This window comes from Suncus etruscus, chromosome X (genome assembly GCF_024139225.1).
Source record: "Suncus etruscus isolate mSunEtr1 chromosome X, mSunEtr1.pri.cur, whole genome shotgun sequence".
NCBI lineage: Eukaryota > Metazoa > Chordata > Mammalia > Eulipotyphla > Soricidae > Suncus > Suncus etruscus.
In genome coordinates this window covers 10,845,120-10,976,101 of record NC_064868.1, presented here as the reverse complement: position 1 = coordinate 10,976,101, position 130,982 = coordinate 10,845,120, and the positions used below count along the sequence as shown (strand labels likewise).

At 40.8% G+C, this 130,982-nt stretch overlaps 2 protein-coding genes, 1 non-coding gene and 1 pseudogene across 5 annotated transcripts; 3 read left to right on the top strand and 1 right to left on the bottom strand.

Annotated features, from left to right (window-relative positions):
• Positions 1 to 29,000: 29,000 nt before the first annotated feature.
• CLTRN (collectrin, amino acid transport regulator) lies at positions 29,001 to 57,110 on the bottom strand. The gene is made up of 6 exons (XM_049766823.1): positions 57,017 to 57,110; positions 56,689 to 56,747; positions 52,469 to 52,554; positions 40,461 to 40,574; positions 36,788 to 36,982; positions 29,001 to 29,157 (listed from the first exon to the last, which is right to left on the bottom strand). The coding sequence occupies exons 1-6, from the start codon at positions 57,072 to 57,074 to the stop codon at positions 29,001 to 29,003; spliced, it is 669 nt and encodes a 222-aa protein (XP_049622780.1). The 5' UTR covers positions 57,075 to 57,110.
• Positions 57,111 to 64,151: 7,041 nt separating this feature from the next.
• LOC126000112 (U6 spliceosomal RNA) lies at positions 64,152 to 64,258 on the top strand. The gene has a single exon (XR_007492477.1). It is a non-coding gene; the product is annotated as a U6 spliceosomal RNA (small nuclear RNA).
• Positions 64,259 to 72,518: 8,260 nt separating this feature from the next.
• LOC125998742 (uncharacterized) lies at positions 72,519 to 113,485 on the top strand. 3 transcript variants are annotated; one of them, XM_049766813.1, is made up of 5 exons: positions 72,519 to 72,566; positions 74,441 to 74,635; positions 107,957 to 108,017; positions 108,883 to 108,994; positions 112,447 to 113,485. In XM_049766813.1, the coding sequence occupies exon 5, from the start codon at positions 112,471 to 112,473 to the stop codon at positions 113,134 to 113,136; it is 666 nt and encodes a 221-aa protein (XP_049622770.1). In that variant the 5' UTR covers positions 72,519 to 72,566; positions 74,441 to 74,635; positions 107,957 to 108,017; positions 108,883 to 108,994; positions 112,447 to 112,470; the 3' UTR covers positions 113,137 to 113,485. The 3 variants fall into 3 exon arrangements, with proteins under 3 accessions (XP_049622770.1, XP_049622768.1, XP_049622769.1); XM_049766811.1 differs by having other exon boundaries at positions 72,554 to 72,599; XM_049766812.1 differs by lacking the exon at positions 72,519 to 72,566 and adding an exon at positions 72,743 to 72,813.
• Positions 95,037 to 96,563, top strand: LOC125999405 (RNA polymerase II subunit A C-terminal domain phosphatase SSU72-like; annotated as a pseudogene).
• Positions 113,486 to 130,982: the final 17,497 nt, after the last annotated feature.

Genomic DNA, 130,982 nt, shown 5'->3' with positions numbered 1-130,982 from the left:
TTTCAGTCATAACAAGAACATCCTCCCTTCACCATGCAACCTTCTCATTCAATTAATTCTGAACAGTAAGAGTGTCCAGAACAATCACCAGGTCCTCTGGAGGATCTGTAGCTGTTACATAGGCTCCTAGCAGCAGAGATCATTATTTCAAAGCTTTTACCAGAAGCAAACCAACATAAAACTACTGAAACTAGCCAGCCAGCTTCATAATTCGATACCTCCTTACTATCAGTTATTCCACTATATTTTTTCCCAAACCTCAACCTGGCAGTATAAGTTTTGAATGAGACAAGTCCACCATCTTTTCAAGTTGTCAGTCTTAAATTTGTTTTTAATGTGTGTGCACTTGTAGCTACATCCTATGTGCTACATCCTGCCCCCAAACCTGTTGGTTGAAGGGTAACACCTGGCGGTTCTCAAGGGCTTACTCCTTGTTCTGTGCTCACAGATCATTCCTAGTGGTGCTCAAGGTCATAGGTGGTGCCGGGGATTGAACAGAGGTCAGTCAAATGCAAGCCAAGCCTTTTAATCTCTGTACTATCTCTTCCGCTCTAAACCTGTTTTTTCCCCTTGTTCTGTCATCAACTCACCTCTCAAGTATTGACCTTTCCAGGAGTGTGCACCTGGACCTTGGATCCTATAACAATATGAGTTATAAAGCTAACCTGATTGTTTGACAAAACATAAATCCATCTTGACCTATCTGAGATTTTATTAATACAAGCATTTGATACAGAATCACTTACAGAAGTGTGCACATTTCTGAAGACCAGTTCCAGAGAGACTCGGGAGAACAGCTGGAGTAAAATGTAGAAGAGAGTATATGTGTTAACTGAACACAATTTAAAGAACAGTTAAGACATGGAATGGAGGGTCAGAGAGATAGATACAGGGGGCAAATACAGAGGGCAAGACACTGGCCTTAAATACAGCTCACTTGGTTTCTATCAATGGTACCATTAATTATTCCCTGAGCCCCACCAGTAGTGAACACTGAGTTTGGAGCCAGGGTTAAGTCCTGAGCATCACCAGGATTAACCCAAAAACAAACAACCAAAAATACCCAAAAGTACAAGGAAAGAAAGGATGGACTCTTTTCAACCATGATTATTATTTTGAAGAATTGGAGCCCCCATAGATTTTTCTCTGCCACCAACTTCATGTGTAATTTTATCCATGAACACATCTCATTTACTTATCTCAGGCTTATGATAAAGTTATGCCCTTATTACAAAATTATAGGGATTTTGTGAATATTACTTGAGTGAGAACATGAGAACAATGTTGGACCCAGTAATGAAGACTATCCCAAATACAGAAAACCATGTAATAACTGTGAAGCTTAGAGAAATGAGAAAAAGGGAGACTTAGTCCACATTCATATTCCAGCAATAAGCAGGTCCATGAAGAAAAATAAAATGTACTGCTTCGACCATACATTTTGTATACGTTTTGTAGTTGTAGACAATATAAGGTGGAACTATTTCCAAGATTATTCCACCTAATCAGGTTGCTACCTGAACATTATTTTATGTGTCTCCTTTACTCTGATGACTCAAAATTATCATCTTGAAAATTGCTTACAGATTAGGCAATAATGTACTATGTCTTTGAGACTTAAATGTTTGTAAACCACTTTATTGCTACTAACTCTGCTGGCTCTGCAGGTTTTGAATTGGCTGCCACTTGAAGAATCTACTTCCAGTAGCCTCATCCCCACCCGTCCCCTCCTTGTTTCTGATCAGCTGTGTGCTAAAACCTTAATAGGAACCAGATAAACTTGAAGTTAAATCCAAAAGCTACTCTTTTCATAGGCTCCAGACCTAAGGGTGGGTCTTGATTCTGTGGAGCAAAGTTCATAGACTTTGAGATCTGTTTCTCTTACTGCTCAACTTTTTATATACCTCCAACTGACTCATAAGTGATGAGGCGTCCAAATAGCTATAGTAAAGCTTCCTCTCACCCTCAAGCTGAGAGAATGACTTTGGTAAACTTCAGAGGGGTAAAAAAAAGGATGTTTTCTGTACAGTTTCTCTTTCTGAAATTTATAAAAGAAAAGTATTTTTATAGTGGAGTTTTGGTTTTATTTTTGCAGATCAAACCTGGGGACTTACATATATGAAGCATTGCTCTACCACTGAACACATCTCTAGTCTTAGGTTAATGCTTCTGACTAAAATAAGGAAGGTTAGGGGAGAAATGGATGGTACCAAGACCAGACAGTTGTACAAACTTTTAGTGAGAAAAAAAAAGATCAGACTTGATCTCCAAACCCAAAGTTAATGACAACAGAATTGATATCCAATCTGCAACATGCTGTACAAGTGGGGACCAGTTACACTAGCATTCTGGGGGGTGAAGGAGGTAGATATAAGATACATGCTGGGAACAGGAGTGGAGGTAGGACAACACTGGTGGTGGGATTACCCCTCTTTATTGTCACTATGTACTTTAGATATCACTGTGAAAGATTTGTAATTTACTCTGGCCAGAATAAAAATTAAAAATATAAGGAAGGTTATTAGAAAAATAAAACAGATTTAAAATGTTTTTACATGTCAGGTATCCTTTTCACATTTATTGTAACTGGTTTTAAGCACATATTTATCACACAAAGTGAATTTACAAGTACTTCATAGAAAATAAATAATAAGCTGATTTTTTAGCCAAAGAAAAAGTTAAAACTCTTTCCTGTTTACATTCTATTTACATAGCAGTCCAGTTTTCTTGCTGTTAGAGCAAAGATCATCTTCATTAACCAACTTGACAAATATTTTAACAGAGTTCACACTTGTAAGGACAAACGGTGGATTCCAGGGAGAGTTATTACTGGCCTGAATTTATGAAAATGGATTATTTGCCATGTGGCCATTTCTTATTTCTACACCCAAGAAGTATGAAATATCATACTAGAAAAACAGGTAAAATGTTAACAATGCACTAATCTGGGTAGAAAAGTGGTCGATTTTTGTTTGTTTGTTTGTTTGTTTTGGAAGTGCCAGGCAGTGCTCAAGGCTTACTCATGGTGGGGCTCAGGGGTCCAAAGAAAGAATCCAGGTCAGCTGTGTGCAAGGCAAGTTTCTGAACTGCTTCTCTACCACTCTGGCCTCAAAACAGTAGTCTCTTAAATTAATAGATGTGTGTTCAAGGACAGGGTAAGAAGATGAGGGAAAGAAGATCTTTAGAAACAAAATTTGAACCAACCTTTTTTGGCCACATCTTGAAGTTTATCTCAGAGTTTACATCTGGCTCTTTGATCAGGGATCACTCCCAGTGGCACTCAGATTACAAAAATGGGGTAGCAGGAATCAAACCTGGGTCCACTTCAATCAAGGTGAGTGCCCTACCAGCAATATATTATTTCTTTAACCCCTAAAGCTTGAACTACCTTTTCTAAGTGGAACTGGAATTCATGAAAGAATTTTAACTGAGGAGTAACATGATCTAATTTATCCTTGAAAAAAATTATTAGTGTATGGATAACAGATTAAATGAAAGCATACTGAAACAAGTGAATCAGTGAGGAAGAAATTGTACTAATTTATGTGGGGGGGGAGGAGAAACCATACCTGAGGGGTCTCACAGCAATAGTAGGACTTTGGTTTTTCCTCTTAGTAGAGTAGAAGGATATTGGATTTCTTCAAGCAGAGAAAAAATATGTAAAATGTTTTAAGATCAGTATCACCACTTATTAGAAACTCTACATTTTAGGTTTAAATTATAACAATTTTCAGTAGAACTTGTGATTGTGCCTATAAACTAGAACATAACTTCCAGGCCAGCATGGCATCTTTTCTGGGGGTAGTCAGATTGTGACAGATAATGCAATTCATTCAGAAAGAAGTCAAGGGCACTTGACCTTAGATTTTGGATAATGTTATAATGCTAAAAGTAAATTTGGGTCTCAGTGATTCTTTTTGTTTGTTTGTTTGTTTTTGTTTTTGTTTTGGGGCCACACCCGGCGGTGCTCAGGGGTTTCTCTTGGCTGTCTGCTCAGAAATAGCTCCTGGCAGGCACGGGGGACCATATGGGACACCGGGATTCGAACCAACCACCTTTGGTCCTGGATTGGCTGCTTGCAAGGCAAACGCCACTGTGCTATCTCTCCGGGTCCCTCAGTGATTCTTAATGTTTTTAAATTGGTTTATAAAAATTGAGAAAGCTGCAGCAATTTCTGTAAGGATTGTGACTACTTAGAGACTAAAAACTTGAGAATGCACTTAGAAAATTTTTCATGTCTCTCTAGTCATCCTTTATTTTTTAATTAATATTTTTATTTAAACACCTTGATTACAAATATGATTGTAGTTGGATTTCAGTCATGTAGAGAACACCCCCCCTTCACCAGTGCAACATTCCTACCACCAATCTCCCAAATTTCCCTCCTTCCCACCCCCACCCCCAGCCTGTACTCGAGACAGGCTTTCTACTTCCCTCATTCATTCACATTTTTATGATAGTTCTCAGCATAGTTATTTCTCTAACTGCATTCATCACTCTTTGTGGTGAGCTTCATGTCGTGAGCTGGACCTTCCAGCCCCCCTCTCTTTTGTCTCTGAGAATTATTGCAAAAATGTCTTTCATTTTTTTTAAAACCCATAGATGAGTGAGACTATTCTGTGTCTATCTCTCTCCCTCTGACTTATTTCACTCAGCATGATAGATTTCATGTACATCATGTCTAGTCATCCTTTATACCACATCTTCCATTAATACTGTAGTTTTGCCTCTCCCACTGCAATACTGAAATCTCCCTTATTAGCTGGGAGCAGAAGTCAATTACAGCTCACTAGAAGTATGATTATCTTTCAGAGCTGACTGAGCTCTGATTCAGAGCTCTTTGATTTTGCTTGGTCAAGTTCCTAAGGTCGTCAAGTTCTTGGTCCAAGTTTCTGATAAATGCAATATGAAACTAACATTTTTGGATTTTTCACACGCTTCCTTCTGAAAGCTCTATGATGCTTTTGAGTATGGAATAGTATAGATCCATGCCTACAGGTAAACTCTTTTTTTTTTTTTTTTTGGAAAACTAGAGCAACAGAGCAAGGGGGAAGTTTCCCATAAACTTCAATTGATTATTTAATCAGTTGGAATTTTAACCCTGGAACTTATATAAGGTGAAATGTGCTGATAAACAAAAGCCAGAGGTGACAAGGTCCAGGAAAAGATAAGGCTAGGATTAGGTCTAAGAAACCCATGAGAGAACACAAGTAGTTTGTGATTCAGCACCCTGGAGAGCTCTGCTGGTGGGGGGGGGGCACAGAACCGAGAAAGGTATACTGGGGTGGAGCTGTTGACTAAAATAGTAATGGGGTGAAGGGCAGTGATAGAACAACTAAGAAAATTACTTAAATTTTGTTGAAAAACTAGAGGTGAGGAAGAAAGTGAGGGAAAAGAGAGGGAGACATAATTAACTGGAGAGTAGTGCTCTATGTTTAAAATAAAGATTCAAAATAGGTAATATTCTGTTGAACACTTTCAATTGTCTTTTTACAGTGGCAGAGGCTTAACAGAGTCTTACGTATGTAAGACAATTTCTCTACTATTGAACTCCGTTCTTAACCCTACATTCTATCTTCCTGACATTCACATTTAAACTGAGTAAAGAACTACAATTTTATCGAATACATATGCAAATGAAGACAATAAAGTAAACTAAAGAATCAGGTTCAATTTAAACATTAAGGTGTCCACATTTTAACATATATATATATATATACACCTTGATGTTCAACTAATTAGGGAAACGGGCTTTGTAAATGTTACTTTAAGATGTTTGCAGTGGGTCCGGAGAGATAGCACAGCGGCGTTTGCCTTGCAAGCAGCCGATCCAGCACCAAAGGTGGTTGGTTCGAATCCCGGTGTCCCATATGGTCCCCCGTGCCTGCCAGGAGCTATTTCTGAGCACACAGCCAGGAGTAACCCCTGAGCACCGCCGGGTGTAGCCCAAAAACCAAAAAAAAAAAAAAAAAGATGTTTGCAGTGGATTTTAAAACTACTTTTTATCCTTTCTGGAATCAACTTTACAACATGTCTTTGCAGTTTTTCCCATAAAGAGATATAGCTCATTTTCCTTCTATTTGATTCTCCTTCAGCTGATAAAAATGTGAGAAAAGTTACAGTGGACCAATTCTGGGTCTAGACTGTAAGAGTCAATGATCTCTCTCTCTCTCCCTCCCTCCCTCCCTGCTCTCCCTACCTTCCTCCCTTCTTCCCTCCCCCCCCCCCTCTCTCTCTCTCTCTCTCTCTCTGACTTCTCTCCTTCCCCGTCAAGCCTGTGTTGTCACCAAGTGAATAACTCAGACCTAAACTTCTGGTAAACGAGATCCTAACAAGTTGTGTCTTGATTATTGAGGTGAGAACCAAAATAAAGCCATCCTAGTCTTTAGCCGCAGCCTTTGTGACAATGCCTGCAGATGCACGAGTCAGAGCTTCTGATATATGAAGAAATTCTAATGTGAATCTAGGCTGATCATCGACCCACATAATTATGAACTGTAAAAAGCACCATTTACTCCCCAAACTGGAGTTCTGGGGTGCTTTTTATTCATTTCTAAAAACATTTTGTTTTTGGGTCATACTCATCAGTGCTAAGGAGTTTCTCCTGGCTCTTCTCTCAGGAACCACTCCTGGCAGGATCAGGGTACCATATTGGATGTTTAAGATCAAATGTGGGTTGGTGCTTGCAAAGCAAGTGGCCTCCCCATAGTACTATTTCTCTATCCCATGGTGTGGCTTTTTTATATAGCAAAAGCTAATTAACTCATTATATAAATAACTTCACCAAGGACTCCCAAATTTCTATTAGAGCTTCAAGTAAAAAATCATCTTAGGTTTAAACAATAAGGAAAATATATTAATTCATGCAAATAAAATAACCTGAAAGGTTAAATCCATTGTTATTTTATTAGCACGCCAATATCATCCAATACTATTTTCTTCCATTTTTACATTATGCTACCCTCAATATGTTGATTTTTGCTCTGATAAAAAGTCTTGTTAAGGTCCCCAAATAGCTACATTCATTAAAATCTAGAAATGACAGCATGAAGAAGGGATCTATTTCTGCCTCTCTCTATTTCTCTCTCATACACAGACTCTGTTTATCTGTTTTATAAAAAAATTAAGAATATGGAATGATTACCCAGGATAATAGGCTCATTCATTCAGAATTATCATGATTTACATCTGATTTATGATCTATGGTGGTAGACATTCATTTCTGCCTTAAGGAAATGAAATAATTTTTATATAATTAATATAAATAGTACATATTCCATCCATGGTCCAAAAAGCTAATCTTGGAGAAATTTTCTGTAATATTTTATTCCAATCATAGCATGAGAATTCTTATAATTTCAGATCGATAATACAGAACCTGTACAGTCTTCCTGGGTTGTGCTTTGGTGTGAGCTATTATACCATCTTAATATCAAGATCATGCTGAGACCTCTACCCTTAAACTGTAAATAACAAGATAATATTGGGCAAGAGAAGAAGTAGTTCCGATAATAGGATAGGAAAAATGCTTCCCTAAACCATTATCTATTTTCTCCAGGTATAGAGAATCTTCCAAATAAAGTTATCAGCTACTTACCCAACAAGTGAGATGAATCTGATAAGGTGATTTACACAGAACATATAATTTCTACATCGCATTTTATTCAGGTGACATAATTGAAAGTTGATGTAAATAAGCTCGATTTTTTTTTTTTTGCCACATCCATCAGTTCTCCGGAAAGTTTCCAGGCTCTGTGATCAGAACTGGCCCTTGGGAGTGCTGACAGGGACGTGCTGCTTGAGATGCAAATGAGGGTTGCTGCGGGATGCACTGCAGTACCTTAATTAATTCCTGTACTATTCCCATGGCCCAAAGTTTTCCTTTTTTAATTGAATTTTCCTTTGCCTTTCCCTTTTAGTTTTGCTTTGCTGTTACTATGGCCAAGGAATTGCAAATTTGGTGATGGTGGTTTCACACACAAATGCATTAAAAATTATACACTTTGATGTAGTGTTAGGAACACCAATAGGATCACACTCAGCCTATGAGAGAGTACTGGGAATTGAGCACGTGATTCTTGCCTACAAGGAAATTACTCTACTTCTGAGTTACTCTAGATAATAATATTTTTTTCTGATCCAGAATCTGCATTAGTACTAGAGTACAAGTTTCATATATATGTGATCGAGGGTTCATTTCCCATTAATGCAGAAAAGAACTAACAAAACATCTTTTTATGATTTTAGAGAAAAAAGAGATTAGAGTAAATCTATAAAATCAGAAAAGCTTACTGAAAGACATGAAACTGAGTCATAGAAACTAATACTACTCACAGTAATAAAACTGATGCCTAAGTTCTATAAAATATGAGTCAGTTTAAGTGATTTACATGTGCCCCTTCCTTAGTTATTACTTACTATTGCATGGGTTCCTTCCATTTATTCATTCCTGTAATCCAATGAGGTAACAGAACCACACCCACTTCTTCTAGGTGAGAAAATTGAGGTATGAAATCAAGATCAGATGGAAAGTAAAAGATCTATGATAGACACATCTTAACAGCCAAGCTTAAATCACAGAAGTCCTGGCTATCAGTGCTTTTTTTGAAATATTTTATGGGAATAATGAAAAAGAGGGAAAGTCAAAGTAGGAGGACGAAAAAAAAAAAGGTATGGTTTCTCAAATGAGAAAATGGTCCCAGTAAGATATAATTTTTGTGCGAGTTAACCATTTTCTCCCTTTGTAAATTTTATTTTAGGGATTCTGGTTTATAAAACTGTTAATGGGGGCCAGAGAGGTAGCATGGAGGTGGGGTGTTTGCCTTGCATGCAGAAGGACAGTGGTTTGAGCCCAGCATCCTATATGGTCCCCTGAGCCTGTCAGGAGCGATTTCTGAGTGTAGAGCCAGGAGTAACTCCTGAGTGCTGCTGGGTGGGACCCAAAAACCAAACCAACCAAACAAACAAACAAACAAAAAACAGTTAATAGTAGAGTTTCATGCATAAAACATTCTGACACCACATGCTTCACACTTTTTTTTTTTTGGTTTTTGAGCCACACCCGGCGGTGCTCAGGGGTTACTCCTGGCTGTCTGCTCAGAAATAGCTCCTGGCAGGCACGGGGGACCATATGGGACACCGGGATTCGAACCAACCACCTTAGGTCCTGGATCGGCTGCTTGCAAGGCACTACTGCTGTCTAAGAGCCCTAACATGTCCTCCAGTGGTCAGCTTCCTACTCAAGACCAGTTCTCAGTTCCTGTTGCCTCTGAGTATGTCCCTACTATGTTTCTTTATATCCTGCATATGAGATATCATTATGTATCTTTCCTTCTCATTCTAACTAACTTTTCTTTGCATAAGACTCTCAAGATTCATCCACATAGCAACAAAATGCAGGATTTCATCTTTTTTTAAGTTGAAGAGTATATGTGCCACAGTTTTTTATACATCCATCCTTTCTTGGAAAATTAGGTTGTTTCCAGGGTTTTTCTGTTGTGAAGAGTGTTGCAATAAATATAAAAGTGCAAATGTCTTTTCTAAATAGTCTTTGGAATGCCAAGGAATGGAATTACTGGCTAATATGGAAGCTTAATTTCTAGCTGTTATTTTTTTTTTAGAAGAATCCATGTAGTTTTCATAAAAGGTTAGACTAGTTGAATTCCCACCAGCAGCAAATTAGGGGTCCTTTTCCCATATATCACAATCGCAAACTATACTATAAAACCATAGTAATCAAAACAGTGTGGTACTAGAATAAGGATTGACCCTAAGACCAATGGAATAGAATTGAGAGAACAGAGACAGATCATTGGGTATATGCTAATCTTTGAAAAAAGAGCAAAAAGTTTGAATTGGAGCAAGCTTCATTAACAAATGGATTAGGAAAACTGGTAAGTCAAATGCAAAATTTTAATTCAGATCCCTTTGAATGAATTAACGACCTAAATCTCAGACATCAATCCATAAATTATATTAAGTAAAACATATGTAGATTACTTAATAACATTCAACTTAGATATCTTTAATAAATTAATGACATTGGCCTAGCAAATGGAAGCAAGGAAAAATAAATGGGAGTGCATCAAACTAAGGAGGTCCTGTGTTGCAAAGTAAATGGTAACCAGAATAAAGACACCCCACATACTGGGAGAGAATATTTGTCCACCACTCATATGAAAAGGGTTGATATCTTTGTACTTCTTCCACTTCATGTATCTTTGCTGATTTTCACTGAAGGCTGACTTTGTGTTTTACCTGTATTTCAGTAGGGTGAGAAGATTCAGTAATAGAGACTAATTTAGTTCATATACTTATGGAAGACAATTTCAGATGGCATAATCGTGTTCTTTTCAAAACATATCTTCAAGAGCCAGTAATGTGGCTCATCAGAAATGTGTAAGACCACCCTTGAATATTCCAGTTTCTGAGTGGGGATGAAAGCAATGATGTGCTCTGCACTACCCACAAATCAAGCATAAGCAGTCAATGACCTAAGTATGTACAGAAATGACAGAAAACAACTATTAACAGTGCTAAACAAGTGCTGAAGCTAAAACTTTCACTTGTAGAATACATCTAAACTGTTTCTTTTATTTCCTTCCATTAGATCTGGAAGTTACATCTGTGATGCACAGTACTATTCCTTACTCTGTACCCAGGTGTGACTCCTGGCAGTACTTGAGGAAGCATATATGGAATCCAGGATCAAACTATGGTACCTGGGATCAAACTATAGTTGGCCACATGCAAGGTAAGCACCTTACCTTTATTCCCTTTCTAACCACCTTATTCCCTTTTTCCTCTTCTGACCACGTCCAAGGCTCTGATTTCTCTCTATTACACTGCTCATGCAACAGTAATTTCTTTGGGTCCAAAATAATCTCAGTGACCACACTGTACATCATTCAATTGAGGTACTTCAGACCTTCCAGTCCCAGTTCATGCCATCCACCGAATATAAATCTGGCATGACCAAGATAACAAATTCAAGTTATTCCAGGAAGAAAAGATATTTAAAGAGTAGTAAACAAAATAGAATCACATTTAAAACATTGGAGTTTTTAGTCACTATGAGCCCCCTAACAAAATAATTAAACTTTTGTTAAATGCTATTTATTGGGGCAGCATTTCATATTTTTACTAAGTTGTATTAGTAAGCCTAATATAGTAAAAGAAAAAGTAGTGACTAAAATAAATCCTGTAAATAGAACTTTTATATTTTTTATAAAAACAATATAAATGATTCAATCTCATTTAAGGAAAGTATTTTACTCTATGGATAAATGTATCTACAATAACTAAATATTAAGAGATAAATTACATATTTAAAATAAATATAGACCTTCCTTGGAAGTGTTTAAATGGAATATAGTGCTTAACATGTAATTCCGAATAAACTGTTTTCTAGTTCTTACAACACCCTCAATTACCCCCATAAGGTTCTGATATGCTCCTTGGGGAATGGCACCATATTTGCTGGTCTATTGGAATGTGCTGGGTCAAAGCACTATAAACGAAACTGTAACCTCGAGTTTTCTGCAATCATTGTATTACTAAAATGAACCTTGTATTACCATTTATAGCTAAGCAGATGACAATATAGCAAGCTAATACGAGAATATATGATATATATGATAGCAATTTAATGAGCCAAAACCACCCTTGGATGATGGTAAAGATAAAGATATTTGGCAAACCTGTCACCTTGAGCAAGCTGATTTTAGACCATAGATACATGGATTCAAATTTCTTTGAGTTCTTCAAAGAGTGCCTGGAATTGTGCAAAATAAAAATCGAAAGGCTTTATCACAAGAACGAATTATCCCTTTGCTGGCTTGTAGCCCTGTCCTGTCAGGGACCTTTGAGTCCTTGCTTCGAAAAGCCCCAGGCAATGAAGAAATAGAACCAATGACTCATGGAACATACCTACATACCTGGCCAACAACTCTCACACACCAACCCTCAATCAAAGAGAATCTAAATATCTTTAGAATTTGACCAAATGCACAAAGTTTTACCATACGAACTAGTTAATTCAACAAAATATCTTGTCCAAATATGAATCAGTTAAAACATGATCATTACTAGATCAAATGAGTTCTGCTGCAATTATTAGCTAAGTTATCATAAGCTTCTCTCTGCCTCTGTCTCTAAAAATTGTCTTCAACAATTACAGAGTAGTGAATCTTTTGGTGAGGTAGGGTGGAGAAAAATGGAGATAGAGGATAAGGGTATTGTTGGAATTAGAAGTGTCTTTGAAGGTTTCTTCTTTAAATTATAGTACCACAGTTTTGTACAATATATGTTACTCATATATCATAAAATATTTCCTTTTTAACCTTTTGATCTAAACTGGAGAGATAGGACAACAGGCTGTGCATATGCTTTGCATGCAGGAGAATGGCTACAATCCCTAGCACTGCATGGTTCCCCAAAGCACTGCTAAGCACAGAGCCTGGAACAACACCCAGAACTATTAGGTGTGATCAAAAACAAAACAAAAACTTCTCACCCTTTTAATCTTTCTTTAAGGACATAAAGAGAGAAACATCAATAAAAATTTTAACAAAAATCAATTCACAGAGCACAGCTTCTTTACAACTTGGTTTTTGTTATTTCATTCTGTTCCTTAAGCAAATAGCCAAACATTAGTTCTTTTTTATTTTATTTTTGTATGTTAAGTAAGATATTGTTTATTGGATAAAATTTACTTAAAAAGGCACAAGAAGAAAGAAAGAAGAATATGTGTTCAAGAGAGAGAGAGAATGGGCTTCTCCAGAGTGGGAAAAATGCAGAGATACATATTCAAGGGAGAGCACAAGAGTACTTGTGAGAAGGCAAGTCTTTTTTTAGCCCCCAACCAAAATTTCATTGGGATGTATCTTCTCCAACTTTTTGAATTAACATAGACTTATAACACTATATATGTTTCAGTTTCAAAGTATTATGCTTGACATATGTATATACATTATATTAACTACTGGAAGTCTAGTTTCCATCCATCACAATATGTTTGACCACTTTTACTCCCCTACCCACTTAGTCCTTTTCCTCTGGTCATCACCATTCTGTCCTCACCATGAAAGAGGATGTATTTGTTTTGTTGAGCCCTTTCCTTTGTTCTTTTAGATTCTATATATGAGTTAAATCACATATTTGTCTTTCTCCTTCTGACTTATTTTCCTTAGTCTAATCCCTCCCTTCCAGTGTTATCCCTGTTGTACCAAATTGCAGAACATCACATCTTTACAAAGCTAATAGTATTCGTGTTTATGCCACATTTTTTTGTTTTTTGTTTTGTTTTGTTTTTGGACCACATATGGCAGCACTCAGGAATTATTCCTGGCTCTGAGCTCAGAAATTACTCCTGGCAGGCTCAGGGGATCATATGGGATGCTGGGGATCAAACCTGGGTTCATCCTGGTTTGGCTGCTTGCAAGGCAAACACCCTACTGCTATGCTATCTCTCTGGCCATTGTGTCTATGCCACATCTTTACCCAGCCCTCCATCAATGGGCACTTTGGTTGTTATCATCTCTAGGTTATTGTAAATAACTCTGCCATGAATATAGCAGTGCATATATCTTTCAAAATAATGTTTTCATATTTTTCATGTAAACCCCCAGAAATGCAATAGCTTCTCATATGGTAACTTTTCTTAATTTTTGAGAAAGTCAACCCTCTAAACTTGATTAATTCCTGCTCACTTGAGGCTACCCAGTCAGTAAATTGTGTTGCTAGGACCAGAACTCAGGCATTTATACATCATATTGTATATTTACTATACATCAATCTACTCCCAGTGGGATCTGGGTAGTATCTCATATATCGCCAAACATGTTAATATTTCTATATTCAACAATATCATTAAATTCTACTAGGTATTAACAAAAAACATAAAGTACATTATATATATATTCATGTTTGGTATCACTAACCAGTGTTTCTTAGAGGTTTATTAATTTTAGCAATAGCACCTTCTGCCACTAAAAAGTAACCAATTATTAATATACCCCAGTGACTACTTGCAAACAATTTCATTCTGACTATGTTTTCCTATGTAACAATCAACTATTGATAGTAGAGGGAGCAATATTTTTAATCACCTACATTATGCACAAGACACAATTCTTTCTTCCACTACTAAATTCTCAAATGCAAAATCACTAAATTTTCACTCATTTCTTTCTTTCTCTTCCAACATTGATCTTCCAACATCTTTAATCAATCTTATAGGTATTGTGTATGAGAGAGAGAGAGAGACAAAGAGAGAGAGACAGAGACAGACAGACAGAGACAGACAGAGACAGACAGACACCACACAAAAAGTCAAAGAGGAAAAGTTTGTCAAAGGCAATCAGGGTCCTTACACTGTAAATTGAATCAGAAGATTCAACGTTTGTAATGTATGCTGGTTTCAGTGGTGTAAGATACTTCACATTGTTGTTTTGATTTGCATGTCCCTGATGATTAGTGATGCGGAGCATTTTTCATGTGTCTTTGAGGAAATGTCTGTTTATTTCTTCTCCCCATTTCTGGATGGGATTAGATGTTAGTTTTGTTCTTGCTAAGTTCTATCAGTACCTCGTATATCTTAGATATTAACCCCTTATCAGATGAGTATTGGGTGAATAATTTCTACCATTCTGTGGGTAGCCTTTGTATTCTACTCACTATTTCCTTTGAGGTGCAGAAGCTTCTCAATTTAATGCAGTCTTATTATTTATCTTTGCTTCCTCTTTCTTGGACAGTATTGTTTCCAAGGTACCTTTAGTTTCTATGTCATGGAGTATTTTGCCTATGTTTTCCTCTATGTACCTTAATGATTTCTGGTCTGATAACAGGGTTTTTAATTCATTTTGATTTGACCTTTGTGTGTGGTTTTAAAGAGAGGTTTCAGTTACTGTTTTTGCATGTAGTTGACAATTATCCCAACACCACTTGTTGAAGAGGCTTTGTATTTCTTGACCCTTTATCAAATATTAATTGATTGTAATACCTAGGGGTGAAGTTTTAGAATACTCAAGTCTATTCATTGATCTTAGAGTCTGTCTTTATTCCAGTACCATGATGTTTTAATGACAACTGCTTTATAGCATAGTTTAAGGTTGGGAAAGTGATGTCTCCCATCTTTTCCCCAAGTAATGCTTTAGCTATTTGTGAATGTTTATTGTTACAAATTAATTTTAGGAGTGACCGTCTTTGAAAAGTGCCATGGGTATTCTTAGAAGAATTGTATTAAATCTGTACAATGCTTTGGGGAGTATTGCATTTTAATGATGTTAATCCTCCCAATCCATGAGCAGGATATATCTTTCCATTTCAGTGCTTCCTCGTTTATTTCCTGAAGCAGTGTTTTGTAGTTTTTTGAATAGATCTTTCACCTCTTTAGTTAACTTGACTCCAAGGTATCTGGTTTTCTGAAGCACAATTGTAAATGGGATTTTAAAAAAGTCTCTTTCTTTCCTTTCATCATTTATGTATAGAAAAGTCATGGATTCACTGTCACTGAGTGATGGATTTCTCGAATACAGGTGAGTTGAACGGGGGGCGGGGGACAGAGGGAGCATTGGTGGTGGGAATGTGGCACGGGTGAAGGGGGGTGTTCTTTTTTATGACTGAAACCCAACTACAATCATGTTTGTAACCACTGTGTTTAAATAAAGATATTATTATTTAAAAAGAAAAGTCATGGATTGGTGCATGTTAATTATGTAGCATGCCATTTACCTATACAAATATATTGTTTCTAGAAGCCTTTTGGTAGAATCTTTAGGATTTTCTAAATATAGTATCATGTCATCTTCAAACAATGAGAGCATGATTTTTTCATTTTCTTTTTTATGTTTGTGTGCTTTTTGTTTTTTGGGGATCACACCAGGCAGTGCTTAGGGGTTACTCCTGGCTCTATGCTCAGAAATCGCTCCTGGCAGGCTCAGGGGACCATATGGGATTCTGAGATTCGAACTAACACCCTTCTGCATACAAGGCAAACGCCTTACCTCCATGCTATCTCTCTGGCCCTGATTTCTTCATTTTCTGTCTGGATTCCCTTAATATATTTTCTTTCCTAATTGCTATGGAAAGTTCTTCCAATACTATAGTGAATAGAAGTGGTGAGAGGGGGCAACTTTGTCTTTTGTAAGATTTTAGAGGAAAGTATAATATTTGCCATGGTCTTGTGGTAAGTGGCCTTGACTATTGTGAGAAAAGTTTCTTCAATTCCCATCTTGTTGAGTTTTTTATTATGAGTAGGGAGCAACCAGTGCTGGCATGGATGTGGGGAGAAAGAAAATCTTTATTCACTGTTGGTGGTAATACTAACTAGTACAGCCTTTTTTGGAAAACAACATAGATATTCCACACAAAAAACTAGAACTTGAGCTCCCATATGATCCAGCAATGCCACTCCTAGGGATACACCCTGGGAACTCAAAAACACCCTGAACTTCTTCATTTCTATGTTCCTTCTTCTTTTCTATGCTCTTCCTTCTTCATTTGCTATGTTCTTCCTTCTTCATTTCTATGTTCATTGCAGTATTATTTACAATAGCCAGAATCTGGAAACAAGTCAGTTACCCAACAACAGATGAATGGCTAGAGAAACTGTGGTATATCTATATGGAATACTATGCAGCTGTTAGGAAAAATGAAGTCATAAATTTTGCTTGTATATTCTGGGATATGCAGATTATTATGCTGAGTGAAATGAGTCAAAGAAAGGCAAATAAACATCTAATAATCTCACTCATTTGTGGGATATAAGAAAATAAAATACAGCCTGCTAATAATATTCAGAGACAAGGATAGTTGGATTTGACATTCTGGACAAGAATTGCGTGCTGAAAGAGGAGAAAGCAAAATACATAGTAAAGCAAAATACATAATACCCCTTCATTAACAATAGTGCAGAACACAGTGTCTTTTGACACTTTTCCTTTTTAGGAAAGAGAGAGAAGCAAAAATGCCTGCCCCAGGGACAGGAGGAGATAAATAAATGGTGTGTGTGTGTGGGGGGGGGAATTGGGGATATTGGTGGTGGGAAATGTGTACTGGTGAAGGGTGGTGAACCTTCTATGACTGAAACTCAATTATAAACAATTTTAAACAGTTCTTAAATAAAGTAATTATTAAAAAAAGAGCAATTCTCTAATTAAAAAAACAAGAGTCATCCTGCTCATGTTTTCTACAAGGGCTTTTCAGATGCTTTTGTCTTTCTACTCTCACTGTAGTATTTACTAGGGAATTAGAGATTGGCATGATAGTTATATTTCCATTTCTACAACATCTTATTTCCAGTACATATTACCTCACAATGTGTGGCACATTACTGGATCATTAAATTAAAAAAATAGAGTTATAGTTGATGATTGACTACTAATTACCCAAGACATTTGTCAAAAGCAGTAGATAGAGACATCAGCTCCATTTTTCTTTTTTTTTCTTTTTATAATTTTTATTGTGACTGAAGTTCATTACACAAAATTATTTATGGTACATAGTGACAATGAATGAAGGGCATTCCCACCACCAACGTTGTCCTCCCTCCACTCCTGTTCCCAGCATGTCTCCCATATCTTCCTCCTTTACCCCCCCCCCCCCCAATACTAGTGTAAATGGTCTCCACTTTACAGCTTGTTGTAGCTTAGGTATCTATTCTGTTTGGTGTTCCATTCTGGTCAGTTTTTATTTACACTACATTCATATGACTAGTCCTGGTATCATCCTTTTCCCCCCTCAATTTATGAGGCTGACTGATTCAAGTTATGCTATTCTGTGGGAGATAAAAAGGTTAAGGAAAAGAGAAGAAAAAATTTGGTGTCAACTACTAAAAAAAAAGAAATAAAAATCACCGAATAGTATCCACAAGAGTGAAAAAAAAAGAAAAAAGTGGAAGAAAAAAGAGAAGGAAAATAATATCAAAAAACAAACAAAAAAAAACCAGAAAAAGTGCTGGAGTGGCAGGGTTTGGTGTTACCCCACCTTCTTTTTTTATTTTTTATTTTTGTATAGGCACAGTAAGTATAGGGGAAGGAAGGAAATTGTCATGGGAACAACAACTGGCTCCATACCTTCTCATTGCCATATCCCGGGTTATTTTTTTTTTTGGTCTAAAATTTTTTTTATTTTTTATATTAATATCTTTATTTAAACACCTTGATTACAAATATGATTGTAGTTGGGTTTCAGTCATGTAAAAAACACCCCCTTTCACTGGTGCAACATTCTCATCACCAATGTCCCAAATCTCCCTCCTCCCCAACCCCCCCACCTGTACTCTAGACAGGCTTTCCACTTCCCTCATTCATTCACATTGTTATGATAGTTCTCAGTGCAGTCATTTCTCTAACTGCACTCACCACTCTTTGTGGTGAGCTTCATGTCATGAGCTGGACCTTCCAGCCTTCCTCTCTTTGTCTCTGAGGATTATTGCAAAAATGTCTTTTATTTTTCTTAAAACCCATAGATGAGTGAGACTATTCTGTATCTATTTCTCTCCCTCTGACTTATTTCACTCAGTACAATAGATTCCATGTACATCCATGTATAGGAAAATTTCATGACTTCATCTCTTCTGATGACTGCATAATATTCCATGTGTATATGGACCAGTTTCTTTAGCCATTCATCTGCTGAAGGGCATCTTGATTGTTTCCAGAGTCTGGCTATTGTAAATAGTGCAGCAATGAATATAGGTGTGAGGATATTTGTATTGTATTTTTGTGTTCCTAGGGTATATCCCTAGGAGTGGTATAGCTGGATCGTATGGGAACTCATTTTCTAATTTTTGGAGGAATCTCCATATTACTTTCCATAAAGGTTGGACTAGATGGCATTCCCACCAGCAGTGAATAAGAGTTCCTTTCTCTCCACATCTCCGCCAGTACTGCTTGTTCTCATTCTTTGTGATGCGTGCCAATCTCTGTGGCATGAGATGGTACCTCATCGTTGTTTTGATTTGCATCTCCCTGATGATTAGTGATGTGGAGCATTTTTATGTGCCTTTTGGCCATTTGTATTTCTTCTTTATCAAAGTGTTCATTTCTTCTTCCTATTTTTGATGGTAATAGATGTTTTTTCTTTCATTTATCTATTATATGATTGTCAAGTTTATATCACATTTCTGCTAGCACAGTAAACTTCCCCAATAAAGATATTGAATGAATAGACCAAACAAAGTTGAACGAACCACTTCTGTCTTCATATTAACCCAAAAGTAAATAAAATGTAGTAGTGACCAAATGGGTTCATCTAATGCCTTCAATATAAGAAACATATGCAAGATATCAGCTTTAGTTTTCCATTATTGAGACTTTAAAAATACATCTTTTCATAATAGCTCATCATGAAATTTAAATACCATAAATAAACAGACTGATTATCTGCTTATCTGGTGTAAACCTTTGGAAGACTAGACCATTATGATATCTAAAATTCCTTATCCCCACCAAGATAATTTCCACTTTGCTGAGAGTATATGTCAGGAAACATGCTTGCTAGTGCACATTGATTTAATTCAGATGGATTTTTCATCAGAGAATACCATTTGCTAAAATACCCTATACTATAGCATATAACTCAGGCTGTTGGATAGGAAATGATTTTAGTAAATTATGTATTGCCACCAAAAGGTCAAATTTCATGCCTCTTCTTAAAAATAAGGTAACACCTGTTGCACCCAGAAGACTTCACATGCCAGTTCTTCTGTTTCTCTTCAGGTGGTATGTTGGGGGCTCTGGGCAGGACAGCTAGCCATAGGCCCCTTGGGACTTAGTCCAGGGGACTGAGATCTCCCCCACGCCAGACTGGTCTTCAGGGCCATGCCTGGTAAAACGGGCCCTGAGGTGAGGGTGAGGGAGAGAAATTCCTCCCCTATGAATACACAAACTACAGAGGCAGGGGCTGCACCCAGAAGACTACATGCCAGTTCTTCTGTTTCTCTTCAGCTGGTATGTTGGGGGCTCTGGGCAGGATAACTAGCCATAGGGCCCCTGGGCTGACCACTTAGTCCAGGGGACTGAGATTCCCCCATGCCAGACTGGTCTTCAGGGCCATGCCTGGTAAATTGGGCCCTGGGGGGAGGGTGGGGGAGAGAAATTCCTCCCCTATGCATACTGAACCCCATTCAGGAGTTCTTTTCTTACTATTCTATACTAGATTTGGAGGATAATATTCAAATAGGTCTCTAAAATCACTGTATATGTAGACGTGGTCTATACAGTGGTCCTCTCTGACTGCCAAGCCTAATCCATAAACAATTTCACCTCCCCCACACCAGAGCCCCTTCTACTCCCTCATCTCCCAATCAGGATTCATTATCTTCCCTTTAATTAACCCTCTTTACCCTCAGTTCTTTAATTTGTTAGGCACCAAGACCGACGACCTCCTGCCCCAACAGATTCTGCCCTTTCGCACACCCCTACAAAGCTCATTATTACTCCATAACTCTCTCACCCCCAACCATCAGTACCCCACATTTACCCTTTTTAACTTCAGTACTACACAGTCCTAATCACAGACCAAAGTCGTGCATTGGATTTAACAATTTCCAAGTATTTCAAAAGACAAAAAATGGACACATATGTCTTTTGAATATTTTATGTGTATTTTCTTTAACAGCTATAACTCTTTCTAAATATTCTTTTACCATAAAGATTCTATCCACTTTTTATCTTGTCTTCTCTTTGTGAACTGTTCAATAAGGAATTTTGGTGGAAGAGTCCCTCAGTTTAATGCTTATGATTGAACCATGTCATGGGGATTGTTGGACTTGGTTTTATGGCCCCCATATGCGCCGATAACGCAACGTGGCATTGTTCCTTGTTTGTATAGGCACATTAAAATGTGAAAATACTATACATACAAATAAGTTCTTATCTAATAGAGATTAGAACACACAAATATTGTAGTGCAATGGGACCTTACAACCTGAACATTGATATAATGACCTGGCACAGATCTCAGAAGAATGAACATCCTCCATTCACCCCTGAACCAGGGAAGCTATCTACAAAACATCCAAGGTTTTTTATAACACCTGGAAGCAATCCTCTACCAGGGAAGACCCTACCACTGCTCTGACATTGACCTGCTCAAAAGAGACTTCCCTTAACATTAAGAAGACTTGAACACATGATTGAGAGACGATCCCCCGTACCTCACTGTTGAAATTTTCCAAATCCTCGTATCCTAGTGGGAGAGTAAAGGCATTGTTTGAAGGAAAGCTGGAGAAAAGACTTGCTTAGAACAAATGAGGGGTCTCTTTTTAGACTTTACCAAGACCACTGGTGGAAATTCAGCTACAATCCAAAGAAGGAATGATCCATCCTTTTTAATTGCCTTTAATCGATACCTTTCTTCTTCACTGGCAGATCTCAGAAGCCAGCTGTGGGCTATACGAGAGAAAGTTTTCCTTTTAATTCCTTGAGAATTTTATGGCTTATATCTAATTTCAAATAACATTCTTGGGTGCTTACATCAAACAAACAATGAGGAAAATATTTTGACTTTTTCTTTAAAAGCAAATATATACATACACACATGCCTTATAGAGTTGGAAAAGCTATTCTGGTTTCTAGATTGCTAGTGTAAGTGATTGATCTTATATGAGTTTTATATGTAGAGAGAGTGAAAAAGTGAGCCTTAAATAAGTATGCCCAGTTTGAGTCATGAAGAAGAAAAGAAAATTGAAGCAGCAAATTAAAAATCCGAGTACAGCATTTCTTTTCACAACAGTTATGGTGAAACTGAATTAAAAATCCCATAATCTAGCATTGGCAAGTTAATGTTTTCCAAAATATTATAAATGTGAAGATAAATCTTATAGTATCTAAGCATTTTAAGTAAACTTGGTGCCCTTTTATTTATATATATACATATAATTATTATTATTATTATTTTGTTTGGCCTCCCAATAGTGCTTAGGATTCTTGGCCAACCTGGTAGTGCTCAGGGGTTTCTAGGACTGTACTTGTCTATTTTCAGAGGACCATGTGATGGCCAGGTATTGAACTAGGGTGAACTTCATGCAAGACATTCATTTTAATCCCTTTATTCTATCTCAACCCCTCACAGACCTTTTAAGAAGTTAGCTGGAGTGGTTTATGCTTAGAGCTATGGTGATTAAACCAAACACCCAGTGGAAAACTATAAAAAGAAGAAAGGTAATGCTGCTAGGTGGTACCTAGACTTAGACTAACTACTGGAGTATTTTTGTTTCTAGAAGCAAGCAAATCTTAAAGAAGGAGCTGCTGCTTTGTAGGATGGACATGAAATAAGCTCTGCTTCTGATTCAGTTGAGAGGATTTAGATTGCTAATTGTTTTAGAAAAGCTCTAAAAATGGTTATGACTTTTATTTTTGGTGGTGCCAGGAATTTTGAACCCAGGCCTCACAAAAGTAGGCAAAGTACCACTGATATCACATCCCTGACCCCATGACTTTTAATGAAAAAGTCATTTTGCAGGGGATGGGAAGATAGTCTTGTTTGTTTTAAGAAATAGAGTTGTTTGGTGCACGATTCACAGGGAAACCTTGAGAGATGGAGATAGATGAATGGATGCTAGAGAATATCAAGGAATAGTAATCATTCTGTCCAGGTGAAATTCAGGGTTGGTTTTAAAACACTAAGGAGAGTCGAACAAAGGGTAATTTTCTGGCCTCAAGAAAATTAGTCTATGCTTCCGAGTATACTGGCCACACTATTGGTCTTATATGATCTTGACAGCCAAGGTATTAGAACTTTATCCTGAACAACAAGTTGTGTTCAGTATTTTAGTATGACTGATCTAGTATTTTACAAAAATTGATTGCACATCAGCTTTGCTATGACACTTTTATGAAGATGTAAAGTACATCCTAAAGACTTTTTTGGGGGGAGAAGAGAAAACCTATACGTACACATAAAAATGTAAGGCCATTGTAAGTTGGTGCCAAATTTATATCGTAGATGCAAAAGGGTTCTGAGAATCAGGGCACTTCAAAAAGTTCTATGGAGAAAGGGAACAAGGTAGTATATCTCGAAGGATCTCACTTCAGAGAATTCTTAAATAGACGAGAATCAAATATGTACATCATCAGGTTAAGTAGCTGTTGAAAACAGTAATAAAAGAAACACTACTTTTTAGAACACATTGTATCAATAAGGATGTGCTGACAGCCATCACTTGTTTGGAATTTTTTAGGATGATAGAAAAGGGAATTTGTCAGATAATGACATTAGGTCAGTGAAGAGGAGGGGAATAATTTAAAAATAATTTAAAAGAAGCAACATGAATTGAAAATAATTGGCTGCATCCCTGCTTTGCACGTGGTGATTCCCAGGTTCATTCCTGGTCATCTGTGTTACCCTGAGCACTGCAAGGAGTAATCTCCAAGCACAGAACTGGGAGTAACTTCTGAGAGCCTTCAGATAGCTAAGTTAACCAATTAATAAACAACGAATGGACTTAGTTGAGACCTTGCATGTAGGTGAACTATTGGTAGATGGGGAAACATTTTAAACATTTCACATAAGACTTGTGCCCTTAGACCTGCACTATCAGACCCTTTGGGATTTATTTAGACAACTGCACTTAGAGTCCTTCAAGAAACATTGATAGTATTCCAGCTGTCACTTCAACTGGCCCCTCTGCAAGGCACAAGCTTTGGTGCCCTTTCTGACTGAAGGCCTGGGCAGCAGCTTCTACAGTGGGCCTGTTACCTCACAGGATTCACCTCAGGATCGGAACATTGCCTTCTGAGAGAACCTTGATACTAACAATGAAGCAAATGGCAACCAGGAAGGAAAGTTATTCAGTTTTTGGTTTGTTGTTATTTGTAAATAAAAAGAGCACCCATCATTGGTAAAAAAAAAAAAAAAAACAAAACCAAAAAACATTAAGAAGACTTGACAACAACAACGACCTGCTTACAGGACAGGGTTCTCTGCATTGCCCTTTAATGGTGAGGTGAAATGAGAGGACGCTCTGCACCATCCTGACTGCAATGTAGGATATGCAGATTCCAGGATCTTTAATACAGAAACATGATACCAACAACAGAGACTGTGTGAAAAATAAAAGTGTATTGGCACTACAGACAATGACTTGAATTGGACAAACTAGTTTGCCTGGAGCCTAGAGTTGGTCTTATGCCAGGAAACTTCAGGTGTAGGGTCTCCTTGTATTTAGGCCAAGGCTTTTCCTTTCCATGCCCCTCATATTTTGGTGGGCCTATGCAAACAATAATTGCCACTCTAACACCGTTTTTACTGTGCTGCTTTGACTCTAATCCTTAAAAAAAACAACCCACTTAAACTTTTGAGGTTAACTTAAACTTATATGCATGTGCATGGAAAATCAAAAAAGTACTTTGCCTTCAGTGTTTAAGGAGTTACATAAGTTTTATATCTTTAGATTGCTTTGTGTGCTTCTAAGAAATATTATATACACAATCTGGGGACTTGAGGGACAAAGTAATTGTACATGAGCTCTGTTTTATTTTTCTTAATGTTCTTTGGCTGAAAGTTCAAAGTTAAGATATCAGCAATGGGACTACTGAGAATTCTGTTTATGGGTGATTGTCCTTCCACTGTAACTTTACCTTGTCCTCTTTCTTTGCATCTTTGTTCTCATAATTAAAAATAAAAAATTAATAAAAAATAAGGTAGCACTTGTGACACAAGGCACATTAACGACAAGTCTACAATTTTGGAACCAGGAAGTCCAATTCCATCAGGGGAAGGCTGACTTTGCTCTCAGATGGAATAACACCATGAGTCTGACACATCAATATTGTCTTCATGTTTACTAGCATACCTGTAATAAGCTCTGACTAGGTGTACTCTCAGATATATAAGATGATTAGTTTTAATTTTATTTACCATTATAACATGAAGGAAATACAGAAGAGAGAAAATTGGGGAAGAAAGAGAAAAATAAGATACTATGAGAAGTGGGGTTGAAGTAATAATACAGTAGATAGGGTGCTTGGTTTGCATGCAGCAAACTGGGTTCATTCCCTGGCACCCTGTATGGTTTTTCAAGTACAAACAAGAGTGATTCTGGAGTGAACAGCTAGGAATAAGCCCTGAGCACCATGAGATGAGAGCCAAAAACAAAACAAAAAAGACACTATGAGAAATGAAATGAACATTGCCTACAAGAATATTTATAACATATTGTGTAAAGATACAGATATATAAGCAGATTGGTAAAATATTATAATTATTAAACCTCAAAGGATATATAGATATGGTTTAGTTACAAAGCAGCAGCTAATTCTGTCAGATTGAAGATGGAAATAAAATGAAGTTCATTATAAAAAAAAAAAGCTTATGTTAATTTAAAAAGAAAATACTTTTGGTAACAAAGGCTGTATTAGAACTTTGGGGGGGGTCACACCCAGTGACAGTCAGGGGTTACTCCTGGCTATGCATTAAGAAATCGCTCCTGGCTTGGGGGACCATATGAGGCACTGGAGGATGGAAGCATGGTCCATCTTAGGCTAGCACCAGCAAGGCTCATAGATGCCTTATCGCTCCGTGCCACCCCTCTGGCTTCTGTATTAGAACTTTTACAAGTCCTTTTTTTTTTTTTTTTTTTTTTTTTTGGTTTTTGGGCTACACCCGGCGGTGCTCAGGGGTTACTCCTGGCTGTCTGCTCAGAAATAGCTCCTGGCAGGCACGGGGGACCATATGGGACACCGGGATTCGAACCAACCACCTCTGGTCCTGGATCGGCTGCTTGCAAGGCAAACGCCGCTGTGCTATCTCTCGGGGGCAAAAGTTCTAATATATGTCCCTTAACACATTTCCCTGTGTTTTCTCCTCCATCAATAATAACAAATGTAAATATAATTAGATGAACATTATTATTTAGATATTCTAGGAACACATAGCTGCCAGGTTTAACAAAGAATCCCAGCAGAAAAGAAGCTTGAGAAAGACCATAGGACAAACAGCTAGAGTGTTGAGAGACAGGAAAAGTGTTCCATGTAGAGGGAAGAGATTGGAGAGACAGAAAAAGTGTTTCATGAAGTGGGAAGAGATTGGTCAAGGTTTGCAAGTGAGAGAACTATTATGATTAGACTAAGAGATAGAGAAGAAGGAAGACAGAGAGGGAGAAACTTGAGAGAAATTAGAGTCAGGGTCAACCCACAGCATGCTCCATGTTAAAGAGTCTAACTTTATCCTGACAAAATGAAGGTATTTATAAACAACTTTGTGAGAAACTAAGAAGATCCAAGTTGGGGCCGGAGAGATAGCATGGAGGTAAGTAAGGCATTTGCCTTTCATGCAGGAGGTCATCGGTTCAAATCCCGGCATCCCATATAGTCCCCCGGTGCCTGCCAGGAGCAATTTCTGAGCCTGGAGCCAGGAATAACCCCTGAGCACTGCCGGGTGTGACCCAAAAACCACACACACACAAAAAAGAAGATCCAAGTTGCATTTTAGAAATTCAGTGAAGCTATAGTATGACAAATGGGTCTGACAGACCTCCCTTTCAGGAATTCATATATGCAACCTCAGTTTTGAGGTATATTTGTTTTGAAGGTTCACAGCTGAATTCTTTAATGAAAAATTTTGCCAAAGTTCAAAGGTAACTTCCTTGAAAAACAGTACACCCTCTGGCCCATAGAGTACGCAAGGACATGAGTGACTAATGTGCAAAAACAAAAGCCTGAATGCCTATTTTTTTTTTGAGGCACAAGCTTAGCATATAAGCTCCAGAAGGATGGGCTTAAGATCTCTGCTGGAACCATTTCAGGTCACTTCTCCCACTGCCCAATATTACGTACCAGTTTATATAATCACATCTTTAATAATTTCAATAACACACATTTATTTTCTCACAATGTTCATTGATCTTTAGTCTGTGCACAATTTATTTGGGTTTTCTGTTCAGGCCATAATCAGTTATTGAAGGAATTTATTCCTATGTGAGTGTAGTTTATTGCTGGCTATTGGCTGGAGTCTATCTTTGTTGCCCAGTAGCCACCAGCAATTCCTAAAGGCTCCACATTGTTTCTTCCGACTATAGGAAGGGGGAAAGTCTAAGAATGGCTACTTTATTAAGCAGCAGGGAGAGTAATCATTAGGACAAATCTGCTAGCAAAAAGATACCAATATAATATAAAGTAATTGCAGAACCTTTACTATATCTTATTCATTAGCACAAGTTATGTGTATTCAATGTATACTCAAGAAATGATCATAGGAGACAGGTATATCTCCTGGGAATATTTCTCAATAAAACTGCATCCAACTATGCCACGTCATGACATAAGACACCTCTAGATGTATCTGCCGATTTTCCTGGAGCAGTGACCTGATAAATCTCCAAGAAATATTTTAGCCAGCAGGCCCATTGGTGAACGTTAATTATACCCCCCTACATGGATTACTGGCAATATTTTTGAAATTCATAACATGATAGTGACATTACAATTTTTTTCTTGTTATCTGACACATACTTTCCCTTGCAAAATTACAGGCCTCAGTCAATGACTCAGGGAAATTTTCAGCACCAAATCTACAAAGAGTTTCCCTATTGGCCAAATAAATCTGCATCCCAAAAGCCTAGGGCCAGCTAAGATGAAAACCCCCTTTCTGGTTTCAACTCCTAAGTGGTAAACAAACAGCTTCTATCTTCCTGACATCTGGCCAGCTCCCAAATTGTAGCAAAACAAGTTTTTCATCTTTTGTCATAAGATCCTCTTTTCTAAACTAGCTACAACCCCTTTACCTTATGTTACTTCCTCCCTTCCAAGCTCAGGATTCTTTTCACCTGTATCAGCTAGTTTATGATATGTATATTTTAGGGCCTGCTGTCATTGTGTCTCTTCTTCTATGACTCCCTGCCTTTTGTCAATGCGGAAATTCCTTTCATACCAGAGACTGGGTATATATATCTTAGCAACATGGAAGAGTAAAATTGTCTCATGTCTATTGAAGATGCGGGTCCCCATACAATTTATTTTGTGTGATTTTATTAATTCATATTTCATATTCGGCCACTCATGTTACCCGTTTTTCTCTCATTAAGGACTTTTCCCCCACTAGAGATGCTGAGACGCAAGACACCTGCAGCATAACTACCCATGTTAGAGTCTGTACTCAGGGAAGAGTAGAGGTTAAGAGTGTGGGCCAGAGACTACTGCTGTAATTTGAACTAAGGGTGATAGCCATGTGTGCTTGTGTCCTTTAGATTAATTAATGTGTAATAATTATTAGTACTTTGAATGATGCATTACCTATCTAGTAGCAAAATAAAATCTACAATCTCTGTTATCTTTAAGCGAGAATGCATAAAACAAAAATCTTCATTTCTAGGGTTACAGATCAGATTAAATATATCTATTAGAAATTAAATTTTCTATGCTGCAGAGAAAATAGATCTCAGACCACAATCAGTTACACAAACAATCAAAAGGAGATGAATGCACTTTATTGACTTTAACAAATCACAGACAGTTCAAGAATAGAAAAACTGATAGTGATAAAATACATATGCAACTGCTGGCATGATAACCAGATCAAATTCCACTTTGCATATCCATTTTTTATCCATCTCAATTATAATCGCTTTTTATTCTTTTTTGCTTAGTCAGATACAAATAATATTAAGAAGGAATCTATTTTCAATTATAGAAATTTTCTGCTGAAAAATTTTCTTAGATCCTTATATATACATTTACATGCATATATAACATTTTAGTGACCAAACTTTATTTCTAGAAATGCCTAAATACTAGGACATTTCTAAGTAAATAACTATAAACATTATATGACAATATTTATAAACTCTTATCAAAAATATTTTAGAATATTCTTAACCAACAATATATAATTTTTGTGGGTATAACTGATTTGTCCTTTCACTTTTATGCACATTCAAGATTTCTTACAGAAGATTGGTGAAACAAACCTATATAATCTTCCCTATACAATTTGTTATACATAGCAGTTGCATAGGAAAAAAGTGTTGATTTTCTTGCTACAGCAAAATCAGTAGCCTTTTAGAGAGGGGTGAGACGCTCATCCTCTACCATGAAGGCCTCATTAATATTCCCTCCCTTCATGTCGAGGGAGTCGCAGGAGATGCCATTTTCAACTCTGGGTGTGTTTTCACACTTATCTTCAGTGTCATCCTCTTCAGATGCTGCATTATTCTCCCTAAAAGCACATAAAAAGAATGACTGGGACCTAAGAGGATAATGTATAGTCTTCTGTACATATATGAAGAGAGGAAAGGGAAGAGGAACCTTAGAATGATGAAATAATTGATGACACTATATTTTCAAAACTACTTTGAAGAATGTAAAGCACTTATGAGGTGAAAAGATGCTCTCAAGATAGGAAGTCAGATGATAAAGTACATAGATCAGAGGAAGATGTTTAATTTGGAACACTAATAATATATAGCAATATAATATAATTACTAAATTTATATTATTTTATTATATTATATAGTTATTTGTTATAATTTATAGTATTTATATTATAAATATAATTATATAAATATATTATATAATATTTAAATTCTGTGTTCTTTCCCAACCACCCACCCAATCAAAATTTTTTATCTGAATCTCTTAGGAGGAAGCTATGATAAAATCCAAACTCAAAGATATTTTTTGAAATAGCTAACCTTGGCTCAACAAAGTAAGCAATAGTTTTCTTAGAATTGGAGTGACTGGTTAGCTAATTAGGTAGACAAATGGACTGATCAATGAACATATATCAATGGGTGGGTGGTTGGGTGAGAAGTTAATGGGATAAATTTGTAGATGAATGGATAGATTAATAAACTAATGTAGACAAAGTTACTCAATAGCCCAAAATAGGGACTTGAATAGGATCTACTAAAGGAAGGAAGGAAGGAAGGAAGGAAGGAAGGAAGGAAGGAAGGAAGGAAGGAAGGAAGGAAGGAAGGAAGGAAGGAAGGAAGGAAGGAAGGAAGGAAGGAAGGAGAAGGCAATGTTTTGTTTTTTAATTCTAGTATTGTGATTTTCTCAAATGAATGGAGAAAATATTTATTTTAATACCTTAATAATTAAAACTTAGCATAGATTTTACAGAATTTGCTGATCATACATTAATAATTTCAAATAGCTGAAGTTTATAAGGAAATATCAAGCAACATTTCAATAATAGAGATCTCACTGTCATCACCTAAATGTATTTTGCCACTATATATATAAAACATTGTCAAATGGTATATGTATTGCTATAGGTATAATGCTAGATTGAAAGTCAAGTACTGTAGCTCCAGTGACCTAGGAAAAGATGAAATGCTGTGTTTTTCATTCTCAGGGTAAAGAAACTGCACCTAGTCATTCCAAGCCTGAGGGATCAGTAGGAAGCACAGGTTATAGTAAGCATAGAATTTCATGTGATGAGAATGTTCTCCAAACAAGTGAAATCATCCACTAGAGGACAAGAAACACATTGTCTTTTCCTGTAGACAGGAGCCCATCACTTTTTATGCTTCCCAGAAAGAAAAAGTAATTGACATTCTATAGCCATCAATAAAATCACTTTAATTCATAGTATATAACATTCTTTCATTAACTATCTTTCAAAGTGCTTATTATTAGTTGAAAGATGCATAGCACTTGTACAAAAGCAAAAAGGTTTCAAATAAACAGGGAAAATTCAAATTTTACACATCCTTCCTCCTTTCATAATTTGAATAGGTCATGGACGAGAGAAGCAATATTTTAGTAGAAAAACACCCTAGTAGTAAGTGTATATTTACAAATTATCATCCAAAATATATAATACATATTACTTAATAGTTCCTCGTTGGGCTGTGAGTGAATAATAATTATCCATAACAAACTGATTTCAAATAGTTAAGTGTTTATATTATTTATATCAATGGGTGATTGGTTAGATGATAAATTGGGCAAGTGGGGGTTGGCAGCCTCCATCACCCCTTACTTCCAGAAGTCCTGGCAGCTACACCTACATCATAGACTTGCTGCCATGCCAACTCATCATCCCAGCTCCAATGATCCTGCAATTCCTGGAGTATATGGCAGTATCCATGGGTGCATAACAAGTCCAAATTTTTCTATACAAACATCCCAATAAATCTGTGTATGTAAGTATGGAGCCCATATTACAAAAGTCTCTATGGGTAGAACATTCTGAAGTAGATGGCAATGCAATAATAGTTATCTTAAAAATAATGATACCAAGTATTTATTTGTCATTGTCTTTAGTGAAATTTTTATGGGATTAAAAGTAAAACCACAGAGAGCTGGGATACACAGATCACTGCAGTGATTCTTGCCTATACATTTCTATCCCCAGACACAAAGGAAAAATGGTCTATCAGTCATCAGAAAGGGATGGGGAACAGCTAAAAAGAAAAGATTTTTTCAGTCAAAAATATCCCATGGGAAGTCTCTATGGAGATTTATTAAACAAAACTGTGTGAGTGGCAAATTAGGTACATATTGTTCTGTTGTAACCATAGATCCAGTTGTTCAAAGAATTGGGATTGCCAAGTTTCACAAACTGCAGTGTCAGTTACTTGTGGGCTAGTGGACATGATAAAGGGTTCAAAGTTTGTCTAACAGTAAGACAGCCCTTTGTCACATTTCATGTATGTACTGTAATAAAATGATTCACTACATCTTCATTACTTTAAGAACAATAAAACTTAACTAGATTTCTGGATCATTCTGTTTGGTGTACTGCTTAAAACATAAATTTGTTTTTCTGAAAAAGAAAACGGAGTGTTATAAACTTCTGCTTTACCTGCAATGTCAAATGGTTCATGAAGATGATGGGGATAAACGGCTAAAGTATATAAAGTTGCTTTATGGGAGCATAGGACATGAATAGCTCTCTTAAATCCAGAGAGAAGGACAAAAGAGGTGAAAAGGTAGTAGGTGGCAATTGAAGTTCGGTCTGTTAAGAAATGGGATTTGCTAAGATCAAGAAGTGGCCCCTGAAACTAAAAAGATATTTCTACCTCCATTCAAAGATACAGAGCTTAAGACCAAGGGCTGAGAATAGCCAGAAAAACAATGGATAAACAAATAGGATTTTTAAAGTGTCAATTTGGGGACTAAAAATTCTGGGGTCTTCTCAGAATGGGGGTAGTTAGCCTCCATCACCCCTCCTGCCCTCCAGAAGCCCTGACAGCTACATCCACATCCCAGAGTTTTTGCCATGCCTCCTCATCAGCCCAGCTCCACAGATCCTGGAATTCCTAGAGTGTACGGCAGCATAGGTGACTGCATAACAACTCCAAATTTTTTATACAAACATCACAATAAGAATATACCAAATTAAATGTGAAAGTAGCATTGAAGCCACCTCAGCTCAACAAACCAAACTAATAACACAAAATGCCCAAGTAGTAACAACCAGCTTAGTAAACTTTCAGGCAATGACTTAAAGGCATTGTTGTGAGATAGAACAGTTTTTAGAAATTTTCTTTTAGTGAAATGATTGCATTACTATTTAGATATAATAAGCAGAAGTAAATTATTTTGTACCTGCCAATGGGGAAGGATGAGGGTTGAGTGGAAAACTGGGGACAATATTACACTGGTAGCGGGAGTAGTATTGAAACATTGAAGGCCAGAAACAATTGCATTTTGAAAAATGCAAATAAAATAATAATAATAAATAATAATAAATAATAATAAAAAAATAAACCAGAATGTTTAAATAAAGTAATAAAAAAGAACAAATAAGTTACTGGGGAATTGGGACTAATTCTTATAATTATTATGTATAATTCTTGGATAAAATAACTGTGATGGGAGCTATTCCAGTGGACATTATAATAGTGAGACAGGCGGGCTTTTAAAACCAAACCCATCTGGTTTCAATACTAGTACCATTTCTTTCTAACTATGGGTAGGGCAATTTATTTCTTCCATATGATAGCAACAATACAATAAACATATTACAGGAATAAACAAAACTAGGTGCCTTGCATAAATCATTTTATTCCCAAATGTTACTAAGATTTTATTTACCCTGGTTCTCAGGCTCAAATGTGTTGCATGACTTTTCTTTCAAAAAAGTGTAAGAGATGAAAGGAGGCAATCTAGAATATTTTTTCTCCCCAGGCATCACTCGAAATACACATCAAGTATGCACATTTAATAGCAGTAAAGAAAAACAATTATTAGTTACAACAATTCTGATTTGTTTACACTTACATTTTTGAGACTGTATTAAATTAAGATTTTATAAGAGTGTGATGTCACCATATAGTAAATGTTGGTTGAGTGTGTGAAAAGAAAGAGAAGGATTTCTAGAGGTATATATCTGGTTATTTATAGAAATGTAAATACAGCTAGAAATAAACCAAATTGGTTTACTAGTGACTGCTTAACTATGTCTATTGACTAGGATTCTATGTCTTGATATTTGTCATGGTTTTGTACAAACTTTTTTGTAAGGATCATCCACATAATCTGTTTGTCTCTTCCAAGATTTGTATGCTAGTTCTTAATGACAGAAAATGTTGATTATAAAGGAATTAGTTCTGTTTTACCTCCTTAGGCCTTGACTTCAAGAGTGATGACTTCAGAACAACTTTAAGGTGCCACGCTAAGGCCCTAACATTAAAACATACTATCTAAATACCATATTTATAAAGCAATATACTATGCACATCTAAGTCTGAAAACTGTGCTATATCTGTGAATCTCCTTTTATATCACTTTTAAATGACCATGTTATATAGAATTATTCATCTATAGCTACGTTTTGATAGTGATACTAGTAACTTACATTAAGATAGCATTTATAGTGCATATATTTGTATATATATATTACTTGTGAGTATTCCAATAGTTTTGTCTTCTCGTCACTAAAACTATTTCAGAAAATATTGTTATTCTCATTTTCCACATGTATCTTGCTCAAACCACTCATTAGTGAACACCAGAAACTGTAGACAGATCTCCAGACCAAGGGGATTGATTTGTAATTTTTAAACTAAAACACACATAATCAACTTCACATCATTGCCATTGTTACATCAAAGCAACAACATAGTCTTCATTGCCAGCATCCACCATCACCATCACCATCAAGACTACCATCATCATTATCACTATTATCATGATACTGACCAGAGAATTGAATCTTCTGGGCTGGGGACTAGCTAATGTGATATAGACACCACTGTGGAGTATAGGCTGTTCATCTGAGTTGCTATCCATCTACCCAGCTCCTAATTGCTGCCTCAAAGTTTAAAAAAATACTTTCAAAGTTTTTTTCTTCATTTTTCTTTCATTTACACAAATTGTGATTCTCGGCAATATGAGTAAATATGAATAAACAATATTATTGAATTATTTTATAAGGAGGTAGCAGTTGTAATGGTAGGCTTGCAAGAGTTGATTTAAAGGGACTGAAGTGATAATACAGTGGCAGGGGTGATTGCCTGGCACATGGTCATCCTAGGTTCATTTCCTCAGAATCCCACATGGCTCCCCGAATCTTCTGGGAGTCATTCCTGAGCTCAGAGTCAGGAGTAACCTTATCAGGTGTGGCCTCAAAATTCAAAACTAAAAATCAAAAGAGTTGACTTAAAATATTCAGAAATACTCATACTTAATATAAATGCTATAAATAAAATATTAGAACTAACTAGCTAGCTAGTTCACAGTTAGAATAACCAATGGACCTAATAGTATTATTTACCTTTTCAAATAAGTGGTGTTAATAAAATCCCAAGCAAGAAGTTTTTATATAGTATAGTAATGACTTGTATATATTTATTCAGCTAAAAAGTACAGCTGGCATTTGTGTTTACCTGCTTTGAGCTCCACTGTATGAATTATTTTCTAATCAATGGCTCTCAATAATCAATGCAATTATATTATTAACACAACTAACAAAATGTTGAAGATTTTCTTAAGAAATTTCCTTAATTAAAGACTAAATTAAAAATGTCTTAAAGAAAAATTCCTAATTAGGGGGCCAGTATGATATTGCAGAGGATAGGGCATTTAACTTGCATGTGGCTAATTTGTATTTAATCCCAGGTACTCCATATGGACCCCGTGCACAACCAGGAGTGATCCCTGAGTGCAAAGTGAGGAGTAACCCATGAGCACCTCCAGATGTGCCCCTATCACCAAAAAATTTCTTTGATAGACAGTTTTTGTTTTGTTTATTTCCTTTTGCATTTGGGGCCACACCCAGTGGTTCTTAGGGGCTACTCCTCGCTCAGAAATCAGTGGTGGCTCCATATGGTGTCTGAAGAACCATGCAATGCCAGGGATGAAACCTAGTCCTGCCTGCAAAAAATTCATTCCAGTCCATTGAGTTATTACCCTGCTCCCTCAAGTGTAAATTTTAAATTGCATATCTTAAACATCATTGCCACTGTGCTCCATAGAAGCAGAATGGTGGTCTCTTCTGGGCTTCTAAGTTTAATATTTTTTTACTGATACAGTATGTTTATTAGACAGTCAAACTCTGTTTTACTATATTTCTCAAGGCTAAAGTGCTTTTAATGCAACTCATATCTTTTGCAGAATTATAAAGGGCTTTGACCACAATAATCAGTGCTCTGTCCACTTCAGACTGCACCCTCTTGTCACCTTTAAGGCAACACTTTGCTCAAGAGAAACTCCTCCCAGATTACATCAAAACTATAACACAACAAATCTATTTATCTTCAGAGGGTTGTTCATAATTGTCTTGACTCTATTTGCTAATTATTGGTACTCACCAGGCTTACACAAGATATGTGTCCATCTGTTTTCCTGGTTTGAATGTGAAATGAATTTGTGAATTCAAGGTTGTGACAACAACCTCACTTCTCCTAGGCAACAGATTATGATGCCACACACCTGATTATTATATTACTGCAGAACCTGCTCAGAAGGAAAGAGCTAGCTGATCCCAGCACAAATGGAAAGACCAGTAAATGCAGGATAATAAAAGTGGCTAATGAAGAGTCAAGGACTCTCTAAACTACTCATCTGGATGGAAGACTTAAAAACAAAATTATGTTCTCCTTTCATCATGTTGAAAAATCCTGTCTCCTCTTCTGCCTAGGGAACTTCCCACTGCCGTGAAATTTTCTCTTAAAGCAATAATTTAGACACTGATGCTTGTGAGTTCTCTAAGCTAGGTAAGTGAACAAAGGAGTAGGATGTGAATATGTATATGTAGTAAAATGGAAAGCCCTAAAATTAAGAAAATGACAAGAACTGGATATTTGTTAAAATTCATCTCCTTCAGAGTTTAACAAGTTCAGTGGGAAGTCAAGGACCCTACATTTTAAACAAATGTTGTAAGTGAATCTGATGCCAAAGTGTTGGTTCAAAGACCACTTTAGGGAACAGTTCTGTATATTATAGGCAATAAAGGAATGAGTATACATAAAATAGTGCAAAACTATATAGGACAAGATGATGGCATGAGACCAAGAAAATGAAGATTTAGGAAGGGATACATATGATGAACTGTGGAGTTGCTGGTGGAATTAGAGACATATGACTAAAAAATATTAACTATTTACTAAAATTTGCTTAGCTCTGTATATCCATCTGATAAAATTCTAACACTGATCCTAAATTCAATTTTGGATATAAAACATTCACAAGGTATAGAGCACAGAGACAGCAACAGAAAGAACCATAAGGTGCCTAACAATTTAATTTAAGTGGTATTTTGAAAATCACTCATTGTTTTGGTCTAAGTTTTAGATTTAGGGATTTTCTTCAGCTAGGGGGGAAATTTAGAATAATTCTCTAAATAATAAAAAACAGAAAAATATTCTTCAAATGAGTCCCTTTAAATATCTTACCTTCTACGTTGGTGAATTCCTAAGACAACCAATAGAGCAGCGGCAATTGCAATGACGGAAAGTACCACACCAAATAAGATAATCCAGTTGGGCAGAAGTGGCTCAGTGGGTGGTGCAAGAGTAGAAGGAATTTTTAAAAATTCCAGAGTCTTGTCATTCAGAAGGAAGACATTATTGATCCGGTTTCTATTCATTCTAAAATATAATGATGATCAAAAAAAAAAAAAGAAGACAAAGAACATTACAAATAGAAGGTACAATCCTATCATTTTATGATTATAATTTCTCTAGGATTCCTCCTAGATTCCTAGATTCCTCCTAGACTTGAGGTTGGTTCACTAGAAGGTTTGAAGAGGGCAATCATATTGTAGTTTTTGTTCAGTAAAGTGCATCTCTAGCTACCAGACAGATGCTTACCAATCAATACGTACTCTGCTGTTGCTGGCGATACAAAGTAAAATAAAAATACTGAGAACCCTGTACTCCTTAAGAAGGGCAGATCTATATCCCACAATTACAGAATGAATGAACATGCTGAATGTTTCATGAAAGAAACTGGGCAAAATGATGGTGATATGAGCAGTGTCTTGAGTGACAAACACTTTTTTAGAACAGTGAACACAGGAGTGGAGATATGATATAGAATGATCTGTTCTGTGAACTACCAAAAATTTTATATAAATGACTTAAAATGGTAGTGGTAGCAGTTAGTGAGGATTTAGTAGTAAAGGCTTGTTTGACTGAAATAAAAGAAATGAATTTCTAATTAGAATGGAAAATGATGTGAGGAGAACGTGTGAAGAAATCAAAAGATATTTATTAATTTGAGTGACTATTTTGGTTTGTTTCTAGGCCACACCCAGCTGTGCTCAAGGATTACACTTGATTCTGCTCACTCCTAGCATTCCTAGCAGTGTTTGGTGTTGGGGAATGAACCCAGGCCAGCTGCATGCAAAGCAAGGACCATACCCACTGTACTATCTCACCAGCTCTGGACTTTGTTTTGCACTCAGGGATCATTCCTGGTAGTGTTCAGGGACAGATGGCCTTTATTGAAAGCTAGTAGGCACACTGGTTCCATTTGCCTCTAGAGGGGCACTGGAAAACTGAACCAACCATGATGTGAGCCTCAATGGGTGACTTCAGATTTTTTAGAAACTTCACTAAAAATGTTAAAAAAAAAACAGAAGAAATAGATTTAAAATGTATTTTGTGGGGTCAGAGTGATAGCACAGAGGTAGGGCATTTGCCTGGCATGTGGCTGACTGAGATCAAACCTGGGTTCTATCCCCGGTATCTTATATGGTCCCCCAAACCAGGAGCGATTTCTGGGCACATAGCCAGGAGTAGCCCCTGGGCATCATATGATGTGGCCCAAAAACCAAAAAAAAATATATGTTGTCTAAAACTCCAAGGGGAAAGAATGTCAACATGAAATCAATATTGAGTCTGTTCATGTTCAATTTGTGTTGAGTCTTGAAATACAGCACTGTTTCAAATAGTGTATTCCAAGAGCCCTAAAGTCACATGTGATTGGTAATGAACAGCACAGACCAGAGTCTATTGGTAACTGATTGAAAATCTGAGAAGACCAGCATCCAACTATCAGAAAAGACCTCCTCCAGCAAATCAATATCAACACTGAAGCAAGATTATTCTTACATGCCCAACCACACAGAGACAGTCTTGAAATTACTCTGACAACCTGTCTCTGCAGCTCTTGTATTTTTTTCTGTCCTTCCCTCTTGGTAGTGCTTATTTCACTGATTATTTGTAATTGTACATTGATTTTATTGATCCTTTTGAGCCCACCAATTCTGTTATCTTTGTCTTCCTTATTCCATTAATAGTTTCTCTTATTTGAAATAGATATGTTATAGTGAACATGTTCATCTACAGCTTCAACCTTCACCCCAAATACTCTTCTCCTCTAGAGTTGTCGCTTCAGCAAGAGAAATGGATGGTTACTCACACCAAAACCTTTGGCATTTGATCATATACTCATTATCTTAAATGTTAATAATTTACAGAGAGCAAATGTGCTTTTCAGCAGATATTTCTCCTAGGTAAAAAGAGAATACATGTATTTCAAGAACTTGTAAATTCTTTGTGAGAATTACTTTGTTTCATTTTTCTTCGGAGAGGAAATATTTCCTTGATAGGCCTTTGTCCAGCATCAATCATGTGATAGATTTGAAATTGTGATGCACATGAAATCCATACTCATTGAAACCAATAATATTTGCATTTTTCTGTGTCTCTGATATAAAGAATACATTTTGATTTTAAGTTTTTAGTATGGCAACACAGAAAGACACTGACAGAAAAACTTTATGTGGACAAAAATATTACTGATTGTCCCAAGTATACTTTTTTGAGCGATTTCTAATTTATATGGTCTTTGAATTAGTTTAGAAATCTGTAGGCTGTACAGGTGCTAACATCTTATTAGTTACCTCAATAATTTATAATGAAGTATGTTATAGATTTTCATGAATATTTGTGTGCCTTTAAAATAGAGTGGTATGTGTTGAAGGTAAAAACTATATATTAACAGGGGCCAAAGTGATAGTACAGTGGGTAAGGCATTTACATGTACAAGGCCAACCCAATTTCTATTCCCACTATCTCATATGGTCCTCTGAACACTGCTGAGAGTCATTGAGGGCAGAGTCAGGAGTAACCCTTGAGCATCACTGGGTGTGGCCCAAAATCAAGCAAACAGAAAGAAAAAACTTTATATTGATTAAAGAAGATAAGAAAGCCAGCAAATGGGAATATTTTTCTGTGTCTACATAAAAGTCAAAAGTATTATTTGTTTCTCAAAACTTCTTTTTTTTCTGTTTCTCAAAACTTCTTACATTTATCAATTCATTTAAGCTTCTCAACAACTTTGAAAAATAAGTACCATGATTATTCCTAAAAGGAACAAAAAATGAATTGAAGGGGCCGGGCGGTGGCGCAAGAGGTAAGGTGCCTGCTTTGCCTGCGCTAGCCTTGGACGGACCGCGGTTCGATCCCCCGGCGTCCCATATGGTCCCCCAAGCCAGGAGCGACTTCTGAGCGCATAGCCAGGAGTAACCCCTGAGCGTTACCGGGTGTGGCCCAAAAACCAAAAAAAAAAAAATGAATTGAAGTTAACTCTTAAGATATTAAAATATCATGAGGTAAAACTAGAATTAAAACCCAAACCATTGATTCCAGAATCCATGTAATGAGTGACCATATGATAGTGTCCTGCAGGGTAATCTTCCCAGAACACAGTAGTGAACACACTTGGAAAAACCTAAATCCAGATTTTTCAACTAGAGCACAGTTGGCATTTGAGATAAAGCAGCTCTTCGTTGTGAGGTGCTGTGCTAAGCTGTGCTGTGCTGTGCCATGCCGCGCAGCATCCCCAACTTCTGTCTACTCAATATTAGTGCCACATCTTTGCCCAATTGTGGCAATTAAAAAATGTCCCCAAATATTGACAAATGTCTTTAGGAGCCAAAATTGCACTTGGATGATAATCACTGATCTTTACTAATCTCTAATGCAAACTAACAAAACAACTTCTTTGGACATCTTAAATGAATCATTGTGAAGGCAGAGAGAATTTTCCGAAATATAGGAGACGAGTTTAATTGATCAACAAGTTGATTTGTTAGCAGAAGACATTGTTAGTGTTTACCTGATAGCTTCCTGTACCTCACGAGCAGGAAGAGTGTAATTTGCCGTAGGGTCTGTAACCACAAACCAGAATGACACCCTCTGGGTTACATTGCACAGAAGGACATGGGAAATGCTGCAAATGATGACAAGGAAAAATTCATCATAAGAAAACACCAAATGGCATTAGACTCCAGAGTTATTACCATTTTAAGAAGGACTGTCTACATAAAATCTTGTATATATGGAATGCTATTTGGCTCTAATAAAGATAATATTCTTCCATTTGCAACACATGTATAGACCTAGAGAAGATTAGCCGAAGTTAAATAAGACAGAGAAAGGCAAAACACAGTGTGACTTAATAGTTTGTGGTATTTAAAGAAAACAAAGAGATGAACCAAATAAAGTAAAAATAACCACTTGAATATGGGACCATTTACTAGAAGGGAAAAAACAAGGAGGGGAAATAGAAACAAGAGGAATACATATGTTTACTTTTACAATGTACAACTGAAGCTTAAATAGTATTACAGTGCAATGTTATTTCAAATAAAAATATGTCATAATCTTAGCTATATATGAGAAATTATTTCTTATAAATAGAAAATCTACTATAGAGCATAATAAGGACTTTTTTCACCATCACCATCACAATTAGCTGAGAGTACTCTGCTTGGTCTCTTTATGAACCACAAAATTTGGTCTTTCCTCATCAAGCTCTTTAATGTACTGCTCCTCATTGAGCCTTCCACATCTCAGATTCACAAAAGTTTATTGTGCACTCTTGATCCAAGAGTTCCTATTAGCCAGTATTGGTGTACCTCCATTGGGGGGGGGGCAGTGCATTAATAAGCTTCCAAATTAAATATATCAGTAGTCTTTCAATACTCTTGCAGTCACCCACATTCCAGTTGTAAATAATATGTCTCACTCTACTCCCTGTACATGGAATGACAATATAAACAACAAGGAAGGAATGACATTAATGTTCTAAAGTGAACACAAAATAATTATGAACAAAGGAAGACTAAACATATGGGATTACATGAAATTAACATTGATGGTGCTAAAGCACACACATTAAGGGCTTTCACTCTTTCCACTAGAGCAAAACTGATAAAAGTGGTATAATTATCCAAAAAGACTCAAACATGCATCCCTTTGCCTAATAAAATGAATGCATATCCATTTCTATATGCAGCACAGAGTGCTTTGCGGTTTTTTTTTTAAATGTAGTCACCAAGAAATTACAAAAGTCTTCATAATTGGGTTTCAGGCATACAATCTTTCAGGAACGGATCTCTTCACCACTGTCCACTTTCCTCTACCAGCATTCTGCTACCCCCATTTGCCCCCTATCTACCAGCCTGCTTCTAATAGAGGCACTTTTTTTAGTTTTGTCAATACTTTGTTTTGACAATGTAGAAAGAGAACTCCTCCAGATGATTAACGGTAAAAATCTACTTTTCCCCCTTACATGTAGAGTTCTTAGGCACTGCTCATAGAACCCTGTGCCTGAAACCACTGAAGGCAGCAGCCTTCTCTGTTGCCTCATTCCCAGGGAGATAGGGACTCAGAGAGCTTCTGTGTCTCTGGCTCCGGGCCTGTTGCTTGTAGGATCCTTGCTAGGAGATCTAACAGTTGCATGCTAATATCTGCAGTATAAAAACTGTCCTGGTCACCATAACTATTTGTAGATATTCACAACTCCTGGGACTATGAGCTGCAGATTAGGACTACGGGAAGCTATCTTAACATACAGCTGGGCAGCTATCTCAACTGGTACAGGAGCACCATCAAGAGTGCACTGTTGCACCCAAACCAGCAATGCTAATTCGTTCAGACCAGACCTACCTTCTGCCCTTTAGACCCAATCCAGTAACTCCCCTTGGCCAGGAGTTATGACTAAGAGTTCAGCCTAACAGAGCTCAGACCCAATTTAGAGTTCAGACCAGGGCCCCCCTCCCTACATCTCATCCGGCATTATTCACACCGAAGGGCAGTATAAGCCCTTATTTGGCTAACCTTCCCCGACAACTCCCTGGGGCAAGATGGTTCTGAAAACTCCAAGATATCCTGAAGCTTAGGCTGTAGCTGCCACCACCAATATGCCCAGAGCCTGGGAACCAAGAGAACTGCTCTTCCTGTTTGCAGAGAGACTCCAGAGAAGATACCCTCTGCCTAGAACTCCAGAATTTTCGTGCCAAGGAGAAGAAACAAGTCATCTACGTTAACCAGAGAAAAATAAAGTTCAAAGGATGTAAGGGAAATTAAAGTCTATAGGACAAGAAAAGGAAGCTGAATTCTGTGTCTCAATGTCTGAGTTCTGAGCAGTAGTGAAAACTGAGTTGAATTCAAGTTTTTGCCTAGACCTGGGCCTCTAAATACCATCTATAATAGTAGTATAGCTTGATAAGTGACTCCCTGAGCTTGCCCTGCTTCCAAGACATCTCCAGACAAGGGCATTATCAGAGTCCCCTGAAGCCCCTCATTCCCTTGAACTCTGACTCTGCCCCAACATGGAACAGTGATACATGGAATAGCCTTCCAGCACCCAGACAGGATGTGTCAAGTCACCAGACCCTCATCCCTATCCCCTGCTACCCCAAACTAAGACCCATTGTGGATGTCACTTTCCAGGATTCATACTACTCATCTTGTGCCTGTTCCTGTGAGATCAAAAGAAAAAAAGAAGGCATCCAAGTTGTTCACCTAAAAATAAAATAGGCCTTGTTGTCATCTTTCTCTCTAATAATCATGTTGGAGAATAGGGTATTCAACTTGTTTTCCTCCATCTTGGAACAATTAACATTTGAGGGAAGATTTTCCTGGCAGCGTGATGTCCTCAGCATTAAGTTTTAGCAGAATCAATAGAGAACATTGCAGGACAGTGCCCTCTACTGGCAGAAACCATCAACCTTGGCCTCTCATACGCTTATGCTCTTTCAACAAAAATATTTCCCCCAGGTTAGTAGGATATTGTGAAATGGGAAATACTCAAGATATTTGGTATCATTGATCACGAGACAATGTAATTTTGAGGGAGTTTGAAGCAGTGCTCAGGGGGGTAGGGGTCCACTCACAGCAATATGTGGCCAACCAGAACAGAAGGCTCAATGGGCAGGTTAGGTTCAAGAGCTGCACTATTTAGGCCCAGTAGTATTGGAGACTACCAAAGAGCACATGTGACTTTGCTAGGACCTATGTAACCATATTTTTAGGTCTTAGAGATATAAGGCACCAGGAACTGATGTCAGATCCTTACAGATAAAGGAATATTGCCTGGACCTTTAGCTATGATCCCAGCTCAGAAAACACAATATTAAACATTATACACTCTTTGGAAAGTCCAGATAGCAATAATTAAATTGGTAATAACAAATGCTAGATGTAATACAGAAAACTGGGATCACAGATCACAGATCTGGGGTGCCAATGAATCCAATAACTGAAGGACATTTAGTTTCCTGGGGAAAAACAGAGTATGTACCCTATGCAGGCATTTGAACAAGCACACGCACATAAACACATTATTTGAAGCATTCTATAAAAACAGCAAACAATGTACATGTTCATCAAGAGCTGAACATATCAGGTGAACAAGGCATTTGCTGTAGTGGAATAATATATTCTACACCTTGAAGAAAAAAGGGAGCACAGGAATCTGGCTCTCCCAGATTTCCCCTGTGAAGAAATGAATGGCTGGGAGGATAGTAAATGACTTCCACGACACCCCCATCAGACCTGCTAATGGTTGGGGATCCAAACACTACCAGAAAAAAGATCTGCCCCAGGTGCACAGACCTCACCCAGGGCCACACAAATGTTTTTCAAAAAGGTAAACCTCACAAAAGAGTGTCAAATAACAGAGATGTAAAGTGCACTGGATGGGTAGCAAGTACCACATTAGAAAATTAAGTGAATAGTCAGGAATACCTCTGGTATCAGAAGAGGCCAAAAAATCAGGGAAAAGATAATTTGGAAATACTATAATATCTTATTTCCTTTGAAAATTAAGAATGCCATGATTCTGCCCTTTAGAGAGTCAGAGAGTCTGCTGGAACTAACTCAAAATCCTTTGCCCCACTCAGTTTGGTTCCTACGAGCAGAGACCAGAAATACAGCAGGAAACAGCCACTCTACAGGCTGGGCACAAATGGTCTAAGGGAAACGGAAGCCAGAGTAGGAGGGTATGAGCAGCTCCACTGACATGATAGTGGCTCCAAACCCCTGCCTCTGTCCCTACCACAATTCTCCAACCACAGGCAGGACCCCCAAATATACTCCCATCTCCTGATGTTCCTTTGGTAAGATGATCAGCACCACACCCTTGAGAGAATTACACCTGTGTCTTCTAAAGGGTCAAAGCTGAGAAACAGATGCAGAAGAAAACCAAGGATGATGGAGAAAGTGGCAACTATTGGAGGAAAGATTCAGAAGCAGGAAAAGGACATGCTTTTGAAATGACAGGAAATCTGGAAAATGTCATGTCCTGCCATTGAGCCAAAGATAATTTCTTGATTTGGATATATCTCTGATGACCATTTAATCGGACATTAGGGACATGAGTAGGACCCGGAGCATGTTTTCTCAAGCTCAGCCCTCTGAATATTGGATGCTGGAGAATTCTCACTTGTGGGAGCCTATTTTTACAGAGGCTCTAGAGCACATCCATGGCCTCTCTACATACCACATGCCAGCAGCATAACCAATTGTCAAACAAGAGTCTTCCCAGATCACTCCAAATATCTTTGGGGACAGTGGGTGGACAAATTACCTCTGGTGAGACTCATTGCTACCTATGTTTTCTCTGCATCATCTAAGCAGCATTTCTGAAAATACATATTTTTCTGATATGATAACATTCTCATAAACATATATACAAAACAAGATCAAGAGTTATTTTGGAAATTTTCCGGTCTCAGTGAAATAATCTAGAAAAGCAAAACAAGGCAATGGATTAATAAATAGTCCTGATTCACTACATCAGTTTGAGAGAGAAGAGATAAATCATACTCGCAGCTTAAGAAAAAGGTATATTAAAACAAAAGGGACCACTATTCATCAGCATAAGGTCTTTATAAATATGTTCACTGTTGAAATTAATTTGAATATTTCTTTTTGTTTGTTTTCTGGGCCACACCCATTTGATGCTAAGAGATTACTCCTGCCTATGATCTCAGAAATCGCCCCTGGCTTGTGGGGACCATATGGGATGCCGAGGGATCGAACCACCGTCCATCCTAGACTAGCACTTGCAAGATAGACACCTTACCTCTAGCACCACCTCTCTGGCCCCTAATTCTGATACTTTTCAAACATGTCACCAGTTTATTAGGATTCGTTCCCTGCATTGGTCTTGTGTCTTTTAAGAAGCACCATTACCATATTTTCTTTAAGATCAAATATCAGTAAAAGGGAAAAAAAAGTCACTAGTTTTATCTGGTTTAATTCTTCTTCATCAACAAAATACCAAGTATCACTCCTCTATGACTGTTTTGCAAAGAAGATTAAGTCTGATGGTTCAAGCAAATAAAAATGCTCCTTCCTGCTGTACATATACAAATACAGAATAAAGTGGTCAATAAAGGTATATGTGATTCCACTTCTTGACATCTAAACACAAAATACAAATAATTACTTCAAAACAACATATACATCCCTATTTCGTTGCAGTACTTAGCACAACTGCCAGAGTATAAAAAAAAACCAGATGTTCAAGGACATTCTGGTGAATGAATAAAGAAGCTGTGTCATATGCACATAATGAAACACTATACAGCTTAAAATGAAATTGTGAAGTTCACTGCAAAGACCTGGAGGGCATCGTGTTCATCAAAGTAAGCCAGAGAAACATGAATATGAGATGATCTCACTCATCTGTAGTATAGAGAGAGACAAAATAGGTCATGGATGTATAGCAATGATCAATCCTTGTCCTTGGATTTGAAAACTTCTCCAACAAGCAGTGGGGGGAAAGGACAGGGTGGTGGTTCAGAAAACAATTATACCTAAACTCCTTTCTACAAATTGAACACCATGTTTCTATTTTATGCTGATTAAGGCAGCTGACTCGATAAGAATAACCCACTCCTTACAATACCAAGGTTGTAAGGAAGGGTCAGAAGAGTGACATAGCCCTGCTCTGGAGACAGCTGCAAGGCACAGTGTCTAAAGCAGAGATTCACTCAGAGGCTGCTGCTTCCTACTGGTTAGGAGGCTGATTTGGAAACAAATAAATGTTCTGGCTGCTCCCTCAGTAGGAAGCTGAAGCCCAACAAGAGGTGAAACAACCAGTGGGGAACCACTTGTCCTAAGACAGGCTCAGCAGCCCTTCCAGTGGAGTATCTGCCCAAGGGGTGGTGTTGGAAAAAGAGAGAGATGGGAGGTGAGGGGCCTTCGCTGTGCTCATTGGCCCCAATTCTGGCCCCAGGTTTTAAAGCCAATATGTTAAACATAGTCATCCACCCACAATATTTACGCCATAGTCTTCTCTGGGCCCTGAAACATGAGAGCAAAGCCTAAGTTTTCCCTATGTGAATCAATGTTGATTGAGTTCTGTAAGTGTGGTTTCTGTGACATTCAGTGATTGTGATTAGATAATGAAGGAGTTAATAAATGATGTAATGATGTCTATGGATTCTACTCACTGCTTCATAATTATTCTGAGAGACCATTTGAAAAATTATTCTAAGCCATGGTACAATAATGAAAGGAATTAAGGACATTTCTACTCAAAACTTTTTTTTACCTAATCACAAGTATCCTTAATAACACAGATATCCTTGTTACACCTAGATTCTGGATCATAGTTTTGATGAGCTAACCATGAGGAAATATTATTTATAAAGATAACTTGTGGTAAATTAGAAATAACATGAACACTACAGATCTCAGTAGCAAATGTATTTAGCAGCAAATAGATACAAATTATATTCGATTGTAGAATATGCATAATATGTCACTTTTTACATCACCTCTCTTCCAAATGTACCTACACTAAATAAACTCAGATATTTGCACAGAATTAAAAAATTAATCAAGCAAAGAACTAAATACTTCTTTTTAAATAATAAGTTAACGTAATAAGCTGAAATGCCATTAGCACAAATGAATAGAATATCTTCTTTTATACAATATTAAATCTATATGAGCCTGATTGAATTCCTGGCTCACATTCCAGAAATCCTTTTAACCCTTGTTTTTAACAAGAAGAGATTTTGAAATACACACACACACACACTCACACACACATACATGCTCACACACAAAAGTAGCTTTTTTTATGCTAAACAGTAAGAGGTACAAGTGCCCATTCCTTCCCTGGAAAGTAAGAAGCGAGGTAATTCTGAAGGTAATTCTCTAAGACTTGGCTCCACTAGAATTTTTCATCAATGGCGCCAAAAAGGGCCAATTGCATCCCAGGGGTGGTAAGAATGAACTCTTGTTTCTGGGATCAATAGGACTAAATAGGAGTTGGGCTTTGTGTTACAAGCACAAGACTATTAATCCCCTTACCCTGGCTATAGGAGCATGTTGTTCATTTTTAGATCACAAGACTCATTCTGAAATCATCAGGCAGAGGAAGAAATCTACTACCTGATCTACCCCATTAAAAGCAGAAAATACTCTGTGGGATTTGACTTTTACTCCTCCTGCTAAAATGGACTAATTATCCTTAAAACATGTGTGAAGAAGGTGTGTCCGGCAGGGAAGTTAGCATTTGCCATGGAGCACCTGCGACCGCCTTACCTCTGCTCTGCCTCTGCTCTATATTGGGGGGCATGCCCAGTGGACCTGCACACCTCCTCTGTGCCTCAAATGTAGTGTGGATTGATGGTACCTCTAGAATCCCTATGGGACCTAGGAACGTAGGCTATTCATAAAGTGACCCTCTCTGGACCCTCACAGGAAGCTGCAGCCAGCCTTCCATATAGAGACTTCTCCAGCACCGGGATATTCTAAACTGCCCTCTCATTCACCCCGGGATGGGGCAGACCAGTATGCTAAATGCTAAATGCCTGCTAGAGGTTTGACAGTCCCAAAAATGCCTGCAAGGAGAGCATCCACCCATGAGGGAACTTGCCAATCTCTCTTCTTACAGAACCAAACACCATAGTGTTCTCTTGGCCTCCTTTTCCTTGGTTTCTGGGCTGTCAAGCAGGACCAGCATGGGCACAGCCAGGCTCTCTCTTGAGAAAGAGCATCCTCCCCCGCATAATTAGCTCAGGTATGAAAAGGCACATCAGGCATGCTGGGTTCTGCTGCTTGAGGGCATCAACTCTACAGTAGAGAGAGTAGGAGGGCCTGGGTCAAAGGAAGGATGACCACGATGAGTATGGCCACTACTGTGTTCATTATTTCACTCGCTTTTGTGAGTTACTCTTTCCGTTTGAAATGCATTACACCTGAGCACCAAGCTCTCCACCACATTCACAGAAGAAGCAATGATGGGAGAGAGGGCAGATAACTATAAAGAAACAGCACATTTCAAGACCTGAATCCCTGAAAAAAAGATATTTCCCACCATCTAGACTTCACTCTTTCTGTTTCTAACTTACCAAAAACTTTAGAAATGCACAAGCTATCCACTGTGACTCCATTGTCAATCAAAGTGCTAGTGTCTCCTAGACAGCCTATACTAAAAGAGGCAGCCTCTGTGCAGAGCTCTTTCCAACCCAACATGCATAGTGCCCTTCCCACTGGAGAAGAAGGTCCCTGGTAGGCCATGTGCCCTGCATCTAGTGTGCGTAGGATATTTGGCAGCCCTGGAACTCCATCTTCCACAAATCCCAGTGTCTTAGGTGGCACATTCCACTGGGCCCAACAGCAGCACTGCTGCAGTTTACTCTGCTAAACTTTCAGAGACAATTCTTGACCCCTGATCTAGTGGTGTATATTTGAGGTTTTTCTTTTCTTTTTTTTTTTTTTTTTTTTTTTGGTTTTTGGGCCACACCCGGCGGTGCTCAGGGGTTACTCCTGGCTGTCTGCTCAGAAATAGCTCCTGGCAGGCACGGGGGACCATATGGGACACAGGGATTCGAACCAACCACCTTTGGTCCTGGATCAGCTGCTTGCAAGGCAAACGCGTCTGTGCTATCTCTCCGGGCCCAATATTTGAGTTTTTTTTTCAACTGCCATTAACAAGAGCATCTTAGATGAATTATGAACCCACTGCCAGCAATGGAAAACCCCAGATTAGATTTTCAGACTCCTACTAAGCTCCAAGTTCTGAAAAATAAAACATTTCAAATGTGTGTTCCCCGGGTTCTTTGCCCAGGGCTTGGGGGGACCATATGGGTGCCAAGACTAAGCCTGGGCTAGCCGAATTGGCAAGTACTGTGTTTGCTGTCTGGAACGCCTCTTCACCTTTTCTATTTCACATGAATCTACAACCTTTGTCTCTGTACATACAGAATGCATTTACATTGTATTATCTTGTCTATAAGATACTATCATATATTATGTTTGATTCTCCCTGATTCTACTTTCTTTTGCATGCTTTATAATCATAACCTATGCATCCCATGTTGTGGGCTTGAGGAAGACCCACGGATAGCAAGCCATTCATCTTCATCACGGTGAAGACAAAATAATGAAGCAAATAGAATAAAAGGCCCAATTGGAGGGCATAAGTTTAATCATCCGAGGCACGCCATTCCTAATTTAAAAGCATACTGAAGTTTTATCAGTTTGGCTACAGGGTTACTGGCAGAGCTGAATTGATGTGGTACCAGAATTCTCAACAGTCCTTAGTCTGAAAGACCATGTAGATGAAAAGCTTTATAGCAAGTTTCCCTAAAAACAAAGGAACCCATATCTACTTTCTCTTCTAGTTTACTAATCATGTCAGTCATTCCTCTCGTGATAAAAAGAGAGGGAGGAGAGAAAACAGGGATGATACCCTGTGATCATCAACACAGCTAAAAGAAAACATTGCAGACAGAGATAATTCCTGCATGTGGCCAGAGAAATAGCACAGCTGTAGGGCATTTGCCTTGCAAACAGCTGATCCAGGACTGATGGTGGTTCAAATCCCTGCATCCCATATGGTCACCCGCACCTGCCAGGAGAGATTTCTGAGTGCAGAGCCAGTAGTAATCCCTGAGTGTCACCAGTGTGACTCCCCCTTCCCCAAAAGATAATTTCTGGGGCCAGAGCGATAGCACAGTGGTAGGGTGTTTGCCTTACAAGCAGATCCAGGATAGACCTGGTTCAATCCTCGGCATCCCATATTATTCCCCTAGCCAGGAGTAACCTCTGAGCGTCATCGAGTATGCCCCCACAAATGATAATTCCTGCAGAAGTATCTATAAAATATAGAATTCTTAAAACTTTTTAACACAAATAGTGGTGAATGCAGTTAGAGAAATAACTACACTAACAACTATCCTGACAACGACAGTGAGAGAAATAGAACACCTGTCTCAAAGACAGGCAGGGGATGGGAGAGGAGAGAGATTAGGGACATTGGTGGTGGAAAAATTACACTGGTGAAGGAGATATGCACTGAAACCCAACTATAAACATGTTTGTAATCATGGTGATTAAATAAATATATTATTTAAAAAATCAATGACAAAAAAATCTTTTACTAAATTTTTTAAGAAAATAAACCAGATGTTACGGCAAATACCAACAGCAGGATGAACTCTCCATAAATTGGGTATTTGCAGAATTAGTGCTATGGACTGATTTGACCCCCTTACATCAAAATTCATATTTTGAAACTCTGATAAAAATACAACTACATTTGGAGAGGTAAGTCAGTAATTGAGGTTAAATGAGGTCATAAAGGTAGAATACTGATAAGTTCAAGTGTAGTCATAAGAAAAATCACTTGAGAACTCATCCCTTCACCAATTACAAATAGGTCACTTGAGCACACAGTGAAAAGGCAGTTAGTTCCATGCCTACAAGGCAAAAAGTGTTCAGAACAAAGCCTACCTTCCAAATGCCTTGATCTTTGACTTCCAGGACCATTAAACTATGAGAAATAAATTTCTTGGGGCAAGTTACAGTCAAATGGTTAGTTCTTTGGTTCCCAGAACCACATGTCCCCAAGGCCCCTCCAGCATTGCCACGAGGCACCCTGGAGTTCTCCCAAGCACATCCGGGTTGGTGCTGGTGGTCGCTGGTTCCACAAGGCCCAAGAAACCCAAACATTGCAACACTGATTCAGTCAGTTAGCTGAGTATCACTGGGAGGGGGCCCTGAGGTTCCCATTTCCACTAAAATAATGAAAGAAGTCTGCTTTTTAAGTTATCTAATCTGTGGAGTGTAGCTGCCTGAATAGACTGATATCATGAAAGTAGAGTTATTGTTCTTGTCTTTCTATTTATTTATCTACCTATTGTTAATTTATCTAATCCTCCATCCAATATCTATCCATAGTTTATCTACAAAAATGTGTATATAATAGAAATGCAGAAATCTTACTACTTTTGAAAACTAAAGGAGCATGTCTACAGATTTATTTTTTGTTTTTGGGCCACACCCTGTGATGATCAGGGGTTACTGTTGGCTATGCGCTCAGAAATCGCTCCTGGCTTGGGGGACCATATGGGACTCCAGAGGAGTGGAGTGGTCCATTCTAGATTAGCATGTGCAAGGCAGATGCCCTACCTCTCTATCACTGCTCTGGCTCCATGTCTACAAAATTTTATGCTTTCTTCATAGTACCTGAACAAACCATATTATTGAAACAAAATATAATGTTTAAGCTGGGCTAGATAAAGCATACCATTGTGTGCTTCAAGTTCAGTCTTGTCTCTGCACTAAGAATCACTCCTGAAGAAACTCACATACCATATGGGGTGCCAGGGATCAAACCCTAGTCAGCTGTATGCAGTGCATTTGTATGTAACCTGTTGTATTCTCTCTACAGCTTATAAAAGTATGTAATAGTAAATTAAAAGATGAATGCTTCAAAGTATGTCAAATAATTTTCAAGATGGAGTTTAAATTAACATGCTACCTAGAATATTATCACAAATAATAAATTATAAATTTTTATTGTTTACTTACTCTGTTGCTTCTCTCTTGGGAAGTTTTCTCATGGCAAAAGCCACCATTGCTTTGAAGAGATATTCTTCATTTTTATCCCAAGCATACTAAAAGAAAATGTAAAGTGGGATAAAAATAAAATGGTCCATTAGAATCTAATAGTGGTCAAAGTGGCAAGTGTCCCCCACCTCTCTCTCTCTTTCACACACATACATGATTAGAAACTATGATAAATCATGTCACTGTAATGTTTAGTATAAGGTTTCTAGTACTTGCTATCATTTCAATAGTGGTATGTTCCCCATTGCATTCTCTTCTACAGATTCTACAACATTAGTAGAATAGGCTATTTGGGCCTCTGATCCCAGATATCTCTTTTTCAAATTCCCAGATATATCCAAGATAGATCCCTTTAATCAAACTAATTATGACTTTCCATTTCCTTTCCTGTTGGTATACTTTTTATTTCTTATCTGGATACTCGACTGTGTATTCATATTGTGGGTCAAATTGTACCCTACAACTAAATTTACAGATTTCTGTTCCAGACCCCAAAAATCCCAAAATGTAACTATATTTATACAGAATATCTTTAGAGGTGATTTGGTTACGATAAGATAGATCATCATGGTTGGCCTTATTCCAATATTACTGGTGCCATTGAAAGAAGAGACACTTTAGACACATTGATGTTCAGAAGGAAAGTTGTGTGAAGATTTTTGGAGAAGACAGCCATTTGAAAGTAAAGGAGAGGGATCTAGAACAAATCCTTCCATAGGGACCTCAAGGTTCAAAGCAACCTTGCTGGCATCTTGATGTTAAGTTAAAAGCTTCCAGAACAGAGAAACTAAACTGCTGTTAAGTTGCCAAGTCGTTGGTATTTCATTATGACAACCCTCATTAACTAATGTGGGTGATCCATCTTTCAGGAGAGTAATCAAGTGTAACTGAAGAAAGTCAGAAAACAATGTGTTATTTAGAACTTTATATGCATGATAACTTAACTCCTAATTTGCCAAGGAATCCTTTCTGCTTCTGTCAGCTCTCTGTCTCATGACTCACATTGATAGCTTTAAACCTTCTTAAATGTTCTCTAATCTCAATGCCTTTCCACATACATCACTCTTGCAAGAAACTCTTGCTTCATAATTTATAGATACATACCAAACCTTCAATTTAAACTCCCTCATCCTCCTGACACCAAATACAAAACTTTCTCCACAGACACACTTCTTTTTCTCACTATCATCCTAACAGATCAAACCTGGTATTTTTCCTGTCACCTACTTCTACTAGGAATGTTTCCTTAATTCCCCTCTTAGCATATAAACATAAAAGTTTTCCTTTCTATTCTATGTGTTTGACTTTGACTGAAGCCTGTTCATTTATTTTCTTTATCCTTTTTGGGTTATTGGGCCACATCCTGCAGTACTTGAAGCTACTCTGGATGCAATTCTCAGGGATTATATTCAACAGTGCTGAAGGGATCTGTGTAGTGTTAGGAATCAAACTTGGGATTAACAGATACAAAGCAGACACTTCAGTATCTTGAGCTATCTATCTCCCTGCCTCTGTCCATTGACTTTTAACCACTCAAGTATTTCCCTTTAAAACATCAGCAAAACAAAATGCCTTCTCTCAACCCACCTTCCACCTATCACTATCTCTCCTGCTCTCAAAGCCATCACTCTCAAAGGAATTACCCATCCTTCTGTTTTTATATACCCCCTGTTATTTACTTATTGGCTCATTCTTAACTCTATTATCTGTCTTCCAGTTCCGCTCTTCTCCCAATATGGCTCTCTCAAAAGTTACCAGTGAACTTCATATTACTTAACACAATGAGCATCTTTCCGTCTGTCTCGTCTTGCATTGCCTTACAACAGTGGATGCTGCTGAGCAACTTTTCTACCTTCCAACACTCACTTTCCTTTCATATTACATTTGCTTGGTTTAACTTCTTCCTTTATGTCTCCTACGCAGATGCACCCTCTATTCTGAGGGCTTCGGGTTTTAAAGACTCTCAAAGCTTAATTCTGGGCCCTATCCCCATGCCATTCTGTACTTTAACCCCCTCCACACTGTTATCATCATTAGGCTTCTACTATCATCTCAATTCAAATGACTCAGAAATGTGTATCTCAAGCTAACTGTCTTCTTGCTATTTGTAAATAATATTTCAACCTCCATTTTTAAAATTTAAACTCATTTTCTGGTCTCTATCTTTCTGGTTTTTGATGAGGCATTGTTGCACAATTATAAACAAAAAGTTTAGCCAGCTTCCTGCCTTGTCCTAACAATCCCAAGACTCTCAAATTCCTTTCCCTTCTCTATTATCACCAGTACACTGTTATCTAATCAATAATTATCTTTCATCAACACTATTCCAATAGTTTAAATGATTTCTTCTTACTATCCTGGCCCTCTCCAATATCTCTCCCACACTGTGGCCAAATTGTCTTTCAAACACTGACTGTATAATGACAAATGCTCCATAAAACTTCCACTTGCTTTAAAAATAATATCAAACTTCTCTAGCCCAGTGCCATATCCTGTGACCTGACTATCTAAGCTATCACATGCCATATTTCTCCTCATTGCCCCAGTCCCAAACAATTCAGCCTGCCTTTCATCTTTCATTTGCATCAAGATCTTTCCTGTCCTAAGCAATTACACACGATATTCTTTCTGTCCTTTAAAAATTTATTTTTGGTTTTTGGATCACACCTGGCAGTGCTCAAGGGTTACTCCTGGCTCTATATTCAGAAATCGCTCCTGACAGGCTTGGGAGACCATATGTGATGCCGAGATTCAAACCACCATCTTTCTGCATGCAAGGAAAATGCCTTACCTCCATGATATGTCTCTGGCCCCATCCTTTAAAAAAATTTAAGCCTTGTTTACTTATTTAGCAAATGCCAACCAAGCACTGATACCCCTGATGAAACTGAAGCCCCTATGAACTTTCTATTCCTGAAATATGTGTCATTATTACACCCTTTCATTGGTTTTACTGAATATTTAATGGGCACCTAATTCTTCCACTACTTTAATTTACAGGGGATTTGGGTACCTGATTTTGGCTATCAAAATCTCCTACATACAGCATAGTACCTACCCTCAGAGGATCCTGAAATTAGAAACCCTACAAATGGATTCAGAGAGTAGATTTTACAGTCAGCTGACTTGGGTTCAATTTTTACCTCTGCCACTTGCTGGCATAAAATCTTATGAAAGGTTCGTAATTTCTTTGCACCAGTTTTTTTCTCTATAAAATGAGAATGGGGATGCCTCTACTACTGTCTTCAAATGGTACTTCTAAGGGCCAAATAAGCCAACATGAGCAAAGTACTATAAAGGGTCTTCGTTAGAATGGAAACTAACTTCCCAGTGAATATTATTTATCATAGTGATCATTACTTGCTGAGTGAAGAAACAAACTCACTGATCATTGGTCCACAAATATAATGATAAGTTTCTTTTGCACTCTTTTTATATACTGTTTTTAGTTTATTTGGGACATGGCAGGGTTATACCCTGTTCCCCTCATAGCTTACTCCTGGTGGTTCTCAGAGAAACAATATACTAGGGATCAAATCAGAGTGGGCCATGTGCAAGGTAAACACCTTAACGTCTGTATTCTCTCTGGTTCCTAGCCTAAGATCATAACATCTTCTATTACAGAAAACTTTCACAAACCACACTCGGAAACTGAGAAAAAATAATACAATTATCATCTTACTAATTTGACAGTCACTGTTGTTCCTTCAGCTAAATGTAACCAAAACTATATTTTAATTTCAGTTGTTACTCTATTTAAGTAGTTTTAAGGCCTCACATTAGAACTGAAATTTTGTGTGCTATGAAACTTCTTATACTGGTAACTCCCTCACTTCTTTTCAATGACTAAAAATCTAACAAAATGTAAATGGCATAAACATAAGGAACTAGAATCCAACACAGATCTGCATACCTAACCCAGATCCATTTGCTCCACTAACTCAGTTTAATCATTCAAGAATGCAGAATTATTTTAAGTAATATATAACTTCATACAACATACTGCAGATTAAGTATACAATAGTACTTGATTAATAATTTAAATCTTCCATAATTTTACTATTACAAAACATCAGATCTTATGTATTTAGAAAAATATCTATACATTTGGCGAACTATGTAGGAAATACAGTGATATTTGCAAAAAAAAATGGTAATGAGCATGCAAGTTTTCCACTTACTGCATTTTCTCCCAGAGCAGTTTTGATACTAAGTCTCACTTTAAAAGCATTTTCTGCATCTGTCAGAAAGAAGAGGGAAAACAGTATTTGATGATAAAAATCACAAATCAACATGACTACAATGACGTTTCTCCAAATGTTCTTGACAATATAACTGCAATCAATTCAAATGCTTTATATTTTTCTTGCAAATAATTCATGAAGCAGACACAGAATCAACTTCATGACAAAATATGTCTACAGACTGAGAAAATATAGAGGTCTTTCAAAGATGTGTCAATCATTTAAAAATTGTTCATTTACTTTCTTAAATGTCAAGGCCACATACCTGGATAACAGAGTTGAGCATGAATACCAGTTACAAGTAAAAAGAGCAACCACAACATACTTTCAGTGTAGAGCACAGAAAGCAAATGGAGAGGAAAAAAATTCACCCTCCATTTAAAGCCGCCTTAGCCATTCTATGACCCGGATTAGAATATGAGAGAAAGAGGCTAGCCACTAGCTAGCAAGTTTAATGATTAACTCCCATCATTTCAGTTAATACTTTGATAGTACAGCCTACCTCCTGTCAGTTATTTACAAAACTCTGTTTGGAAAACAGGTTAGTTGTCCTTTCCAAACTCTACCTGCAAAGAATGTTTCCTCTGTTGACTCAAAATTGAAATCTTCCCCAGCTCTCCTGCAGTAGCTTGTTGAGCACTCCATCAAAAAAAGGAAGAAGAAGAAGAAGTAGAAGAAGAAGAAATAGAAGAAGAAGAAGAAGAAGAAGAAGAAGAAGAAGAAGAAGAAGAAGAAGTAGAAGTAGAAGAAGAAAGAGAAGAAGAAGAAATAGAAGAAGAAGAAGAAGAAGAGGAAGAAGAAGAAGAAGAAGAAGAAGAAGAAGAAGAAGAAGAAGAAGAAGAAGAAGAAGAAGAAGAAGAAGAAGAAGAAGAAGAAGACATAATTCTCACTGCAAGCTCACCCAACCAGAAACTTTCCCATTTCTCAGCACTAACATACCCAGCTCCTAGAAAGCCTATCTCAATAGGGAACTAAAGAGCACTCCTTTCTAGCTCTGGAAGCAAACAAACACCCTCCTAAGAATGGCCTTGCCTGGCTCGCACCTCAGCAGGGGTGTGAGTCAAGCTTCCAATTCAGTGAATGATTTGGGGCAGGCCTAAGGTGGGAAAACTTGGGGAAGATTCTATTAAATGATACAGTCGTCATGCTATGAATGAAATATTCTATAGTGACGGAAAAGTTCCTTATCTGTACTATCCAATACAATAGGCACCAGACACCAATAGCCAATATGGTAGATTGTTGAGCACATGAAATGAGGTACCATGTTTTAAGAAAAATGAAAGACATTCTTGCAATAATAATTTTCAGACACAAAAGAGAAAAAAGCTGGAAGTTACAGCTCACCTCAGGAAGCTCACCACAAAGAGTGATGAGTTTAGAGAAATAACTATATTTTGAACTGTCCTAATAATGAGAATGTATGAGGGAAATGGAGAGCCTGTTTAGAGTACAGGCGGGAGTCGGGTGGGGAGGAGGGAGACTTGGGACATTGGTGATGGGAATGTTGCACTGGTGATGGGTGGTGTTTTTTACATGACTGAACCCAAACACAATCATGTATGTAATCAAGGTGTTTAAATAAAATAAAAAAATAAAATAAAATAAAAAATAAAAAAAATAAATACCCCTATACCAATGAGTTCCTGGTTTAATTGCAACTCAGTTGTGGGGCGTTGGGTCACACCTAGTGGTGCTCAGACTTATTCCATGTCTCTGCTCAGAAATCACTCCTGGTGGGGGTCGACCATGTGCAAGGCCAAGTGCTTTCACTGCTGTGCTGTCACTCCATTCTCATACTGTTGCCTATCACAACCCCAAGTTCACTGTGACCTGACTTGAAAAAAAAAGAAATGAGGTACCATGGCCGAAAACAACAGAATTATTGATGAACTCCTCAGTATAGGGGAGTACACCATGTGGGGCCCAGGGGACTATGTGGTGCCAGATATGGAAGCACCTACTGCCTGGAAAGCATGCATTCCAGCTTTGTGCTATCTTCCAAGCCTGACTAAATCATTGGCAAAGAAATGGTCCAGCATAGAAAAGATCCAGCAACTACATTGGTCTGAGCAGCTCAGAACAGTCATTATGAAGTACTTCCCAAAAGCTGGGTTGACTGCGTGATCTCTCCAGCCCCCACCTTGCAGTTGCGGATGGTAAAAACCTCTTAGCGGTCCTCAAACTATGGCCCGCGGGCCACATATTGTATTTGTATCTGTTTTGTTTCTTCATTGCAAAATAAGATATATGCAGTGTGCATAAGAATTCGTTCCTAAGTTTTGTTTTTACTATAGTCAGACCCTCCAATGGTCTGAGGGACAGTGAACTTGCCCCTTGTTTAAAAAGTTTGAGGACCCCTGCTAGAGGAAATCAAAGAACTGGTATTTATGGCAGTGGTGGCCATGGAAGTGAGCACTGGAATGGGGATCAGTCCACCAGCCTGGGAACTGACACTGGAATACTACCTCTACTGTACTGAGCCCCATTATGTCTTGAGCAATCAGTATCTCATGCCACCCCACTGTGCAATTTCAGTGGCTCAAAACTAAAGTTGTTACCAATCCTCAGAGATGCTCTGAGGGTTATAATATAGAAAGGAAAGGAATTTTTTCCATGCTTGGCATTCAATAGAGGCCAAACAAAGTCACCTGTGGGTCCCCTCAGGGTTTTCCTCTCAACATGATGTATCTCGAACTCAGTTTCCAAACTCCACCTCATTGCCTGTAAACCAAGAGAGAAAAAGCAGATGGCATGACCCTGGTGTTAAATAATACTTTGGGATTTATAAAAATAAATGAATATATGTCAATACTTCAACAACTCTTTGAGTTATATTGTTATCATTGATGATCCTTTCCTGTTCACTTAGCTCCACCTTTGGCTGCTTTTTCTCTTTCCCTCACTTTGGATTAAGAAGCACCTGCAAAAAAAAAGAAGGAAGTAAAAGGAGGAGGAGGAGGAGGAGAAGGAGAAGAAGGAGGAGGAGGAGGAGGAGAAGAAGAAGAAGAAGAAGAAGAAGAAGAAGAAGAAGAAGAAGAAGAAGAAGAAGAAGAAGAAGAAGAAGAAGAAGAAGAAGAAGAAGAAGAAGAAGAAGAAGCACCTGCAGAGACAAGAAAACTTGAACTAGAGATAGCAGTCACCAAATTCTGTCCAGTCATTCTAGTAGTTTCACTATTAAGGTTAAATGAACATTTCCTAGGAGGCAGAGCTCAGTAACTAACTCCTGAAAACAAAGACACACTAGATGAAGTTATCTTGGAAAATCTTAGGCTAGATAAAGTCAGTATGGGAAGGGAAGGCCAATAGACAGAGATGTAACAAAGCTATTTACATCAAGGAACAAAGATATTCTTGAGACAGAAATCTGGTCCAGGTTTCCCCAGAATGTAAAACTTTGACCAAGTATCAACTTTTTCTTGTTTTTCCTTCTTATGTGACCAGGATTGAAGACCGTTTTTAATTAGGTTTTACTAGCTAACTGGGCTTTATTGGTCAGAGTAGACCATTCTTTGGAAAGACAGAACACCTTCTTTGAATTATGATTTCCCTGTGTTGATAAATCACACATAAGCACTCACAAATTTTTTCATTATTAGGAAAAGTAACAATAGGAATTATAGATATAAAATAGAGAAGCCAAAAGATGAAAATTAAAACTACCTTTAAGATATTACCAGCATGGATGATCTGTGTTAATGCATTTTAATAGACGTAGCACCTCAATTCGAGATCTTCTTGGGGTTCTGGTATGATGCTATTGTTTGATCTATCTGTGAAGACACTTTCAAAACACTGATGTGTAAACACTGAAAAACATAGGGGCCCTTGACTTCTTTGCAATAATGGAAGTACCATTCCTCTACCACATCTGGGCAGTCACTTCAAATTCAATATAGCCTGATATAAAAGTACCCTATCATTTATCATTTATGAAAACTCTTCAATATCTAACTGATATTGAATTTTATCAACTGCCTTTTGACCTATTAATATGATACCAGAACGTTCACTACTTGGCACATTATTATTAGCATATTAATAACATCTTATAATGTTTGGTTGATTTTTAATGTACTTCTTGAGCTCAATTGATGTTTTTCCCCTTGGAGTTTTAAAAACCAATCTTCAAAGAAGAATATATGTTTCTTTCTTTTTTCTTTTTTTTTCCTTTTTTTGGGGGGGTTTGGGCCAGACCCAGAAGCACTTAGGGGTTATTTCTGACTCTGCACTCAGAAATCTCTCCTGGCAGACTTGGGAGACCATGTGGGATGCCAGGGATCACACCTGGGTCTGTCCCGGGTCATCCATGTGCAAGGCAAATGCCCTACCACTGTGCTATCTCTCTGGCCCCCATATTCCTTTTTAAGTGTTGATTATTTAATTTTGTTTTCCACCAGCCATTGCATTACCATTTGAAAATGGTATAAAATATTTCTACTATCGTTATTATTATTATTACTATTATTTTTAATTAGTATTAGGACCTTATCCAACAGTGCTTGGCTCATTGATATAGTTTTAATGCTTTGATACTTATGTGCAGGAATTGATCCAGGCATGTGATCTTTCACTTTAGATATCCACCCAGACCTACTGTCTATTGTTTAAGCTTTTAAAGACACTTAAAATGTTTAACAAGCTTAGAATTCAGAGAGACGAATCTGGACTATATTCATTTGAAAATAGTTCTTTCAAAACTTAGTTTTTTCCAGGGGCCAGAGAGAAGGAGCAGCGCTAAGGTGTTTGCCTTGCACATAGCTGACCTAGGACAGACCGCAGTTCGATTCCCTGATGTCCCATATGGTCCCCCAATCCAGCAGTGATTTCTGAGGGCATAGCCAGGAGTAACCTCGGCGTGTCACAGGGTGTGGCCCAATCCCCTCTCAAAACAAAACAAAACATACTTCATTTTTTCACAATCAATTATTTTAGGTTTCATAAGCCCCCTTTTTTGTTTGTTTTGGTTTGGGGGCCACACTAGGTGATACTCAGGGGTTGCTCCTGGCTATGTGCTCAGAACTGGCTTCTGGCTTGGGGAACCATATGGGACACCGGAGAATTGAACCGCTGTCCGTCCTAGGTTAGCTCGTGTAAGGCAAACAAACACCCTACCACTTGCACCACTGCTCTGCCTTTCAGAAATCTTTTTGAACACACTCAATAATCACTAATTTAAGACTTTCTAGGATTCTCCTGAACTTCATGTATATCCTATAATATATAAAAATGTGGGCCGGAGAGACAGCACAGCAGTAGGGCATTTGCCTTGCAAGCAGCAGACACAGGGCCAATGTTGGTTCGAATCCCAGCATCCCATATGGTCCCCTCTGCCTGCCAGGAGCAATTTCTGAACACAGAGCCAGGAATAACCCAAGCGCCACCCAGTGTGGTCCCAAAACCAATATTTATATATATATATAGTTATATTCCATTTATATTTTCTAGTGCATGTATCAACTTTTACTTATTTCCCATTAGACTTGCCAAATATTTATGTTGTTGTTTTATCAAATAACAAAGTCTTAAATTGAATTTTCTATTATTTTCTTTCTGTTTCCTATTTTGCCATTCTTGCCAACTTTTATTAAATCCTTACACTTATAGTCATTATATTTGTCTTCCTTTTAGAACTCTTGAGTTGTTTGGAAGGCTTATGTATTTTCAATATTTCTCATCTAGTGATGAAAATATCTGGCTCTAAAATTTTCTCAAAGTGTTGTCCTGGTCATTCTATATAAGAAATAAACATAGTGGAGCGGGGATGAGGGTGAAATGATGGGAAAATAACCTGGGAAATTGGTGGCGGGAAGTGAACTCATGAAGGAACATTGGAATTGTCAAAACTCAGTTATCAATAACATTTAAACTTTGTATATCACAGTGATTTAATATAAAAAAAGTGAGAAGCGAAAAAAGATAAACACATATAGTGGTATAATTATTTTCTAAGTAGTCTATAATTAGCTTGATTTTTCCTATATCCTGTATCCTGGTATGTGCTTAGAAAAGAAAAAATTAACTAAAGGAACAGAAGTCCAAGGAACTACAACAATAAAAACAGAGAAATCAAATATAAAAAGACTAAAAATTGAGTCTTAGGACTGGGAGATAGAGCAGAGAAGTTACAAGCACCAAATTGTCCTTCTGAGCACTTTCGGTTGTGGTCCCTATACAATAAAAATAAAAGCAATGACTCTGATAGTCCTGTCAGGTAAACAGAGGGAAAACAAAATGCTATGCTGAGATATACTGCAATAATTTGAGTAAAATTAGGAATACTCTTAAAATATGTACCACTTAGAACTAAGTAAAGTGATTCAATAATAAAAGAGCTCAATAGTTTGATAGATTAGACAGCATACGATATAATTGTGTTTGCTTTTGAACATATTCTCTTTTTCTTCTACTTTTCAAAATAATGTACAAGGGCCGGAGCGGTGGCGCAAGGGGTAAGGTGTCTGCCTTGCCCTGCACTAGCCTAGGATGGACCGAGGTTGGATCCCCTGGCATCCCATATGGTCCCCCAAGCCAGGAGTGATTTCTGAGCTCATAGTCAGGAATAACACCTGAGCATTAACTGGTGTGACCCAAAAACAAAACAAACAACCCCCCCCAAAAATAATGTACAAGCTTAGTATTTCAGTCCATGCACTTTTCAGTATTAGGCCCCCCAGAGAATAAATTCAAATTTGCTTTATAAAGTACTCATTTCAACAATTTTCCTATAAAGGAATTAACTATTCCATTAGCAATGGTAGTGATAATGATGAGCCAGTTTCAATCATTCTATGTATGTTACTATTTACTTCCAATGTTTAGAGAATTTGGAGAAAAAAAATGATATGACTGTTGCCATGAGAAATACAAAGAGCACAGAGACAGGAAAAAGAAATTGATTTTTCAATGTGTTTTCATACTCCACACACTATTGAAAAGTAGTTTCTCAGCACATAACTATTGATCTGCTGCTCCAGAGGGTAAATTAAATATGAGATCATACAAAAAGAAAACATGTGAGTTGTTCTTTCAGTTCATTCATAATGCCTTTTAAAGCTCATCAGAGTTGTAAAAGCATGTTGGGATGTAAATCTGCCATTTGCCTGCAATAAAACAAGAGGGAGAAAGAATCAATACCACTCTTCAATTTTGACCCTGATAAGAATGTCATTGTTACAGTGGGCATTTATTTAGTAAACTTGCAATATCTGTAACTAGTACAGTAAACTGGGAAATAATTTCAAATGTTAACTTTAGTCTGTGTATGTTCCTGAGGTTTGGAAAATGTGTTTTACTTTGAAACACCAAAAGAAATAAAATCTTTAATAGCTGAGCATGGGATTTTTAAAAATACAATCTTACATTTTTAAACTAACATTTTAAATAAATTGTTCTACTCAGTGCTCGCTTCGGCAGCACATATACTAAAATTGGAACGATACAGAGAAGATTAGCATGGCCCCTGTGCAAGGATGACACGCAAATTCATGAAGCGTTCCATATTTTTTAAAAAAATTGTTCTACTCAAACTTCTCAAAGTTGTAAAATTTTAAATAAACATGAATATAATTTAATTGTAATGAAAGTTATCTACTATGTAATATTAATATGCAGTCATTAGCATTAATTATTAATTAATGTAGCAATTAGAAAGAAAATATGATGTCCTTCAAACATTTAGTATCCAAAGGAGATAAAATATCTTCATCTGTTGTAAAAATAACTTTGGGGGATTAGGAAGTGTAGGCTACATCCACTGTGTTCAAGGCTTATTCCTAGCTCTGTGCTCAGGGATAATTTCAGTTGGGGCTCAGGAAACATGTGAGGCCAGGGATCAATTGAACCTGGGTCAGCCACATGTAAGCCAAGTGCCCTATCTGCTATACTATCTCTCTGCCTTCCACCACCAAAAAAAAAACCCTTTTAAGTTGGTAGTTCTCCATGAGGAGCATAGGGATGAGGAATTCTGTTTTCCAGGAGACATTTTGGCTATCACAAATTAGAGAGGAAAATTACTAGCATCTCACATCCTACCAACTTTCAAAGGATCACTTAGGCCTTTACTTGTTACCCTTTTTTCCTTGTATTTCTTCTTGTATAACCATCAAAAGACAGGAAATAAAAGGGAACCAAATATGTATGAATAAAATCAAGCATACTGTAATATTTTAACAATTATTGTAAAAATTAATTAATCTTTTTATTAAGACCACTGATAAGATGAACTGTACAGCAGGTAAGGCATTTGCCATTTGGCCAATGGGGTTTGATTATCATCATCCTATATGGTCTCCTAGGCCTACAGGAATGATTCCTAGCACAGAAACAGGAATAAGGCCTGAGCACCACCAAGTGTATTCCCTGATCCCCCAAAAAACAAAAGATGAAAGAATAATTGCCTAGTTATTAGAATCTTAGAGTCTAGGGCATATGTGGCACAAACACATGTAAAATAGAGACACATCTCAGCGGTAGGGCATTTGCCTTTAACAAGGCTGGCCTATGGTTCCCCCAAGCCAAGGGTGTTTTCTGAGTTCATAGTGAGGAGTAACCCCAAGTGTCATTGGGTGTGGTTCCCCCCCAAAAAACAAAAACAAAAACAAAAAATAGAGGCACATCTAAATCTAAACCATGACATTTTCTTCCTACCCTCCATTGTCTTCTCCTTGTCACTAATATAAAAATTCCCACAATAAGCAGCTGGAGTGGAACGTGCTTATGCTCTGCAGGCATAAGGGGCCAATGCTTCGGCACACCATGGTCCAGTCCCCTAAGTACTGGTATGCTCTGCAGGCATAAGGGGCAAATGCTTCAGCACACCATGGTCCAGTCCCCTAAGTACTGGTATGCTCTGCAGGCATAAGGGGCCAATGCTCCTGCACACCATGGTCCGGTCCCCTGAGTACTGAGCAGCAACAGTGCAGAAAAAAATCTCACCCACACGAAAATTATCAGCACCCCAGGGCTTAATTCGGAGATTCTAATTTCTTTGATCTCTGAGATCTGAATTTTAGAAAAGTTTGTGCTTTTTAAATATATCTGCACAAATGCCTTTCCAGGCTTCTCTAAGTTGTTCTACTAAGTGGACCATGGCCTAACTATCTCTATAATGGACTTTATTTTTACCTTTTTCCTTAAATTGACTTCTGAGAGCTTTCACTTTCATCCACTTTAAATATCTTAGCCATTGTTCAAAATCTTTCTCAATAGACCTTATCTATTTTCTAGAATTTCACAACCAATTCACTTGATCTACTAACTTTGTGTTCTCTTTTGCTGACATTTTTGCCTATTTGTTGAATTTTTAACCTATTTTTGTCATATTTTGTTCTCTTCTCCAGTGTTCCCACTGCATTTTGTTACCATTCAAACATGTAGTTGTGGTCCAAAACAATTTACTTTGTGTTCCACAAATTTGAAGTTCATGAAGGACAGAACTATATTTGGTTCAATTTTGCATATATTCTGCTTCACAAATATCTGATAGTTTGATAAAAATTACATTGACTTGTTTGAACCAACTGAAATCCTAAGAAATTTGGGAATATGGAAATGGAGCATATCTGGAAATACACTAAAATTTTCTTTGACATTTCTACTCAGAGAAAAACAACTTCCCTATCTCTGACAAACAGGAACTCTAAGCTTTGGAATGTATTGTCTCCACACCTATAACTTATGTTCTTTCAGAAGGTGAGAATGAGAATCTGAAGCTAGGATATTTGAAAGGATCATCAGATTTTGTAGGTTAATCAACAGCCATAACTTTTATGAACTTTGTCTTTTTTTACAGGATAACATTTTTCTAGCTCAGAAAAAGTTAATGGCCACTGTTTGAAAATAAAGATTAATTTAGACGAACTCAGTGAATGTGGTTCTGCCAATTTTATATTTGTAAAGCATAAAATTGAGCAGAAAGTTTCCTGGCACCATAAAAAGACCTTGGGGTGTGAAAATGAGCATGTATGGAGCCTATAGTTGTTCCCATGGCAGTATGCATCAAGGGTGGAGAAACCCTGTATCTCGTAGGCCAAGGGAATTCCCTTTCTAATTTCTCCCAATACTTACTGTGCCTATGCAAAGAAGAAATAGAAATGGCTCCACATCGCTAATGCTCCACATCACTAATCATCAGGGAGATGTAAATCAAAACAACAATGAGGTACCATCTCAAACCACAGAGACTGGCATACATCACAAAATCCAAGAACAATCAATGCTGGCGGGGATGTAGAGAGAAAGGAACTCTCATTCACTGCTGGTGGGAATGTTGTCTAGTCCAGCCCTTATAGAAAACAATATGAAGATTCCTCAAAAAACTGGAAATTGAGCTCTCATCTGATCCAGCATTACCACTCCTAGGAATATATCCTGGGAATACAAAAATACAATTCAAAAATCCCTTCCTCATACCTATGTTCATTGCAGTGCTATTTACAATAGCCAGACTCTGGAAACAACCAAGATGCCCTTCAACAGGTTGATTGGCTAAAGAAACTGTGGTACATATGCACATATTATGCAGCTGTCAGGAGAGATGAAGTCATGAAATTTTCCTATATGTGGATGTACATGGAATCTATTATGTTGAGTGAAATAAGTCAGAGGGAGAGAGATAGACACAAAATAGTCTCACTCATCTATGGGTTCTTAGAAAAATTAAGGAGAGGAGTTGTGGGAGGAGGGAGATGGGGGGCATTGGTGGTAAGAATGTTGCACTGGTGAAGGGGGTGCTCTTTTTGTGATTGAAGTCCAACTATAGTCATGTTTGTAATCACTGTGTTTAAATAAATATATTATTAAAATAAAAAAACATAGTCAAATTAAGAAAATGTCTATAATTAATTGTGATATAACGATATGATGGAATTATTTATGCCACAATTAAAACAGAAAAATAGAATATAAAAATTATAACTAGGTTAGAATATAAAACAATTTTCAGTAATAAAAGTGATCTGATTAAGGTGATATATAGAAAAATAAAAACAAATGACTTGTGAAAATAAAGAAAAAGAAAGATTAAGGACATTATTGTAATAATCCCCAGAGACAATGGAGATGAGGGCCGGAAGGACTGGCTCATAAAGAGTATGGTGCAATTAGGGAAATAACTACACTAACAACTATCATGACAATCTAGATGAGGGAGAGAAGTAGAATGCCTGTCTCAAATACAGGCAAGGATTGGGAAGGAGGGAGTGGGGGCATTGATGGTGAGAATGTTTCACTGGTGAAGGGGGGTGTTCTGTTTATGACTAAAACCCAACTACAATTATGCTTATAATCATGCTGCTTAAAGATTTTATATATTAAAAAATAAAAAAGAAATGATGTAACTATAAAGCCACCTGGTTTACTTATTGATTTTACATTCTTTAAAACTATATTAATACTCTTAACTTATTTTTTTTTAAAAAAAAAAGCACAGAACCTTGCTATACCAGCCCTCCTTCCTTTGTTTATATTTTTCTTCTTCTTATTTTTTCCTTTTCTTCTCTTTTCTATTTTTTCTTCCTTTTTTATTACTTTTATTTTCTTTCATTCTCGTGGTTATTATATGATGGTGGTTGCTTTTAGTAGCTGGGTGCTTTTTCGTAGTTGCTTTTTTGTTTATTTTTTGTTTTGTTTTGCTGTTTTGTTTTTTCTTCTGTTTTCCCTTTCTTCTTTTAAATCAATATTTATAACCTCTAGACAGAATCCTCCCAGTTTTAGTTTTTTTGCTTTTTTCCCCAACATAACCACGTAACTTGAATCATCTTGTTCTGCCTCATGAATTGAGGGGGGTTATGGAGGGTACCAGGACCAAACTGTCGTATGAACATTGAGTGGAAATGAAAAATGATCAGGCTCAAACACCAAACCCAAAGTCAATGACAACAGAATCGATACCCAATCTACAATAAGCTATACACAGAGGGGATCAGTTACACTGGCAGTCCGGGGGCAAATGAGGGAGACATAGGATGCATGCTGGGAACAGGGGTGGAAGGAGGACAACACTGGTGGTGGGAATGCTCCTGATTCATCGTCACTATGTGCCTTAAATATTACTATGAAAGATTCTTAATTCTCTTTGGTCACAATAAAAATCATTTTTAAAAAAGCAGAAAATTAAAAGATAATGTCTTACACAGAACATATGTGTCGCTCTTCCCCTCTGCATTAAGACCACTACATCACAACGAAAGCAAAATCGTACTTCCAAATTCTTTTGAGGTGTTTAACATTCACTATTGCTTGGATACTGCATTAAGAGTTTTCTTGACTACCCCTGGTTAGTACCACAACAGGTACAACAGCCTCCCCCCGTCATTTTAACCACTGCCACAAAGGCAAGGGGATCAGGGAAATCAGTGTGCTTCATGTGGCTGTTGTGACAACTCAATGAGATGCAGAATGGGGGTTGCCCAGCAGAGGACACCAGCACAGAGGAAGAGCTCCAAAAAAGTTTTCTTGAACTAGATAAATAGCTCAATGGGCCCAAACACATGCTTTGCATGCAAGCAACTTGGGTTCTGTCATTCACACTGCCTGGTCCCCTGAGTGCCACCAAGATCAACTCCTGAGCACCAAGTTAGAAGTAGTTTCTGAGCACCAGATGGTAGACCCAAAATCATACAAAAATAGTTTTCCATAGCTTTGGTAATTCAGGTTATTTCTAGGTTAAAAACCTTTCTTGGTTTCTTGTTTTTGGGACATCTCGGGGATCCCTCCTGGCAGTGCTTGGGGGACCATATGAAGTGCAGAAGACTGAACCCAGGCTAGCCATGTGCAAGGCAACTGCCTTGACCCCTGTACCATTTTTCTTGTCCCTACACTCAACTTATTGCAGTCATGCTCTGAGGAGTAGTACTTTCCATCATAATCTTCTGTATGACTGCCATTAGTGTTGCCTAGTTACAACATGTAATCCTGCATCTAGGAATTTTTGCTAACTTCTAAAACAATGAAGTAGCCATTAGACCATGTACCTTTTTGGTTAAATTCTATCTTTTCCTCACAGTATCTTTACCTATCCTTGTTCAGGTTGCTATATAAAGTATATGAAGTGATCAAGACATGAAAGTTTCTGTCCTAAAACTGAGCCAGCAGCAATTACCATGGTGCTACCAGGGCCTGAAAAATCATCAAATGCTTTATAGTAAGACATGGTTTAAGAACTCTCTAAAAGACCTGCATATAAGATCTCCATGCCTACAAATAAGATGCAAGATTGCTGTTTGCAGTCACTCAACCCATCCTAAAATGTCATCAATAACAGATCATTTTTTCTGAGTGTGGATTTGAAACATACTATGATGGGGAATGATAACCCAAATTCTGCGTTGAAGCATACCACTGAAGGCAACTTAACAAGAAAGTTTGGATGAGTCATCGAACTAATTCAATGCTCTGTGCTCTGTGAGTCGGGTATCAGTTGAGAAGCCCTAAATGGAATGTGCTCCTCCTTCACAACCACAGTACCATCAAGATGAAGAATCAGGGTTTCCCTTGGAATTAGAAAAAAAACACAAACAAAAACAAGACACACACACACACACAAAAAAAACAAACACAAACAAGAAAAACTTCTCAAAAAATAGAAATCTTTAGGATTTTCATGTTATAAAAACTGGGAAACTTTAAAACAATGGTTATTCTCTTTGTGCATTGAGGGAGTGTGATTTGGGGCCATACCCTAGAGTGCTAAGGGAGTATTCCTGGATCTGAGCTCAAGAATAGCTTTCTCAGGGACCATATATGTTCCAGGAATAGAACTAGGGTCTGCTGTGTGCAAGAAAAGAACAATAATCCAGGCACAATTTTCTCTTATTATAGCCACTGAGTTTAGACCCGTGTCTCTTGCCCACCTATGACAACAGTTCAGGATCCAAAAGAGCACTTGTGTGCTATTGATATTAGTAACTTCTCTTTTCTCTCCCATGAAGTTTGCTTCTGGTTTCTACAACTATTTCTTTTATGAAACATCATATACATTTTGGGATGCTGTATCAAATCATTTTTGCAAAACAGTGAGTAATAACTAATAACATAAAAGTCATAAAAGGCAAAGGCCTCATTTGGTTTTGTTTCCCATAAATGAAGGCTCACTTCATTAAATGTTCTGTTAAAATTGTTCTTTCTACTCCATTTCGTGAATGTTCCCATTGCCTCAGGGCAGAAATGAAATGGCCGGTGAGAAGATAAGGAAAAACAACTATGTGATCATATTATCTTCACCATTGCCATATGTGGGTGGACGTAGATGAAATAAGTTTTTTCCCCATGGAAAACTAGCCCTTCATAAACATAATATGGCTTCAATGAAGAAGTATTGACATATTACTATACAAGGGGCTGTGGGAAATATTAGGAAAGTGCCATCCTGGTTTTCCTGCTCTCAAATATTCTAGCTGGGCCAAGAAACCAGACCTTAGCTATTTCTATCAACCAACCCCCTTACTGTAACTTCATTATCTTTTTCTTCAACCCTTGTCCTATCCTGTGTTCAAACTCAAGTTGGAGAAAATCAGCCTGTAGAGCTTTGTATACTTTGTACATAACTATTATATTAATAATAGACTACTGTAAAGTAGCCTTCAAAGAGTGTCCATCCAGGTATGTCTTGGCAGAAATATTGTGATAACTTCTCTTTCCCATTGTGATAAATAGCTACGGTCTGGTTTCTAGGCCCAGTTAGAATATTTGAGAGCAGGAAAACCAGGATGGCAGTTTCTTAATATTTACCACAGCCCCTTACACAGTAATATGTCAATACTTCTTTATTGAAGCAATATTATTTTTATGGAGGGCTACAGTTTTCCATGGTAGAAAACTTATTTCATCTAAGTTCACCTATGGCCATGGTGAAGCTATTAGGATCACATTATGACTTTTTCCTAAGGCTCCAAAGTGGTCAACGGACCCACCATTGTCAAGATAAAAGATTAATTTCGGGGAGGGGGCTGGAATCTGGAGTCTAGGTGGTATATTGGTGGATTCTAGAAAGTAAGGGCACTAGGATGAGTAGGAAAAGTCGTGGGAGAGACAGCAGGACGTAGAAGGGGTGTGCTTCTCCATGCATCTATCTACCTGAGGGGCCCCTGGGAACAGAGTGCTGCCAGGCCCCTGTCTTGTTTCTGGGGATGGAGCTGATCTGGAACACAGAAAGCATGTAGGAAGTTAGTTTTGAGACAAGGACCTGGCGTCAGGGGCCTTTTTGGATCCTGTCGACGTCAAGAGCGAGACCCTTAAACCTTGGCCCTTTCCCCAAATTCCCCCCACGCCCCCCATCCCGCCTCCGCCCGCAGAGGGAGGCCGGGCCCAAAGGCAGCGCAGGCGCATGCGCGGGATGCACGCGGCCCCGGCCCCCGTGGGAAGACGTGGGAGGGGAGGGGGGGCGACCTGAAAATGCGGGGCCTCGAGTGCAGGGTGTGGCGCCCTGTGGCCCCTCGGAAGGGCATGAGCACATCGGGTCGAGTTTGCCGTCCCTGGGAGGAAAGCAGGGCCATGGGGACCAGAAAGAGACTTGAGGTGGGGGCGACAGGATATTGGATGTGCACAGGGCTGGGGTGGCTGTGTGCGTGGGGGGGGCAGCTCAGGGAAGTCCGAAGCCTCGACTCAACGGCAGGTACCCCGGCAGGTACCCCCGAGTGGGCGTGGCTTGTGTATAGGGGCGTGGCTCTGCGTGGGGGCGGGCCTTGCCGTCTGATAGCAGCCTGACAAAGATGGCCGAGCTCGGGCTCGAGGGGCGGTGCCGGGGCAGTGCGCATGCGCCCGGCCGGGGGCCCGCCTGGAGCGACTATACTGGGGTAGCCAAGGACGAAACGCAGGTGCGGATCGGGCCCTGGCGGGGCAGAGAGCAGGTGCGGGCTCCGGCGTGGAGTGCGTGGTGCCCCAAGACTGAACGGCTTCTGGGGGACCCTGAGCTGGGCGGGGAGAGAGAGTGACAGAAAAGATGTGTTCGGGCGTGGGGGGCGTGGCGAGGCGTGGGGGGCGTGGCCAACATGGCTGCTCGCAGAAGCTCCGCGTTCCCATGGCGAATGCGGAGCTCTGCACCTGGTTCAGCAAACTGTGTAGGTAAGGGCCCGGCAGTCTTGTGGAGCGTCAACAGCAGACAGGTATCTCCTGCCAGGGAGGAGGGCGTTCTCACATACACACGCACGACTACGCGCTGCCATGGGCTCAGGGGATGCGACAGCTAACCCTTGGCCAAGGAGTCTGGCCATAGACTCTTGACAGACTTCTCTGAACAATGGGGAGTAGGGGATTAGATCTCTTGCACCCTCTTAGGAGGCTGTGCATTTTAAGGTAGAAGAGCTGTCCCAAAGACTTGGACAAGTGAGGGATTGTAGTTCCAGAAACTCAGGTGCCATGAGCTGGCAGTCACTCAGATCTGCTTTGCTAATGTTTTCCCTGACTGTGCAAAGAGTTATGGACATGGATTCACTGCCACCCCCAGAGCAAGGGATCAGCAGCATAGCTAGACACGTCTGAGCTTTCTTGACTGCTCAATTCCTATAACCATTTGGGGGGACAGCTCTGGAGCTGGCGGCAAAAAAAATACAAAATAGAAAAGTTGAAGGTGGCTCTAAATGTGGTATGATTTAAAAACTTCTACTGAGGCTACTGAAAACTCATTATTAACATCAGTGTAATCTCCTACTCATATTTTTGCTGAGAGCGTTTGAGAAATATGGAAAGGCAACATGGATATATCTTGAGGGGTTAAGGCACACCAAAAGTGTAGATCTTTCTTTGCATAGAAGGAAAACCGTGCTTCCCACTTTCCTATCTTCCTTTACTGTCAATCTGGCCAACTCCACTCTGCTGTTTAAAATCCTTGCTGGAGTCCATGGCCTGGAAATCTGCCCCACACCGTTCCCTGGGCTGTCCCTGAAAAATCCCTCAGTTCAGCCATTGTTTTCAGCCTGTAAATCTTAGTAATAGAAAAATGAGAGTCCCCTCATTCAAAAGACAAATATTTCAATGTGTTCAAAGGTATAAATAACCCTACAAATGGGTGGTGGTAGCATCAGAGTAAAGGAATTCTCTCAGTAGTGCCTGGGAACCTATTGACATTTAGCTCACAGTTTGGGGCTCTTGAAATTGGGAGCCCCTTTTTTCTAACATAAAGACAGCTTACTCAAGCCATTCTATTAGTGGTCACCAAGCACATTATGGGCCAGGCACTGTATCCCTGAGAGAGGAGCTCTGTCCTGGACAGACATGGTCCCTGCTGCTGTGCGGCTCTGAGGCTGGGTAATAGAGAGATATCACACATTTCTGGTCAAACATTTTATTCCCCTTGCCATATGATGAACACTGAGACCAAGGACAAGAAGGTGTTGGTCTCGCCAATGAGCATATATGGGTGTCTGGGCTGCTGGAATGACTCAGCTGAAGAAAGGGTCAGAAGTTACCAGACACTGCTGGAGAAAATATGGCTCAGGAAAAGAGCTGTCTATAACTGATTAAGGCTGGGGATAAACAAATCTGCAAAACAGATGTGCAGGAAGGCACTCAAAAGGGCATCAAGGGAAGAGAGCATCTATCATCCTGGACTGGCCAAAAAGAGTTTAAGGAATGTAAGGATAAACTGTTCCCTCTCATTTGGATCCCACCCCCATTCTCTAATGCCTACTAAATATCTTAGTGTCCTTATATATTCTGATCCGTTTTCCTTATGTCCTTTTTCTATCTCTAGATTATTAGATCCCTGAAAATTACTGGGGAACTGATCAAGATTTCGAGCTAAAGATGGAGGAAATAAGTTGCCTAAAAGTTATTCTTCTAATGGATTCATTTCGATCACCATAAAGAAGATTCCAAATTCCAGGGTCCTTTCCAGCAAGGCCCTGCAACCTATAGAAGTGCATGTGCCAATTCCTGAGCTGTGCCTGTGAGTATACTACTTCCCCAAAGGGGGTGCATTGTTTGATTACACCCGAGAGTGATGACTGATTGTCGCTGAGATGTCAGCAGCTTATCAGAACCCAGGGATTGTGAAAACGGAAAGTTGGTTCTCTGTTTGGCTTTTGAAGGACAGGTGGAGAAAAGGCGAAGGAAAGGTCTTTTATTTCCCCCAACTGTATTGATGTAGAAGTGACCTGATGTATGCATCTGGGGTGTACACTGGATCATTTGCTAGGCGAATGTATCATGAATTGACTAACGACAGGAAGGTTGATTCTTGACCAAGCGCAATCTGTTAGAATGGTCTCACAGAAGTGGAACAAAGGCGAGGTTCCAGTTTTAAAAACTTGGCAACCTGCTCTTGATTTCTTCTTACTCTCTTGTGTGTTGTCCTGACTGAAAGAAGCTGGGAAGAGCCAGCAGTTGACTGCTTTCTTGCTGGGTGGCACCACCCAGCCCTGCCAGTTTGCAGGATTTTGAGTTGAACTCCCCATGGCACTGAGCATGTCCTCTTCAATAACTTTGTCCCTCATCTGCTTGGTTGTTAACATAGTGTTCATTGTTTCTGGCTGGCTGCACGATACCCAGAAGAAGCCCCAGGTACTTGTGGCATAGAGTGTTCCAGGATTGTTGAGGCTTGAGAAACATAGTGGGAAAGCATGCCAAGTAGTGACAGTGCAGCAATGGCATCAACAGCATCAGACTTAGTGCCTTTGTCATGGGTTTCAATCTGAGCATTTAGAAAAGTTTTTGTTTTATTTTTTTTTGGTTTTTGGGTCACAGGTATCGTGACGCTCAGGGGTTACTCCTGGCTCTGCACTCAGAAATCGCTCCTGGCAGGCACAGGGGACTATATGGGATGCCGGGATTTGAACCACTATCTGTCCTGGATCAGCTATGTGCATGGCAAACGCCCTACTGCTGTGCTATCTCTTCGCCCTGATTTTCTTTGTTTTTGAAGATCTCACCTGGCAGTGCTCAAGGGCCTTCAGGGCCACACCCAAAAATGCTGGGGAAACCTTAGGGCTATGCCCACTGATGCTCAGGAGGCCTCTGGTGCCTGATATCCAAACCAAGTCAGGTACATGCTTTGCATGTGTCCTAATTCCTGCACTATGTCCCTCGCCCCAAAATGATTTTCAGGAGAGAATGATTAGACCCTGAACTTCAAGGCAGACATCTTGTCTCTAGCAGAGAGAGCAGACTGAGGAAACAGCATATATTTGCTTCTGTCTTTTACAGACTGATGAGTCCAGGGTAAACAAATTGTTAGGTTCCAGTTTCCACTGTCTGTCCATTACCTGGAACAATCTTAGGCTTAAAAAGTCAGCTTGGTGGCCAGAGGTCAAGGGGACTCAAGTACATTTGTGGTATTAAGAAAAGACAGAACTAGGGGCCGGTGAGGTGGCGCTGGATGTAAGGTGTCTGCCTTGCAAGCGCTAGCCAAGGAAGGACTGCGGTTCGGTCCCCCGGCGTCCCATATGGTCCCCCCAAGCCAGGGGCAATTTTTGAGCGCTTAGCCAGGAGTAACCCCTGAGCATCAAACAGGTGTGGCCCGAAATACCAAAAAAAAAAAAAAAAGGAAAGAAAGAAAGGACAGAACTAAATATTCAGACCATGGAGTCAACACTGAAATCATGAGACCGAAACTTGAACATCTATACTTTTTTTTTTCTTTCTTTCTTTTGGGGACTGGGGACCGGAGACCGGGGACCGGGGACCGGGGACTGGGGATCGGGGATCGAGGACCGAGGACCGAGGACCGGGGACCGGGGACCGGGGACCGAGGACCGAGGACCGACTTTCGTTCTTGATTAATGAAAACATTGTTGGCAAATGCTTTCCCTCTGGTCCGTCTTGCGCTGGTCCAAGAATTTCACCTGTAGCGGCGCAATACGAATGCCCCCGGCCGTCCCTCTTAATCATGGCCTCAGTTCCGAAAACCAACAAAATAGAACCGTGGTCCTATTCCATTATTCCTAGCTACGGTATCCAGGCGGCTCGGGCCTGCTTTGAACACTCTAATTTTTTCAAAGTAAACGCTTGCGGAACACTCAGCTAAGAGCATCGAGGGGGCACCGAGAGGCTAGGGGCGGGGACGGGCGGTGGCTCGCCTCCCGGCGGACCGCCCGCCCGCTCCCAAGATCCAACTACGAGCTTTTTAACTGCAGCAACTTTAATATACGCTATTGGAGCTGGAATTACCGCGGCTGCTGGCACCAGACTTGCCCTCCAATGGATCCTCATTAAAGGATTTAAAGTGGACTCATTCCAATTACAGGGCCTCGAAAGAGTCCTGTATTGTTATTTTTCGTCACTACCTCCCCGGGTCGGGAGTGGGTAATTTGCGCGCCTGCTGCCTTCCTTGGATATGGTAGCCGTTTCTCAGGCTCCCTCTCCGGAATCGAACCCTGATTCCCCGTCACCCGTGGTCACCATGGTAAGCACGGCGACTACCATCGAAAGTTGATAGGGCAGACGTTCGAATGGGTCATCTTCGCCACGGAGGGCGTACGATCGGCCCGAGGTTATCTAGAGTCACCAAAGCCGCCGGCGCCCGCCCCAGAACATCTATACTTTAAAGGCACCTGTTGTGATGACAGGCTGGGAGGGGGAGGTCAGGGAGGGGACCTGGGAATTTGGGTGGAGGGAGATTGACACTGGTGCTGGAATAGGGGATGTCTCAAACTCAACTTAGAATAACCTTTGTAAATCACAATGCTTTAAATAAATTTTTTTTTATCAGATTGATATTCAACTTTTAAAAGAGAAGACAAGTATGTATTTTTCTTTAAAGGGAGTTTTAGGTCCTAGATGGGTTCACATGTGTATGTTAGCGTATATTCTGTTGTTATTATTTGGGGTGGGGGGGACCATGCCTGGCCATACTCAGAGTTTACTTCTGGTTCTGTGCTCAAGAATTGCTTCTGGCAGGGTTTGAGAGGACAATGCAAGGTGCCAGGAATAAAACCTAGATTGCCCACATGCAAGGCAAGCACCCTACCTGCTGTACTGTTACTTTGGTCCTCTTAGCTGTTATTCCTTCTGGCAGAACCTCATCAATGGATGAGGGTTGTGCAACCGGTTTATTCTGGAAAGGTAAATTGTAAACTCTGCTAAAAAGTTTTACAGCATCAAGGATGTTTAGGAGGGCTTGGTATGGTCCCTTTCACTCAGGCAGTAATTGTTTTGAGTTGCTGTATTGTTTTGATCCGGGGGCCATACCTGACAGTGTCCAGGGTTCACTCTGAGCTTAACACTCAGAGTTACTCCTGGCAGTGCTCAGGGAACCATATGTGATGCTGAGGGCCGAACTGGGATAGGCAACATAGAAGGCAACTGTCATAGCACCTGGATTCTCTCCCCATTCCTTGGGCAATCATCCCGACTGATACTGAATACAATGCTGAAAAAGGGAAAAGATCCACTGCTAAATGCACTCCAGTGCTTCAGTAGCTATTCTTTTGGGGCTACCCTCCTGATTTTTAGGCACTGACTGACAGAAGGCCCGAGAAGGGCTAACTAAGAGTAGACTCTCTTTCCATTAAGACATGAATATTCCTCCCCCTGTTAAGGGTTGCCCAGGGCTGTACCATTGTGAGCAGTGGGGCACTGGATCCTGGTGCCATTCTGGGCTCCTGACAGAGGGGACTAAGGGTGATCTGCTTCCTTTTGATGTTGAGTTCAGGGCCCCAGCAGTGGCAGCAGATGGTGCTACTCCTCCTTCTGGGCATCTGTTGGGGCAGCCAGCCCTGTGGACGGCATCAGACTGGCAATATGAGCTCTATTCAAGCTGCTTGGCACCTGACCCCCTCATCTGACTGCCTAGGAAAGGCTCCCGAACTGACTTTGAGATGTTCTTCCCTATAGTAGGGACCAATCAGTGAACATACTATCCTGTTCAAGTCAGTACCAGGAATCCCTTCAAGAAGCTCTTTTGAGTTAATTTCTTCCCAGAGCTGCCATCCAATTGGATGGGAGCCACTGAGATTGTAATGGGTCCAGGCTGCAGAATGCAAGACCATCAAAAAGGGGGAGGGTCCAGATTGGTTCCTTTATTTCAGGAATGTGGGCATAGCAGATGTAATAAATATCTATTTTCTGAGTCTTGATATAATGCTATATAAAGGTTTGGGATTCATTTATTTCACTCCATGTGTTGTTCTTTTATTTTGCTTTGATTTTTTGTTTTGTTTCGTTTTGTTTTTGTTTTTCAGAAAAGATCTCACCATGTCATTGGGCTGGGGAAATAGCTCACAGGGCTGGAGCACATGCTCTGCATGCTAGAACCCCAGTTTTGAGTCTTGGCACCACATGGTCCCCAGAAATCTGCCAGGAGTGACCCCAAGCACTATTGGGTGTGGCCTCCAAACTAGAGGGAAACAGCATCTGGGGAGTCAGAGATGGTACAAGGATCGAGGCACTTGCCTTGAACACAGGTGATCTGGATTTAATTTCTGGCACCACATATGGTTTCCCAAATACTGTTATGTTTGATGGCTGAATGCAGAAAGAGGAGTAGCTCTGATCATCCCCGGGAATGGCCCACCCACCCCCATTACAAACATGCACTTAAAAAAAACCCAAATAAATGCAAAATGATATGGCAATTAAAACTGTATTAATATTGCCATCTTTCTCCAAACTTCAGTTTATATTGAGGTCATGGAATTTTCAAAAAGAGAAGTTCCTTTCCTTTTAGCCTTTTAGCTATGTGATTGCAAACTTTTCCAGTGTTTTGTTTTGTTCTGATTTTGTTTGGTTTGCAGTGCTAGGGATTGAACCCAGGTCTCAGGCATGCAAGGCATGTGCTTTGCCACTGAGCCACATCCCTGGCCCTTTTCCAGTGTTTTTTTTTTTTTTAACAAGAAGGGTCTGCGGGAACAGATGCTGAATTGTGAGGCGTCTGTGGCAAGCAGAAGAGAGAAAAGACTTAAATCAAGGGGATCCTGGTGCTTTGTTCCTCAGTGCAAGAGATGGAGAATCAGACCCCTTCTAGTTAGGTTAAGGGGCCCTGATTCTTGTGTCCCTAATGAGGTGCCTTAGTCAGGGGAAGGACACTGGCCTCCCTGGCCAGAATTCTGTCTCCTACAACTTAGATCAGATACAGTGGACTCTGAGTGCCAGCAGGCCCTCTGACAGCACAGGTTCTTGGCTCCTTGGTTCTGCTGTCTGTGGGGCCTAGAGAAGGGCCATGGCTTTGAAGGATGTAGCCACAGGATCACACTGCTGCAGCCTGAGATTGGGGTTTTTCTTGCCTCTTTGTCGCTTCCTTTAGGGAAAGCTCTAGTCATTTTTTGAGGGGGTTAGCCTCAGTGACGTTCCAGATTTTAGTCAGAGCCCAGAAATCCCCTCTCATGAACCAGGGAGAGACCACCAGGAAAGAGAGAGATGTTGGCACGGTAGAGATAATTTCCCAGAGGAAAATTGCAAAGAAGCAAGGAAGGCAACTAGGAACCCCACAGGTAAGTTCACCCTGGAAACAGTGGGACTTAACATGCAGCTTTTTACGAGTTCCCTCTAGCCTGTAGATTTTGATAAAGTGACTTTACTTCCTCCCTCCCTGAAAGTTGCAGGGGTGGAGCGGTAAATGAGGAAATCTGATTTTTATAGCAGTTTTGACTCCACGGGGTCTCATCTGGGGTCACGGGGCATTTCAAAGGGGTTGTCAAGGAAAGGACTTTGAATCTTTGAAGATTCCTGTCCCCCTTGGTCTTATCAGGATATCTTTCCTAGCTGTCAGTGATCCCCAAACTGGGCCTGATTTTGAGCTTATTTCGGGGAACTGGGCACTCCTTTTCAGGAAATGACTTACCCAGCATTCAAGCCCTATAAGTCCCTAAACAGTGTGAAAAAAAAATCATCCAATAGAATGTGACACTCCAAACAATGCTGAATGGTTTTATGGCTGTTAGTCTTGCCCTGGAATTTGCAGCCAGAGGAACTTGACCTGATTGCTGGCCTCAGTGGGAAATACAATTTTTTTTTGTTTTTGTTTTTTGGGTCACGCCTGGCAGCACTCAGGGGTTACTCCTGGTTCTTTGCTCAGAAATCGCTTCTGGCAGGCTCGGGGGACCATATGGGATGCCGGGATTCAAACCACCGTCTTTCTGCATGAAAGGCAAACGCCTTACCTCCATGCTGTCTCTCCGGCGGGAAATACATTTTGCAATGTTAAGTCTTTATTTGGGGGTGGGCGTGGGGGAAATGCTGGTGGTACTCAGTGGCTACTCCTGGTTCTGTGCTCAGAAGTGACCCCTCACTGTCCCAAGGGACCAATAGGGGCTGGCAGGTGCAAGGCAAGCACCTTAACCCTATACTATCTCTCTGGCCACTAACTTTTAATTCTTAGTTTCTTGAATTGTAAAAATATCATCTAGAATGAAAAAGATACAGATTTATTATAATTCCAATGATTTGGGGGCATTGTTGGTGTGAGGGTCACTCCCTAAGGTGGGGTATACAGGTAGCATGCAGTGCCAGAGATCAAATCCAGGACTTCTCACAATCAAGGCACCTTGCTCCATTACCTAGCATCTTAAACTGGGGGGTAAAGTGTACCTCACTGAATTTGAGGGTGGTAAAAAACCCTTAAAAAGTTGTCTGACAATAAATGTCTTTGATTTCTTCTCAGTAAATATTTGATGTATTATAACTACTTTTATTGTCAATAAAAACATTTTGGTAGGGCCCGGAGAGATAGCACAGCGGTGTTTGCCTTGCAAGCAGCCGATCCAGGACTGGTTCGAATCCCGGTGTCCCATATGGTCCCCCGTGCCTGCCAGGAGCTATTTCTGAGCAGACAGCCAGGAGTAACCCCTAAGCACTGCCGGGTGTGACCCCCCCAAAAAATTTTTTTTGGTACATTGGAGAAAAGAGGTTTAATTATTCTGGTTTCAGGGTGGTTCTGAGGACAAAGTGGGAGTAAAACTTGCCTGGTTAAGCAAAATTTCAAGTTTTTTAAACTGATAAAAAGAAGGTTACATTTAAGAGCTGTGAAGTTAGGCCAGAGATAGCACTGTGAGTGGGATATTTGCCTTGCAAGCAGACGACACGGGTTTGATCCCTAGCAACCCATATGTTTCCCTGAGCCTGCCAGGAGTAGTTTCTGAGCACAGATCGAGGAGTAACCCTTAAGTGCTGCTGGGTGTAGCCCCAACCCAAAAAATAAATAAAAAAGAGCTGAAGAGACCACATTTTAATGTGGTAACTGATGCATGATTCTATTCTATTGGCCACACCCAGCTGTGCTAAGGGCTTACTCCTAGCTGTGTGCTCAGTGATTGCTCCTGGCAGGACTCAAGTGACCATAGAATGGTGCCAGGGATCAAAACCAGGGGCAGGCAAGTGCCCTACCTATCACTCTGACCTGGAGATAAAAATGTTTATATTCAGAAAATATGCGAAGGAATAACAGAAAAGACTGAAATTGTAAGTGGAGTGAGCTCTTCTGTGCTCCAGAGGAATAATTTTCTTTTCCTTTGGAAAGAAGCAAACCTTTGAGAGAGATTAGCAAAAGTGTTCCCCGATGTTCAGATGTGCAACTGTAAACTACTAGATATGACCAATATATAACTACGGCCCTGTCATTTAGAGGCTATTCTATGCATCTTTCAGTTAAGGGGAAAATACAAAACTATAAAGTCTTATTCACCAGCAGGGCAGTTACTGCCTTTGTAGAGATAATTTGGACAATAACACTTTTAATTACAATTTCATAAATGAAATTTTAAAAGTATAGTATAGTGACTCCTATTATCATAAAAAGTAGTATATATGTTCTCAGTTTTCCTTAAAAAAATCAGTTTCCTGCTCTTTTCCCAGAGAAGTCAGGAGATCAATCACTCATGCAAGGAATGTTGGTTCTCGGATGATTTATAAAGTAAACAAAAATTCAGGCATGACCCACAAGGCCATTCATTAGTTCTAATCGAGGCAGTGTTTGCAATGACTTTTGGGGGAGTCTCACAGTCTATGATAGCTTGAAGATATTTAGAAGTACAACACAAATTTTATATGACTATAAATACTGTGTTTAGCCCTTGAAGCTTACATTCAGATTTCCATAGCCACTCAGAGAGATGGGACAGTTTGCCTCACACATAGCCAGCCAGGGTTTGATCTCCAGAAATATATGTGGTTCCCCCAAAGTACTGCCAAATGTTGTAGTATATGGGTCCCTGAAGACTCAAGCGACCCCGTAATGAGATGATCCAGGAGAAGCAAAGGGCAAAAGATTACCCCAGATCTGCATCCCTGAACTGCATCTTCCCAGCTCTTTTATTAAATTATTTAAACACTGGTTATAAGGTTATTTGTAATTAATTTTTTCCACAGTTAAAAATTGTTCATAATTGAGTTTCAGTCATATAATGTCCAACACCCTTCACCAGTGCACATTTCCTGCCACCAGTGTCCATTTCTCTCCTGCCCTCCTCTCCCTGCTTTTTCCCCTCCCCACCTCAGTGGCAGACATCTTTCCTCTCTCTCTGTCTCTCTTTCCTTCTCTCTCTTTCTCTTTCTGTCTGTCTCTCTTTGTTTCTCTCATGCTCACTTTCTCCTTTTTTCCTTTTAGACATTGTGCTTTGCAATATTTTACTAAGGGGTATCATGTATACCACTTTTATCTCCTTTCAGCCCCCATTTCTTGTCCAGAGTGATCATTTCCAACTCTCATACTCATAGTGGTCCCTTCTCTGCCCTAACTGAATTCCCCCATTATTTGTGGCAAACTTCCTCCCATGGACTGGTCCTCCTGGCCCTTGTCTCTATTGTTTCTGGATATTATCAACATACTATCTATCCAGCTCTTTTCTTGTGCTCTTCACAAAGGCTTGTGTGTATGTTAACCTTTAGCATTTCTCCCTGGGATTTCACTTTGGGCAAACAAAACATAACAGACACTGGCAAAGTGACCTTGTTAGATGTTACTAAGAAAAAAACTCTTGTGGGAACTTTTAGGGAATGTTAGGAATATGACTTTGCAGGTGTGACCGTGGCCATGTGCAGCCAGGCCTGCCTTGGCAGACATCTGCTTGTCCTCTCCTTAAATCTTTAAGCCAGAAGTGATCCCTGAGCACGTAGCCTGAAGGAAGCACTCAGCACCACTGAGGGTGGTGCAAAAGTAAATAAAAATATTTCCAAATTGCAGCTGGAGACATTGTACAGGATTTTCATGCCTCTGTCTCTGCTGGGATTCTCATTCCTTCTCCAGCACCTGAATATAGTCCCAAGTGTACCACCAGGTGTCACTCCTGAGCACAAAGCCAGAAAGACCCCCCCCCCCAATCACTGCTGACTCCCCCAAATCAGAAGATTTCCATTTCCAGGTTGTATAGTCTTTAGTTGCTCTTTGGTTTAGGGACCATACCCAGTGGTGCTCAGGAACTATTCCTATAGCACTCCTTAGGGTTCACTCCTGGTGTTGCTCAGGGGACCCTACAGTATTAGAGATGGAACCCAGGCCTCACATATATTGTCTCCAGCTTTTTGAGCTATCTTTCTAAGTCCCAATCTATATGATCTTTGGGGGTGATTCTTATCCAGTGTTATTCAATTAGAAAACTTTGAAATCTTAATGCGTACAAATCATAGCCATATGTTGTTTTAAACTTAAAAAAATCATTAAGAATACTGGAACACCATCAGATGTGGACCAAAAATTAAAAACAAACAAAAATGTAAGAACTTTCACTGTTTCAAAACAACCCGGGGCCGGGAAGGTGGCGCTAGAGGTAAGGTGTCTGCCTTGCAAGCGCTATCGTAGGACGGACTGCGGTTTGATCCCTCGGCATCCCATATGGTCCCCCCAAGCCAGGAGCAACTTCTGAGCGCATAGCCAGGAGTAACCCCTGAGTATCAAACGGGTGTGGCCCCCCCAAAAAAAAACCAAAATAAAGGGCATAATTTGGTCTAAGTTCATATTTCAGGGCCAGAGAGATTAGTACTGGGGTTAAGATATTTTCCTTGCATGTAGCCAGTCCTGTTGAATCCCTGGCATATGGCCCTCCCAACATTGCCAGACATGATCCCTGAATACAGAGACAGGAATAGGCTCTGAGCATTGTGAGGTATGACCCCCTCCCCCAATATATATATATATGTGTGTGTGTGTGTGTGTGTGTGTGTGTGTGTGTGTGTGTACACATTTCAGAGAAAAGCTCCAAGTTTTAGATGTGCAGAATGGTCTTTAAAGAGTAAGTGTTTGGCTTATGGTGACTGATTTTTCTGTGACTTTTAAATTTAAGTCTTCACGTTTTTAGGGTTTCTTTAGTATACTAGCTTTTTGTTCCTTTGATTTACATCTACCCAATTTAAGGGATGGGGGTGACAGGCTCGGCAGCTGCCCTAGATCAAAGTATTCAGTCTCTTGGTGGTAAAATAGGGCATGCACGGCAGCACAATACCGGAAAGTTATGGGAATATGATCTTGGAATCGTGGACCAGCTGGACCATGGCCACTTCCTGGCTGCGTCTCCACCACTTAAGCGCTAGATGGAGCGCGCACATGCGGTGCCCATTTCCCAGCTACTCTGGCAGTGTACAGTGTACACTACAGTGGCAGGGCCCACTGCTGGTATGCCCTGTTACTTCCCTACATATTCTGGGTGCCACTTCAACCAGGTGCCTAGTCCTTCACCCACAAGGCTAACTTCTGGAACACCTGGGCCACAGCTGATAATACCCAGCTTTCTGCAGCTCTACCCACCCTGACCAAGGCTTCATTTCAGCTGAGATGCAAAGTCAGTTGAGACGCAAAGTCCCAGAATCTGGACTAGTAACGTGATTAGGGGCATGCAGAACTGGGCAGGCCACTCCTCACCACCTGGTAATCTTGCGATGTGTGTGTCTCCCCCCCCCCCATCCTGCAATCCTAGTATAATTGTTTCTATTTTAGAACAAATTGAGATGATTTTTGGAAAACTTCGTGTAACAATTACAAATATATTGAACAATAAAAATTGTTCAATAAAGGGGTGTTATGACTTCTCCTGAACCCTCACAGCCGAATTATCAAGGGAAAAATTGTTTTCAGACGGCACCTCCACTTGGAGAAACAGATCCTGGATTGGAGTCAGTTATGACAAAAGCCCATGAAATGGTTATGAAAAACCGCACCTGTTCAGATAGAGCTACAGTCTGTCCAACTTTATGAATGCCCATAAACATGCATCTGTAAGCATACACACACAACTAGTGGAGGCACGTACATTCTTTAGCTAGGGAGAGAAAGAGCTCATCAGGAGTCTCAGAAAAACTAAGGGCATGGACAAATTATAGCACAGAAAATAATAAAATAAGGGGACTGGAATGATAGCACAAAAGCAGGGGTTTGCATTGCACGCAGCTGACTCGGGACAAACCTGGATTCGATTCCCAGCATCTCATATGGTTCCCCGAGCCTCCAGGGGTGATTTTTGAGTGCGGAGCCAGGAGTAACCCCTGAGTGCTGCCAAGCGTGGTCCCAAAACAACAAAAGAAAAAAATAAGGCGGAAGATTGGAAAGAATTGTTTTTCTAAGAACAGAATCCTAAATTAATCAGATGTTAATGTTAATCCTAAATTCAGATGTTAATGAAAGATCACTCTCAAACACTCCATTCTTTTTTAGTATTTGGTTTAAAAAAAGAGAGAGACTCCTCAAGAGAAAAGCCCTGTACAACTTTTAACTACACATTTATTTTCCTGCATCAATTAAAATAGGCAATGATTTGAGTCCTTTGGAGTTGGAGGGGCAGGACTGTGGTTTTGCAGTGGAGTTCAGACCTTGCATGCCCGAGACTTGGCCTTGGCTCCTTGCACCAGATGAAAAATTAGATACATAAAATTGGATGGTTTTTCCTACAGTGTATGTAAGAAATAAAATAAACTCCTCATTTTGGGTATCTCATTCTCCCACTTAATGGTGAGATTTTCTTTTTTAAAAAAATCTATTTGGGGACCCAAGTGATAACAAAAGGAGTAGGGCACTTGCCTTTTTTTACATGACCAACATGGGTCTGATCTTCAGCACCCCATATAGTACCTGAACCCTGCCAGGAGTAACTTCTGAGTGTGGAGCCAGGAGAAACCCCTGAGCATGGCTAAGTATGGCCTAAAAAAACCCCAAAAAGTTAAAAATTAAATCCTATTTCAAAAGAAATTTACAAATATGAACTCATCTGTGTTATCCATGAAATTCACCTGGGTGCCTGGTAAGGGGTTCTTTACAGTGTCCAGTTTGCTTTTCAGCAAGAAACAAACTAAGGGGTTGGGACCAGAGAGATAAAAGTTTGGGTAAGGCATTTACCTTGAATGTTGCCCACCCAAGGTTTGTTCCTCAGCATCATATATGGTCCCCCAGCACTGCCAGGTATGACCCCTGAGCACTGTTGAGTGTGTGTCTCCTCCCCAAACAAACAAAACTAAAGCAAAAAACTAAAGGATTAGGTGGTGAATCAAAAATGTACTGCTTTGGGTGCTAACCACATTCAGCTCTTTTAACATGCTGCTTTGTCTTCCATTGTTGCCTACAGCAAGGGCAAGGGTCAGAGTGCTGGTGACCTGGGTCAGTTTTATAGGCACCTCTGGACCAACTGAAATTAACAACCCTGATGGAATTTCCCTGCAAAGCTGCTGCGGATCCAGGGGTCACCCCTTGCCCCTTGCTCACAGCTTCCTGCTTAGCTTTTGTCTTCCTCACATCTGCCATCATTGGAAAAGAAAAACTGGATTCCCACTACCCTTCCTTCTCAGCTTTCCCTGCAGGTCTTGCTCAGCCCAGGACAAAGGCCTTCGAGGTTTGTCTTAGAAACTGGGAGTTACCCTCTTTGTCAGGCCTGCCTGATCAGGAAACAGGTGTGCAAGGTTTCATCTTCACACAGCCCAGGGTCTTACTACCACATAAAATTCTGCTTCTCAAAGAAGTTTTCCTTTTCCTCTGCCCTTCTCACCGCCTAGTTAACGATACTCTTCCTTTGGCCTTTTCCAGTAGATGGGGAATTTTTCATTTCCTCCCACTTCTGGGAAAAAAACTGACCATTTTTCTTGTGTCAAACCAAGAAAAAAGGGTACATAAAAAAAAGGCTAGGGTACATATTGGTGAAAATTCCTACCTCTTCGTGGGGCAGAGATCACACATGCACATATGTACACACACATTGTGCACACATAAATAGATGAGCAACTAAAAATTTTAATTTCTGCCTGTTCTCCAATTGGAAGGCCCACAGGAGGCAAATTAATTTGCCACCCAAAGCTCCAGAAATCAGAGGCAGAGAATGAATTTATTCCTAATGGAAGCCAGTGGTGACCAAACTTGCTGTTTTCCAAGGCTCCGTGTAGTTTGGGCAAAGTAGCTCTGGCCCTTCTATGGTAGCCAAGACCATGAACTTAAACCTTAATTTTGCATATTGGAAAAAAAATTGAATCTAGTACTTCAGGGCAGCCCTGAGGAAGAAGTTTAAGTGAAACTTTTGCCTGTTTATTTGTATAGTTTTGACCAACTATGCAACATTTTGCCTTCAATAAAAAGAAATTTACATTTTAAATAAGTAACAGACAAGCTATTTTTTTTTGGAAATTTTTGTGTTTTTTTAATATATATTTTATTTAAACACCTTGATTACATACATGATTGTGTTTGGGTTTCAGTCATGTAAAGAACACCACCCATCACCAGTGCAACGTTCCCATCACCAATGTCCCAAATCTCCCTCCTCCCCACCCCACCCCCGCCTGTACTCTAGACAGGCTTTCCATTTCCCTCATACATTCTCATTATTAGGACAGTTCAAAATGTAGTTATTTCTCTAACTAAACTCATCACTCTTTGTGGTGAGCTTCCTGAGGTGTGCTGGAACTTCCAGCTCTTTTCTCTTTTGTGTCTGAAAATTATTATTGAAGAATGTCTTTCATTTTTCTTAAAACCCATAGATGAGTGAGACCATTCTGCGTTTTTTCTCTCTCTCTGACTTATTTCACTCAGCATAATAGATTCCGTGTACATCCATGTATAGGAAAATTTCATGACTTCATCTTTCCTGACAGCTGCATTATATTCCATTGTGTATATGTACCACAGTTTCTTTAGCCATTCGACTGTTAAAGGGCATCTTGGTTGTTTCCAGAGTCTTGATATGGTAAACAGTGCTGCAATAAATATAGGTGTAAGGAAGGAGTTTTTGTATTGTATTTTTGTGTTCCTAGGGTATATTCCTAGGAGTGGTATAGCTGGATTGTATGGGAGCTCGATTTCCAGTTTTTGGAGGAATCTCCATATTGCTTTCCATAAAGTTTGAACTAGACGGCATTCCCACCAGCAGTGGATAAGAGTTCCTTTCTCTCCACATCCCCGCCAACACTGTTTATTCTCATTCTTTGTGATGTGTGCCATTCTCTGTGGTGTGAGGTGGTATCTCATCGTTGTTTTGATTTGCATCTCCCTGATGATTAGTGATGTGGAGCATCTTTTCATGTGTCTTTTGGCCATTTGTATTTCTTCTTTGTCAAAGTGTCTGTCCATTTCTTCTCCCCATTTTTTGATGGGATTAGATGGTTTTTTCTTGTAAATTTCTGTCAGTGCCCTATATATTTTGGAGATTAGCCCCTTATCTCATGGGTATTGGGTGAATAGTTTCTCCCACTCAGTGGGTGGCTCTTGTATCCTGGGCACTGTTTCTATATTTGACAAGCTCCTGATAATTTCAGTTATTGTAGGTCCAAGTGGACACTAAATATTAGAGGTCTGGGGAGCAGAATGTACATTTGATAGGAACAAAATGTAATTCTCAAGATAACAATTTTCACATTGGGGGTTGGAGAGAGTCTCAAAATGCTGTATGTAGCACAGGCTTGCTTGCCAGAGAGCTGGATTAGATAACAGGCACTGCATGGTCACATGGCCATAAAAACTGGGAAGAAATATTAATATTCATAAACTATGTTAATGAATGTCAGGCTCTACAACCTAGTTGTTAAATAATCTGTATTTAGGGGCTAGAGAGATAGTACGGGGGTAAGACTTGCATAATGCCAACCATGCTTCTGTCCCCAGCGCCAACAAGAGTGGCCCCTGAGCAACCCTGTGGTGGCCCAACACCCCGCACTCCCCCAAAACCTATTTAACTGAAGTGAACTGAATAATAAATTGGGTGTCAGTTTTTTTTCTCGTTTGCTCTATGCTATAAATTAAAGAAAATTTTATTTTCTTTTGAAAGAAGAAAGCCTTTGAGAGAAAACACCTTTGCCTAATATAAGACCTATTTTTCCCCAGGGCCATATCAATAGTAAAGTACTTGCCTTGCACACAGTTATCCTGGGTTCGATCTATGGCACCCTAGCTGGTCTCCCAAGCACTGCCAGAGTGAATGCTGAATGTAGAACCAGATGTAAGCCCTAAGCACTGGTGGTGTGGCCCAGAAATATACACACAAATATTTTTCCTTCTATATTATATACATACATTTTTCTTATGAAACTTTCTCAGATGACAGTAGAAAGAGTTTAAGAAGCTCTGCTATATCACACAAGTCACATTCCCAGCTCATATAAATTTTGTAAGATAAGATAAGTTTATTACAAAGTAGAAGAGAAAGAGACTCCCCCCCCAGGTGGGGAGGAAATTAGTCTAGGACTAAGTCCTCAGCCATATAATTTTTAATATTAATATTCTCTCTGCTTTTATAAAGAAGGAAAACATTTTATAATTACTTTATTTAAGCACTATGATTAAAAAATTGTTCATGACTGAATTTCTGTAATCAAATAAACCACCCTTTACCAGTGCACTTTTCCTGCTACCAATGTCCCCAGTTTCCCTCCCATTGACTCACCACCATCACTTACTGCTCTTTCTCTCTTTTTCCTTTTTAACACTGTGGTTTGCACTATTGTTAATGAAAGGGTACCATACATGTCACTTTATCCCCTTTCAGCACTGTCTCTGCTGATCATTTCCAACTCTCATTATCACAGTGGTCCCTACACTGCCATAACTGCACTCACCACTCTTTGTGGCAAGCTTCCTAGCAACGGACTGGTTTTCCTGACTATCATCTCTATAGTCTCTGGATATTTTGTAATCATGCTATCTTCTATTTTTCTTATTTCTCATTCACTACTGTTGAGAAAACATTTCTTTTTAGGACAGCTTGGAATGGAATGGCCCTTTATTAAAGGTGTTGGCTGGCAGGTGTTCTCACAATGGGCTGGAGTTAGCTGCAACTGGAAGACTAGCTCAAGTTCCACGCTTGGCAGCAGGAGGCCTAAGTTCAGACCCCAGCACCACATGGGCCCTCAAGACCAAAGCTAAATGCCAAGAAAAATCCACAATACCCCAGAGCACAGATGGGTATGGGACCAAAGGGGTGGGGAGGAACATTGTCGTCAGCTCCATGTGGGTTATTTACCTAAAAATTTAAATGTATTAAAATATAGCGGCCACAGGTGATTGACATTCGCCATCTATTTCATAACCAGTGTTAGAAAGTGAGTCCCTGATTTCTCCAGTGAATTGTAAAGAACACAGATGTGTCCAGAGAACAATTGCCTTACAAGGCTTGTTTTGTTTTGAACAGCCTTTGACTGAGAACTGGATAAAGACTGGTTAATCTAGCCTCTGGGTGCCCCAGAGTCTTTCATTAACTCTCAAACCACCTTGAGAAACAATGAGCTGATAGGATCTCAGGAATACATCCTCTGCTGGGGCTAACCAGTAACCTACACTGGACCCTCAGGAAATGGGGGCCTTAGTCTCTGACTGATAACCACCTGGGTATGCTGTGCTTAACTGTGCTCGCTCTGTAACCCTCAGCCTTTCTTATCCTTGAGACTCTGAAAAGACACTTTCTAATCGGGGATTATTCTCCACCAAGAGGAGACTGTCTGAGGGTACCTGAGGAATTTAGCCCCATGCTAGCTCTAGGCCTACTAGGGTGGTCTTTTGTTAGATAAAGGCCAGAATGTATCTGCCAAAAGAAAGGACAGTACAAGGTGAAACACCAAAGCAAAGGAAATGAGCGGTTAGGGCAGTGTTGGAAAAGACACAGCCTCGTAGATCATGCTGAGTTTCCTAAGAATCACATTAAACACGGATCGAGAAGGCCAAGCACACGCGTTCCATGTGGGAGGTCCGGGTTCGAGCCCTGTATGGCCTCCCCAGCATTCTTGGCAGGGGTCCCAAAACCAAAAACAAACAACCCCACAAAAAACAGCGTCAATAAAAATCACCCTTTCTTTGGTCTGCCCCAAAGGCAGAGACTAAATATGAAACCTTTAATAGCACATCTAAATTAGCTTTCTGCTTTGAGGAAAAGCCTGAGCAATGACACAAGCAATCTTTTTAACCTTGGATTAAGGTTCCCGTGAAGAGGAAAGGAGGCAAGAACACAGGAGGAAATTTATCTCTAGCAAAAAAAAAATGTCTCGAGTTCATTAGGGAAAGAAGCACACATGAATTTAAAGCAAGAGTGGTTTGAAAAAGCATTGGAGGGTAGGTACTGGGGGATGCTCTGTTGCGTCTCAGGGAACATGAGGGACTTGGTGGTGGACACAGAATCCAAGCCTCCCACATGCAAACCATGTATGCACTCAGCCCTTTCAGCTATCTGTGGGGGTCCTGAAAAGGGATTTCTAAAAGTAAAGTGGTGTCAAGAGAGACAGCTGTTAGTGGCCCATCATGATTTCACTAAGATATGTGCCTTAGAAGGTTCCAGTGGGCAAATCAGTTCAGAAAATAGTCCCCCAAATAAGAGGTCACTATGCAGAATGTGTAGGTGGTGGTGGTGGTGGTGGTGGTGGTGGTGGTGGTGGTGGTAGAAGGAGAGACACTGAGGCAGGGAGAATGGTAGAGGAAAGCCAGGCCCATTTATAAAAAGGGAAGAGATGGGGCTGGAGTGACAGTACAGGAGGGAGGATGTTTGCCTTGTGTGCAACCAGCCCAGGTTTGATCCCCAGCATCCCACAGGGTTCCCCCAAGCACCATCAAATGTAATTCCTGAATACAGAGCCAAGAATAACCCCTGAGCACCTCTAGGTATGGCCCACCAAACTAAAAGGGGGTGTGGCACAGTGCAATTAAATTTAATTAGTCAATATTTTCAGATTATCTGAGGGAACTATGTCAAGAAGTGGTCTAGAAGAAAGCCCCTAAAATGATGCCAAGGTTCAGCTCCTCTTTCAAAGACCTGTCAGGCGGAGACCATCTCTGCTAAAGCCATCTAGTGTACAGGAGACACTAGAGGTGCCATTGTCACTCCTTTTTGTTATGCAGTTACTAGAACTTGCTTAGGTGTCTCTGCCTCACAAATCTGCTCCAGAAAGATGTCCTATGCATCTTGTGTGGACTTAAAGATACCTAGCTAGGTAGCAGCAAAGGGCCAAAAGCAACATAAATGAAGAACTGATCCACATAACTGAATTTGGGAGGTGGGGCTGAAAGGAGGAGGCATTGAGGATGTTGACCGAGAAAGGGGATACACTGGTAATGAGTGTGGTGTTGGAATTTTATGCATGAGAAACCATCATTTACAGGGTCGTAAATCATAGTATCTTAATAATAAAAATTAAAAAAAATATTTTCCAAACCCTAAATATGCAATTTTTAAAAAGATGTTTTATGCAGCTGTGACTCAAATTCCTATTCCCCACATAGTCCCTTCCAAGGTTAAGCTTAAATGATTTTATATACTTTTTAATGCCATTACATAATTGGTTTTGAACATTTTACAATTCAAATTATTTTATATACCTCACATTTTCTTTTCTTTTTTTTTTTTTTTTTTTGGTTTTTTTGGTTTTTTGGGCCACACCCGTTTGACGCTCAGGGGTTACTCCTGGCTATGTGCTCAGAAATCGCCCCTGGCTTGGGGGGACCATATGGGACGCCGGGGGATCGAACCGCGGTCCTTCCTTGGCTAGCGCTTGCAAGGCAGACACCTTACCTCCAGCGCCACCTACCCGGCCCCACATTTTCTTTTCTTTCATTTGGTTTTGGGGCCACACCTGGCAATGCTCAGGGATCTGTGCTGAGGAAGTATTCATTTTGGGGATCAAACTCTGGTCTCCAAGCATGCAAGGCAAACATCGTATATTGGCACTGGTTCCTACCCTCTCATTTTCTTTTACAAATTGATTCATATTTTTGATCCACACCCAGTGGTGCTCAGAGATTAGTTCTGGCTCTACACTCAAGGATCACTCCTGGAGATATTTAAGGGGAACATGTGGAATGCCAGGGATTGAACCCAGGTAATCTGCCTACAAGGCAAACGTTCTACTCGCTGTCCTATCACCTGGACCCCAGTTCAGAATATTTTATGTACAATTCACCTTTCCCAGAATTGCCTACAATGTCTATTGCTCACCCTCCCCCTTCCCAGTATGATTTCTAGAAAGCTAAAACTTTACTTCTAATGCAGCCCAGAGACTAAAGTAAGTTTCTCCCAACAATGCTGGACAGATCTCTCTGGAAGCCTCCACTCTGTTGGCAAAGATCGTACTAATTCTCTATAATAAACTTGCTTTACTCTTGCCTAAAGTGTCTTGATCTCCTGGTAAATTCTTTGACCACCGCCCCACTTGGACTCAATGGGGACCCAGTTCAACCTCAAGTCCCTTTATATAGGACCATACAGCCCAATTAATCTAAAGAAGACACCTAAACAAACCTGCATGGGGAACATGCTTGCAAAAAGACAATCCACTGAAGCTAGGAAGGCCTGATGGAGGATAGGGTTAATTCAAGGAACTCTGTCCCCAGGCGCTCGCTGCTTCTGCACCCCTCCCCAAGCAGAGGCATCACCGACTGTGAAACCCTCCAAAAAATCAAAGTCATAGGATGATTTGGATTTCTCTTCTAGTGAATCAGAGATCTTAGGGACGGCAGATCTCATAAGTTCTAGAATAATGGACTGGGAATGATGGGTACTGGAAATTAAAGCACCCATAAGGAAATCAAGTCAATTGACAGTATCTCTGGTTTCATTTCAATCTGATTTAAAAAAAAATAACAGAAGAAGGGGCTGAAGCAATAGTACAGCAGGTAGAGCATTTTCTCTGCATGCTGCCAGCCCGGGATCGATCCCTGGCATCCCATTTGGTCACCTGGAAACTGCCAGGAGTGATTCCTAAGTGCAGAGCCAGGAGTACCTCCCTAGCACTGCTGGGAGTGACCAAAAATTAAGCCCCCCCTAATAAAATAAAAACAGAACAGCAATAGCAGGCTCTGAAGACAGTGGTGTGAGCTTTGCCAGCTGCAGTAGCTGCGTGGGGCAGGACACGTCTCACAGTGTACGTGGTATAAAAATTGGAGGCAACCATCGTGCAGTGCATGGTATTACGACATTCAGCAGTGTCCTCTTGCCCAGCCCCGTGGAAGGAGCATCTGTGTGTACAGCTCAGCAGCCAACATGGCCTCCTGCACAGTGCCCAAGCTGTCGGTGGCTACCAAATTGCTGCCCATGCAGGTGGCCATCATGTGCTCCAGCAACCAGAACCGCAGCATGGAGGCACACAGCATCTTGAGCAAGCGGGGCTTCTACGTCACTCCTTTGGCATTGACAGCCAAGTCAGGCTGCCCAAGCCCATCCCTGACAAATACAGCAATGGCGAACCTATGGCATGCGTGCCAACAGTGGCACGTGGGAGGGAAGGTCCACAATCAAGATATGCGGCGCGTGCCACATAGTTTTTAGATATTTGTTTGTTTTTGTTTTTGTTTTTGGGCCACACCCGGCAGTGCTCAGGGGTCACTCCTGGCTGTCTGCTCAGAAATAGCTCCTGGTAGGCACGGGGGACCCTATGGGACACCGGGATTCGAACCAACCACCTTTGGTCCTGGATCGGCTGCTTGCAAGGCAAACGCCGCTGTGCTATCTCTCCGTCAGCTGGCCATTTTTAATTCGTCTTACTCAATCTTTGGGCTCCCGTGGCTTTCTGTTTTTTTTTTTGTTTGTTTTGTTTTGTTTTTTGGGCCACACCCGGCGGTGCTCAGGGGTCACTCCTGGCTGTCTGCTCAGAAATAGCTCCTGGCAGGCACGGGGGACCATATGGGACACCGGGATTCGAACCAACCACCTTTGGTCCTGGATCGGCTGCTTGCAAGGCAAACGCTGCTGTGCTATCTCTCTGTCAGCTGGCCATTTTTAATTCGTCCTACTCAATCTTTGGGCTCCCATGGCTTTCTGTTTTTTTTTGTTTGTTTGTTTTGTTTTGTTTTGTTTTTGGGCCACACCCGGCGGTGCTCAGGGGTCACTCCTGGCTGTTTGCTCAGAAATAGCTCCTGGCAGGCACGGGGGACCCTATGGGACACCGGGATTCGAACCAACCACCTTTGGTCCTGGATCGGCTGCTTGCAAGGCAAACGCTGCTATCTCTCCGGGCCCATAGTTTTTAGATATTAAAATCTTGTTATTAAGGTTTAATTGACGTGCTGGCACTTTTGAGGACATTCTTTGGTTTTGTGCGGCAGTTTGGGCACTCGGGCTCAAAAAGGTCAGCCATCACTGGATCATCACTCGGATCATCCGAGTAGATGTACTTGGATCTCCTCCACAAGATGGCGATCTCTACACTCAGAATGGCATTCTGCACATGCTCGATTGCAACAAACGCATCAAGCCGCGGCCTGAGAGGTTCCTGAACTTGCAAGGATTTCTTCGATCTCATCATCACCTGTAAAGAGCGTATCTATGACCAAGTGGTGGAAGATCTTATAGCCTGCAAGCAGGAGACACCAGTCTGTGCATGTAATCAGCATCAACATCCTAGACAATATGGAAGAGGCAATCCTAGGCAGCACACCCAGCAATCACAGCTTTCCTTCCGCTAACATTTGTTTCTTCCTGTCAATTGTTTACAGGGTTCGGTCTTCTGGTGGAGGCATGAGGGGGCAGCAAGCATTGCCCCCCACCCCCAGGAAACTTGACAGGACTTGAAATGACTGAGAACCCGGACAGGACTCTCTGGCTTGAAAAATGCCAAATTTACCCTATCCCGCTTTTACTGAAAACTATTGGTTTATTCATGGGTTTATTGGTTTCTGGTTTTGTTTTCATTTATTTGCTATATGGTTCAAAAGGACAGGCTCCAGATGGAGCCTAAAGGCCTCTGACTCAGGTTTTCCAACCAATGCTAAATAGTTTTGCGATTTTCTGTTGCACAATGCATCGGACTTCTAGACAAAGAAGGTTCCACCTCAAAGTGTTCGAGAGGTAGAAGTTAAAGTAAGTTAAAGTAAGCAATAAAAAGCGCCTTTACCTGTACTGGTTTTGTTAAGTTGATTGTTTTTCCATTTTGCTGTCTATAAAAGTTCTGAACAGTGTATTTGTACCTTGTATTTTGTGGTCAGCTACCACATTCATTATTTAATTAAACAGTTAAAGTTCAGTAAACTTGGTTCATTCCTTTGTGGTTGTTTAATACCCCAAAAAAGGAGGATTGGGGGAGTTGGGGGAGATACAGATTAAGAGGCTAAGCATGGAGATCAATCCTTGGTCTTCAATGCACCCCAGAGACAGAACCCCCAAATTCCACAGGCAAGACTCAGGTGTAGCCCCCAAAACAAAAATACCAGAAAAGAGGAGAAAAGATTTATAGCAAAATTCTCCCAACTCTCCTATGGAATTTTTATTAGTTTGAAGGCCACATCTGGTGGTGCTCAGGAATCACTCATGGTGGGATTCGGGGGGACCATATTGGTTGGCCAGGATCAAACCTGGGTTGGCTGTGTGCAAGGTAAGGGCCCTCCTGATTGTACTATCCCTCTGGCCCCTAGAATTTTTTTTCTTTTCTGAACCTAGAGCACCCTGGGTAGGACATTTGCCTTATATGCTGTCAACATGTGAACTCGGGTATGACCGCCTGTACCACTCTGAGCTCTTTCAGGAGTGATCCCTGAGCTCAGAAAGGTTTTCCCCCAATTTCTAAAAATTACTATAAATTCTCAACCTTCAGAGTTCCTCTCTTTACTTGTGGAATATATTCATAGGAAATGCTGGTAAAATAAAAATAAACATGTTTTAGTGTTTTTTTTCTCTCCAAAGACTGTATTTTCATCTACTAATTTCAATAGAACTAGTTTTGTTTTTTTTAATTTTGGGCCATACCTGGTGGTGCTCAGGGGTTACTCGTGGCCTTGCACTCAGAAATCGCGCCTGGCTTGGGGGGCCAGATGGGACACCAGGGGATAGAATGGAGGTCTGTCCTGAGTCAGCCACGTGCAAGGCAAACGCCCTCCCACTGTGCCATCACTCTGGCCCCAATAGAACTAGTTTTTTAAATCCTTTTATTTTCGGGGGGTGGGGTGGGGTGGTGGTGGTGGTGGTGTTTGGACACCCGGCTGTGGAAAGGGCTCACTCCTGGCTCCATCCTCAGGAATCACTCTGAGAGGGACTTGGGATACCAGAACTGTGTAAGGCAAATGCCCTGTACTATGGTCCCAGCCCCTATAATTGTTTTTTTGCTGGAGAAGTAAGGTAACTTGTACATAGTCAACTCAGATCTGTCCCCACTGGGCCCCTGAAGAAATCCCTAGTCTTAGTGCTAGAAGTAAATCCTGAACCTTGCATGCACCTGATGCGGTTTGATCCCCCAGGATCCCATCTGGTCCCCCAAGCCAGGAGCGATTTCTGAGCTCAAAGCCAGGAGTAACCCCTGAGCGTCACAGGGTGTGGCCCAAAAAGCGAAAAGACAAAGAAAATACTGTGGGGGGTCAGAGTGATAGTTCAGTGTGTAGGACGTTTGCCTTGCACATGTCCAACCCAGGTTCAATACCCGCACCTCACTCATATGATCCCCCATACCCAGCAAGAGTGATTACTGAGCCCGGGGCCAGCAGTAAGCCCTGAACACCGCTGGCTGTAGACCCCCAAAGAAACAAGCCAAATAAATAAACAAAACGCCGTGTATTTTAAACCACAGAGCTCCCCTGCCTCCTATCGAGCTTGGTTCAAAAAAAAAAAGTTACACGTTTTAAATGATGCCCCCCTTCAAATTCGTGTTTTCAAGCACTGGTTTCTGTAAGAAAAACACTCTTTGTAATTTCTCTCCCCCCCATCTTCAGGGGTGTTGTTTGTTTGTTTTTTTTGGGGGGGGGCACACCTGGCAGATCTAACAGTGGCCGACCACACTGGGTGCCAGAATTGAACCGGCTCGGCCGCGTGTGAAGCTAGCACCCCGCCTGAGTGCTACGCTTTGGTCCTTTACGTTACATCATCGTTTAAAAAAGGGTCCGTCATATTATGTAAGTGTTTTGTTTTGTTTTGTTGTTTTGTTTTGGCTTTTGGTCCACACCCAGCGGTTCTCAAGGGTTACTCCTGGCTCTGTGCTCAGAAACGGCTCCTGGCAGACTGGGGGGACCGGGATACGGGATGGCGGGATTTGAACTAACGTCAGTCCTGTGTCGACCACTTGCAACGCAAAAACGTCCTACTGCTGTGCTATCTCTCGGGCCCCATATTCTGTAATATAATTTAAAAATGGGGCCCGGAGAGATAGCACAGTGGCGTTTGCCTTGCAAGCAGCCGATCCAGGACCAAAGGTGGTTGGTTCGAATCCCGGTGTCCCATAGGGTCCCCCGTGCCTGCCAGGAGCTATTTCTGAGCAGACAGCCAGGACTAACCCCTGAGCAGAAGCTGGGTGTGGCCCAAAATCCAAAAAAATAAAATTAAAAATGACTATTTGGGGAGGGCATGTTGTTTTGGATGTGGTCTGCACAAAATTCTATCATAAGCGGTATTATAAAATCAGTGTTTCGAATAAATTTTTCTTTAATAATTTAAGTTAAATATTAGTATTTTTATTTTAAAAATTGGCGGCCAAAAAACCTGATGAAGCCAAATAAAACCATTCGATGAAAATACCTAAATAAAAATCCATACAGCAACCACAGTAATGTTTCTGACACACATATTTGGTGACAGCTTTTTTTGTACAGCGACCACACATTAATCCTGATAAACAACTAACCCTAACAAGCAGATGGAGACTAAAGGGCAAATTAGTGTTCAAGGCCTAAAATAGGCTTTCAACTGCAATAAGCTAAATATAATCCCAGTTTAGGTAGGTATGTTTTACTCAATGCTATTTTTTTTTTTTTTTTTGGTTTTTGGGTTACACCCGGTAGCGCTCAGGGATTACTCCTGGCTCTGCTGTCAAAAATCACTCCTGGCAGGCTCGGGGGAGCAATATGGGATGCCTGGATTCGAACCACCGACCTTCTGCATGCAAGGCAAACGCCTATCGTTCTGGCCCCACAGAATGCGGTTTCTAAGTTCTCCATAGAACATGGATGTGAGTTAGTCCTCATGCTCTCATACTATGCATCTTCCATCATGCTTCCTGGTTTCCTTTATGAACACTCTCTGGAATAATCTTATCTATCCATTTATTTGTCCTTTACCTATTTCAGAGTGCTCAGCGTGTCAATAAAACGATATGCAAGCCCCCCAAAATGACTATTTGCTTGCACCAGATCTCCAAGTGTTCAGGGACTGTTGCAGACTCCGGGCGCCACCAGTGCTGTGGGGGCAGGGCCCATGGGGTGCAGGGCTTGCAAATGTCACCTCGGGCTAGCTGTGTGTTTCAGGCGCCTCTGTGAGTTTCAGGCCCGTGACTCTCGGTGGAAAAGTACCTCAGGAGGCTCGGGGCGCTTGGGGGGCAGCCGGCTGGCACGTGGTCACGTGGCAAGGCAGCCGGCTGGCACGTGGTCACGTGGCAAGGCAGCCGACTGGCACGTGCAAGGCCACGAGCACCTGTTCCCCGAGGGGGGGGTGCGGGGGCAAGAGGCGGGCCTCATTCCAGACCCGGGCTTTTCATTGGCTGGACCAAACGCTTGGCGGGCCCTGGCGGCACGAGGTAACGGTCGCCAAGCTGCTGCGCGCGCGGGCTCTAGATTGTTCCTGGGAGAAGTCGGCGCGGACGGACGCGCTGCGCAGGAGCTCCCTGCTGCTGGCCGTCGCGACCTTGGGGGTCTCGCTGAGCACCGCGGGTGAGTCCAGCTCGTCTCCGAGTGAAGGGGACAGGGTTTGTCATTTTGCAAGGCGGTTCGCCCTGCGGGTTTCGGAGCGCAGACGGCTACGTCTGGTGGGGTTCGGGGTTTCGAAGGCTACGTCTGGTGGGGTTCGGGGGGCACTGTAAAAGCTTTCTTTCTTTCCTCGAAACAGTCGTTCCACTTCCAAGCCCAAGAAGGGAAAGCCAGGCGACGGCGCGAGGCCTAGAAGCAATTTTAGGCGCAATAGCCAAGAGGTCAGAGGCACGAAGACGGTGAAAAGACGAGCGAGGAGATGCTTAGCGCGCAATTTGGGGTGGCTTCGGGGTGGGGGAGCGGGTGCGAGCGTGAGGGATGGAACCCCAATGGGCCGCGCGCTAGGGAAACGGGGTTCCCACTGTGGTGGCACTCGGGACCTGGGTTATCAAGATGAGGGTAAAAAAGGAAATTCAGGCCCGAGTGAAAGATGGTTCAGCGGGTAAGGTGCTTACCAAGCATGGCAAGCATCTCTGGTAGGACCCCGAAAGAGGGCCCGAGAATCCCCAAACGAAGGTGGGGTGCAGAGGATAGAGCTTCCGCCAGTGTGTGAAGGTTCTTAACCCCTAGACTGTCTCCTCAGCCACTAAAATTTTTTTTTAACTTTTTCCTTTTTTTTGGTTTTTAGGGCGACACCTTTTTGACGCTCAGGGGTTACTCCTGTCTCTGCGCTCAGAAATCGCCCCTGCCTTGGGCGGGGAGCATATGGGATCCCCGCAGTCCATCCTTGGCTAGCACTTGTAAGGCAGACACCTTCTAGCGCCACCTCTCCAGCCCCCAATATTTTTCTTATGATGTAAAAAGTCCAGGGCCTGGATTGGTGGCACAAGTAGTAGGCTGTTGGCCTTGGATGTGCTAACCTAGGACGAACCGCAGTTCGATCCCCTGGCATTCCCTACGGTCCCCCAAGCCAGGAGCGATTTCTGAGCACAGAGCCAGGAGTAACCCCTGAGCGTCACCGGGTGTGGCCGAAAAAGAAACAAAAACGTCCATCTATAGGCTTATTATAAAGCCCCGAAAAGCTGACAGCAAAAAGGGCAGTTATATAACTAGACTAATAAGCACTTTTATTCATAATAGCAAACAGGTAAAATTCACTAAATCAGCCAGAGACTGATGAGATAATTGGCATAATTATTAGATTATTGCAGTTTTTAAAGGAAGGAAATTTAGGCCCCAGCGACTGTAAAGCGGGTAGGGTGTAGGGCATCTATTTGCAAGAGACCGACCTTGCACCCCACCATCTGGGAATCAATCTCCAGCACCCACCCTGATCCCCTGAGTCCCACCAGGAGTAACCCGAGTGCAGACCCAAGAATAAGGCCTCAGTACCGCCAGGCACAAGGAATGGAGGTTGCTAGGGCCTGGATGGAAAGATTGGGGAATTATCATACTGTACAGTTATAAGTACTAAAATGATAAAAATTTGTTTTATTTTATTTTTAATTTAAAACATTTTTGGGGGGCCCGGAGAGATAGCACAGCGGCGTTTGCCTTGCAAGCAGCCAATCCAGGACCAAAGGTGGTTGGTTCGAATCCCGGTGTCCCATAGGGTCCCCCGTGCCTGCCAGGAGCTATTTCTGAGCAGACAGCCAGGAGTAACCCCTGAGCATCGCTGGGGGTGGCCCAAAAACCAAAAAAAAAAAAACAAAAAAAAACATTTTTTTTTAGTTATACCAGGTAGTGCTCCACGGTTTATTCTTGGCTCTGGTGCTCGGGAAACTATACAGGGTGCTGGATATTGAACCCCAGTTGGTCACGTGCAAGGCCAGTGCACTCTTATTTTCTATAGTGCCGTTCTAATCCCTAAATTTTTGTTTTACAATTTATTGTTAAATACTTTTTTAAGTTGTAATTTTTTTGTTTTTTTTTTTCCCTTGGTTTTTCTACTTTCGGGCCACACCCAGTAATGCTCAGGTTACTCCTGGCTCTGCACTCAAATCACTCCTGGTTTGGGGGACTGTATGGGATGCTGGGGGGGGTTGAACCAAGGTCTGTCCTAGGTTAACGTGTGCAAAGCAAACATCCTACTGCTTGCCCCACCGCTCTGGCCACTATTGTTAAATATTTATTGGGGGCCGAATGATATATTACGCCAGGTCGAGTAGGATTTTTGCTTTGCTCACAGTCAATACTGGTTTGATCCTGCACCCCAAATGGTTTCTCTAGTCCCCCCAGGATTAAGCCCTGAGCACCACCGGAATTGGCTCCTCCCAAAAAAAATTATAGCTGCACAAAGGATGGTAGTTGTGGGGGAGCTGGACGGTGAGAATGGGGAGCTGTCGAAGTGTGCCAGTTATAAAGAATTAAAATAACAAATTTGGGGTGGTGTTTTATTTTTCTTGGTTTTTAGGCCACACTCAGCGTTGCTCAGGGATCACTCCGTGTTTGGTGCTCAGGGGATTTTGAGATTGAGCCTTGGGTTCGTCACGTGCAAGGCAAGCAGTCTTCCACTGTACTATCGCTCTGGCCTCTAATTTTTTGTTTTTATGATTTATTTTTAAAATGCATTGGGGTGGCCCGAGAGATAGCACAGCAGTAGGGTGTTTGCCTTGCACGTGGCCGACCAGGGCGGACCCAAGTTTGATCCTCGGCATCTCATCTCATATGTTCCCCCTCCCCTTTAGCCTGCCAGGAGCGATTTCTGAGCGCAGAGCCAGGAGAAACCCCAGAGCGCCGCAGGTGTGGCCCCTCAAAAATATATTGGGGGCCAGCCATAGCAATAATACAGGATATGAATTTTTCCTTTGCATGTGGCCAACTGGACTTGGATCCTGGTACCCCCTAAGCTCCCCTGAGTGCCACAGGATGCAAGCCCTGAATGCTCCCCAAGCATGGTTTAAATACCTACCCCCCAAAAAGAAAAAGCATTTTTAAAACAAACTCATAGGGATGGAACAATAGCTCAGCGGTAGGGCCTTGCACTCGGCCAAGCACAGACAGACCCCAAGTGTCCGCCGAGTCTGCCAGGAGTGATTTCTTAGGGCAGAGCCAGGAGTAACCCCTCAGCATCGCTGGTGTGGTCCAAAAATATATAATCTATATACTCATCCTATAAGAACTAGTAGTTGAAAACAAATTTCTTTGGGGAGGGGAGAACTATTTAAATGCTGTGTTTGTTTGTTTGTTTGTTTGTTTATTTTACCAGAGGATCCTATGAGTCCTTTCCAAGAATAACAGGTGGGGACAGGGAGAATTCAGAGGGCCCAAAAAACACACTCCGGTTTGTTTGGTTGGTTTTGTTGTGGAGCCTCAAGCAGCAGTGCTCAGCAGTTAGGCCTGACCAGGCTGGTTGGCTTCCAAACAACAAAAATAAATAATGTTTCTTGGAGCAATCACTGAACATACTGCTGTGTCCTAGGGGTCATAATTCCTCACTCCGACAGGTCACTGTAAATCCAGGCTCCTGAACAATTCAAATTACTGGCAAATCTGATTAATTTGGTGCCAGGACCCCGTGTAGTCAGCCAGCTGCAAGAAGTAGGAAGGCAAGGGCACTATCTCCCATATCTCAGGCCCCTCAAGATCTCTTTTTAAAGCACACACCCCTGAACTCCCTTTAGCCATAACAAAAGCATAACAGAAGAATTAATTACCTCCCATATTTGGAGTAAAAATGAGACTCTGACGCATTGTGATTTGGAAGCATCACTTTGCAGTCTGGGGAAAGACTTTATTTTTTTTTATTTTTTTTTGGGGGGGGGAGGCCACACCTGGCGGTGCTCAGGGGTTACTCCTGGCTGTCTGCTCAGAAATAGCTCCCGGCAGGCATGGGGGACCATATGGGACACCGGGATTTGAACCAACCACCTTTGGTCCTGGATCTGCTGCTTGCAAGGCAAACACCGCTGTGCTATCTGTCCGGGCCCAAAATACTTTATTTTTAAGTAAATATTTTATGGAAAGGGAGGTGGAGGTTGGCCCCACCTGCAGTGCTCAGAGGCTACTTCTGGCTCTGTGCTTCGGGGTTACTCCTGGCTGACAGTGCATAGGCATTGCTCCTGGCAGTCAGCTGAATGCGAAGGAGTACAATCTCTCAGACAACCTGTTACAAAAGGCAATTTTTTCCACCGTTCTTTGTGTCTCTTCAGCATAGTTTGAGATTGGGAATGTGAGGCCATCTGTTGTTCTTTTGTTGAGGAGAGTGGGGGCATACCCAGTGGCTTTCCGGGGTTACTCCAGGCTCTGTGCTCAAACATTTTTTTCTTTCTTAATGGTTATTAATATTTTTTGGCTATTCATGGGTCTCTATCATTTATTTCCTTGTGCTTGGAGTAGCAGCTGGGTTCACGTGCAAGTATGTGCTTAGGGCTTGGGCCTTGGGCCCTCCATATACATTTTTTTCATTTAAATTATTTTTGGCAATTATTCTGCAGGTCACACGTAGCAAATGGCCCAGGGACTGCACCCAGCAGGACTTGAACTCTGTTACTGGCATATATTTGGTAGCCAGTCCTGTCAGAACTATCAATGCTAGCAGTGGGACCTGTAGCCAGGATCTTATACTTTTGGGGGGGGGGTTTGGTTTTTGGTTTTTGGGTCACGCCTTGCAGTGCTCAGGGGTTATTCCTGGCTCTATGCTCAGAAATCGCCCCTGGCAGGCTCGGGGAACCATATGGGATGCCGGGATTCGAACCACCGCCCTTCTGCATGGAAAGCAAACGCCTTACCTCCATGCTATCTCGCCGGCAGGATCTCATACTTTCTTTTTTTTTTTTTTTTTTTTTTTTTTTTTTGGTTTTTGGGCCACACCTGGCAGTGCTCAGGGGTTACTCCTGGCTATCTGCTCAGAAATAGCTCCTGGCAGGCACGGGGGACCATATGGGACACCGGGATTCGAACCAACCACCTTTGGTCCTGGATCGGCTGCTTGCAAGGCAAACACCGCTGTGCTATCTCTCCGGGCCCTCATACTTTCAAGACATATGCTGTACCCCTTAATCCACATCCTTGGCTCCTCCATGTGTGCTTGGGGAGTGCTCTCGCCTCTTTGTAAGGCAGTACAATTGGAATCAGAGTAGAGATTGTGCTTTGGGCATGGTTCTGACAATTCACGTTCTTCATTTTTCCAATTCAAGGGCACCACCAGCTGCGCCTGTTTGTGGTGTCTTCAAATTTTTGAATATCTTGTCAAGAGTGTAAATCTTTTGCTTCCTTGGTTAAATTTATTCCTGAGGGTTTTTTGTTTGTTTGTTTGTTCGGGTTTTCTTTTTTTGTTTTGGGGCCAACCCTGGCTATGCACAAGGATACTACTGACATCACACTCAGAAATTTCTCCTGGTAGGCATGGGGAACCATATGGTACGCCAGTGATCGAACCCCAGTCGGCCTTGTGCAGGGTAATTATACCATCTGCAGGGCTATTACTCCAGCTCCCCTCCTGAGTATTTTTAATTGTTTTAGTTTAAAGTATTTTGATTTATTAAGTTATTCCTGAGTATTTTTTAGGAACAAAACCAATGTTGTTCTTTATATGTGTACTCCTTTTTCTTTCTTTCTTTCTTTCTTTCTTTCTTTCTTTCTTTCTTTCTTTCTTTCTTTCTTTCTTTCTTTCTTTCTTTCTTTCTTTCTTTCTTTCTTTCTTTCTTTCTTCCTTCCTTCCTTCCTTCCTTCCTTCCTTCTTTCTTTCTCGCTTCCTTCCTTTCTGTCTCTTTCTTTCTTTTTTTCTTCTCTCTCTTTCTTTCATGCTTTCTTTTTCTTTATCTTTCATTTTTCTTTCTCTTTTTCTTTATTTCTATCTTTCTTTCATTCTCTTTTTTCTCTTTATCATTCTTTCTGTTTCTTTCTCTTTCATTCTTTTCTTTTGTTCTTTTTTCATTCTTTTTTCTTTCTTTTTTACTCTTTTTCTCTTTCTTTCTTGCTTTCTTTCATTCTCTTTTGTTCTCTTACTTTCTTTCATCCTTTCTATTTTTTCTTTTTCTTTCACTCTCTTTTTCTCTTTTTTCTTTCTCTATTTTTTTGATTTAATTTAGAATCAGTTTTGATTTGTATTTTTTTAAAACTTAAAGAAATTTACATCTTGCAAGACAATCGCTTTCCTAAGAAGAATTCTGATCAGGGTCCAGAGCGATAGCACAGCAGTATGGCATTTGCCTTGCACGCGTCAAACTCAGGACAGACCTGGGTTCAATCCCTGGCATCTCATATGGTCCCCTGAACCAGGAACGATTTCTGAGTACATAGCCAGGAGTAACCCCTGAACGTCACCGGGTGTGGCAAAAAAAAAAGTATTCTGATCAGACTACTGACTAGATCAGGAGTTGAATAATGGGCTGAATGAGTGAAAAATGGACTTTCTGACTCTTCTTTTACTATATCTTTTATTGATTTTATTTTATATTTTTTAGTATTTATTAAAATTTCTTTATTATTTTCTTTTTATATATATCCCCTTCTCTGGGTGATTAACCTCCTTTCTCTTTCTTTCCTTTCTCTCCTTTCTTTCCTTCTCTCTTTCTTGGTCTCTCATTCTTTTTCTTTCTCTTTCTCTACTTTCTTTCCTTTTCTTTTTGTTTCTTTCTCTTTTGCTCTTTCCTCTTCACTTTCTTTTTCTTCTCTTTTCTTTCTGTCTTTTTCTTTCTCTTTCCCTGTCTTTCTTTTTCTCTTTCTCTTTTTCTCCTGCTTTCATTTTTCTTTCTCTTTTTCTCTTGCTTTCTTTCTCGCTCTTTAATTCTCTCTCATCTTTTTTCTTTTTCTCTTTTTCTTTATTTAGTTCTTTTTCTTTCTTTTTATTTTCTTTAGTTCTTTTTCTTTCTTTCTCTTTTCTTTTCTTTATTTCTTTTTCTTTCTCTCTTCCTTTCCTTTTTCTTTCTTCTCTCCTTTTTCTTTCTTTTTCTTTTTTCTTCTCTTTTTCTCCCTTTTTCTTTCTTTCTTTTTTCTCTTTCCTTGTTTTTCTTTCTCATTCTCTCTTCTTTCTCTATTGGTTTCTCTCTTTTTCTTTATCTCATTCTCTTTTCTTTATTTCCTCTCTTTTCCTTATTCTTTCTTCTCTCCCTTTTTCTTTTTTCTTTCTCTTTTTCTTTCCTTTCTTTCTCTTTTTCTCTCTCTTTCCTCTATTTCTATTTCTTTCTTTCCTTCTTTCTCTCTTTTTCTCTCTTCCTTTCTTTCTCTCATTTTTCTTCTTTCTTTTTTCTCAATTTTCTTTTTTTTTCTTTCTTTCTATGCCCTAAATTATCAGAGGAACTGCAACATTCCTGTTAGGGATTGTTTTGTAACGGCAAAGAGATGTTCATCATGTTCTTTGGCCGTCCTACAGGGAGACAGATGTCAAGGGTTTGCCATATTTAATTGTTGCTTCTTCTTTAGTTAGGAAAACATCACAGAGCTGCAGGAACTGGTGAACATTTTCCCAGCCATTCCACATAAGGTAATATTTCTTTTTCTCCATTGCTTGCATTGTATTTTCTGTTTCTCTCTTAGTGTGGGTTCCTACCAAGGCACTTTGGGAAGTGGATGGAATCTGAGTTGGACTGTTGTCCAGTGCTTTGTGAAAGTTGCCTCAGATCAGGGGTCACTCAGGGGGCTTGGGTTGCACACCCCACCATAGCCTGTGACACATGGTGGGGACGGAGGGGATCCCCTTTGACGGGCATCATCTGCCTTCCTCTGGCTACTCTGCCACTAAGGTGTCTCACTAATGCCAGCTTCTCTCTGTTCCTTTCAAAAACAACCAAACCTTAATTATTGCTGGTCAGAATTTCAAATTGGTAGCCCCTTTGAAAGCAAGTACACACACACACACGTGCACATGTGCACTCACTCACGCACACACACACATACACACACATACCCTATATCATGTCTCCTTGCTCTCCTGCCCCTTTCATCTCCCTCTTTTTCCTCCCCCTTTCTCAGAGTTCAGGCTTCTGCAGTTGAGAAAGTTGAATTTTGCAAATCCTTATCAGATAAGGGAAGGCTCCTTGTCCAGGCAGCTCTTAATTCCACTTCCTGCCTCCCCCAAGTTCAGAGGAAGCCGTCCAGTGTCAGCTCACCCGAGTGAGGGCAGCAGAAACCTGTTTGCTTTACTCCCCCTGAGGAGTATTCGAGACCCACAGTTCACTGCAGGAAGGAAGCCCAAAACCAGGGGTGGGGATGGGGGATTCTGTCCTGAACTGCCCAGAGGAAGGCCCCTGGGCTCTTGCTTGGTCCCAGACAGTCCCCAAATCTTGTCTCCCTGTCCTGCATGGTTGTCACCTCTCCAAGCTGACCTAACAGCCCCTTCTCCTGGCCAGGATACCCTTGTGGAGTAAAGCTCATCTGACCCTGCCTGCCTGTTGCCATCGCTCCCGGATTACTGCCTGGATCTGGATCATTAAGAAGTTTGTAGCAGTGAATCAGCATCAGGTCAGTTCTTTCCTCCTTTCCTCCCAAGGAAAGTCTAGTCTGGCCCTTTCGAACTAGTCTGCGTTCAAACTTTGATGTCATTTCAAGTATCTTGTAGTTCTTCTGTTTTCATCAAAATGTTCCAACATTTTGTCTCAGTTGGAACATGAATCATTCACTCCTCTCTGGTTAATTTGAGGTAACAAACTTTTTTGCTTTCAAGCATGACAACATCTGTTTTACTATATGTGCTCTGTATAGAATCTCTATAAAAAAATTAGATGCTTTCAAAGAGCAAATGTGAAAAGTAAAAAATGGATGTGTTCAAGAGGCTTTGATTTCTAAGGGAAATTTTCTCTGGAAGTCTCAGGGCAAAGACAGAACCAAACAATGCCTATATAGACATGGTATTTTTTTTATCCTTAGGAAAAAGTACTAGTTGCTGCATTAACTCCAAACAATCCAGCTTACTTAATGGCCTAACTATAGACTATTAATAAATGCTTCTACTGGTTTATCTTAGATTTTATTGATTAATGATTTTCCCTACGAAGAAAACATTCCTAATTCTTTTTATAAAAGACAGTTTAACAATGAAGCCAAATCAACAAATGACAAATGTCACTAAAGAATAGAAAAATGTAGATAAAATATTAGTAACAGAATTCAATAGTGTAGCAGACAAAATATATACTTTGGTCAAGTAAGGGATTTTTCCAGTGATGTACAGATGGTTCATTATTAGAAATGATTTGATCAACAGTGTCATTCCATCCACAAGTCTAAAGTGAAGTCATATTTTCATATCTATTGATTTTTTCTTTCTTTCTTTTTTTTTGGTTTTGGGGCCACACCCAGCGACACTCAGGGGTTACTCCTGCCTCTGCTCTCAGAAATCGCTCCTGGCAGGTTGGGGGACCATATGGGATACCAGAATTCAAACTGCTGTAGATCTTGGGTCGGCTGTGTACAAGGCAAATGCCCTACCACTGCTATCTCTCCAGCCACTATCTATTGATTTCTTAAAACATGTATAAAAATCTAAGTGGTCCAGTTCAAAAATATATAAATGGCTCAGAGAAATAGTACAGGAGTGAAGGCACTTGCTTTGCACACGGCCAAACCCAGTTTGATCCCTTGTCCTGCACATGCCAAGCCTAGTTCCTGAGCTCAGTGTTAGGCACAAGCCCTAAGTGCTGGGTGTAGTGTGTAACTAAAAAATAAATAAATAATATGCATAGTTTGGATAAGATATTAACTATTAACTCCACTATTTTCATCTTTGTTTTCTGGTCCACACTCCACATGTGCAGGGACTATTACTCTGGCTCCAGGATCACTCCTGGTGGTGTTTAAAGATCATATGTGCCAGGGACTAAACTTGGGCTTTTACATGTAAAGAATGTACTCTCAGGGGCCTGAGCTATAGCACAGTGGGTAAGGTGTTTGCCTTTCATGTAGCTGACCTGAGTTCGATCACCAGCATTCCGTCTGATTCCCTGAGCCTGCCAGGACTAATTTCTGAGCACAGTCAGGAGTAACCCCTGACATCACGGGGTGTGGCCCAAAAACAAAACTCCCAGCACTTGTGAGCAATCTCTGGCCTAAAACCCAACTATTATCAGCATATTAAATATTGAATTTTACTAAGGTCAAGAGTAGTTGAAAGATAAAACTAAAAAGAGAGGAAATTGGGTGAGCAATTAGTGGACTATCATATTCATTTATAGGAATCAATTCTTCAGTCATCTATAAATCATAATGATGGGACAGTAGAAAGAATCCTATTAGCAATAACCTTAGAATCTAAAGTGCTTTGGAACATACATTTGTGAAAGGCACCAAAAATGGATAAAATTTCCCCACAAAAGAAAACATGTCAGATTTCTTTGATGTTTGGTCCCTTGAAGTTGTTATTGTCCATGAATTGTTTCTTCTCCATAACCTTTATGGGCTCTCAGTAAATATGCCAATGGATAATGTTATGGGTGGTTACATGGTGCTTTGTTGAACAGGAGCAATATTGCCTGCCTGTACTCACTGGATTGCCAGTAGAAACCCAAACAGTGACAACCAAAAATGTCTCCAGATATTCTCTCCTGTCCAGGGCAAGCTCAGTCAGGGTTTCACCAGAGTGCTACTTTCTGAGGGGTTTTTTGTTGTTGCTGTTTTTTGTTTGTTTTTGGGCCACACCTGGTGAGACTCAGTGGTCACTCCTGGCGTGGGGGGACCATATGGGATGCTGGGGGATTGATCCATGGTCCGTCCTAGGATGCATGCAAGGCAGACGTCCTACCACTTGCACCACCACTTTGGCCCCACAGTGATACACTTAATATTTTGCAGTCTATATAAAATACTTTGCCTCTTGGTGAGTAAAGTAGAAATAGACTCTTCACATGAAGTCCACAAGCGAGACTTTTCATTAATGGACATGTTGATTTTCTGTTAAAAGCACATAGGTGATGCAATCTGAGTCTGTAGCCCATCAACAAAAGGTTGTGGCTGGCCAAAAGGTCTTAATGTAGCCACAAACTAGATGCCACTCACTGGGCAATATTACAAAGAAAGCAGGGGAAATTCTGTATAAATGGGAAAGAAAAATGCAATATAAGAAATTTAGAACACCCAGTATGTTCCTAGGACCATCATAAGAGTTGCATTGGCTAAGTAGGAAGTCATTCAGATAAAGGAAAAAATGTCAGAAAAAATGATACCAGATGAATTTCTGATTTTGGAATAGTATATAGACAGGGATCATTCCTTAAGAAGGAATTGGCCCCAAAATGCAATACTGTTAGGAATCTCAGTTCCCTAGAGCCACTGGCTCGTCACCTCACTTTGTTCCCAGATGTTTGACCCCTCTTTGCTCTCCAAATCTTTGAACACTGTCCCTCCCCTCAGCCCATCACTCCCCGATCAGATGAGAACTAGGATCTCACAGTGGTGTTATTGATGTATGTACTGATTTATTTTGGTACTTAAGCCACACCCAGTGGTGCTCAGAGGTTACTCCTGGTTTTACAGGGATTACTCCTCGTGATGCTCGAGGTGCCAGTGATAGAACCCGGATTTGCTGCATGTATGGCAAGCGTTCTCCCCCACTGTACTAGTGCTGCAGCCTCCATTTATGTTTATCCATCTTGAATGTATTAATGGCTTTACGTTTCTGCCCCCCACCCCCACCTCCCAGGCCTAGCACATGGCCTTTATTTTAACAGTGTAAAGAAAAAATGTTTCGACCATTTTAGGTGATGTTTCAGGATCAGTGAGAAATCCCCCTTGAGTGTGGAGGTCTTGGACCCTGCTCATAGATCCCCCTGCCTGATGCCCCTAAGAACCAAGACACCCTGGGTTGCTTCATTGCCCCCCCACAAGCTAGGGATGCAGAAGTCTTCTCTATTTTCCATCCCAGATGAACTGCCATGTACCTGCTGTCCTAGTCACCTGTACCTCTTCTGTCTATTCTTCAGCACCAGGACTTGTGAGCCGAGATCATGGGCAACTACCTGAGCCGTCACCTGGGCAGTTATCTCCACCGCTACGTGGATACCAGCTCGAGTGCCCTGCTGCCCGAAGACCAGCAGCACCAGCCTACACCGACCAGATCTGCCTTTAGCTCTTTCACGGAGGCCCAATTCCTGACCCTCCCCAAGAGCTTGCAGTTTCAGCTCCGGTCCTCGTCCCTTGCTAAGGAGCCACCTGACCTGGTCCAAAACCCCCAGGGTGAGGGGGGGCAGAGAGCTGAGGGGCGGAGTCCATTGCTGGGCACTCCCATGCCCTGCACCTTCCTGGGGCAGGGTGGCTCTAGGGAGCTCCAGGGTGTCCTGAAGCCCGTCCTGATGCGGTCCCTTGAGTGCCCAACCTGCAAGAGCCTGGCAAACACCACTCCTCCCATAAAAGGTGTCTCTGAGGCAGATGCCTTCTGCTTTGAGCTCCAAAATAATGAAAAGGTCCTGGTCGAATCCATGCAGCCCCTCCATGGGCCCCGAAAAGTTAAAAGGAGGCTAGATATGTCCAAGGGCCTTGGGAATCCAGAGGCCAAGAAAATGAGGGGTAATCCTGAGTATTTGCCTTCTGCCTTCCAACCAGTCTGGAAGGATGGCATGGTCCGAATGTTTGTGCCCCAGCCTGGTCCACTGAGGACCACCATGTTCCCGTGAAACAATATGATCCCATAAGGGACTCCCTGGGCTTGCCCTGCTGTTGAGATACCCCCTTCCCCAAATCAGGGCATTGTTACAGAGTCCCCTTCAGTTTCCTATCCCCCAACCCCTGACTGTAACCCAATATAAAACACTTGGCACGTGCAGTAGCCTTTGCGCACCCAAAGTTGTGCCAAATCTCCAGACCCTCACCCCTGTCACCTAACAACCCAGAATACATCCACTGTGGATGTTCTCCTCCTAGACTTCCTTCTGTCCTCCTGTCCCACTTCCTGGGAGATCAAAGGGAGACATCCAAGTTGTTTTTGGTTGTTATTTGTTGTGGAGCCACAGTGTAGCGGTGCTCAGGGCTCAAAGGGCAATATGGGATATCGGGAACTATCCCGGATCTGTTGTGTGTAAGACAAGCACCTTTCCAGCTGTACTATCTCTCTGGACCCCAGTTTGTTATTCTATAAAATAAAAGTTGGTTTTGTTGTGATACACAGATGTCATCTTTCTCTCCAAGAAGCAGATGTTGATAGAGTACAACTTGTTTTCTCAAAGCATGGTAGAGTTAATATTTGGGGACAGGTTTTCCTGGCTGCTTGATGTCCTCAGATTTTAAGTTTTAGCTGAATACATGACAGCTATTCTTAGCTGTCAGTGGAAAGAGCCCCGGTATGTAAATAGAAATGATTCTCAAGTCATTGCCAGATATTCAGTGTAGTCTCTGGAGATGTCTGAATTCTCACGGGTGGACCATTGCAGGATGGTGCCCTCTACTGGCAGAAACCATCAACCTTTGTCTCCCAATACTGTCATGCCTTTTGGGCTAAACCATATTTCCCAGGTTCTGTAGGGCGATATGAAGTGGGATATTTGCTATCATTTTCATGATAAAACACAATTTTGAGGAACTTTCCAAGAAGGGCTTAAAGGGCTAAAAGTTCACTTAGAGCATTTACGTGGTCAATCAGGCCATCGGTTCAATGCTCAGGTTCAAGATGCCATGCCACCTGGACCCAATGATACTGGGGATCAGCAAAGACCACATGTGACTTTGCTGGGATCTCACCAGCCATGGTCTTGGATTCCTAGGGATACAAAGTGCCATATATTGAGGTCAGTTTTGCAGGTGCAGGAATGTACCCATAGACACTAAGCTATGATCCCAGCCCAGAAAACACAATATTGAACATTATCTACTCTTTGGAAAGTCCAGATAGCAATAATTAAATTGGTAATAACAAATGCTAGATGTGACACAGAGAACTGGGATCACAGATCACAGATCTGGGGTGCCAATGAATCCAACAACGGAAGGACATTTAGAGTTTCCTGGGAAAAAATAGAGTATGTACCCCATGCAGGCATTTGAACAAGCACACACATATAAACACATTATTTGAAGCATTCTATAAAAACAGCAAACAATTTACATGTCCATCAAGAGCTGAACATATCAGGTGAACTCGGCATTTGCTGTAGTGAAATATAGTCTATACCTTGAAGAAGAAAAAAGGGAGCACAGGGATTGACTCTCCCAGATTTTCCATGTGAAGAAATGAATGGCTGGGTGGATAGTAAATGACCTCTACAATACCCCCTTCAGACCTGCCAGTGGTTGGGGATCCAAGCACTACCAGAAAAAGATCTGCCCCAGGTGCACATACCTCACCCAGGGCCACGCAAATGTTTTATAAAAGGGTAAACACAAGGGCCCGGAGAGATAGCACAGCGGTGTTTGCCTTGCAAGCAGCCGATCCAGGACCTAAGGTGGTTGGTTCAAATCCCGGTGTCCCATATGGTCCCCCGTGCCTGCCAGGAGCTATTTCTGAGCAGACAGCCAGGAGTAACTCCTGAGCCCCGCCGGGTGTGGCCCAAAAACCAAAAAAAAAAAAAAAAGGTAAACACAAAAGTGTCAAATAACAGAGATGGAAAGTGCACTGGATGGGTAGCAGGTACCACTTTAAAAAATTAAGTGAGTAGCAAGGGATACCTCTGGTATCAGAAGAGGTAAAAAAAAAAACCAGGGGGAAGCAAATTTGGAAAGACTGTATGTTGTTATTTCTTTTGAAAATCAAGAGTCAGAGAGCCTGCTGGAACTAATGCAAAGTCCCTTGTCCCACTCAGTTTGGTTCCTATGAGCAGAGACCAGAGATACAGCAGGAAATAGCCACTTTACAGGCTGGGCAAAAATGGTCTAAGGGAAACAGAGCCAGAGCAGGAGGGTATGAGCAGATCCACTGAAGAGAGTGGCCCCAAACCCCTGCCTCTGTCCCTATCACAGTGGAGACACATTCAACCTTCTAGGCACTCAACTTGTGTAGATGTAGGTAGTGTTGCCATAGGGGGAATGTGTGTTTTAATACATCATTCAGCAACTTAAAGAAAACTCTTACCTACTCAGAAATAAAGAATCCAAAAGATTTAAGACGAGCGTGGGATGTAGGAAACCCAGTGTTCTCCATGGGCTTGGGGACTAGCAGATGGGGCCAGGGGCTCAACTCTAAATTCCAGCTTGGCACAAAGCCTCTCACGCTCTGCCTGAAGAAGCTCAGATTTGTATCACTGAGACCAACTCTAGCCAGCTAAGTGGGAATATCCTTGGATTGGGGACAGTCCTCAGCCAGAAACACAACAGATGATCTTCATCTCCTTTCTCTAAATGCTATAACACTCCAACTACAGGCAGAACCCCTAATTATACTCCCATCTCCTGATGTTCCTTTCATAAGCTGATCAGACCACACCCTTGAGAGAATTACACCTGTGTCTTCTAAAGGGTCAAAGTTGAGAAACAGATGCAGAAGAAATCCAAGGATGATGGAGAAAGTGGCACCGATTGGAGGAAAGATTCAGAAGCAGGAATAGGACAGGCTTTTGAAATAACAGGAAATCTGGAAAATGTCATGTCCTGCCATTGAGCCAAGATAATTTCTTGATTTGGATATATCTCTGATGACCATTTAATCGGACATCAGGGACATCAGAGTAGGACCCAAAGCATGTTTTCTCAAGCTCAGCCCTATGAATATTGGGGAGTGGAGAAATCTTACTTGTGGGAGCCTATTTTTATAGAGGCTCTAGAGCACCATCCATGGCCTCTACATACCACATGCCAGCAGCATAACCAATGGTGAAACAAGAGTCTTTCCAGATTGCTCCAAATATCTTTGGGGATGGTGGGTGGACAAATTACCTCTGGTGAGATCCATTGCTACCCATGTTCTCTCTGCATCATCTAAACAGCACTTCTGAAAATACATATTTTTCTGATAAGATAACATCCTCATAGACAAACATGCAAAAACAGGATCCAGAAGTTATTTTGAAATTTTTCTGGTCTCAGTGAAATAATCTAGAAAAGACACAGTTGGACTCTCAAACTAAGAAAAAGGTATATTCAAACAGTAGGGACCAGCATCAAATGGCAATTTTGCTAAGTGCGGCAATGAACAAGGACATTCAGTTTTAAAATAGCTGCTTGATCATGTTTGAATATAATTGTTATATTTTCTTAAATTCTGATCTTTTTTGTTTGTTTGGTGGCCATAGCTGACAGTGCTCAGAAGTTAAGAAAATATAACCATTATTTTGAAACAGTTAGGAATCATCCATCAGTATGATGGTCCCTCCTGTTTGAATATACCTTTATCTTAGTTTGAGAGTACAACTGTGTCTCTTCTAGATTATTTCACTGTTTAAATGCCAAGAAGTGGAATCACATTGCAGTACTTAGCACAAAAGCTAATATATTAAGAAGCTGTGTCATATACACAACATACACACAATGGAACACTATACAGCTGAAAACGAAATTGTGCGGTTCACTGCAAAAGAGATGGACCTGGAGGGCATCACATTCATCAAAGTAAGCCAGAGAAACATGAATATGAGATGATCTCACTCATCTGTGGAATAGAGAGAGACAAAAATAAGTCATGGACGGTATAGGCAATGACCAGTCCTTGTCCTTGGATTTAAAAACTTCTCAACAAGCAGTGGGGGGAAAGGGCAGAGTGGCGATCCAGAGAACAAATACCTAAACTCCCTCCTACAAATTGAACACCATGTTTCTATTTCATGTTGATCAAGGCAGTTGACTCGATAACAATAACCAACTCCTTACAGTTCCAAGGTTGTAGGGAAGGGCCAAGAGATTGGCATAGCCCTGCTCTGGAGACAGCTGCCAGGCACAGTGTTTAAAGCAGAGTTTCACTCAGAGGCTGCTGCTTCCTACTGGTTAGGAAGCTGCTTTGGAAACAAATAAATGTCCTGGCTGCTCCCTCAGTAGAAAGCTGAAGCCCAACAAGAAGTGAAACAGCCAGTGGGGAAACACTTGCCTTTAGACCTGTCCAGCATCCCTTCCAGTTGAATGCCCAAGGGGCAGTCATGGAAGAAGGGAGAAATGGGAGGTGAGGGACCTTTGCTTTGCCTATTGGCCCCCATCCTAGCTCCAGGCTCCAGAGCCAGTGTGTTAAACATAATCATTCATACATGATATTTATACCATAGAGTTTTCTGGGCCCTGGGACATGAACATAAAGCCCAAGTTTTGTGAATCAATGGAAATGTGGTCCCTGTGGCATTTTGTGATTTTGAAGTGACTAAACAGATAAATGCAGGTTTATATGACACTCATTTTCCCCAGAGGGACTATGTGCAAAATTAAATTTTGCAGGAGCTTCTTGAATAAAAAATGGAGCCAGGACTAAGAAATGGCTTGTCCTTCTCTCACTCTACTAGGTAACATATAATTTTGTTTTAATATAGAGCAACTAGACATGGTGCAAATGAGAAATACTAGAGAGGAACCTATTTATCAGGGGTAGAGGGTTTGGGCGTCGTACCTGAGATGATAAGGGCTTACTCCTGTCTCTGTGTTGTCACATCACTTTGATTAATGTTCAGGAGATATTGTGCTAATTAGGATTGACTGTGTGAGAGACTAGCACCTTATTCATGGTGGTTTTTCTTGAGCCCTGGAAAGAAACCTTTATAGAGTAGTTGAGATCCAGATCAGAAGGTCTTTGACCTAAAATCATCATCACCTAAACTCATCACCTAAACTCATCATCACTCTTTTACCGTGGTATTTATTTATTTATTTATTTATTTATTTATTTATTTTGGTTTTTGGATTACACCCAGCAGCGCTCAGGGGTTACTCCTGGCTCTATGCTCAGAAATAACTCCTGGGAGGCTTGCGGGACCATATGGGATGCCGGGATTTGAACCACCATCCTTCTGCATACAAGGCAAACACATTCTACCTCCATGCTATCTCTCTAGCCCCTTACCATGGTCTTTGACTATGCTACAAAGTTCAAGAACATTTTAAGGAATCCCTTAATCATTTCAAAGATGCTTCTAAAAGTTTAATGGACTTTTTCTGACCCTTTTTCCCTCCAATTTTTAAAATTAGATTTTGGCTCAAAGTTCAAAAATTTTATAGAGGCTACATATTGCATATATTATATCTTTAATTACAGTCCCCCCACACATACACCCTATATGTTAGGTCTCTTCCCATTGCTGGCTCTCTTCCTCTGTTATTACCCTTGCTGTCAAATTTCACTCATTTAAAGTTAGGACAAGGCTCAAAGGATTGGAGCAAATGCTTTGCAAACCATAAGTTTCCCCAGCACCCACAGTTTGAGCCCCTGAGCAAACTGATAAATAAAATACAAGGTTTGTGTCCCCAAAATCAAAACCAGAAGTTCACTGGTTTATTTTCATTTTGTTTTGTCTCTTCAACTTATTTTAAGGTAGTGTAAGTAGGTGAAACCATCCCGTGTTTTGTCTTTCTTCTTGACTTTGTACACTTTATCTAATTCCCTTTATATCCTTCTGTCAGCTTTGCAGTATGTAGAAAATTTAATCATTTTAATAGTTAAATAGTGCTGCATTGTGTTATATTTTTATTGCAAAATTTGATCATTTGATATGATGTGTCCTGGGTGACGAAGGTTTGCATTTAGAAATTTGTGTGTTTTTACAGCTTCCTGGACTTCTTTGGTTAGTTCTGGGAAGTTTACACTATATAATAGGCCCTCTGCTCCCTTATTTCTCTCTTCCTCTTATGTTCCTACCATTAGCCTAAGACTTTCTTCAAGTGGACTCTGATCAGTCTCAAAGGGTTTCCTCATTTTCCCCTTGTATTTTATTTCTCCTTCATTTGAGTTGTTGATGGAATTCTATCTTTGATTTCATATATTCTGTCCTCTGTGAAATTGAGCTTACTTTTCCTGGGGCTTTTTACATTCAGTTGCTCTGAGATTTTTTTTGATAGCTAGTGAATACTTTTCTATGATTTTTAATATTTCTTTATTATTTCATTGATTAGAAATTAAAATGATACATTCTTATTTCATTGATTAGAAATAATCACTGAACTAAATATAAAAAAGCATGGTTTTAATTTATGTCCTTGGCTTTCTTCATGAGTTATTTGAAATTCATTGCCTGTTACCATTCCTATTTCCATGTCCTTTAGTTTGATTTAAAAAAAAATTTCGGGGTCCTACCAGAGGTGCTTACCAAGCATGGCAAGCGCCTTACCCGCTGAACCATCTTTCCAATCCTTGGAACTATTTCTGTGGACGTTTCCTTAGATTCAGTCACTGCTTTGTTTTCCACTAGGAGGCGCTGTGACCTCTGGGTTAAAAATCTATTTTGTTCTCACGAAGCCCTCCAGTGTCCGTGATGAGAGACGGTGGTCTCGAGTTGGAAATGGAGTTCCCTTAGTGGCTGCTAAGTGGATGCAAAGGGCCAGCAAAGTCATGCAATTCCTCGCTGTCCCCTCTCCTCCTCTGAGCAGACAAACAGGCTATTTGAATTCTATAGACATTTTTTCTAGCCCCAGCCATGGATGTCTACTGCCCCTTGGTGGTATACTCTGGCCACAGACTTGCCTGGATTTCCAGCAAAGCAGGGATGGAGGGCTGGCGGCTGGCCGACAGTCCCAGGACGTCCCTTTGCAGCGTCTGAGTTACAGGGTGTTTCAGTAGTTCAAAGCTCTGTTGGTGCACGTGTTTGTATTAGGGAAGGAGGCTTCTCCTGCCATGCAATATTTGCTGAAATCATTGGGTCTGTTTTTAGCGGCAGAATCCCACCTTAGTAGCCATGTGAGTCCTTTTCTCCCCCAAGAAACTTGTCAGTGTCCCCCAGAAACCTGCGCACTTTTGATCCAGGCACTTTTCCTGCTTGCATCACAAACCAACAATGCAGAGAGATCCACTTGGACCAAAAATGTTGCTTAAAGCCCTGACTTAGCACAGATAGCACAGGGGAAGGAGGCAGAAATGTCGGCTCAGGGCCCATAGAGGGTTCTGGTGCAGTAGGTGCCACAACTGTCGTGTATCTCCCCCTGTCTGACCTCTAATCCTCAAAGTGATAAAATTCTCAAATCCCCACAGATATCTCTAAGCTGATGTCATGAAACATAACTCATGTTCAAGTCTTCTATCCATTTTCAAGTTTATTTCTGTGTATAGAGCTTGAGACTAAGTCAGTTTCAATCTCTTTCTGATGTCAATTTTTCACTCAGTTTGATTTCTCAACATCATTTTAGGAAGAAATTTTTCTTTTGTATGATCACAGCTCCATTGAGCCATAGGTCAGTTTTTTTTGCTTTGTTTGATTTTGTTTTTTTTTTTTTTTTTGTTTTTCAGCTACACCCGGTGACAGGGGTTACTCCTGGCTGTGTGCTCAGAAATCACTCCTGGCTTGGGGGACCATATGGGATCAAACCGAGGTCTGTCCTAGGCTAGCACGCTCAAGGCATACCGCTAGCGCCACTACTCTGATCCCTGAGCTATGGGTCAATTTTTAGACCAAAGTATTATTGTTTAAAGTACTATCGCTCTGTAATATGGCTTAAAGTGGGGAACAATGATACTTCCATTTTTGTTTTTTTTTTTCCCCTCAAAATTACTTTCACTAGTCTGCCTCTTTTGTGGTTCCAAGTAGGCTTTAGTTTTTGTTCTATGTCATTAAAATTGTCATTGCAATTTTAACAGATAGGGATTGCATTGCATTTGTATAAAACTTTAGGTAAATCAATATTTTAACTATATTCATTGTCCCCATTCATGATCATATAATATATATTCTGCTTTAGCAATGTCTTGTGTTTTTCATTGCACAGATCTTTCATCTCTCCTTTGTAAATTTATTCCAACTTCTTTAAGTATTTTTGGTACATGGGGCCGGGAAGGTGGCGCTAGAGGTAAGGTGTCTGCCTTACAAGCGCTAGCCAAGGAACGGACCACGGTTCGATCCCCCGGCGTCCCATATGGTCCCCCCAAGCCAGGGGCGATTTCTGAGCACATAGCCAGGAGTAACCCCTGAGCGTCAAACGGGTGTGGCCCAAAAAACCAAAAACCAAAAAAAAAAAAAAAAAGAAAAAAAAAAAGTATTTTTGGTACAATTGTGAATGAGATTATATTCTTAATTTTTCTAGGAGGAATAGTAAAGGAACCTTTTTGGTATTAGAATTTTGCTAAAGAAACCTACTCAATTATGAAGGGTTAAACTATACACTGGTAATTTTATAATAAGATAAAGTAATCATAAGCTCACTTTAAATAAAAAATAATGTCAAGAGAATTAAAGAACTAAAGCATGTTTTACGAGTCCATGGGTTTTAACCTTAGAAAGGAGGTTAACCTAGGCTGGAGCCATAGCACAGTGATAGGGCGTTTGCTTTGCATGCGGCCTACCCAGGACAAACCTGGGTTTGGTCCCTGGGATCCCATATGGTCCCCCAAGCCTGTCAGAAGTAATTTCTGAGTGCATATCCAGGAGTAACCCCTGAGCGCCACTGGGTGTGGTTCAAAAACAAAATAAAAGAGCAAGAAAGAAAAAAAGAAAGAAAGAAAGAAAGAAAGAAAGAAAGAAGGAAGGAAGGAAGGAAGGAAGGAAGGAAGGAAGGAAGGAAGGAAGGAAGGAAGGAAGGAAGAAAGAAAGAAAGAAAGAAAGAAAGAAAGAAAGAAAGAAAGAAAGAAAGAAAGAAAGAAAGAAAGAAAGAAAGAAAGAAAGAAAGAAAGAAGAAAGGAAGGAAGGAAAGGAGAAAGAAAGGAAAGGAGAGAAGAAAAAGAAAGAAAGAAAGAGAGAAAGGAAGAAAGGAAGGAAGGAAGGAGGAAGGAAAGAAAGAAAGAAAAAAGAAAGTCAACCATCAAGGGAAGGGGATATAATAAGGCAGGAAAAGACCCAATGGATATTGTTACTTTGATGGTGAGTACGAATGATGGGGTAACATGTATTTCAAATGTATTAATCTACAATCATATAAATGAATATCTTCTCCTATAAAAGAAATAAACAAAATTAAATTTTAATTAATTAATTTAATGCCATTTAATTCCAGCCTTAATAAAATTCACTTAAAATACTACAATTTAGGGGCCGGAGCTATAGTGTAGCTGTAGGGCTTTTGTCTTGCACACGGCTGACCCAGAACAGACCTGGGTTCGATCCTCAGCATCCCATATGGTCCCCCAAGCCAGGAGCAATTTCTGAGCGCATAGCCAGGAGTAACCCCTGAGCATCACTGGGTGTGGCCCTAAACCAAAAACAAACGAACAAAAACAAATAAAATACTGCAATTGAATGTTTCAATGTAATAAATTAAAATGCCATTAGCAGAGGTAAACAGGGAATCGACACTTACAAGATGTAAAATTTGTATGGTGTCACAGAACTCTGCATACTCCAGAAATCCTTTAATCCACTGTTTTTACCAAGAAGTGATTCGACCTGGAGATATAGCACAGCGGTGTTTGCCTTGCAAGCAATCGATCCAGGACCTAAGGTGGTTGATTCGAATCCCGGTGTCCCATATGGTCCCCCGTGCCTGCCAGGAGCTATTTTTGAGCAGACAGCCAGGAGTAACCCCTGAGCATCGCTGGGTGTGGCCCAAAAACAAAAAAAAGAAGAAGTGATTCAAATACACACACAAGTAGATTCTTCATGCAAAGCAGCAAGAGGTACAAGGTGCCCATTCTTTCCCTGGAGGGTGGGAAGCTGGGTACAAAAGTAATTCTCTAAGACTTAGCTCCACTAGAATTTCTTATCAATGGTGCCAAACAGGACCAACTGCATCCCATCTTATTTAGTAATAAGAGCTGAGCTGTATGCTAAAGTGCAAAACAGTTAATTCCTTTACCCTAGCTACAGCAGCATGTTGTTCGTTTTTAGATCACAAGACTCATTTTGAAATCATTAGGCAGAGGAAGAAATCATTTACCTGCTCTACCCTATTGAAAGCAGAAAATATTCTGTGGGGTTTGACTTTTACCTCTCCTGCTAAGATGGACCAATTATCCTTAAAACATGCTGGTATTCACTTGGGAAACAGATTAAACTTCACAGTGTAGCTTATTTAGAAGCAATTTTTAATATTTTCAAACACTCATCACTTGCAGCACATAGAAGTCTTGGCCATCTATGGCAAAGTATAGGATTATAGGCCACTATGCTGTATTATGAACGTCAACCTTGCTAATAGACAAGATCTAATGTGTCCATAGCCCAAAATGAAGAATAATTATGTTAGATAACAGAGGTGGTAGCTATGCTACCTACCTTCTCATCTTCATATAAGTGCGGAAATGTAGCAACATGCTGAACAATTCAAATGCATCCAGTGCTCTATAGCAAACTCATTTCTATGTGAAAAATTCCTGTGAAGCTGTTCTGAAAATATCCAACCTGAATCTTCATAGAAAAATTTGAAATGAAGAACTACCAAGGTCAGTTGAAATCCCATGAAAATCTCATGCAACCAGATCTAAAGAAACCACAACTGCACACATTAAACTTTATCTTTTACCTTCCACTCCAATTTCAGAAAGAGAAAGCCATTTTTATCGCAGGATTTGGAAATAATTAATTCAAGACTTGCTTTCATCACATATCATCAGCCCATCATTTCTGCCAGTGCCAGCTTTTTGAACTGTGAAATGACAGGCCACTGCCATTGGAAGAACTTACTCTTGGGTCAGTGCTCTGCATTTGCTATCATGAAATTCTTTTTTGGTTTGGAACAAGGGGCCCTTCATTTTGCAGTTTGGTCTTGTCTCTGGATCTACAACTCCACCCAATGGAGGGGGAATCCAGGGTATATTACTTCTGGAACAAACACTTGTGGTTTTCACCTGTGTGCCCTGGCTGTTCCATTAGACTCATCTCAGCCCTCACACACAATAGACTGCAGTAGAGATGACTTTATCTGTGGGTCTACCCATGGCAATGCCATTCAATGGTAATTCAGGGGAGTGCAGAGAATAAAGTTAGAAACCTCCCATTAGTGCCTCTGGGACATCCCAGCTCTTTGCTCTCTTCTCCCAGACAGCCACCCCTAGAACCTTCTGGAACCTATCAACAGCTCAGTATTCAATCTGGCAACAGCTATTCCCGTTACTTGTAACCTACATTGTCTTTGTTTGGGGATCCCACCTAGTGGTGCTCAGGAGTTACTCCTGGCTCTGTGCTCAGAAGTCGTTCCTGGCAGGCTCGGGATATGGGATGCCAGGATTCAAATCTGGTTTGTCCTGTGTTGGCCCTGTGCAAGGCAAACACTTTACCGCTGTGCTATCACTCCAGCCTCATTGTCATTTTTAAACACAACTTTATACAAAATAAAGCATAATTATATAGTTTAATTGTGGGCCCCAGGGATGATTTGGGGAGGGGTTATCCATAGTCAGCATCTCTCATGGCCACTCCTTATAATTGTGAGATCTTAGTGAAAGGGAAGCCTGCTGTCAAAATTCATTCTACAAGTCCTGAATGACCTCAGTAGAATCAACAGAAAACTACCACTGGGCCTAAGGCTTTCTCACTGGTGAAAAGAGTAAATTCCGCCTATGTCAGTAATAGCTACTTTACTAGGAGGATGAACTTTTTGATGCTGTTGTATGTTGTTCTGGATCACACCTAGTGGTGTTCCCTGGACCACTCAGTGCCAGACCACTTACACTCCAGTGAAACACCTTCCTGAGCAAGAAAGAATTGGCTGTAGCTGGGAACCACTTTTGTTAATTATAGTAACTCCGACTTGGTAAAGAATAACTTGCTAAAATTCCAGAGAAATCTTCTTATTTTGGTGAATCATCATAAAGTCTTCTTTCCTTCAAGCAATTTTCACAAATCCAATAAAAATGGAGTCTAAGTTTCCTTCTCCCATTGGTTCCCTTCTCTGCTTTAAAAGTTCAAAGTGTAGACATGGATCACGTCTACACACTTAAGAATCCAGAAAGACAGGGGATCTCGGTCTCCTGAACCAAGTGGTCAGCCCAGGAGGCTTTTGGCCAGCTGTCTGCCCAGATTCCCAGCCATACCAATAGAAGAGGAGCAGGAGTCCTGATATGTGGGGTCTTCTGGATCCAGCTGCAGCCTCCCTCTCCAGTTTGAAAATACATGGGGGAGGAGTTTCCATCCTCTCCATCCCCCCAGTGCTCAGTTGCCAGACCTGGCTGCCCCACAATATTTCTGTTTTGTTTTGGTTTGGTTTTGCTTTGTTTAGAGGCCACACCCAGCAGCACTCAGGGATTACTCATAGCTCTGCACTCAGAAACCAGTCCTGGCAGGCTCTGGGGACCATATGGGATGCCGGGGATCAAACCTGGGTTGGTGACGTGCAAGGCAAATATCCTACCCTCTGTGCTATCACTCCAGCCCCCACAATAATCTTAAGAGACAAATTTTGTTTGCTCTTTGTATCATGACAAAATAAATAGTTCTGTGTAACTTAAAAATAAAAAAGAATCCAGAAAGACTATTATTGATCAGGGACCAGCACACAAAGGAAAGGTTTGTTAAGAAAGTGTTCAAACAACTGATGCTTGTTGTGCTGACCCTGTCAACCAGTAAAGGTTCCCCTTACTGTATTCAGGGACCAATAATGTTCCCCTTAGCTCATGAACTGGAAAGAACAGGTCCCAGACACTGGGTTCCATCCAAAAGTGATTATAAAGGACAAGAGGAACCGGATACATACAGGGTCACAGGACATAGAAGAATAATCAGGAGGTAGGTGAAGCACCAGGGTGAAGATAAGCATGAACATTGGGGCTTAGGAATGCCCTCGGGAGTAACAGTGTTAATAGTTATCTCCTTTAACCAGAGCTTTCTGTGAGGGAAGAGGAACAGCCTGGAGACAAGCCCAATTAAGAGTCACTAATAATGGGAAAATGGTGCCTCTCTTTGTGCTGTCCTTCCCCATCTCTGGTGTGATGGTGTTTCTGAAGTTTTCAACCTCAAGGAAAATCCCCAGAACAATTGCTCTATAGGGTCCCCCAGAACAAATAGCTCTCCAGGAGTTTCATCTGCCAGACAGTTCTGGAACAGTGTCATGGAGGGCATCCAACAGGTGTGATGTCAGAATTATGTGCACAAAAAGCCATCATTATAAGTATTGTAAGTCACAGAATCTCGATATAAAAATAATTTAAATAAATGAAAAGGTATAAAACTACAAAGTGTTGAAGGTCATAGTGGAGAGATGGGGTGACAGTGTGGAAAGATCGGAGGTGGGAAGATTGCCTGCAATCCTATTCTAAGCAACTTTGTAAGTCATAGTGTCTAAAGAAAAACTTTAGAAAGCAAAGTGTTGAGCAGGCTGATATGCGTGCTCAGGTGTAATTGAGAAACTACAAGACTTTGTTCATGGAGCACACACAAAAAAGTGAAGCTCCTACTCAGCTCTATTTGAAGCATGAATTTAAACTGCTTTTTAGATGTTGGGGTAATCTGAACCACCGATGGAATCTTTCATTAGTTCCTCTTAAATTCAGGAGCATGAACTGACTGGTAATGTTTAAGTAGGAGTTGAGTTTTGGTCATTAGAACAAAGGGGCAAGCAATCCCATCAAACAGAACTGAATTAAATGAAGCATCCCACCACTAGACCTTCTTCTATGGGTTAGTTGTTAAAAGATTGGAAGTCAGTGCATTGGATGTAGCATATTTTCATGAGGGCAGTTTCAACTTCAAGGATATAAGTTTCGTGAACAAAAGGAATTAACGTGTACATCATATAATAGGATGAGGAAATAAAAAAACTAAAGTTCGGGCCTGGAGAGATAGCACAGTGGCGTTTGCCTTGCAAGCAGCCGATCCAGGACCAAAGGTGGTTGGTTTGAATCCCGGTGTCCCATATGGTCCCCCATGCCTGCCAGGAGCTATTTCTGAGCAGACAGCCAGGAGTAACCCCTGAGCACCACCGGGTGTGGCCCAAAAACAAAACAAAGAAAAAGAAAAAATAGAAACCCAAAAACTAAAGTTCAATATATTCTGTACTGCAATTTCTTTGCTTTGTTTTGTTTTTGTTTGGGGGCTGTACCCCATGGTCCTCACAGATTATTCCTGGCTCTGCACTCACGGATCACTCCTGGCAAATTCAGGACCAACTACCTGCTGGGGATAGAACATAGGTCAGTGGTGTTCAAGCAAAGGTCTTACCCATTGCACTATTGCTCCAGCCCCTTTAGAAATATTTTAATAAACACCTTCCATTATTCCTTTACCATATAAAAACGTATAGTAAGGGAATAGCAAATGTCCCAAAGCAACAACTCTAGAAACTGATCTACAGAACGTAGCTTACCAGGCCAGTGGGATATGGGGAGTAGGATGGGGGTATTGCGGAGGGGGGTGTAGATGTGAGAAGAGACCAATAGACAATGGTGGTGATGGGGAATGTACACTCACTCTGGGGCAAGTGTGGTAATGAAAGGTTGTATGCAAAACACCTTACCATTGACAGTATTGTAAACTTGTAAATCACAGATGCAGTTGTATTTCTAAAAAAAAGACATTGTTTATTAGAAAATAATTTTTGTGAATGTGCATATGCCCTGATAAACTGATAATAAACTTAGTTGAGGGGCCAGAATGATTGTACAGTGGGTAGGACACTTACTATGCATGCAGCTGATCTGGGTTAGATACCCAGCTCCCTGAGCCCTGCAAAGAGTGATCCTGAGTGCAGAGCCAGAAGTAAGTCCTGAGTACTGTCAGGTGTGTCATCCTCAATTAACTTACTGGAAAATCATTTTTATTAAGGGAACAGTTTTGGTCATCTTGAAGGCATGGCTATTGTAAAAACAAAATTAATGATCAGGCACCATATGATCCCCCAAGTATCACCAGGTGAAGCTTTGAAGGCCCCTCAGGAATGGTTTGGGTAATCCTGACATTACAAGGCCCAAGAAGTACCCTATTCTCTGGTCTTCGTTTTGAACTACTGGCCAGTCTGCCAATAATCACCAGGAGTGGCCTCAAGGACAACCAGCACAACTTAGGAGTCCTTCTGAAAGAATCAAAGTTAATGGTGTAAAGTAGAGCTGTCAATGGTCATTGTTGCAGCAGTAGAAATAATCTTTTTTTTTCTGTTTAGGAGCCACATCTGGGTGTGCTCAAGGATGACACCTGGCTCTATGCACAGGTATCATTCCTGGAATTGCTTAGGAGAACATATGCAGTGCTGGGGATCAAACCAGGATCTCCTGCATGTAAGGCAAGTGCCTTAGCCTCTATACTGTTGCTTTGGTCCTGCAGGACAAATACTTTTTACCTGGGCTATTCAATATGGTGGACATATGCATAATGTTTAACAGTGGCTCTTGATCACTTGAAATATTAGCAGATTGCAACAAATGTCCCAAACAGAGCCCAATAAATAAGTCCTGACCTTGACTACAACTTTATTTATAGAAACAGTTAAAAATGTTTGGCCCTAATAAGCCTGCCAAGTTAAATTTATTCATCCTAGGTGATTTCAGAGTCTCCAACCTCATAAAACAGAGTATTAATACTCAAGCTTCAAAAAAAAGCTTCCTAGTTAGAAAAATAACAAGTTTTTAAGTCAAAGCTGAGCCAGACAATAGGAAACTGTGTATTTTTAAATACATTCACAAAGGTTCAACATGAATAGTAGTGACTAGGAAAAAGTTTCAGAGTGGAAAACTAAAGGCAAATAAGGGAAAACTAAAGGAAAAAAAGTTGATTGGGTTTTGTATCCACCCTCCTCTTAGAGCTGCCTTAGCCATTCCATGACCCGGATTAGAATAAGAGAGAAAGAGGCTAGCCACTAGCTAGCAGGTTTAATGATTAACTCTCATCATTTCAGTTAGTACAGCCTACCTCCTGTCAGTTATTTACAAAACTCTGTTTGAAAAACAGGTTAATTGTCCTTTCCAAACTCTACCTGCAAAGAATGTTTCCTCTGTTGACTCAAAATTGAAATCCTCCCCTGCCCTCCTGCAGTAGCTTGTTGAACACTCCATCAAAAAAAGAAGAAGAGGGAAAGAGATAGATGCAGAATAGTCTCACTCATCTATGGGTTTTAAGAAAAATAAAAGTCATTTTTGCAACAATCCTGAGACAATGAGAGGAGGACTGGAACTTCCAGCTCACTTCATGAAGCTCACCACAAAGAGTGGTGAGTGCAGTTATAGAAATAACTACACTGAGAACTACCATAACCATGTGAATGAATGAGGGAACTGGAAAGCCTGTCTAGAGTACAGGTGGGGGTGGGTGGGATGGAGGGAAATTTGGGACATTGGTGGTGGGAATGTTGCACTGGTGAAGGGATGTGTTCTTTACATGACTGAAACCTAATCACAATCATATTTGTATTCAAGATGTTTTAATAAAGATATTATAAAAAAAGAAAAAAGAAGGAAGATGAAGGAAGAAAGAAGAAAAGGAAGAAGGAAGAATAAAAAGAAGGAAGAAAAAGAAGAGAGAAAAGAAGAAAAGAAGGAGAAGGAAGAGAAAGAAGAGAAGAGAGAAGAAAGAGAAGAGAAGAAGAGAAGAGAAGAGAAGAGAAGAGAGGAGAAGAGAGGAGAAGAGAGGAGAGAAGAGAAGAGAAGAGAAGAGAAGAGAAGAGAAGAGAAGAGAAGAGAAGAGAAGAGAAGAGAAGAGAGGAGAGGGGAGGGGAGGGGAGGGGAGGGGAGGGGAGAGGAGGGGAGAGGAGGGGAGGGGAGAGGAGAGGAGAGGAGGGGAGAGGAGAGGAGGGGAGGGGAGGGGAGGGGAGAGGAGGGGAGGGGAGAGGAGAGGAGAGGAGAGGAGAGGAGGGGAGGGGAGGGGAAAGGAGGGGAGGGGAGGGGAGGGGAGAGGAGGGGAGAGGAGGGGAGGGGAGGGGAGAGGAGAGGAGAGGAGGGGAGGGGAGGGAAGGGGAGGGGAGAGGAGGGGAGGGGAGGGGAGGGGAGGGGAGAGGAGAGGAGGGAGAGGAGGGAGGGAGAGGAGGGGAGAGGAGGGGAGGGGAGGGAAGGGGAGGGAGAGAGGAGGGGAGGGGAGGGGAGGGGAGAGGAGGGGAGAGGAGGGGAGAGGGAGAGGAGGGGAGAGGAGGGGAGGGGAGGGGAGGGGAGAGGAGGGGAGAGGAGGGGAGGGAGAGGAGGGGAGGGGAGGGAGGGGAGGGGAGAGGAGAGGAGGGGAGGGGAGGGGAAGGAGGGGAGGGGAGGGGAGGGGAGGGGAGGGGAGGGGAGAGGAGGGAAGGGGAGGGGAGAGGAGGGGAGGGGAGGGGAGAGGAGGGGAGAGGAGGGGAGAGGAGGGGAGGGGAGAGGAGGGGAGAGGAGGGGAGGGGAGGGAAGGGGAGGGGAGAGGAGGGGAGGGGAGGGAGGGGAGAGGGGAGGGGAGAGGAGGGGAGAGGAGGGGAGGGGAGAGGAGGGGAGAGGAGGGGAGGGGAGAGGAATGGCCGGGAGAGGAGAGGAGGGGAGAGGAATGGCCGGGAGAGGAGAGGAGGGGAGAGGAGGGGAGAGGAGAGGAGGGGAGAGGAGGGGAGAGGAGAGGAGGGGAGAGGAGGGGAGGGGAGAGGAGAGGAGGGGAGGGGAGGGGAGGGAGGGGAG

Bases quoted from the DNA above. Each gene is read 5' to 3' on its own strand.
- CLTRN (XM_049766823.1), bottom strand. From the start codon at position 57,074: ATGTTGTGGTTGCTCTTTTTACTTGTAACTGGTATTCATGCTCAACTC. The intron at 56,748-57,016 runs GTATGTGGCCTT...TCTTTCTGACAG, and splicing joins TGCTCAACTCTGTTATCCAG to ATGCAGAAAATGCTTTTAAA. The intron at 36,983-40,460 runs GTAAACACTAAC...ATTATATTTTAG, and splicing joins GAGGTACAGGAAGCTATCAG to AATGAATAGAAACCGGATCA.
- LOC125998742 (XM_049766813.1), top strand. From the start codon at position 112,471: ATGGGCAACTACCTGAGCCGTCACCTGGGCAGTTATCTCCACCGCTAC.